The 130,139-nt window shown below is 46.0% G+C and overlaps 2 protein-coding genes across 5 annotated transcripts; one reads left to right on the top strand and one right to left on the bottom strand.

Annotated features, from left to right (window-relative positions):
* Positions 1–14,882: 14,882 nt before the first annotated feature.
* METTL21C (methyltransferase 21C, AARS1 lysine) lies at positions 14,883–32,827 on the top strand. 3 transcript variants are annotated; one of them, XM_060191833.1, is made up of 6 exons: positions 14,883–15,327; positions 16,369–16,461; positions 16,576–16,647; positions 23,188–23,339; positions 27,344–27,461; positions 32,268–32,827. In XM_060191833.1, the coding sequence occupies exons 1-6, from the start codon at positions 15,198–15,200 to the stop codon at positions 32,660–32,662; spliced, it is 960 nt and encodes a 319-aa protein (XP_060047816.1). In that variant the 5' UTR covers positions 14,883–15,197; the 3' UTR covers positions 32,663–32,827. The 3 variants fall into 3 exon arrangements, with proteins under 3 accessions (XP_060047816.1, XP_060047817.1, XP_007539915.1); XM_060191834.1 differs by lacking the exon at positions 16,576–16,647 and having other exon boundaries at positions 14,888–15,327; XM_007539853.2 differs by lacking the exons at positions 16,369–16,461; positions 16,576–16,647 and having other exon boundaries at positions 14,902–15,327.
* Positions 32,828–35,248: 2,421 nt separating this feature from the next.
* On the bottom strand, positions 35,249–106,929 carry TPP2 (tripeptidyl peptidase 2). Of its 2 annotated transcripts, XM_060191831.1 has the most exons (30): positions 106,239–106,929; positions 98,609–98,737; positions 92,538–92,633; positions 89,033–89,137; positions 87,430–87,554; positions 81,084–81,247; positions 79,603–79,757; positions 79,013–79,089; positions 77,243–77,370; positions 74,446–74,545; positions 71,454–71,602; positions 69,592–69,707; positions 68,996–69,164; positions 68,319–68,476; positions 67,932–68,008; positions 65,318–65,424; positions 59,340–59,494; positions 57,606–57,722; positions 57,282–57,382; positions 56,630–56,726; positions 55,186–55,323; positions 53,822–54,066; positions 53,507–53,585; positions 51,560–51,598; positions 46,308–46,459; positions 43,998–44,094; positions 42,904–43,034; positions 39,537–39,744; positions 37,995–38,114; positions 35,249–36,182 (listed from the first exon to the last, which is right to left on the bottom strand). In XM_060191831.1, the coding sequence occupies exons 1-30, from the start codon at positions 106,401–106,403 to the stop codon at positions 36,093–36,095; spliced, it is 3,789 nt and encodes a 1,262-aa protein (XP_060047814.1). In that variant the 5' UTR covers positions 106,404–106,929; the 3' UTR covers positions 35,249–36,092. The 2 variants fall into 2 exon arrangements, with proteins under 2 accessions (XP_060047814.1, XP_060047815.1); XM_060191832.1 differs by lacking the exon at positions 51,560–51,598 and having other exon boundaries at positions 106,239–106,928.
* Positions 106,930–130,139: the final 23,210 nt, after the last annotated feature.

The raw sequence follows: 130,139 nt of genomic DNA, 5'->3' as shown, positions 1-130,139 counted from the left end.
TTTCTTCCTTTCTTCTTGATTAGAAATAAATTGAGAAAGGGGAGGGGATGGAGAGGAAGAGAGAGTGAGAGACACCTGCAGCACCAACACTGCTCATGAAGCTTTCCCCCTTGCAGCTTTGCAGGTGGGTTAGGGGCTTGAACCCTTGTTCTCGGACGCTGTAGTGCATGCTCTCTACCTGATGCGCCATTACTCAGCCCCAGAATGGAGTGACTTCTGATGATCTCATGTAGCTCACCTCTGGCTGTTTGAATTGGGATGTGAGCAAAGTCACAGGCTCTGTGTCGGGTCCTCCATCACTCTCCCACCCCCCACCCTTTGCATTTTTTTCAAATTGAAGAAACCATGCTGGTTGTTCTGTGGAGTTTCCCACAGTTTGCATTTTGCTGACTGTCTTCATTGAAATTGCTTAGCTTTGCACCATTCCTAATTCTTCCTTAACGGTCTGCAAACAGATTTAACAGTGTTGAAGTTTCTTTTTCTTTCTTCCTTCCTTTTTTTTTTTTCACTAGGACTTTGCTGAAGTTTCACACCTGCTTGATTCCATGGTACCTGACAGATTTCTTCCCTCCCCTTTTTTCCAGATACAGGATGGGAGAGAGAGAGAGAGAAAAGACCACAGCACTACTCCATCACTTGTGAAATTTTTGCCCCTTGCAGTCTCTCTCTCTCCCTTTTTCCTCCCTCCTTTTTCATCTTTCTCTGTCTCTAAGAAAGAGAGAGAAGAAAGTGACTTTGGTAGAAGGGGATTTGTTTTGCAAGTACCAAGCCCAGCATCAAGCACGGTGGCAGTAAACAGATGTACGATGCAATAGAGGGGGATGCTCTCTCCTCTCTGTTTTCCCCTCCCCTCTCAATTTCTCTCTGGTCTATACAAAAATTCGAGAAGCAGGGCTATGGGGCAGAATGGCAGCTCTGAAACAAAATGATAACCACACACCACTCACCTGTGGTCACAGGTGAGAAGATGGATCTGTAGAGGCCGGATTTGATGAGTCTAAGAGGTCTGCTCCAAGGGAAATGCTAAGAGCAAGATTATCTGCTTCTGCGGAAGGGAAGGGACTGTTTGAAGTTGAAGGGGAGAAGCTAAGGTAAGAGTCAGCCAGGAGCCTTGGGACTGAGAGCATGGTGGGGAATGCAGTAAGGCCCACCAGCGTTTGTCATCAAAGGGGACGATGAAAATTAGAGTGGCTTTATGGATGCAGGGCAGTCTGGTAGCCAAAAGAAGCCAGTTCAGAGGGCTGGGTGGTGACACAGGGCAAGTGATGCAAAGCGCGAGGACTGGGTGAAGATACTGGTTCGAGCGCCTGGCTCTCCACCAATTGGGGGTTCGCTTCACAAGCAGGTGAAGTGGGTCTGCAGGTGTCTGTCTTTCTCTCCCCCTCTCTGTCTTCCCCTCCCCTCTCAGTTTCTCTCTGGCACATACAAGAGAAGAAAGAAAGGAATAAATTAAGAAAGAAAAGGAAAAAATGGCCACAGGGACAGTGGATTCATAGTGCAGACACCGAGCCCCAGCAGTAACCCTGAAGGCAAAAAAAAAAAAAAAAAAAAAGGAAAAGAAAAACCAGTTCAGCCTTAGTGTCTTACAGTTCTCAGCTTTTATCTCCACCCACCTATAACAGCTATACCACCCTTATCGTCCTGTTGTTCTTGAAGAACAGCTGCTGAACAGGTCACAGGCACACCACCACCACCATCAACAACAAACCAGCTTTGTTTGACTTCAAGCTGCAGTCCCAACAACCCTGTGCCCTGAGGCCACCTGGATCATCGCTGAACTTTCTTCTTCTAGCGTTTGCCCTTCTTCCATAGCCAGTCAACAGCATCAGGTTGAGCCTGATGTAAACATCGCTGAACTGTGAGGCAAACACAGCGCCCTCTGCTGGGCTTTGAGTGAGCCGTGCTCCCGGCGGAGTTGTGGGGTGCGGAATTCCATGCCCAGCTGTGCCTTCTTCCCATTCTAGGGTTTTCCTTGGGAAGCTGAGTGTTTCAGCAGATGTTATGCTATATATATATATATGCTGTGGAGTGTCCAGGTTGACTCCCACAGTTTTCAAAGCGTCACACAACTCCCACAGGTGAATCACTATGGTTATTTAAGAATGGAGTAAAAATAAATAAATAAAAACAAAACTTCCAGAGGAGGAGGAGGATGAAGGTTGGGTATAGGGTGTAGACTCAATGCTAGCTGTTTTCAGCACCCACATTGTGCTGACCTTGCTACACAGTTTAACGTTTCACTTCTTCCAGAATTCCTGACTGCCTGCCAGGAAACCAAGCTGATTTAATGCTTTACACATTTCGTGCTTGAGTTGTGTGCCTCTCTCTCTCTCTCTCTCTCTCTCTTGTAATTCCTCACCACTCCCAGTGCCAAAATTCTGTGCCCCACCTCCTCCCATGGTAACCACCACAGTTCTCCCCAGGTCATAGATATGGGTTGAGTATAAATACAATTTTTTTTCTTTTTCAAGTTTATGTGTTTCTATTCTCTGTGTTCCACTTATGAGTGAGACTGTCCTATAGTTGTCCTTCTCATCACTCTGAACATCACTAAGCAGCAGCACTGCCAGCACTATCCATCTAGTCCCAAAGAACACAATATAGTCTGCTTTTTAACTGCAGAGTAGTACTCCATTGAGTTTATATTCCATGAGTATTTTGTCATACTTATAAGACTTAAATGATACTGCACATAATAATGATATATGTATCTAATGCAGAAATGACTAGCATTTATTTTCTTGAAAATATTTAGTTTATTGTAACATAAGGTAAGTTGCTGTAATAAATATAAGGTAAATGAAGCCAGTTCTATGTCACGGGGGGGAAAGCAGTATAATTTAAGCAAGTAAAATGACTTGTTTGAATCCATAGAAAGGCAAAATGAAAATCCACGGCAAATGTATGGTGATGCTGAAGTTCACAGCTTCCTGGTGGATATGTACATCGAACCTTGTTATATGCTCCCATATGTATTTCAGGGCTAGTAAATATGCCATTAATATTTGTCTGTTTATTGGTTAATGCATGTAAACGTGTATGCCATTATTAGTAATTTTTTTTTGCCAGGGTTATTGCTGAGGCTCGATGCCTGCACTACAAATCCACTGCTCCTGGAGGCTTTCCCTCCCTTTTGTTGCCTATCGTTGTTGTTATTATTGTTGTCATTGTTGTTAGATAAGACAGAGAGAAGTTGAGAGAGGAGGGGAAGACAGAGAGGAGGAGAGAAAGATAGATCCCTGCAGACCTGCTTCACCCCTGCAGTCCACTCTGGGTTCCCTGCGCCCTTGGCCACAAGGGAGAAGGGTCAGAGCGGCTCTCCGGGGAGTCCCGGGGTAACTCTGCGTGTTGGCGGCGACTGGCGGGGAGAGAATCTCAGACTCATTCAACTCCAGGGGCAGCCTCAGAAAGGTGGGCAACCCGTTTATTGAAAAGAGAGGTGGCCAGATAGACCCCCTAACTCAGGGGGAAGGTTGAGGTAACCATTACTCAAACACAGAGCAACACAATGCATAGCCACATTTTGACTAACAGACTGATCATAAGCTTTACAGTGTACATTTTTCCAGAGGTAAATTGCCGGCACTTTAGAACAGCAGGGAAGGGGAAAAGGGGGGGCAGCTGAGCAATCAGGATGTTTGCTGGCGGTATTAAGGTTAACCGCACACAGTAATCCATGGCTTTTAATTAAAGAAGGAAGGTGCAGGGTGGCATGTGTAGAAAGGCGCCCATGCCCCGGGGGTCATAGATTCCAGAGACCCACGAACCTGCCCTTGTCTCGACCTGAAGGGAGAGTTGGGTGTCAACCTTCTCAGACCTCATGGAAACAATGGCCTGGACTTTCCAGGACAGTGGGCCCCACTCTCCAGCAAACCACTTGTGAAACGACCCACCTTCAGGTGGGGAGCTGGGGACTCAAACTGGGATCCTTATGCAGTCCTTGTGCTTTGCACCATGTGTACTTAACCCTCTGCGCTACCGCCCAGCCCCTGCCATTAAAATTGTAAGGATTTTTAGAAGGTAAGACATGTCAGAATAATTATTGATCTGTGCCTTGTATGTGTAATCATAATCTAGCATAAATGTTAACAAACAATGCACTCCATTAAATATTCATATTAATATTAAACAGTCTCCTGGAGATGTATCTTGGAGAAATGTGGATTGTGAGAACCATGTAAATTGATATCTCCTCAATAAAATAAAAGAAAACATAAAAAAGACAAATGAGTGATTTTTATCCCATAAGAAATTTTTTCCCCCTTTAAAACGCTGTCATACAGGCTGGGAGTATGGATCCACCTGCTAATGCCCATGTTCAGCGGGGAAGCAATTACAGAAGCCAGACCTTCCACCTTCTGCATTCTGTAATGACCCTGGGTCCATACTCCCAGAGGGATAAAGAATAGGAAAGCTGGGAGTCAGGCAGTAGCACAGCAGGTTAAGCGCACTTGGCGCAAAGCACAAGGACCAGCATAAGGATCCCAGTTTGAGGCCCCTGCTTCACAAGCGGTGAAGCATGTCTGCAGGTGTCTTTCTCTCCCCCTCTCTGTCTTCCTCTCCTCTCTCCATTTCTCTCTGTCCTATCCAACAACAACAACATCAAAACAACAACAACAAAACAAGGGCAACAAAAGGGAATAAATAAATATTAAAATATAAATAAATATATTTAAAAAGAATAAGGAAGCTATCAGGGAGGAGATGGGATATGGAATTCTGGTGGTGGGAATTGTTTGGAGTTGTACTCCTCTTATCCAGTGGTTTTTGTCAGTGTTTCCTTTTTATAAATAAACATTTTTAAAAGATAAAACGATGTCACATATACATTCCTTGTCCCTCTCCACAGCATACAAACAATTCCATGTTGAGCGACTCAGAGAGTCTCTTCTTAAATATCCAGAAAAGCAAACTCTTCCATCATGGCCAACTCATTAGTAATTTTAGAACATGAGTATCATCATAGGATTACAACAATCATTTCAAAATAAACCGTATACCTCTCCTTGCTGACAAAAATAGACAGGGGCTCTGGACAGCAAAGCTGGTTCCTTCATCTAAGAGTCTCAGCTGGTTGTGAGCTGTGCTCATGGTCCCGAGGGCTCTCAGCTCTCCAAAACTCAGCTCTAGGGCTGGAGAGATAGCATAGTGGTTCTGCAAAAGACTTTCATGCTGGAGGGTCCAAGGTCCTTGTCTCAATCCCCAGCACCACCATAGGCCAGAGTTCAACAGTGTTCTGGTTAAACAAACAAACAAAAAGTCAGCTCTTGTGTCTTTCCCTCTCTGTCAAGTTTTATGTAAAATGAATAACTAGACTCTGGGGGTCAGGTGGTGGCACACCTGGTTGCGTGCACATTACAATGTGTAAGGACCCAGGTTCAAGTCCCGGTCCCCACCTGCAGAGGGAAATCTTTGAGCTTTGGGAGGGGTGAAGCAGGGCTTCAGGTCTCTCTCATATATATATAAAATCTCTATCAAATAAAATATATATATATATATTAAAAGTAGGCCCTGATCAGTGAATCGATGGGGCAAATGATTTTTTAAAATATCTGTCCCCCTCTTCATTGTCCTCAACGAAAAACAACATATCAAAAGAGAGACATCTGGAAGAAGACAGCTCTTTCCATAGAGACACAACAATACTGATTTTGTTAGTGATGGTCAAAGAAGTCGGGGGAAGTATTTTAGTCATGATTTGTTTCCTTTGACTGAGGAAATGTTTTTGTAAGACTATTATGTTTACAAAGGCTCAGCCTCCTACTTTCCCAAGACAAGTGTCAACACACCGCCCCCTCCAATTATTCCTTTGACTCCCCACAATGCTCTGGGAGCCAGCCCCCTTCACCTCTCTCCTCCCTTCTCCTTAGATCCACTGAAATGGACTCCAGTTTATAGTTTAAAAGTGAAGAGAGGGAGAAACACCAAGGCATTGCCCCACTGTGCGTGGAGCTCAGGGAGCCTGGTGCCTTCCATGCTGCTCCCATGTGGTGCAGGGGGGTCTCAAACCCAGGGCCCCATGTGTGAGGAGGTGTGTTCTGTACTTGGTGAACTGCATGCTGGTCCTGAAGATTCTTCTTTTTTAAAATTTTTTATTTATAAAAGAGAAACACTGACAAAAACCATAGGATAAGAGAGATAGAACTCCACACAATTCCCACCACCAGAACTCCGTATCCTATTCCCTCCCCTGATAGCTTTCCTATTCTTTATGCCTCTGGTAGTATGGACCCAAGGTCATTGTGGGATGCAGAAGGTAGAAGGTCTGGCTTCTGTAATTGCTTCCCTGCTGAACATGGGCATTGATAGTTTGATCCATAGTCCCAGCTTGTCTCTCTTTTTCCCTAGTGGGGAAGGGCTCTGGGGAAACAGGGCTCCAGGACACATTGGTGGGGTTGTCTGCCCAGGGAAGTCTGGTTGGCATCATGGTAGCATCTGGAACCTGGTGGCTGAAAGAAGAGTTAACATATAAAGCCAAACAAATTGTTGACTAATCATGAACCTAAAAGCTGGAATTTTGCAGATGAAGATTTGGGGTCTCCATTTTGTAGATAGCTAGTAGGCCTATTTTAGTCATGTTCCAAAGGGCCCATGACTATACTAGTTTATTTTTTTCCCTGAGCCTGACATCTGATATGTATGTGGATCCAAGTTGTTGTCTAGGAGATTATGTCATGGCTGGAAAAAGGACCAGATAGCTGGATCAGGGAAAAGAGTAGCTCCTAAATATGGGAAAGGGGTATAAATAGTGTTGACTGTAAGCCCTACTGATGTGATGTATCTGGGGCCCATATTCAGCTTAGGCACCTGTGTGTCCTCTGCATCCTTGTAGATCTGAGCTCACATTCTGTGGTCATAAGTAGGAACGTTCCAAGCTGCCCCGATATCAGGACCCATCTTCCTCAGGTGTAGCATAGAGTATGTTGTCCAGCCTCCCTTCAGAGGATGGAACATTCTCTGCCATTATTGATCCAAGTTGAGGGTGAGGTCCTATGGGGGCCCACAAAGGGGTCTGGTTTTTTGTTCCTGATAGGGATGACCTGTAACAATGGAGAGAGGGATCTATTCGAGGTCTAGGTCCACTGAAGATTCCTCTAAAGCAGGCACTTTGGGGGAGCCCAGTGTTGGCACACCTGGTAGAGCACATACATTACAGTGCCCAAGGACCCGAGTTCAAGCCTCTAGTCCCCACATGCAGAAGGAAAAGTCCATGAGCAGTGAAACAGTGTCATTGGTGTCTCTTTATTTCCCTCTTCTCTTTATCTCCCTCCAAAATAAATAGATTAATTCATTAAATAAAACAGGTGTGGGGGATGTCCAGGCTGTGTACTGCATGCAGCCCACTGATACCATGCCCTCTGGGCCTGCCAAGAGCAACCTTGAGTGCCAATTTTTCTCCTGATAAGAGACAGAGAGAGTAAGGGAGGCCACACCATCCCAGCTTTCTTCAGCATGGTAGGGCTTGGGTTGTGTGCATGGCGGATCCAAGTCTGCTATTTCACTGGCCCTGTGTGCTCAGATTCTCACTGGTAATTCTGCCTGGTCCAGGAATGGTATTACAAATACCCAAATGGCCCTTGGCAAAAAAAAAGAAAAAGAAAAGAAAGAAAGAAAGAAAGAAAGAAAGAAAGAAAGAAAGAAAGAAAGGAAGGAAGGAAGGAAGGAAAAAGCAGTTCTTCCTATCAGATTGGAGCTGAGATTGGGCTCAGATCATTCTGTTGCAAGCTATGAATCAGACAAAGCAGTGATTACACTTACCTCACAGAGCGGACAGGTGTTTTGAGAGAAGAGAGGAATGTGAGCAAAAAGAAAGCAGCGTTTCAAGAAAATAAAGCACAGGTCTTTGGGTGAGCAATGATGCCGCCAGGTGAGGGCACACCTTACCATGCACAGGGATCCAGGTTCGGACCCAGGTCCGAACCTGCAGGAGGGAAGTTGGTAAAGCACTGCTACAGGTGTCTTTATCTCTTCCTTTATGTCTCTGCCTCCTCGCTCAATTTGTCTATATCCTATCAAAATTAAAATAAGTTAATTAGGGCCAGAGTGGTAGAGCAACGGGTTAAGCAGGCATAGCGTGAAGCGCAGGGACTAGAGTAAGGATCCCGATTAGAGCCCCAGGCTCCCTACATGCAGGGAGTCGCTTCACAAGCAGGGGAAGCAGGTCTGCAGGTGTCTACCCTTCTCTCCCTCTCTCTGTCTTCCCCTCCTCTTTGAGTTTCTCTCTGTCCTATCCAAAACAACAGCAGTAGCAACAACAGCAACAATGGAGAAAAACAGCCTCCAGGAGCAGTGGATTCATAGTGCACTGAGCCCCAGTGATAACCCTGGAGGTAATAATAATAGAAGTAATACAATAAAAAAAAAAAAGAAAGATGAAAAAGGTGCCGCATCCCTGCTCTAAAAGAACAATAATGTTTCTTTGAGAGTAAAGGGCTGGCTTGGCAGACTGGGGAGACTGCATCATGGCTCTGCAAAAGACTTTGATGCCTGAGGCTCTGAGGTCCTAGGTTCAATCCCTAAGCCCCACCATCAGCCGGAGCTGAAAAGGGCTCTGGTCTCTGTATCTTTCTAGCTTGGGAAAGGATCAAACATAGGAACACACAGCTTAGAACATCACTTCTCTGAAAAGCATATACATTCATCCCATTGCCCTTTGCTGTCTGTTGGGCATTAAGCCAGCCTCCCTGCTCCATCCTGCATTGGCGATACTATGGCCTATTTACATAATCATTGTTTTACCTGAAAGATCCCCACCCATTGATCTGTCTTCTTTCTATCTTGAGACACACCCTGCCTGCAGGGTAACATTAATCCCACCAGCTGAAACCATTGCAACAGTTGCTAAGAAAGCTTCCACCTTCCCAGCACGCCTTTTGCTTTTCTCCAGCCCCTTTCCTAGCTATTTCCGTTTCCGACTTGCCACTTCCGGTTTTATCCTGTAAAAGCCACTTCTGTTTCTGGTTTCTCTCTATTCTGCATCCTGACCTAGAGGAGGGCAGGTGTGCGGGGGGAGGCAGATGCCGGCCATTGCAGTTTTTGGCTCCATGTGGCTTAACCCAATGCACTCACGCCCAACTCTGGGACTCCCGCATGAATAAAGATTTGTATTGCTACCACCACGAACTTGGTTCCTGGATCATCTCTCTCACCTGTGACACTAGCCTGGCAGCTGTCCACTTGGAGGCACTGTGTGAGGCGGGTGACTGATGGACTCAGTGCCCCAGGGGACTGGGACCCTCAGGAACATGCACACACTAACTTTACAGTGACGTGACTCTAACTTCACTTGCTGCTGCCAAAAGCAATGGATTCCCTCACTCACTCTCTCCCTCCTGTCCCCACTAGAAGTGCTGCTGAGGATCCCAGAGATAACTCCTTGGCTAGAGTATTTGCATGGCCTGTGTGGGCCCTGGGTTTAAGCCCTGGCACCCCCTGGGAATGCCATGGCACCTGGGGAAGCTCTGATGCTGTGGTATCTCTCCTTCCCTCTCTGAATGAAAAAATGGGCCTGGGAGTGTGTTGGTATGCTTTTGGATTCTGCTTGTGAAGCCTGGATTCTGCTTGTGATGATTTTATCATCACGCTGGGTTCACATGTGTTGCTTGCTTTGTGTTCTGTTTGCACATCCACTGTTGGCTGGGCACCCCCCCCTGCCTCTGGGAAATTGGCTTGGTCTCCCCCCCCCCCTGCCTCTGGGCAATTTGGTTTAGTCCTCGCTGGTTCAAGCTTTTTCCTTCTCACCGCCCCCTATCGTATGTACTTCTTTGGTTCCTGACTCTTCCGCCTGAGGAGAGAGATGCAGGACAGAACTGTGATTAGAGATTAGATTGTTGTTGAACTGCATCCCTGCTCGTGAATAAAGATTGAACTGTGTTCTCAGCTCAACCATGAGTCCCTGGTCATCTCTGTTACCCACCCGCGAAGCTAATCCAGCAAAATGGCACCTGAACAGGGACAAGAATCTCGGCTCCACACACATACAGCAGACCAAAGGAGACCATATAAGTAAAGCCACCATGGCCTGCCTTTCTACTTATTGAGAGGTTTCCAAAAGCCTCTACCCTTTCTTCATGAGACAGTTTCTCTGTCTCTGCAACATTTTGTTATGGGCCACACTTTGGTTTCCTCCCACTGCCTGCCCACCGGAGCCTGCTTGCCACTGCGGGGCACAGGGCACTGGGCGCAGCCTCTCTCCACGCTACTCAGCCACCAGGAGCAGGGCTGCAGGCAAGGTGGGCAGGGCTGCAGCCCATCCTGGCCCCTGCCCCTGGGGCGCCTCGGCCCACACCTTCTAGACAGCTGGCCCGCCCGCCCTCCTGCTATGATGTCCGGGCAGATCCCGGACCCCCCAGTGACCACGGGCTCCCCGCTGGGACTGGGCCCCCTGGCCAAGATCCTCAGCTCGGCTCTGATGGCAGAGGAGCTAGAATACGCAGACATCTGTACAATGATTGCACCCCTGCACTTCACAGAGGTGAAGTTGGGCAAGAGGCCACCACCAGACAACGCACCCCTCCCAAAACCAATGATGTGACTTGGCACGACCCGAAGAAACAGATTCACAGATTCCAAAGCTCACTCTCTACAGAAAAGTGGAATTCTAGTGGCTGGCCTTCCCCATGGAGATAGACACGGAACATTTCATCCCCTGTCGTTTCTTCCCCTAGCCATCTCCTTTGGACTGAGACTTCTATCGGACTTACTGGTACACCTCTTAGACACTTCACACAACTCTACAGCAGCTTCCCTTTACGCTTCTGAGTTTCTCAAAGACTGACTGCATCGAGCTGCCTTGGGACTCTATAGGCCACACATACCCTCCTCTTTGCTAGGTCAATGGCCACAGAGGCAGGAAACGCCTGTTGAGGCATGAAACGCCCCCAGAGGTAAGAGATGCCCACAGAGGCAGGAAATGCCCTTTAGTCTGATAGGCCTTGCCCACAGAGGCAAGAAACGCCCCCCTCAGGCCTTCCCTTGGCATCACACTTGTTCTTGCTGCTCTCTTACTTGTTCCTCCATGTCTTGTGCCAGTTTTTTTTGTAAATTCCTGTACTATATAGGTTTCTGTTCACCCCACACTCCTGATACTATGGCCAATAGTTAAAAAGAAAAGGGGGAATTGTTGGTATGTTTCTGGATTCTGCTTGTGAAACCTTCTGATTTTATCATCACATTGGGTTCGCTTGTGTTGCTTGCTATGTGTTCTGTTTGCACGTCCACTGTTGGTGGGCACCCCCTGCCTCCGGGATATTGATTTGGTCTCTCCCCCACCTCTGGGAAATTTGGTTTAGTCCTTGCTGGTTCGAGCTTTTTCCTTCTCCCCGCCCCCTATCGTATGTACTTCTTTGGTACCTGACTCTTCCACCTGAGAAGAGAGATGCAGAACAGAACTGTGATTGGAGATTAGACTGTTGTTGAACTGCTGCTGGGAAATTATGCAGATGCAGTCACATCTGCCATGTTGTCCCCTCAGGCTACTGCTAGTTCCCACGAGAGTTGGGACATTCTCAGAGTGCCTGTTTCGCCATGTTGTGCCCTCAGGGCATTGTCTATTTCCTCGTGATATTTGGAGTGCTTTGGTCACTCCTCCCCCTCCCATTCTTACGAGAGTTATTATCCTATCCTGGAGTGCTATGGTTACTCTTCCCCCTTCCCATTCTCGTGAAGCTGCTCCTATAAAAGCCCTTCTTCTTCTGCACCTCGCTCTCCTGCCAGTGCTTCACTCCAGTGTTCAGACGCAGGAAAGGTTACTGCGTGAGGCGGCCATTTTCACTACCTCCACGTGGCCCAACCTGCTTCTCTAGCACCCAACTCTGAGGTGCCAGCGCAAATAAAGATTTGTGTTCCCTCTTCGCTCCAGACCTCCTCTCTCTCTTCTCCATGGCTATAAACAACAAACTGCATCCCTGCTCATGAATAAAGATTGAACTGTGTTCTCAGCTCAGCCATGAGTCCCTGGTCATCTCTGTCACCCGCCCGCGAAGCTAATCTGGCAGGAGTGGTGGAATTGCATATGCAGGAGACCTCAGCTTTCAAAGAGAATGGAAGGGAAGGGAAGGGAAGGAGAGGGGAGGGAAGGGGAGGGGAAGGAAAGAAAGGGAAAGGAAAGAAAGTGAAGGGAAGTGAAGTGAAGTGATAGTGAAGTGAAGTGAAGTGATAGTGAAGTAAAGTGAAGTGAAGTGATAGTGAAGTGAAGTGAAGTGATAGTGATAGTGAAGGGATAGTGAAGTGATAGGTGAAGTGAAGTGATAGTGAAGTGAAGTGATAGTGAAGGGATAGTGAAGTGAAGTGATAGTGAAGTGAAGTGATAGTGAAGGGATAGGTGAAGTGAAGTGATAGTGAAGTGAAGTGATAGTGAAGTGATAGTGATAGTGAAGTGAAGTGATAGTGAAGTGAAGTGATAGTGAAGTGATAGTGAAGTGAAGTGATAGTGAAGTGAAGTGATAGTGAAGTGATAGTGAAGTGACAGTGAAGTGATAGTGATAGTGAAGGGATAGTGAAGTGATAGGTGAAGTGAAGTGATAGTGAAGGGATAGTGAAGTGAAGTGATAGTGAAGTGAAGTGAAGTGATAGTGAAGTTATAGGTGAAGTGAAGTGATAGTGAAGTGAAGTGATAGTGAAGTGAAGTTAGTGAAGTGACAGTGATAGTGAAGGGATAGTGAAGTGAAGTGATAGGGAAGTGAAGAAGTAGTGATTTATTTTATTTCATTTCTTTTATTTTATTCCAACGCTTGACGTCGTGTCACCCAATCTGGTCCCCTATGCCTACACTGAACTTCTCTGTTCCAGTCTCTTGGAAACAGAGCTGGCAGTCAGCTGAGGTAAAGAACAAACACCTCATCACAGACCCCTGCAAGCGTCAACCTGGCTTTGACCTAGCACGTTATGATTGGGCCCTCCTCCATCGCTATCGAACAGGCCATGGCCGGTGCGCCGCTATGTTCCATCACTGGGGAGCCAGAGACGACCCGAACTGCCCCTGTGGCTACGGACAGACTATGACCCACATAGTCAATGACTGCCACCTCTCCAGATTCAAAGGAGGTCTCGAAACTTTACATCAGGCTCAACCTGACGCTGTTGACTGGCTACCTAAGAAGGGCAAATGCTAGAAGAAGATTTCATAAGACAGACAGAAATTGAGAAGGCTAGAGGACATAAAGAGGGAGAAAGACAGAGAGACACCTGCAGTACCTGCTTCATCACCCCTGAAGCTTCTCCCCTGAAGGTAGGGAATGGGAGCTCATGAGACTTGAGTCCTCACACTAGGTCATGTGTGTGCTTAACCAGGTGAGCCACCATCTGACCCACATGGGTGTCTTTTCAAGTCCCTGTTGGCCACCTGTATGTCTTCTTTGGAAAATAATCTATCGATATTTAGGTCTCCTGTCATTTTTTTGTAGTTGGGTTTCTTTTCTTTTTATATTTATTTATGGATAATAAAGATAATAATACTGAAATTGTCCCCCTGCAGGCAGATTCTTGTGCACTGTAATGTGTGCACTCAACCAGGTGCACCACCGCCTGGCCCTAGTTAGAGTATTTTTAAGATGCATTTATTTTCAGAGAAATATCAGGCTATCAGGAGAGGGGATGGGATATGGAGATCGAGTTATGGGAATTGTGCAGAATTGTACCCCTCTTATTCTATGGTTTTGTAAATGTCTCCTTTCTTAAATTAAAAAAAAAAAGATGCATTTATTTTCGAAGGAGAGAGACACCCCAGAGCACTGCTTAGCGCTCACACAGGATAGTGCCAGGAATCGAACCTGTAGCCTCTTAGATTGCAGAGCTACCTCCCCAGACTGTATGTCTTGGTTTACTTGGTTCTTCAACCAGTGAAGACACTGACTCATGTTCACTGCACTCTCAACTGTACGGAGCCCTGGCTCCCACTCAGGTGAGGGCTGTGCCTGCCAATTTTTTCTTTGTTGTTGTTGTTGTTATTGATGTTGTAGTTGGATAGGACAGAGAGAAATGGAGAGAGGAGGGGAAGACAGAGAGGAGGAAAAATAGACACCTGTAGACCTGCTTCACCGCTTGTGAAGCAACCCCCTATAAGTGGGGAGCCGGGGGCTCGAACCCGGGTCTTTGCATGGGTCCTTTTGTATAGTACAATGTGTGCTTAACCAGGTGCTCTACCTCCTGGCTGCTACAGGCATCTCTCTCTCTCTCTCTCTCTGTGTGTCTCTCCTCCCTCTCTCCTCTCTCTCTCTCTCCTTCCCTCTCAATGTCACTCTGTCTCTATCCAATAATAAATAAAGTAACTAAATAACTTTTAAAAAAGAAACTCTGGTGACCACAGCAGGGGAAACTGTTTATACATATTAAAGGGGACTGAGGAATGCCAAGGCCAGTAAGCTGGGAGTCATTTCAGGGCCACAGGAGGCTGGAAGCCGGCGGTGGGACTGGGCTGCTTTCTGGGGTTCTCTCCTCCCATCTCCTCACTGGGGCTTGCTCTCATGAGCTGACCCAGGTGCTTCCTGCCCCAGGCCGAAGTCCCACAGGCCGCCTTGATGGGGTGCCCAGAGTTGGGCTCCCCGTCTGACTCAGCTATGGCTTCCCTGGGCGTTCCTGGGAGTCTGCTTTTTAGTTTCTGCTCGGACCCTGGGAGAGAGGCAGGGAGGCAGATAATATTACTTCTTGTTCTGCTGAGCTGATGAGGGAATAGCACAGAGGGGACACAGGCCATTGCCAAAGCAGGCTCCTGGCTCTCATCCCGGCTCCTTCTATGATCTTGCTGTGAATCTGGGGCGAGGGGGAGGGATGCACCCAGGTGTTGGCTCCTAACTCCTGATTTCTCCCCAGTCACAGCCCTCAGGGTTTGAGCTCCTGCACCTGGTGCCTTTCTTAAGCTCCAGCACATGCCAGTCCCCCCCCCCCCGCCCCCGCCACTCCCTCTCCCCACCGCCTTCCTTCTCCTCCAGGGCAATGCCCATCCCCAGCCAACCCAATTCTGAATTTGCTTTTCTTTCTCCCCAGAACGGGCTCTCTCTCAGATCTCCCGGGACCCTTCTTCTGTGCTTTGCAAAACCAGGGACACAGCTCCTTGGCTGGCTGGGAACCAAGCTGCAGAGCAGGGCTGCTTCTCAGCTCAGCAGATGCTAAGGTGTTAAGTGCCGCCTGTCCAGCCTCCACGGAGACAGAGAGACAGACGGTGGCTGGTCCAGTTCTTCCCTACCCAGCTGGTTCCAGTTATGGACCGGTACTTGAGCTCTGAGCAGCAGCCCTGGAGTGTGGGGGCCTCACTCAACCCCTCAGGTGGCTGGGGTGAGGCAACCGAGGAAGGGACACTCTGGGAAGAGAGCACAGGTGGACGTCCAGGAGGTAATGTCCTTCTTTCTCACATTTGCAGCTCTGTTGTTTAGCTGGTGACGGCATTTTCTATGAACTTCAATAATGAAAGTGTTTATTTCCTTTCAACTCTAGATTTTTCTAGTCTTTGATTGTAATATAATAGATATATTAAGGTATATACAACTGATTTCATATCTGCATTATTGTGATCACCATGATAATTCTAGTGTGTATTCCTCTAGATGTATCCACTAGTAAAGCTGAAATGAAAAGGTTCTTTAGAAAACTGTATTTATGTATTCATTTTACCGGAGCACTGCTCAGCTCTGGCTTATGGTGGCGGTGGGGATTGAACCTGGGAATTCAGAGCCTCAGGCATGAAAATAAGTTTGCATAACCATTTTTGTCTCCACAGCCTAGATAAGTGCTTCTGTGCACACACCCTTGTAAAAGTAAACCCTATTAATCTTTATTCACTTACCAAATACCATGTGTATGTTTTGTCTTATGTCTAAGTCTAAACATGTGATGACTTTTTGAGTAAGAGCTCTAAAAATAAAGGAAGAAAGAGAGAAAGAAAAAAAATAAGGAAGGAAGGAAGGGAGAAAGAAAGAAAGGAAGAAAGGAAGGAAGGAAGGAAGGAAGGAAGGAAGGAAGGAAGGAAGGAAGGGAGGGAAACTGAGATTTACTTCTGCTTTTCACCAAACTGTGTTCTTGGCAGCTGTAGTCTGGTTACTGGTTCCTGGTTAGATGAAGGCCATTTTCTCACTGGGACATTGTAAGTGTTTAGGACTGCTTTTATGGGTGGAGATTCAGTGGTAGATAAGAAACAGGCTATGGAATGTGACCACAACAGCCCTTATATACCATCGAACATATTTACGTTTATTCAAAGTGGCAAAGCTAGATTCTCCTCAATTGGGATGTTCTTTAGCTTTATAACCTGTTGGCCTATTTCTAAAGCCTCTGCAACAATCAGAAAAGGAGAGGCAAGCTAAGAAAAGCTGTTTTGATGTGCAGCAAATATCAGTTTTAATTTTTAATTTTTTATTATCTTTATTTATTGCATAGAGACAGAAATCAAGCGGGAAGAGGGAGACAAGAAGAAAGACAGAGAGACACCTGTAGCCCTGCTTTACCACTCAAAAAGCTTTCCCCCTGAAGGTGTGGAGGGGGGGGGCTTGAGCCTGGGTCCTTCTGTACTATATCATGTGCATTCAGCCAGGTGCACCACCTCCCAGCCCCCCCCCCTTTTTTTTTTTTTTTTAATCTCTGTAGAAGGTGCAAGAGTCTGCTTGGAGAAGATTACTGCTCCTATCTTTCTCGGCAGTGTTGCTTGGGAGAGCTGCTGTCAGTTTCTGACTTGCCTGTGAAATGAAGCCATGTTTACTGGTAAAACTCAGTGCTCTGACTTCTTCAGTCATGAGAGAAAAATGGTCCTGGGCCCTCACCCTTCCCCACCTGGGGTGGCCAGTGGGAGGCAGGGAAGAAGGAAAGGTCCAGGTGACAGCCTCAGGGACTGAGGGACTGTAGGCAGCTGGTACCTGGCTAGAATCCCTCCTGGTCTGAATGCTGAGTCACCTGCTCTGGTGATGAAATCTCAGAGGCCCCCAGAGCAGCCCTGTCCCACTGCCCAACCATAGCTCCTGAAGTTCAGGGACATTTTGAGCTGGTTGTTCAACATGGCTCCCGTTGCAATTGGAACTTTGCAAGCACACAGTGTGGGACAGTCTAGAAAAGGCAAGGAGGGCTGAAAATAAAAAAGTAATAGTATGATTCATTGTGAGGTTGTTGTTTTTTTTCTGATTTATTCATTGACTTACATTGCCACCAGGGTTGTTTTGGGGGCCCTGCCTGCTGTTTCTATTGAACTCTTTTTTTCTTTTTAGATGGAACATGAGAGACAGAAAGATGGGTGGGATGATTGTGCCCTCCGCCTAAGCGCACATAGTACTAAGTGCAAGGACCAATGCAAGGATCCGGGTTCAGTTCCCCCAGCTCCTCATTTGCAGGGGGATAGTGCACAAACAGCAAAGTGGGTCTGCAGGTGTCTCTCTTTATCTCTCCCTCTCTTTCTTCCCCTTCTCCCTCAATTTCTCTCTGTCCTATCCAGTAAAATGGGGGAAATAGCCACCAGAAGCAGTGGATTCATGGTGCCAGCACTGAGCCCCAATGATAACTCTAGAGGCAAAAGAGAGAGAAGGGGGGAGGGGGAAGATGAGAAACAGAAAGTGGGAAGAGAGACAGGAGAAGCAGGCTTTCCTGGATATTGGCGGGGGGGCTTAAATCCTGGTCCTTTATGCATGATACAGTGTGTGCTTTGCTGAGTGAACCATCTCCTGACCCCCATCATTATGAATTTTTAAGTCCATTATTTTTTTACAGTTACCTATGTTCTTTTTAAAGAATTATTTATTTACCATGAGCAAGAATAAGAAAGACTACAGCACTGCACAACTTTGGCATAAGGTAGTGCTGGGAATAGAACTTGGGGCCTCTGGGAGCTTCCAGAATTCATGCTGGTGCTCTGACCCCCTCCCTGTCTGTGCACTAGAGGGAATGGAGTATTTCTATTGCATTTATATGGTCAAAATGCTGTGTAGCCGCATGCAGGACTTGCCCGCGTGAGGTCTGGAGTTTCATCTCTGGCACCACATGCCCTTGGGTGGTGCTTTGCTTTGGTTCTCTCTCTCTCTCTCTCTCTCACCTTCTTGGTATTATCTTTGTTTGTGTATTGACCAGATAGAGCCAGAAATGGAGAGAGCAGGGGATGATGGAGAGGGAGACACATCGAGACACCTGCAGTGTCAGTACTTAGAAAGCTCTTCCTCCATAGGTGGGAACTGGGGCCTCGAACCTGGGTCCTTGTGCATTGTAACATGTGCACTCAACCAGGTGTGCCACCACACTGGTGTCTCTCTAATAAGTCTTTAAAGAATTGCTACATGATGTGGTTGCTGTTCAGGTCTTTCCCTACAGCATCTGCTGACTTTCTGATATGGGGACTGTGGGTGGGAATGTTTTATACCACTGTAACTGGCAGGTAAATGGCCATTTCTAAATACTGGCTCCTGTTGTCATCTGTCAGAAGCATCCTACAATAAGGGGGAGGCGAGGGGCATGGCTGCCTTCTGTCTATACTACTTCCCCATAGCCTCTTGCCAATGCAGGTGGAGAGAAAGGACCGACCAAGTCTCAGAGCAGACATGGCTACTCTTCATTAACTGGCTCTTGGCTACTCTTCATTAAGTGGCTCCCAGGTCTCTGGAACGTTGCCACAATGGAGAGAATTCTCCTTCCAGAAGTGATCCACACTGAACCTGACCCTGGGGTATCAAGGACGGCATTCTGAAGACCCCCCCCCCACTGCACCCCACTTTGCATTCTCTTTCAATCCTGTTCCTTTGCTCATCCTGAGGTCAGATAGCATTGAATATTTTGATACTTTTTTGCTTTGTTCTAAAAAGAAAGTCAACAGAAATTCCTAGAACATCAAGGCCCATACAAAGGCCAGCCTCTTTTCTTTTATTTTGTAACTACATTCAGCAGGCATGGTCAAGTCACTATAAACATTGTTCAGTGCTCACTGCTAATGTCTGCATTCTTCTTCCTTAGTGCCGTTAGCTGGTGCACACGGACGTGAGGGATGTCGGATGTCATATACACAGATGGCTGACGTGCCCTTCACCTGGAAGTCACAGCCACCATACCTATGTACATATATACACACATACGGTGTGCATGTGTAACCAGAGCCTTCCACGTGGCCAATTTCACTGTCTTCTCATTCAAATAAAGACAGACAGGCTGATAGACAAGACAGGTGTCCTACATAGTGAACTTTCTCTTTTACCCTTCTCTTTCTTTCTTTCTTTCTTTCTCTTCCTTCCTTCCTTTCTTTCTTTTTAAAATTTTTAAAAAATATTTATTTTCCATTTTGCTGCCCTTGTTGTGTAACATTGTTGTTGTTATTGATGTTGTCATTGTTGGATAGGACAGAGAGAAATGGAAAGAGGAGGGGAAGACAGAGAGGGGGAGAGATAGACAGACACCTGCAGACCTGCTTCACCGCCTGTGAAGCGACTCCCCTGCAGGTGGGGAGCCAGGGGCTCGAACCGGGATCCTTAAGCCAGTCCTTGTGCTTTGTGCCACGTGCGCTTAATCCACTGCACCACCGCCCGACTCCCTCTTCCTTCCTTCCTTCCTTCCTTCCTTCCTTTCTTTTTTCTTTCTTTCTTTTTTCTCTCTCTCCCTCTCTCTCTCTTTGACTCTCTGTCTCTTTCTTTTCTCTCTCTCTGTCTCTCTCTTTCTTTCGCCTCCAGTATTATTGTAGGGGCTCAGTGCCTGCACTACAAACCCACTGCTCCTGGTAGCCTCCTCCCCTCCCCCCCTTTTTTCTTTTCATTTGATAGGACAGAGAGAAACTGAGAGGGGAAGGGAAAATAGAGAGGAAAAGAGAAAGATAGACACCTGCAGACCTGCTTCACCGCTAGTGAAGCACCCCCACCCCCACACACACACCCCGCCCACGCGTAGATGGGGAGCCGGAGCCCAAACCCAGGTCCTTGGTATCTTTGAGCTTAGTACTATGTGCGCTTAACTGGGTTCATTACCACCCAGCCCACCCCCATAGTGAACTCTTTTTATGGCCCCAGCTGCATATTTCTGAACAGAGCACTAGAAATACTAACTGACCATCCCCTCTAGCTGTGTTACACATCCTGTATTCCGTCCCTGATCAAACGTTTTCCCAGTGTGAGAGCATGGATGGACCCAGGGAGCACTGTGTTAAGTGCAACAAAGTCATATGGAGACAGACACGTACTGTATGGTTTCGCTCATGTGTTGACTACAAAGGAATACTGCAAACCAAACAAGACTTTCAGATACAGAGAACAGATCAGTTGTTGGGTTGGGGGGGGCAGGTGAAATGGGTCAGTGAGGGTCCACTGATATGGGGGGAGGTGAAGATTCAGCTGTTGGTGATCGCAATCAAACACATGCAGCCGTCCAAGTGCAATGCCAGACACCGGAAACTTTCATAGCATTAGAGACTTGAATCACTTCAATCGTTTTCATGTAATTCCCAGGCATATCTCAGGCAACAAAGGCCTGAGATATTTTTTAAAATTTTTAAAAAATATTTATTTATTTTCCCTTTTGCTGCCCTTGTTGTGGTTACTGATGTCGTTGTTGTTGGATAGGACAGAAAGAAATGGAGAAAGGAGGGGAAGACAGAGAAGGGGAAAGAGAGACACCTGCAGACCTGCTTCACCGCCTGTGAAGCGACTCCCCTGCAGGTGGAGCCGGTGGCCTGAACCAGGATCCTTGCTGGTCCTTGTGCTTTGTGCCACATTCGTTTAACCTGCTGCACCACCGCCTGACTCCCAGGCCTGATATATTTTTTGAAATAGTTTTAAAATATCTTTCTGCTTTTTAAAATATTTTTGATAGGACAGAGAGAAATTGAGAAGGGAAGGGGAGATGGGCTGGGAGAGAGAAAGAGAAAGAGAGAGAGACTTGTTGTCTTATTCAATGGCTTGTGAAGTGTCCCTCCTGCAGATGAGGACCAGGGACTTGAGGCAGGTTCACCAGCACCGCACCCAATCCCCAAGGCAGATTTTTTTTTTTTTGACAAAAGACAAAGTTTGAGGCCAGTCAGTGGCACACCTGGTTAAGCTCATATCTTATAAGTGTAAGGACCCAGGTTCAAGTCCCTGCCCCCACCTGCAGGGGGAACACTTCACAAGTGGGGAAGCAGGTGTCTCTCTCTTTCTATATCCCCTTCCCTTTGGATTTCTCTCTGTCTTTATACAATAAATAAAATTAATTTTTTAAATGACAAAACTTTAATAACAAAAAGTTAATTCGGGAGTCAGGCGGTAGCACAAGGACCGGCGTAAGGATCCCGGTTCGAGCCCCCAGTTCCCCACCTGCAGGGGGGGTCACTTCACAGGTGGTGAAGCTGATCTGCAGGTATCTCTCTTTCTCTCCCCCTCTCTGTCTTTCCCTCCTCTTTCCATTTCTCTCTGTCCTATCCAACAAGGACATCAATAACAACAACAATGAAAAACACAAGGGCAACAAAAGGGAATAAATAAGTAATAAGTATATATATATAAATTAAAAAAATAAAGTTAATTCTTAATCCAAAACATACAGCAGATTTCTTCATTGAGAAGGAATGATGAATTCTAATATTCCTGCCAGATCTTTAACCTATTATTGGTTCCAATAATATTATTGGTTTGACACTTTCCAAAGATGAACAAATAGCAATAGAGATCTTACAGTTTTACCACTTTTTTCTTTTATCTTATCCCAAAAGGTGATGATCCTTGCTATTTTTTCAAAAGAGAAACCACAAAACACAAGGGGAAAAGACTGGAGACTTTATAAACAGCTCCTTATCTTCCAGGGACCTCGTTAACTGCTCTTTCTAAAAATATTTTATTTATTACTGGATAGAAACAGAGAAAAATGAAGAAGGGAGGGGAAAACAAAGAGAAGGAGAAAGACAGAGAGACACCCTCAGCCCTGCTTCACCACTCGTGAAGCTTTCCCCTTGCAGTCGGGGAGCAGGGACTTGAACTTGGGTCCTTGAGCACTATAACGTGTGCGCTTAGCCAGAAGTGCCACCATCTGGTCCCCTGCTCTCTTTTTAAAATATCAGCTCCATTGTCCCTTTCAGAAATACCTCTTTAAATTAATGCTATGAAAGAATTAAGTAGCATGGAAATCACCTTCCTTCATTCTGTCTAGAGATCCACATACTAATTTTATCTGAGTCCTTAGCAAACCCTCAAAGGCAGGTTTTTTTTTAAATATTTATTTTATTTATTTATTCCCTTTTGTTGCCCTTGTTGTTTTATTGTTGTAGTTATTATTGTTGTTGCCGTTGTTGGATAGGACAGAGAGAAATGGAGAGAGGAGGGGAAGACAGAGAGGAGGAGAGTAAGATAGACACCTGCAGACCTGCTTCACCGCCTGTGAAGCGACTCCCCTGCAGGTGGGGAGCCGGGGCTCGAACCGGGATCCTTACACCGGTCCTTGTGCTTTGCGCCACCTGCGCTTAACCCGCTGCGCTACAGCCCGACTCCCTCAAAGGCAGGTTTTATGATGGTCCCTCCACAAACTCTGGGCTGCTGACGGCCTATCAACAGCTTCTCCTCTCTTGCTCTCAGCCGACACGTGCATCTGCTCAGCACCCTCCTGCAGGACTTTTTCTCACTCTCTGCTCTTTGCTCAGTCATCCTGCAACAATGTGCGCTTCTGCAATGCCAGCCCAGTCAGGCGCTCTTTCCTCTTCAATGGTACCTGAGCTCTGCCAATGGATCACCAGAGTAAAGGAATATTTAAAGCCACAGTAACTTAGTAACCAGAGCTCAGCTGACAGCTTCCCCAGTGTAGGCAGTTGGCTCACCATTTGGTGACCTGGACCTTTTTGAAGAGCCGTTAAGAGGAAGGATTTAGAGCCCACATTCCAACCACCATGTGGGAATATGACTTCACTTCAAGACTTAAAAATAGTCAGGTCCCCGTTGGCCTCGGTGCTTCTGACCCAGACAGAACTTGGTATCTTTCTGTGGCTGAGCTAGCTTCCTTTTGCCCTCAAAACAGAGAGTTGAGATGGAGTCTAGCTCTTCTGTCTTTTCCCAATGGAGTGATGGACCCAACATCACCTTCAGCGTTTCATTGTGTGATGCAAGTGTCCTGTCAAAATGTCATGTCATTCTGTTTTGTGGAACTTCACAGTCATTGTCATGAGGACATCACTTCCTTGGTTTGTAATAAGATTACCCAGTCTGTTGTCATTTTATTAATTTTACCCAGTCATATATCTGCACTGGATCAACAAATCATGCAAATTATTTTATTTTGTGCCCACAGATTCTAGCACGATAGAGCCATCTCTTCACGCTCTCCAGAAATTTGTCCCTACGGACTATGCCAGCTATACTCAGGAGAATTATCTGTTCGCAGGCAAGAATATTGTTCTCCAGGAATCCATAGAGAATTATGGAGCTGTGGTGTGGCCAGCGGTGAGAGCAGTTACATCTGGGAAGCTCAAAGTTCTGGGGGCAATAATGATTTTTGTATATACGTATTGCTTTGGACAACATGCTATGTGCTTTAATATTTCACACTTCTCAAGCTGAGGGTTAGAGGAATCAGTAGTCTGCAGGCGGTCTACGGAAACATGCATGTCTCCTCAAAACATTGATTTTCCTCTCTGCTGTGTCTTCTGAAACATTATTTTGACATTAAAATAAATATAAATATGTTGGGACATGAGATGAAAAATTCATGAATTGCTATGAAAGAAAATCCAGATCTTTGTAATTTGGAATAGTCATGGCCTGAAGTTCTAGTCATGGTGAGGGGTCCTGTGGAGTCCATGTTGAGTGGTCATGAAGGATTCCATGGCGTCCATGTTGAGTGGTCAGGGTGAGGGGTTCCATGGGGTCCATGTTGAGTGGTCATGAAGAGTACATGGAATCCATGTTTAGTGGGCATGGGAAGGGGTTTCATGGAGCTCATGTTGAGTGGTCATGATGAGGGTTTCCATAGGGTCTATGCTGAGTGGTCATGATGAGGGTTTCCATGGAGCCCATGTTGGGTGTTCAGGGTGAGGGATTCCATGGGGTCCATGTCATCTTGAGTGGTCATGGTGAGGGGAATCCATGGAATGCATACTGAGTAGTAATAATTAAGGTTCCATGGAATGATTGTTGAATAGTCATGGTAAGAGTTTCCAAGGAGTTCCCTCAGGTGGCATGGGATACAGTAAGCAAGTGTGAGGGAAACGGTGAAGGGGAGAAAAAGAAAGGTCCAGACTGGTATATCTCCTCCTTCCCTGCCCTCATGGCTACTTTGCTTTGGTTTACCAACATCCACCAGACACCTCAGCTTCCTAATATAATATGTAGCAAGCAGTCAAATCTAGTTGGAATATCAGACAACAAGAAAGAGGGGGAAAAAAGAGTCACCACTGGACTATTTTATTCTCAAATCCTCAGACTTTTATCCATTAAATCCTGGCTTTTCTTTGCACCTTCACTCCCTGAAACTCACAAAGTCACACAGTAGGAAAACACCCTTTCTTTGTGCGACCTCAAGTACAGGTCTCTGTGAAATAGATCACGTTTCAGTTTGCTAATTGGCCGGAGAAGGGAGGGGAGTGTCTGTGATAACAACAGTGGTGCTGTTCCTGAGAAAACTTGGGTGATTAGGTGCCGGGAAGCCTTTCAAAGTCAGGGAACCCAAGGAGGAAACTTAATCAGCTCTTCACAGCATATACCTGCTCCATGGCTCTAGGTGACACACTCTTGGTGACCCTGACCCCTCCCCCCACCACCACATGGAGTAATGTTTTCTGCCGGTCCCTGTTCAGGCGCCAGATGCTGGGCTAGCTTCGCGGGCGGGAGACAGACGACCAGGGACTCATGGCTGAGCTGGGAATGCAGTTCAATCTTTATTGATGAGCGAGGATGCAGTGCAATCTATTTAATCTCTCTTCATTAGAACATCCTGTCCTTTATATCTCTGAGGCGGAAGTGTCAGGAAGAGGAAGTACATAGGATAGGGGGTGGGGAGAAGGAAAAAAAGCAGGCAAACCAGTGGGGATTAAAATGTGGAAAACAGGCTGTGACTAGGAGAGGGGGCGGAGTGAAAAAAGAGCTTGAACCAGTGGGGATTAAACCAATGCGGGTCTCAAACAAAACAATGATTATGTAAATAGCTCACAGTGTTAAGCAATGCAAGCAAACCTAACCTGATGATTAAAACAGAAGGGGGTCTTAGAAGCAGAATTAGAAGCAGACCAACAGTTTTCTCCTGAAGAACCAAGCAACTCCTCTCTCCAAACCTTTCCCTGCCTGCTTCAGAGTTCTCCAAAAGTGCTCCAGTGGGTACATTTGCCACCCCCACCCACTTTCAGACCCTTGAGAGTAGGGATGGCCATGTTGGTGTGTCCCTGCACCTGGCTGTTCCATATGAGTGCCTAAGGATGAACGGTGTGGGTGAGGCTTGCTTTTGGCTAAAGTAAGGGCAGCATATCTAGAGTGATGCTAGCTGTACCTGCTCCAGTGTCAGCCCAACATGGAAAGTGGAGGCCTAAGTAGTCCAGAGGATCTGTGGGAAGATGAAAGACGATCATATGATGCAGAGTTCACTTTGTCTTTTTTATTTTTTTTTTCCGCCTCCAGTGTTATCACTGGGGCTTAGTGCCAGCACTATGAACCCACCACTCCTGGGGCCATTTTTTCCACTTTATTGGATAGGAAAGAGAGAAACTGAGAGGGGAGGGGGAGATAGAGAGGGAGAGAAAAAGAGAAACACCTGCAGACCTGCTTCACTGCTTATGAAGTGTCCTCTCTGCAGGTGGGGAGTGGGGGCTCGAACTGGCATCCTTGCACTTAGCTGGGTGTGCCACCACCTGGCCCCTGAGTTCCTTTTGTCTTTTTAAAAAATTTATTTATTTCCTTTTGTTGTCCTTGTTTTATTGTTGTAGTTATTATTGTTGTTGTTACTGATGTCATTGTTGTTGGATAGGACAGAGAGAAATGGAGAGAGGAGGGGAAGATAGAGAGGGGGAGAGAAAGACAGACACCTGCAGACCTGCTTCACCACTGTGAAGTGACTCCCCTGCAGGTGGGGGCTTGAACCAGGATCCTTATGCCGGTTCTTGTGCTTTGCTTTGCGTCACTTGCGCTTAACCTGCTGTGCTACCTCCCGACTCCCACATTTTTTTCCTTCCTTCCTTCCTTCCTTCCTTCCTTCCTTCCTTCCTTCCTTCCTTCCTTCCTCCCTCCCTCCCTCTCTCCCTTCCTTCCTTCCTTCTTTTCTTCTAGGGTTATTGCTGGGGCTTAGTGCCTGCACCATGAATCCACTGCTCCTGGAGGCCATTTTTCCCCCCTTTTGTTGACCTTGTTGTTGTAGCCTTGTTGTGGTTATTATTGTTGTTGTTGATGTCACTCGTTGTTGGATAGCACAGAGAGAAGTCAAGAGAGGAGGGCAGGACAGGGAGGGGAAGAGAAAGACAGACACCTGCAGACCTGCTTCACCACCTGTGAAGTGACTCCCCTGCAGGTGGGGAGCCAGGGGCTCAAACTGGGATCCTTACGCCGGTCCTTGTGCTTTGTGCCACGTGCGCTTAACCCGCTGTGCTACTGCACGACCCCTCCCCCACAGTTTCTTTTTATGTCAACTTTCCCATTTCCAACTCAAAGCAACTTCTGGCTACCTAACTCTTCCCAAGCTCAAGTCTAGGCATAGCTGCTGCTGTCTCCTCGGTATAAATGCCAACATCTCCTGAATCAGTGTAGATCAGCATCCTTCTTCTCTTCCTAGAAAGGTCTGGAAAAGGTGCGGGCAGAAGGAAAGGAGCATTTGGCCTTTCTGTATGAAGAGCAGTCTTAATTTCTCACCTCTGTTTGAGACACGGACTTGCCGCTATACCAAATGTGGTCTGTGGATCTTAAGCCTTGGTATCACATGGAGGCCTTAGAAACGTAGCCTTGAGCCCTTGACTTACTGCACGGGGACATGTCCCTCCAACCAAGCTCCTAGGTGATACGCACACGTATTGAAGTTAGGGGGGACACTGCACAAGAGTCTTTATGTTTCTAAGAGGAATTCACTTGCCCGGCCACTTGTCCACTATGGTAGATTCCTGACCCAAATGAATTGTAGCAAAGGAGTCAAAAGAGAGCTGTTGTTGCAGCCTGACACAACTGTAAAGTGATGGAGACCCACCATGAGTGTACCCGAGTGGGAAGAGTAGGTTCCATGCTCCATGGATCTTTCTACTCTGAGTTTGGTGAAGCAAGACTTTCCTGAAACGTGCAACTGTACACACCACAACTCCTTGTCTGCATAAATTCCAAGTTCTAGAAGTCCAAATACGGCATGACGCATATATGTTGATTCAATAAACTTGAGAATAGAGCATGTTGCACAGTTAAATACTTGAGTGGGAAGTGGGCTGGCTGCCATTTTAAATGTTTCAGTGTTGGGTCCAGCTGATTATCTGAATGTTTTTCAGGCCATCGCTTTATGTCAGTATTTGGAGGAACACAGAGAAGAGCTGAAACTCCAGGATGCTAAGATCCTTGAGCTCGGTGCTGGGCCTGGCCTTGTTTCCATTGTGGCCAGTATTCTAGGTTTGTTTATTTCTGACCTTCCTATAAGACCTTTACTGCCACTAAGATGACAGGCTGAGCTTTGGCTGCTTGGTCTATACTCACTTTTATTCTCAACACGACACGAGTTAGGAACCGTGACTGTTAGCCCTCAGAGTGAGACAGCTGTGTTTTTGAGAGGTTGATTAGCTCAGCCAATTTCCAGTCACCACTCGAGGAAGCCGAAATGTGGAGACGCCATTCTGGGATCCCTGTCGTAAATAATGGTCATATGCTTTTTCTTGGTAATAGCTACCAGCTTGAAGAGGGTTCATCTGGTACAGAGTTAAAGTTCTCTCTTTTTAAAAAATGTATGTATGCTTGGGAGTCGGGCGGCAGTGCAGCAGGTTAAGCGCACATGGCACAAAGCACAGGGACCGGCTTAAGGATCCCGGTTTGAGCCCCTGGCTCCCCACCTGCAGGGGCGTCACTTCACGGGCATTGAAGCAGGTCTACAGGTGTTCTGTCTTTCTCTCCCCTTCTCTGTCTTTCCCTCCTCTCTCCATTTCTTTCTGTCCTGTCCAACAATGATATCAGTAACAATAACGATAACTATAACAATAAAACAAGGGCAACAAAAGGGAATATATAAACAAATATTTTTTAAAAATGTATGTGTGCTCAACCAGGTGTGCCACCACCAGGCCTCTTAGAGAGAGGAATTTCTCTATTTCTCTCTTTTTCTCCCTCCCTTCCTTCCTTCCTTCCATCTTTCCTTCCTTCCTTTTTTCTCTAGACAGTGGAGAAAAGAGTTTTTTATCAGTCAGTCGTAAAATTTAAAATGGGGCCAAGACAATTTTTGATTTTTTTTTTTTTGATACTGACACACACACACAGAGAAATTACAACACTGAAGCTTTCTTCAACATGGTAAGAAACCACAGGCTTGAACCTGGGTCACTCACATGGTAAAGTGGTACACTACCCAAGTGAGCTATTTTTCTGGCCCAGAAAAACATTTTATACTTACTCAAATTAATGGGCCACCATTATCCTTTATTTTTCACTCTTTTTGTGTCAAATGTCTTTGTAGTTAAACAGTAGTTATGCATTAGAGCTTTCTGATATATTCCTGCTTGGCAAGATAAAAAGTTGACAATTACATCAACTTTTTTCCCCCTTTTCCCCCAGAATTATTGCTGGGGCTTGGTACCTACATGACCCCACCTCTTTCTAAGCTGCTCATTCCAGCTCAGGTCTGAGACAGGCAGCTCAGAGGGTATATAGCAAGGACTCAACTCTCAACAAAATCTCCTCCCACAGGACACACACCTAAACGCAGTGACTTTTTTTTTTTTTTCCTCCAGGGTTATTGCTGGGCTCGGTGCCTGCACCATGAATCCACCGCTCCTGGAGGCCATTTTTTCCACCCTTTGTTGCCCTTGTTGCTGCAGCCTCGTCGTGGTTATTATCATTGCCATTGTTGATGTCGTTTGTTGCTGGACAGGACAGAGAGAAATGGAGAGAGGAGGGGAAGACAGAGAGGGGGAGAGAAAGATAAGACACCTGCAGACCTGCTTCACCGCCTGTGAAGCAACTCCCCTGCAGGTGGGGAGTGGGGGGCTCGAACCGGGATCTTTACGCTGGTCCTTGTGCCCTGCGCCACCGCCCGACCCCTGCAGTGACAATTTTTTTTGAAGGCTATATATATATATTTAGAAAAATCCAAATTTTTCAAGGTCTACCCAAGATCGGCTGAAATCGGTGAAGTCACCATTTTTTACAGCTGAGTAGTATTCCATTGTGTATATATACCACAACTTGCTCAGCCACTCATCTGTTATTGGACACCTGGGTTGCTTCCAGGTTTTGGCTATTACAAATTGTGCTGCCAAGAACATATGTGTACACAGATCTTTTTGGATGGATGTGTTGAGTTCCTTAGGATATATCCCCAGGAGAGGAATTGCAGGGTCATAGGGTAGGACCATTTCTAGCCTTCTGAGAGTTCTTCAGACTGTTCTCCACAGAGGTTGGACCAACTGACATTCCCACCAGCAGTGCAGGAGGTTTCCTTTGACCCCACACCCTCTCCAGCATTTGCTGCTGTTACCTTTTCTGATGTATGACATTCTCACAGGAGTGAAGTGATATCTTATTGTTGTCTTGATTTGCATTTCTCTGACAATCAGAGACTTGGAGCATTTTTTTCATGTGTTTCTCGGCCTTTTGGATCTCTTCTGTGGTGAATATTCTGTCCAAGTCCTCCCCCCATTTTTGGATGGGGTTGTTGTCTTTTTGTTGAGTCTGGCAAGCTCTTTATATATGTTGGTTATTAAACTCTTATCTGATGTATGACATGTAAAAATCTTCTCCCATTCTGTGAGGGGTCTCTTGGTTTGGGTAGTGGTTTCTTTTGCTGTGAAGAAGCTTTTTAATTTGATGTAGTCCCATAGGTTTATACTTGCCTTAGTCTTCCTTGTAATTGGATTCGTTTCACTGAAAATGTCTTTAAAATTTATGCAGAAAAGAGTTCTGCCAATATTTTCCTCTAAGTATTTGATAGTTTGTGGTCTAACATCCAAGTCCTTGATCCACTTGGAATTTACTTTTGTATTTGGTGAAATACAGTGATTCAGTTTCATTCTTCTGCATGTTTCAACCCATTGTTTCCAACACCATTTGTTGAAGAGACTCTGCTTTCCCCATGTAATAGTCTGGGCCCCTTTGTCAAAGATTAGATGTCCATAGGTGTGGGGCCAGGTGTCTATCTTTCTCTCCCTCTCTCTGTCTTCCCCTCCTCTCTCAACTTCTATCCTATCCAACAACAATGACAACAATAACAATAATAAGAACAAGGGCAACAAAATGGGAAAAAAAGGCCTCCAGAAGCAGTGCGGGCAACCAGCTCCAGCCAAAAAAAAAAAAAAAAAAAAGTGAAAAAACATGCTAAACAGCTGTATCTGGATATTGACAGATGGCCCACACTGAAGCCTCAGGCTCAAAGACCATGCAAGGCGACCCAGACCTGCAAAAGCCTATGTCTTATGTCACTGTTGGTGAGAACTGAAATTTTACGATACTTTGTTATATGGCAGTGGGTAACTAATATAATACACAATTGAAAAATACTTTTTTTTTTTTTTTTGCCTCCTGGGTTATCTCTGGGGCTCGGTGCCTGCACTATGAATACACTGCTCCTGGAGGCCACTTTTCCCCCATTTTTGTTGCCCTTGTTGTTGGACAGGACAGAGATAAATCGAGAGAGGAAGAGAAGATAGAGAGGAGAGAAAGCTAGACATCTGCAGATCTGCTTCACTGCTTATGAAGCGATCCCCCTTCAGGTGGGGGAGCCGGGGGCTCGAAGCGGGATCCTTGGGCTGGTCCTTGCGCTTCTCACCATGTGTGTGTAACCCGTTGCGCTACCGCCTGGCCCCTTTGAAAAATACTCTTGAAGTTGGGTGGTGGTGTACCCAGTTGAGCACACACATCACCATGTTCAAGGAGCCGGATTTAAGCCCCTGGGCCCCACCTGCAGGGAAGAAGTTTCATGAGTGGCGAAGCAATATAGCAGGTCGGTCTCTCTCTCTCTCTCTCTCTCTCTCTCTACTTTCCCTATTTCTAGAGCTTGATTTCTTACCCAAATGCAGGCAGTGAGTTCCCAGGCACTAGAAGTCAGACATTCCTTTGCCTATAACATTGTCACCCTCCTGCTATGGTTAAGCCGCAAACATGTTGATCTGTCCAGTGAATCCTTGCCACTGGCTTGACAACATATACAAATCATTTAATGAATTTAGGTAGGAGAATCACAGAAAATAGATCATCCTGGGGCTGGTCTGTGGAATACCTGGTTAAGCGCAGCACATTGTCATGAGGAAGGACCCTGGTTCGAGTCTCCATTCCCACCTCTAGGGGAAGGGAGGAAGGTTCAGGAGTGGTAAAGCAGGTCTGCAGGTGACTGTCTCTCTCCCTATATCCTCTCCCCTCTTAACTTCTCTGTCCTATGATAGAAAAAGGACCAGGGGCTTGAACCCAGGTCCCTGTGCATGGTAATATTCGCAATTAACTAGGTGCACCACCACCTGACCCCCCTCTACACACGTTTAGAAGGAAAACCAGCGTGAACTTTTTTTTTTTCCCTCCAGGGTTATTGCTGGGCTCGGTGCCTGCACCATGAATCCACCGCTCCTGGAGGCCATTTTTCCTCCTTTTTGTTGCCCTAATTGTTGCAGCCTCGTTGCGGTCATTATTGCCATTGTTGATGTTGCTTTGTTGTTGGATAGGACAGAGAGAAATGAAGAGAGGAGGGGAAGACAGAGAGAGAGGGAGAGAAAGACAGACACCTGCAGACCTGCTTCACCGCCCGTGAAGCGACTCCCCTGCAGGTGGGGAGCCGGGGCTCCAACCGGGATCCTTACGCCGGTCCCTGCGCTTTGCGCCACGTGCGCTTAGCCCGCCGCGCCACCGCCCAACTCCCTTCGTGAACTATTTTTAATGCAGGTGTCAAGAACGTTAGTTAGCCAGCTACCCTGAAGAGTCCCAGCACTGTGCCACCGTCTCCATCTCTGAAGCCGTGGACTCGTTACTGTGGTTCCGTGGCTCTCAGTCTGAGGACAGCTGGCCAAGTCTGGGGACACTTCTGATTGTCACGGCTTAGGGCACAGCGGGACCCTGATCAGGGGTGCAGTTGAACATCCGACAGAGCATCTCATAGGGCTGGGGCCTCCACAAGACAGAAACACCCAATGCACACTCTGCTCTCTGGGTTCCCTGTCTGAGTCTCCTTGAGTGTGAAATGTTCACTGTGGCTGCCCCTAGTGGTTACGGCCTTTCTTTCTCCCTTAGGAGCTCAGGTCACAGCAACAGACCAGCCCGACGTCCTCGGCAACCTCCAGTACAATCTTCTGAAGAACACACTACAACGCACAGCTCACCTACCCGACGTGAGGGAGCTGGTGTGGGGCGAGGGCCTGGAGCGGAACTTCCCTAGGTCAGCGTGTTGTTACGATTATGTCCTGGCCTCTGACATCGTTTACCATCACTACTGCCTGGCCTCGCTGCTCAGCACCATGGTGCACCTGTGTCAGCCGGGGACCGTGCTGCTCTGGGCCAACAAGTTCAGATTCAGCACCGATTACGAGTTTTTAGATCAATTCAAGCAGGTTTTTGACACCACGCTCTTGGCGGAGTTCCCGGAGTCGTCGGTCAAACTTTTTAAAGGGACACTAAAGTGCGACTGAATAAAATGCCTGTTCAAGTGGGTCGGGCGGTAGTGCAGCGGGTTAAGCGCAGGTGGCACGAAGCGCAAGGACAGGAGCAAGGATCCCAGTTTGAGCCCCCAGCTCCCCACCTGCAGGGGAGTCGCTTCACGGGAGGTGAAGCAGGTCTGCAGGTGTTTATCTTTCTCTCCCCCCTCTGTCTTCCCCTCCTCTCTCCATTTCTCTCTGTCCTATCCAACAACGATGACATCAATAACAACAATAACTACAACAATAAAACGAGGGCAACAAAAGGGAATACATAAATATATATTTAAAAAAAAAGCCTGTTCAAGACACTGGCATCTCTTGGTCAGCCAGAGATTTGCATGGGCAGTGAGACGCTTAAGAGAATGTTGTGTTTAGACAGCTGATATACCTAGGAGTCACAGGACTTCATGCTATAGCAACGTCCTGAAAACAACCATTTAAGATGATCTGGTTTAACTGACTATCTACAAACACGAAAACAGACTTCTGAATCTCAATGAAAAGCTTTGTAAGATTTATATGCAAACACTAATAAACGAGTGGACTCCCTCTGTGGCTGCTTCTGTGGCTTGTCACATGCTCTTTCGAGACTCGAGCTTATACTGTGACTTGAGTCTATGGATGTGTATTTTACCTTAATAAAGGGAAATGAAACTGAGTGAGAAAAGCTACAGGTGGCAAAACACTGGTTAAAAGGAGTCCAGAAGTGGTGTTGTGTCTGAGGAGTGGAGGTTACTTTGGTAACTTCACTTTTTTAGTGATTTAATAATGACTAACAAGATTCAAAGATAACGGGTACAATTCTGTGCAGTTCCCATGACCAGAGTTCCATATCCCATCTCCTCTATTGGAAACTTCCCTCTTCTTTATCCTTCTGAGAGTATGGACCAAAATTCCCTATGGGGAGCAGAAGGTGGGAGCTCTATAACTTCTGTAACTACTTTTCTGCTGGACATAGGCGTTGGCAGGTGGATCCATACCCCCAGCCTCTCTCTCTCTTTCCCTAGTGGGGTATTAGTCTGGAGAGGTGAGGTTCTGGGACACATTGGTGAAGTTGTCTGCCCAAGTTCATAGTAGCATCTGCAACTTGGTGGCTGGAAGGCGGTAAGATGTAAAGCAGGATAAATCGTTTAATAAACGATTCCCAAAGGCAGGAATAGAGCAGATGAAATTACAGGTCTTGGGTGGGAGGAAGCTAGGAAGCGTATTTTAGGTATGTTCCAAGGGGCCTGCCCATGACTTGAGTAAATTTTTGCCTGAGCCTGATAGCTAACATGCAGGTGGACTAAAAATATTCTCTGGGCTGATGGAGTCAGAGGTGAGAATAGGGCTAGAAAGCTGGATTAGGGCAGAGATTAGCTCCCAAACTTGAAGAAAGTAGAGAAATACCATGAACTGTAAACCCCATCGATGTGACCCAAGGCCGGTAGCTGTTCATATTTAGCACAGGAGCCTGTGTGACCTCTGAGGCCCTGTCAGTCTGAGCTCGCAGGCCATGGTTACAGCTGGGGTCACTCTAGGCTGCTCTCATTTCAGGACCCGTCTTCCTGGAATGGCAGGAAGAGTAGGCTGACCCAGGCTCCCTCTGGAAAGCAGGGCCGTTCCTACCCCTGCTGCTCTAGTGAGGGCAACACATCCCGTCACAGCTGGGGAGTCAGTTGTGTGACCTTGAGGCCTCCTACACTTCTGTTTCCTCAGTGGTCTGACCTTACATTATGGAGGCCCGTGAGCGCCTGTGCAAGCGGCTTGCTCACTGGCGGATTTATAAACCATGATGGCTTAGAAACCATGCAGAGTGGTCCGGGAGGTGGCACAGTGGATAGGGCATCGGACTCTCAAGTGTGAGGTTCCTGAGTTCAGTTCCTGGCAGCACATGTACCAGAGTGATATCTGGTTCCTTCTCTCTCTCCTTCTTTCTTTCTCATTAATAAATAAAATCTTTATTAAAAAAAAAAAAAACCATGCACAGAGGCTTGGACACACAACCTCTTTTATTTATTTTTTCCTCCATAAAAACTGGTGGTATTTATTGGGGGAAAAGAAACTGTTACCCAAGAAACAGTCTGAATAACCAGACAAGACTGCCGGTAGCTCATGTCTACAGCAGTAAATTCTAAGGAACAAGAGCGAAAAACCATTTATAAGCACGTATCTGTAAGTCGAGGATTACAAAGAAGTATCTATTTATCAGGTAGAGACAGAGAAACTGAGAGAGGAACAGGGGAGACGGGGGTGGGGTGGGGTGGGGGGGGCAGAGAGGGAGAGAGGCCTGCAGCACTGCCTCACCCACCACCTGTGAAGCTTTCTTCCTGCAGGCGGGTTCTGGGACTTGAACCTGGGTCCCTGTATGTTATAACGTGTGCTCAACCAGGTGCACCAAGCCTAGGAGAGGATTTTTAGTGTTGTCTGTCTGTGTCTTTTTACCTTAAGGAGAATGAATTAGAGAAACAAGTATAATAGCCAGAAGTCGAAAACCACAATGGAAATGAATAACCTCACATTTTGTTGTCTACGGACTCCGTATATCACTTCTGTTCTAATAGACCTAAACTTTATTTATGAAAAATTAAGACCAACTTTAAGAAGCTTTAATATTTACTTTTATTATTTATATATATATAAAAAAAATCAGGTATCAGAGTGCATACGCTGTACTGTGATCTTGGTTCTTGCAGATTTATTCACGTGTTTACATTATTCCGATTTTCATAAACATCCCATTTGTGTATCTTATTTTTACAACACCTGATCGAGGTCTAGTTGTCACGCACCTTTATTCTCAGCTCACTTTACTGCCTCGCACGCACACCAAGAGGATGCTGGGAATGGCCGGAAGGAAGTCCGAGACATGAAGCTCTGTTGAAGCAGTTATGCTTCAGCAGTTGCCACACATCTGTGTGTGCCTGTTATATATGTATATATATATATATATATATATTTTTTTTTTTTTTTCCCTTAATTGAATGTAAACGTTTGCAAAAACAAAAAAAAAAGTATCTGGAAATGAAATTGTTACTTTTTTATTCCAATAAATAATTGTAGCTACGCTTAAGAGTAGCTTTTTAAGGCCTTCATACAATTGAAAAGAAAATTAAGTTGAGCCTGTTAAAACCCTGTTCATTTACAAAATAAAGTTTGACAGGTTTGCAGTTAAAAGTTACCGTTCTGCAAGTCCCTGGTGCTGGCAGTGGGGACACGGCCCGCAGCCAGCGACGTGAGGTGTTAACACCGTGAGGTCTCGGTTTACATGTATGAAGCCACACGCCAGCGAGTTCTCGGATAGATACACATCATTTTTAATAGTCTGTATTTGATACTGGATGAAAACATGCATTAGACTAAAAAATGCCACAAACTGGTTTTTAGATCCATTCACTATAAAACTTCCTTTCTTTTTAGATGTCAGGCCTTGGTTCCCAGTTTAGAACACACAATAATCAGGAGGGTACATGATGGGGAGCCAGTTTTCAGTGAATGACGCACAGTGGGTCCATCCAAGTAGCTTCATCAGCTGAAACGAAACACAGCGAGCGACCTGGCATTAAAGCACACGTTTCCCAGCCCAACACTAAGTGAGCCCTGCAGTGAAAGTCTAATGGAGAGCAGCAGCGTGCAGACCTGTCTTTCCTCCAGCTCACACGCACTCACTCACCTGCCAACCCTCCCTCCTTCCTACTTCGCAGGCTCCCCCACCAGCAGCCACCCGTCTCCCTCCCTCCCACTAGTCTGTCTGTCTTCCCTTCTTCCTTCCAGATTCCTTTCACTTGTTTGTATTATTCATTTTCTCCAGAGTGTCACCTGTCAGTTTCAGGCATCAGGAAAACTGTCGTACACAAACTGACTTCTCACTGCCATGAAACCTGTGTTCTATTTCACAAAGCCAACTAGTCAGTGAGCAAACCAGTGGAAAGACGAATGCATCCTAGGTACAGACTAAGGTAAAACACAGCCTAAGATGGAAGGGGTCTCTGGAGAGCAGACACTAAGGAGGAAGCCTCAAGGCCGCTGTGGACATCTGGGGAAGAGCGTTCCTGCAGCTGGAATAGCTGGGTGGTCCAGAGGGAAAGGGTGGGGGCATAATGACAGAGCCCAGGGCCCAGGGAGGGGTGTGGGCTCCGTCTACATCCTCTGGTGGAGCACCAGGAGTCTCCCTGGCTGCAGCAGGGGAGCCAAGGGGTGGGGAGACTGAGCTACGAAACTTCCTGGCTGGGAACGCCTGGGGCTCACAGTCGGCAGGCCACAGGACGAGAATCACACCGCCTGCTTCCAGGAAGCTCTCTAGTCATCTAGTCAAAAGATCTGGAGGAACTGAAACTAAAATGCTTACAAACTGGACTGATGAAGAGACCCAGAAAAGGCCTCAAAGTAGCTTTACTACACTTTCACCCTGTCAACAATTTCCTCAGGACCGACCAGCTAGCTTTCCTTCCTAAGAATCCCATAAACATGGACCCCAAACTTCCACACATCCACTAGGCTTCAGCCAACTATGCTCGGGGAAGAGGAGGCCAGCGTCATTCCTGCTGACCTCAGTATTTATACTTGCCAGTCAATCTGAGCTCACACTTTCTCTGTCTCCTTCACAAAGGAAAACTCTTGTTTTTTTTTTTTTTTTAACCAGAGCACACTGTTCAGCTCTGGCTTATGGTGGTGCGGGGGACTGAACCTGGGACTTTGGGGCCTCAGGCATGAGAGTCTGTTTGTATAACCATTATGCTATATACCCTCCATCCCAGCTTTTTTTTTTTTTCTTCTTCTAGATTTTTATTTATTAATGGAGAGATAGGAGAAGGGGAGAGAGAACCAAAGTATTACTCTGGAACATGCAAAGCTGGGGATGAAACTTGGGAGGACCTTGTGTCTGAGAGTCTGGCCGTTGATCACTGTGCTACTATCTCCCAGACCTTCTCTTCTGTCTTCTAGCTAAGCTAAGTTCACTACACATTCTGCCTATGTTGAAAAAAAAAACTTGAGGTGAGGGCTGGGGAGACAGCATCAGGTTGTGCAAAAGATGTGCAAGCCTGAAGTTCTGGCCTCTCTTTCTCTGGATGCCTTTCTCATTAAAAGATCATCAAAATGTGTTCTGTATTTGAGCTAAAATCCTGGTTTTCTGAAAGAAAAAAAAAAAAGCAAAAGTTGTAAAACTCAAAATACACTGGCTGGCTGTTTGCTGGGCCCTTAGTTTATAGCTCGTATCATGTTAGCAGGATGATAGCCAGTCACGGGAAAGCTGAGCCCAGACACGACTTCACGATCGCCGCAAGGTGCTCGGTGTCTTGTCGGCGGGAGTATCAGTGGGAGCATCGGTGGGAGTCTCACTTACCTGAATACAGTTTTTCCAGTTTTCTTTTGTTGGCTTTTCCTCCACAAGCTTAGTTGCAAATTTAAGGCCTCTCCCATACATTTTATTCACTAATGCATGCTTGTATGCAAATGTCAAAACCTAAAATTTCAAACATACAGCTTTTAGAATGATGTCAGATCAAATAAACCAGAAAAACCTTTCACAGGGACACTGACATTTTGGAGAGTTGAGTGCTCCCTAGAACAGATCATCTCGGGGAAGAAATGTCATGACAAAATCATTAGCAATTAGTGGTTTTCTACACCAAAGGGCTTTCCATGTAAAGGTAAGCAGAGCTAAGGTGAAGAGGACTACAATAACAGACGCCAGGGGGCCAGGTGGTGGTGTACCTGGTTAAGTGCATATATTACAGTGCACGAGGACCCAGGTTCAAGCCCCTGGTGCCCACCTGCAGGGGGAAAGCTTCATGAGTGAAGCAGGTCTGCAGCTATCTCTCTATCTCCCCCTCCCCTCTCAATTTCTCTGTCTCTATCCAATAACATATAAACAAATTTTTTTTAAAAAGGTGTCAAAGAGAGTCGGGCGGTAGCGCAGCGGGTTAAGCGCAGTTGGTGCAAGGCGCGAGGACCGGCATAAGGATCCTGGTTCGAGGCCCCGGCTCCCCACCTACAGGGGAGCTGCTTCACAAGCGGTGAAGCAGGTCTGCAGGTAACTGTCTTTCTCTCCTCCTCTCTGTCTTCCCTTCCTCTCTCCATTTCTCTCTGTCCTATCCAACTACAAGGACATCAATAACAACAATAACTACAACAATAAAACAAGGGCAACAAAAGGGAAAATAAGTATTAAATTTTTTTTTTTAAAAGTCATGTTATAAAAAAAGGTGTCAAACTAAGCAATCACTACAAGTTATTAAAATTGCAAGAGAATGAATGTTAAAAAAATAAAGGGTGGTGGGGGAGAAATGCAACTTCTGGTATTTTTAGTTTCAGCTTTAAACCTTCCTAGTTTAGCCAACGACCATCAGGCACCTTCTCAGACTGTTTTGGAAACTAAACAGCCAATTGGCAGACAGATAAAATGTAAGATGGTTTTCTGTTCCTGGAGGCTTCCCCCCCCCCTTTTGTTGCCCTTGTTTATCATTATTATTGTTTTATTATTGTTGTCACTGATGTCGTCCTTGTTGGATAGGACAGAGAGAAATGGAGAGAGGAGGGGAAGACAGAAGGGGAGAGAAAAATAGACACCTGCAGACCTGCTTCACCGCCTGTGAAGCGACTCCCCTGCAGGTGGGGAGCCAGGGGCTCGAACCAGGATCTTTGCTCGGGTCCTTGTGCTTCGCACCACATGCGCTTAACCCGCTGAACTACCGCCCAAGCTCCCATCTTTCGTTTTTTAACAAGAGGTCAAAGGAGGTCTTGTTACACAGACTGTCATCCACAGAGCCACCCTAAGCAGGGCAGCCTCAGCCTTACATCCCCCACCCCCTCCCTTCCCCTCTGCCCAATCAAATCAGGCCAAGCAAGGAGACGTGAGGGCGAATCCCAGAGGCCGCTAGCTTACCTTACTGTCAAAGAGGTCAGTCCACTTCGTGGTCTCCCAGAAGGTCTCTGCCAGCGAATCCAGGGTACTCTCACTCTCCTCCTCTCTGCCTTCTGCATCGCAGGACACGGCCCCATCCTGTTCTGGGGCGTGAAGGAGGTGGTCGGCTAGGGCACAGCCTTTCCTGCACAGGGCGTCTACCAGGGTGGACTTCTGCTTGTCCATGTCACTGCACGTCAAGCCAGAAACAGTTCCCAAGTCAGTAGCAGCTCTCTAAACAGACAGCCTGATCTGAAATGGCACGCGCGCGTTCTTTTGCTTAAGACTCAGAGTGCAGAGATAAAGTATATGCCTGGCAGACCGTGTGTGCTGCGTGCCTGGGAAAATGGCTCATTCTTAAAGAGACATCAACCAAGCATCTGCGTCACACACAGCTGGGTGAGCTGTGCTTGGTTGAGACACAGTGTCGGAAGTAACAAGAGTGGAATGACAGCTGATTCTAAATCGTGTAGGCTAGAACATTCTCAGAGTGGGATGCTGTCCTTTAAGTGTCTAGGTTTCTTCTAAATATCCAGTGCTGCGTACGTGTCCGTGTGTGTATATGTACAGACACACAAGTTCTTCCAGTCATGAGCTTTGCTGTGCAGTAACTTTCCTGAGCAAACAAGCCTGCTGCTTATTCTGAATATGCAACTCCCGAGCGCTGTAACATGCTAATCCCTTTATAGTCAAAACAATTCTGATGTAAGGTATCACTGGGCTGCCTCACTGTGCAGAGGCGGCGGCTGAAGGGACAGAGCAAGCCATCCGTCCTGGTCCTGGTGGCAGGGAGTGGGGAGTGCAGGAGTCTAAGCTTTGCGGCCTGGCTTCTGAAACTGTGTTTTTATCACTGTATAAACTGTCCTGCTCTGGGCAGGGATCTTTTTTTTTTTTTTTTTTTTTTTCCCCCAACTGTCTCAAGGGGTTGGGACAACACCTGGCAAAGAAACCGCACTCAATACCTTACTAAGTGACCTCTGACAAGCAGCTACACTCCAGGGGTAACCAGAGATTCCAGAATGCTTGTTCATCTGGGCATCTGTCCAACTCATGCAGGTAAGTAAGTGAAGACAAGAAGGATTAGAACTGTGGAGAGAAAAGCCAGGGCGGGGCGCGCGCGCGCGCGCACACACACACACACACACACACACACACACACACACACACACACACACACAGCCTAGTGCCCGTGGTCAGAGCGATTCCACAGAAGATGGAAATAGATGGTCGTCTCCTTTGTGACTCTGTGGTCAGAACTGAAGGCACCATGTTGAGTGAGACAGGCCAGAAAGAGAAGGGCCAACACCAGAGTGACTGCACTCCTCGGTGGAACTGAAGAATAAAGGTCAGTAAAGGAGGACCTACAAGGGAAACTGGGACTGGGTGTGGCGTATTGCACCAGAGCAAAGGACTCTGGGGAAGGAGGGGGAGGGACAGGATGTGCCTTTGTGCCAAAGACTCTACTGTAAAACAATCACCCCCTCAACCCCCCTCCCAAAAAAAGTGGTTCTGATTGGCCGAGAGCAAAACGGGCAGCCTATGAACTTAGCTGGGATGATTAAAGTCAACAGGGGTTAATTAGCAAAGGGGATGAACAAAGCAAAAAGAAACTCAAAACAACCCAACAACTTTTCCAATGACTAGAGAGGGGATCTGGAATATTCCTTCTTACTGCCCTTTAATTCAGACCTGACCTTCTCCAATTAAACCTTATTAATCCACAAAGCTTTCCGGGCGTTGGTTCTCCTCCCTACTGAGCTCCTAGGGATTGAACACAATCATTCTGTCTCTTAACCACACAGCTCTCTGCAGAGTCGAAGGCCTTGCTCGTTTTCTGCTACCTCAGTGAAGCTTTGTACAAAGCGACTCTGTCCAGTGGCTCTTTGGATCCCATCTGTCAGCTCAAGGAGGTGACAGGTGCCTTTCAGGAAGCAACTCGAGTCCTATTATCTGAAGGGCCCAAGTAAGAGAACTGTAGTTTAAATTTTACTCAAATGGTCTTAAGTTCACCAATCAAAAGTATCACCTTTTAAAAAATCACAAGATGGTGACCAGTTTTTGACACAGGTGATTGAAGGGATGGCCATTTTCACAGAAACAAGAAAACAATCCTTCTGTCTGCTGCTACCTGTCCCGAGAGCAGACCTAGGAGGGGAGCCTGCACAACAGAGCAGCTCACGGAGAACAGGGCCTCTGCTCAGTGCAGCCCAGCTGGGCCCATTTCAGTCTGGCCTGGAGAAAACAGCTTCGTTTCAAGGCTACACAAAATGACCCAGTGTTGCTCAAGACTTAAAACTAGCTTCATTTTAAGGAACATTATATATGTATATATCTTTCTAGTTTGCTCCCCCTATACCCAAAAGTCTCTGTAACGTGACCTTAAAGCCAGAATCTGAGTCTAATTTTGCTGTGAGATCCCCTGAAGGCTGTGTGTGAGATAAGACAGTGTTGGGGGGGGGGGGAGGGGACGGGACGACAGACACGGGGACACACAGAAACTGGTAAGACTGAAGACCTGCTGATCTTAAGGTTCCTTCAGGAAGAGTGACATTCAGAAACGATTTGTCACGACATCAGGACGGACAAATGGATCTTAATGTCCACTGAGAGTTCAGAACGCCTCATGTGTGCTGTCCTACAGACACTGGGCTTTGATGAGATCACTGTTTCCATGAACTCAGCACCAGCAGCTGCTGAGAGGGCGCAGAGGGGACACAAGAGCCTCTGTGGCCCCTACGTTTGATGGGGTCAGAGTCCTCCTGTAACAAGGTGAACACTGACTAAGTGCCCGGCGCAGTGTGGACAGGCCTGCAGAGGCTATAGGCTGAGCAGAAGCCTGGGCTGCCTGGAGGGGCTCTCTGGAGGGCAATGATGGTGGGAACGAGGGCCAAAAGAACTCAGTTCATTTTCGATTAAGAACTAGCTTAGAATTTAACCTTATAGTGCACCGTGCATCTGTCTTCTCTGTTTGGCCAGGTCATTAAACTCTCTCTGCGGCTGAACCATTTGATCACAGCTACTCAAATCTGACTACCACAGGAGCCACGGGCAAGGAAGGCGGGAGGAGGAGGGACAGGGAGAGGGAAGAAAGAGAGAAAGAGAGAGGGAACGTCTTTTGTTTGTTTTTAAACTTTAACCTTAAAAATCTTAAAGGCCTGAAGAAAGCTGAGTCTTCTACCTAAGAAGGGACGGACGTGTCAGAATATTGTTAATCTCCATTATAACAAATATTAGAAAAGAATATTCTCAGGAATGTTAATCCCTACATTAAAGACAAAGAAACCAAAACCAAAACCAAAAAACACCCTAAGAAATGAGATGCAAGAAAGAGTATTTACTGGCTAGGTACTTTTTTATCGTGGCGGCATCGGGCCTGGGGTCAGTCTTCATGGCTATAAAGACCGCGAGGGCCGTCTGGTCTATGTGAGAAATCACAGCGTTGGCAGCGTCGACGATTTCATTCAGCCTTTTCATTCGTTCCTGGGGGAGAAGAGGGCGAAGTGAGTGGGCACACCAGTGAGGGAGCACACAGCAGCACTGTGTCCTGGGTCCCGGCCACCAGAGGCGCAGGGTCAGCGGGAGGACCGTGCTGTCGGCGGCCAGCCCAGGAGCCACTCTGCTCTCTCCTGACCTGAGCCTCTCTGCCTGCCAGCTGACACCCTGCTTACCATCCCCACAGTGGGGCGCACTGGCGACACACAAAGAAAAAGCACTGGGGTGGGGGTGGGGCTGAGTACAGGTCCCGGAACAGGATGGCAGAGGACCTAGTGGGGGCTGTATTGCTATGTGGAAAACTGAGAAATGTTATGCATGTACAGACTATTATATTGATTGTCAAATGTAAAACATTCATCCCCTAATAAAGGAAAAAATAAATTTAAAAAAAAGGAAGAAAGAAAAAGAAAAAGAAAGATGCAAAGTCCAAGCAGTAAAACAGAAAGCGCTGGCTGGTGAGACAGTCTTCCATGAAGGCGAGAGTGAACAAGACTAGCATATGGAACCCAACTGTGACTGCTGTGGTGTTTTCTGGGGTTTGCTCAGGTCTCAGAGGTCCCCCTTTCAGTACCTTCCTGCTCACTCTCAGCCCTCAGTGGTTTTTTAACTGACAGTAACCAGCAACTTGCTTACTGACACGGCTGCCCAGGAGAGCTGGGACAATGGGCAGTTAAGTGAGTTCTCTGGCTGAAGGGGCTTAGATTTGCGACAGACCAGGACCACTGCCTTTGGCTTCTTGTCTGCTACTCACACTGACTGGACAAGTCAAACTCACAATGCTGGCCAGGTCCTGGCATTGGCTTAATAAAAACAGCTTCACAGAACACCAGCTGTGAGGGAAGAACAGAACACAAAACTCTGGCGTGCACCTTCATCCAAAATACAAGCCTCGTCTATCTACCAGTTGCAGGCAAAGGAAGATGCTCATATGAAAAATAAACGCCCAACCTTCTCAGCGTCCAGCTGATGGAGTCGTGCCACGTACAGAGGAAGGTAGTTAGGATACGTTTCTTTCAGCTCATTGTAAATGTCACTAGAATCCAGCCTATGCACACAAGACAGACAGAAATAACCATTATTTCATTCCTACTGAAAGCAATCTTTCCTATTTTTTAAAAAATTTATTCCCTTTTGTTGCCCTTGTTGTTTATTGTTGGTAGTTGTTATTGATGTTGTCGTTGTTGGATAGGACAGAGAGAAATGGAGAGAGGAGGGGAAGACAGAGGGGGGAGAGAAAGACAGACACCTGCAGACCTGCTTCACCGCCTGTGAAGCGACTCCCCTGCAGGTGGGGAGCTGGGACTTGAACCGGGATCCTTACGCCGGTCCTTGCTCTTTGTGCCACATGCGCTTAACCCACCGCGCTACCGCCTGACTCCCAGTCTTTCCTATTTTTAATGCTGTTCAGCTGTTCCACTCAATGATATAAGGCATCCATCTGAAACATAAGCACAATCGCTACCAAACTTATCACTGCTGGAATTTGTATACATATGCTTAACCTAGAAAACAAGCAAAGAATAAAACCATCTCAATTTCAAGCTAAGAATCCCACAGTCTTGAATGAAGAGATATTCCCAGGTTCCAGACGGGACAGTGGAAATGGAGACAGAGGTCTTCCTCGCTTGTCCTCAGCTGCCCCCAGAACTCATCCCCTGAGACGGGCAGGGGCGACGGGTCTCCGTGTGGTAGACTTTTCACTGGAACACGTAGCTGGGGGGGTGGGGGGGGGGTGAGGGCCGCAGTGGTCTGGGCTCAAATTCCACAGGTTGTCTGTTCTTGCAGAGGTTTGGAAAATACTTCTGAATCAACGTTCCTCCCTTAGCTACACCCCCTTTGGGTCATTTCCATAGGGTTTCTGAAGTGGTTATTTTAAAAAAGAATTGCTAGTTTTACTTTTTCTTTCATCACAGGAATCTACTCCCCAGAGGGGAAAGCTTTCTGGGGAGGGGGCTCACGGGGCTCATCATGTCACAAGGCAATCTCTGCAGCTTTTGAAGGACTTTCCATGGTCTTTTCATCTGTTTATAACTTCTTGCTGTCAGCTAGAGACTGCCCAGGGGTGTCTGTCTGCGGGTGGAGAGTGGGAAGGCAGGTCTGAACAGGGACTGATTTGAACTGGTTCAGTCCCTGAGGGTCACACTCATGACAGATGGCTGTTTTTTGTAGGTTCTAATGACTGTGAGGATGGACCCACGGCAAACTAGTCTGGACACACACCAAAACTCAGCAGCAAAACACTGTGTAACACAAGCAGAAGCAGCAATCCAGTTAAAAGATTCAGAATAAACTTATTATGATGATGATGATTATTTTACCAGAGCACTGGTCAGCTCTGGTTTATGGTGGCATGGGGGATTGAACCTGTGACTTCGGAGCCTCAGGCAGGAGACACTTTTTGCATAACCATTATGCATCACAGAGAAAAGGCATACACATGTCAGATAACACAGATAACCCGCAGGGCCACACCCTATTAAACGACTATTAAATGACAAGGGAAGTGATCAGAAACAATTAGTAGACTGGGAAAAGGGGCCACGTCACCCCTACTGCATGTACAAATGCAGAGAAAGAGCAATTATAACCTTTGGAGCGTGGGCAAGAAGTGCTTAAAAAATTGTTTCCCTTTTACTTAACAAGACAGAGAGAAATTGAGATGAAGGGGAGGGGTTTGCCACCTGCAGGTGGGGACTGAATGGTCTGAATGTGTGTCCTTGCGCATGGGGACGGGCATGTGAACTCAAATCAGGTACAACACTGCCTGATCCCGGGCAAAAAGCGACTTTACTTTTTATCTTTCAATAAATCAAGTAAGTAATTCAAAAAAAAAAAAAAAATCACAAAAAGTTACTGTAAAAATGAATTACAAAGAAGTTCAAAATTGCTGATAATCCTATCTGTTGCAATTGGAGAGACAGAACTAAAGTGATGATTAAAGTCCGTTAAAAAACTTACTTTGGGGAGTTGGCTGGTAGCGTAAGGGTTATGTGCAGGTGGCGCAAAGCACAAGGACCGGCCTCAGGATTCCGTTAGAGGCCCCGGCTCCCCACCTGCAGGGGAGTCGCTTCACAGGCGGTGAAGCAGATCTGCAGGTGTCTGTCTTTCTTTCTCTCCCCGTCTTCCCCTCCTCTCTCCATTTCTCTATCCTATCCAACAACAATGACATCAGTAACAACAACAATAATAACTACAATAAAACAAGGGAACAACAAAAGGGAATAAATAAATATAAAGAAAAGGAAAAAAACAACTTACTTTGTCATCCACTGAATTTTCAGGTCTCGTAACGCTTCAGTGAACTCTTCTTTTAAATCTTTCTCTTTTTCTGCATCTTTTTCTTTATCTTTGCTGCCATTCTTAGTCTTTGTAGGTGCAGGTATCAGGTAGTAGTGGACAGGGATCACATCCTAGGGACGAGGGGAGTTCTTCTCAGGTTACTATGCCTAATGTCACTCAGGTAAAAATCACCTTTAATGGCCGATTATCACACGATATGGCCTGCACTGTCCGCCAGGCTCACAGGCCACAGTACAGTACGGCACAAATTCCAATCTGCCATCAAAGCAATTTCCTCCCACAGTCAATCCCCAAACCTGGAAGTACAGAGGCGTCTATTATCCTTTTTAAAATAAAGAGCAGGTTTCTCTCCATAGAGCATTTGGTATTAGTTTCGCTTGACAGGCTAATGACAGAAGTATGTGAGGCTCTCACATTCTGTTCCTGAGGAGAGCAAGGATTAAGCTCCTTAACTGGACTGCTGTAAGACCTGGAGGACAAAGTCACTCTTGCCCTCAGGGGATCTGTAATCTAGCTGGGGAAGAGAGACAAGAAACATGTAAGTGCAGATACGGACAGCTGAAGTGAATGAAGTCTAGCCAAGGGCAAGGACGGGGAGAGTGAGTATTGTAATAGTTGAGGGGAGTGCCCTAATGCACACGGAGCTTCGAGGAAGGCCGACAGAGATACTATGCTGCTCTGTTCAAATGAACCCAGAGGCTCTGTGTGCACTAACTTGCGTGAAGCAGAGGAGGGAGAAGGCGGATGAGCTTGCAATACAAGCACAGATGTCACCAGCTGAGCAGACGGGCTGTGGCCACAGTGAGTCGGGATACGGACTGGAACCCAGTCCGACAACCTGGAGTTTCCCGGAAGCTGGTGATATGGATAAAGAGGTTTGCTTTTTTTTTTTTTGGCTTACTGACTCTGGGCCTTGCACAGATTAAAAATGCCGGTTTGATTTTAACTTCTAACCGTGGGTGTTATCTGGAGGAAGGTTGAGAGGGAAAGGGGAGGAAAACAAGTTGGGAGCAAATCTAGGATCCAGGTGCTGCAAGTCCGCTTCAGAAGAGGACGAAAGTGAATGGATGTGAGGTGGTCTGTGAGGTGGTCTGTGAGGGCGGAATCAACAGAGCTTGTGGCAGGGCAGGAGCGGGAGTAGCATCCCCAGATGTGGCTGGAGTGTGCCCTGCTATGCAGATGTGCTGGTGCGTGACAAGTCAGAGTGGGGCTGGGGTCGGCAGACCAACGACTATGGCTGCAAAGTGAGCCAGGTGGGAAGGGGTGAGGCAGGGGCCAGGCACTCGCCAGCGCAAGCAGCCTAGAGGCACCAGCAGCTTCAGAGAGTGGGAGGCGAGGAGCTAAGAAAGAGATGATGGGAAAACAGGGACAAGATAAGCCGAGGGTCTTCTGGAAAGTCTAGCTTGGCAGAGAGAAGAGAATTATGTAGTTGCGTTTATTCCCATCTCTTTTATCAGCACACAAAGTCTCTCCTTATGAAAACGAGTGGGGTGAAGGACAAGCTGGAAATGAAATCACATTCCACTCACTGGATCCATTTTTGGTAGGACAAGGTGTCCTCAACCTTTATTAGCTCAACGTCTCCAATTCTATCTGCTGGTTTACAGCACAAATACCACTAAAAGAAGATCTTACATTTGCTTTAACAAAGTTTCTAAAACAGAGACAAATTAAGATACCTAACACCTACTGACTGGCCTTTTCTTGGGGGGGGGGGGAAGTACAGAAATTGACTTAAAAAAAAAAAATGATTGAAGAGCCAGGGTGGAGATTCAGAAGTACAGCACATGTCTGTGAGGCTCTGAGCCGACCCCGGGCACATTAAAGAAGAGAGAAAATACAGAGACTATCCTAAATTGCAGGGAGTTGCTCACCCTCTTACACAATAGTGCTGTAGGCTCACACCCTCCCCCAAGTATTTTGTCAGTGTAGTTACTACACAAGCATGCCTGCAGTAAGGTCTGATGAGCTTTGGGGTATGGCTGTTACAGTAGTTCTAAGAGTATATAAAATAAAATAACAACCATAACTTCAACGACTTGTTGAGAGTAGAGAAAACCCGTCCTGCACGAGAACTGCAGATTCAAGTCTAGGGCCGTGGGTGCCACCCTCTCTCTTGAGGCCAGGAAGCCTGGGAAAAAGTCAGGGGTGCTATGCTTGGGTGAGATTCTCCAGAACCTACCCTGCTCCTCTCTTCCCAAGAGCCACCCTCCCAGGTGGGCACCTCCTGGTGTAAAGTCAAGTCACAGCGTCCACAGAATCTGAGCTGTTGACTCATGGCTAAGTCAACTCCTGGGACGGGGGCTGCTTCAGCGCCATCTGGAGAGCACAGATGACAGACCTGGACGGACATGTAGCTGTCAACAGGATCCTGGCTCTTTTTCCTTGTCCAACAAGTGAAAATGTGAATGACAGGGCCGGTGAAGGGCACTGGCAGCCACATCCACTCTGGGCTGGTGTGTGTCTCCCTTGCCTCCCCTCCTCACCCACCACCAGGACCGAATGCACTGTGTGATCAGAGCAAGACATTCACTGTTATTCTTCCATAGAGAAGAGAGAAAACAGTTCAACTTAAAATCTATATAGCATGGGAGCTGGGGAAGGAAAAAGACCAGTCGAGCACACACAGATGGCGTGCTTTTTAGAGTCACTATTCTCACCGTTCACAAAGAACCTGCAAGTACCTGGCTCGAGTGACACTATTCGAAACATGAGAATATACCAAAGCAACCACTATGTCATCAGGCAGGACAACACGCCAATTAAGCCACCGCTTAACAAGCACGACTCGAGCAGTTCTTAAATGATTCAGTTACACAAATGCAACATCTCTGTACTTTCCTGCAAACCAAAATATGGATCTTCAACTTCAATCTACTTGAGTGCTGTTTCTGATTCTGAAAGATAAGCTACACGCCATCATATTATAACGAGGCTAACTAAGAAAGGGTGACATATACATTTTCAGATCGAGTCACTCGAACCTCCAGAGCAAAGCCACTGAGGACTGTGCACACAGTGTCAGGTGGCCTTTTGTTCAGGTAAATAGCTGCAAGTTAAAAACAAGAACGAGGGTGGGTAACATCAGAACCTCACCTGCACCTGCACCGAAGCCAGAAGGGGTGGGGAGAGAGAACTGCAGCAGCTGAGTTCTGCAGACACAACTTTACTGACCACCAAGCAGCAGTGAGCTTCCTGTCCACCGGAGTCTCGTCTCTCACAACCCTCGGGCAGTAACCCACCTAACCCCAAGATAAGCCACAGGAGGGAAAGTATCAGCTGACTGTGGGACATGTAGCTGCTGCTGCTGCTGCTTTTTTTTAACTGCCATCATTATTGCTGGGGCTTGGTACCTGCACAATGAATGATTCACTCCTGGCAGCCATTTTCTCTATTTTGTTTGATTGGACAGAGAGAAACTGAGAGGGGAGGAGGAGATAAGAGAGAGGGAGAGAGAGACACTTGTAGACCCCTTTCACTCCTCCTGAAGCATCACCCTGCAGGTGGGGAGCAGAGGCTCAAACTCAGGTCCTTGTGCATGGCAACGTTCAACCAGGTACGCCACTGCCTGGCTCTAGCTTCTTGTTTAAACAGGTTTCCATGATACTGTTTCCACTTTCTGTAAAGCAGTGCCTCTCAAGCTATTTCCATGAGCTCACAAAGACCGTCGAGTCATAAAGCGAAACTGCAGCTTCGTGAGTTTTGACGTTCTGAGACTTCCTGTTCTGTTCTCTTTTAAAGACTGTACTTAAATGAGTGATTTTACAGGCTCTCTACATGGGTCAAGGTGCCTGAGTGAGGGGCACTCTGTGCTCTGCAGAGGCCGGGCCCTCTCCAGGAAGATGGCTCCAGTGGTGCACGCCGTTCAAACACAAGTCTGACGCTTTCATGTCATAGAGACATTTCATGTCATTTTAATTTTTCGAAAAATTTGTTATTGGAGAGAGACACAGAGAGAAACTGAGAGGGGGAGGAGGAGACAGAGAGGGAGAGAGACAGAGACACCTGCAGCCCTGCTTCACCACTTGCGAAGCTTTCCCTCTGCAGGTGGGGGCCAGGGGCTTGAACTCGGGTTCCTGTGCACTGCAATGTGTGTGCTTAACCAGGTGTGCCACCGCCTGGTCCCTTACGTTGTTTTAATGAAGTTTTATCTGTTGTAACGTGGAGACTTTATAGCTTACCGCCACTGGGCATTAAAAGTGACCTTGCTGAGGGGTCCACCTGAGCGCACATGTCACCATGCGCATGGCCCTGCAGGGGGAAAGCTTCACAAGTGTTTCAACAGTGCTAAGGGCGCGTCTCTCTTTTTCTTGATCCATTTGCCCCATCCCTCTTGATTTCTGTCTCTGTTCAATAAAACACCAACATTTTAAAGGAGGAAGAAAATAGTCTGTGTTCTCTACATATTAATTCCGCTACTGCAAGGTTCCCTGCTTGCTCTTGAGAAGTCACTAAAATGCTGTGCACAGGTGAGCTCACAAAAATAGGTATTCTTTGCCTAAAGCTTACTTGGGATTGGATTTTTTTTTTTTCCTTTCAGTAAAACTTAGCTCCAGTAGTCTATTATTCAATAGTAATAGTAATATCTACTATTAGATATTGTCTAATAATTTGCAGGGACATTGACTAATCAGTCACAGGTAATAAGTCTCAAAATCTGTTCTTGGTATAGAGGCCTTTTGGTTTAAGTTTTAGTTGGGAGTCATGAGTTCTTAATTCTGTTCCACGGACTTTTTTCTTTTTCTTTCCTTTGCCCTTGACCATCCAGAACACAGTAGAAGAGCAGGGTATAAACTTTATATTTTAAGCTTATATAGAGTTACCCAATGTAAAATCTTGCCTAGAGCTTAAACCTAATTGTTCTTGACATACGTACTAGCAAAGCAAATCCACCTTTCTGTAGGGTTCTAGATATGCAATGCTTAGCCTCCTGGCAGTAAGACATGAAGAGCGCCGGCATTCTCTCCCTTGTTTAAACACAAAACCCAGGGGCCTTCCTGAAGTTTGTGGAAAGGAAAAAAAAAAAAAGCTTGAGGAAAGTAGTATGCCAACACCGATAAACTGAAAGCACTATACTGCAGAACTGAAAGGAAAGCAACCGAGAGGTCTTAAAAAAATATTTATAATCGTGACAGAAAAAAAAAAAAAAGGTGAGCTAAGAGGCAAATAAGGCTTTATGACATCTTTTTTTAAGAACTAACAGTCAGTACCTTTTTAAATTTTCCTTGTCGTTTGGCTGCAGACTGCCCCTGGGAGTTAGAAGGACATTCTGTAAGAAAACACGTGTGATCTAGACAGGATGGAGACAACCCCCACCTGGCCTGCTCTCCCAGTGTCCCTTCCACCTGTGAGCACCACGGCGCTCAAAAGGGTAGGGCCTGCGGCCACAACAGCATATGCGTTTAAGAGAGTAACATTGCCAGTTCATTTTTCTGAATGAAATTGCACTCAAGACATTATTGCTACAGGGCAAATGTTTTTCAACTTTTGATTAAAACAAATAAACAAAACAGACAAACAAACAAACAAATAACGCAGTGGAGCCAATCTGTTAACCATGAAGAAAGTCTTGACAACACGAGCAATTAAAAATTCAAAGTCTGATTTTTTCATGGACGTCACAAGCGTCAAAAACAAGCATCCTTTCAAGGTGACTGTGAAAGTCAGAGATGTGAAACCAAGAGTTCGCTCTCAACTAGCTAAACCAGGAGAAATGCAAAACTACTGAGGTGTACTGGGGGTTATAATTAACTTGGCCAGTGGGGGGGGGGGTTTGCTTGCTTTTAAGAAAACGTACCTTGATGATAATAACTTTAGTTCACTGCACACACTTACAGTTTAAAACTTCACAATTACCTCCGAAAGAATGCAGCCGGGAAGAAGTAACAAGCTCTAGATTGCTAGAGAGCATCCCTGAAAAAATGATGCTTGCCTGTCACTTGTATGACAAGGAAGCAAACACTTGGAGGAGCTCTTTGGGCTGGAAGCTCACGGTTGACACCCCTAGTGGAAGCAGCCACGCTGTCAGGGTAAAACAAGCTACTGACAAGATCACCGAGGGTTCTTAAAAACCCGTCCACCGCTGAATCCAAATATATTAACCACTGACCTACTTCAAATTCTCTCAAGTACATCTGGGATTTGCATTGATGCACTTATTTACATACAGTTTAAGCATATCTGATGTATTCTTTTTCTTTTACCTAGCCTGTTAATAAAATATACTAACTGAAAAGAGAGGCAAGCAATTCCAGGACAAACAATGTTTCCTAAACACAAAAGTTCCAAGTTATGTGCTGGTGAGAAAGAATAAACAAACTTTGGTCAGTACCCCCCCCCCCCCCCAAGAGGTCTCCTTGCTAATAGGTATGGGATCTACACACTTTGCTAAGGGCACCAGCACTCCCTGGAGGTGGCAGCAGACCTGCTTAAGCTGGAAAAATACGAATGCTCACAAGAAAAGCGACAACCGCCAGTAACAACTTTGACTGGCAGTGAATTTATGTGTCAAAAAAAAAAAATAACAAAACCTGATCTTATATAGACTATTCTCATAAAAACAGATGCAAAAGCAGTCACTTAGTAAAAGCCTAGCATTTGTCTCTAACATGTAATAACCATAAACAAGGTTTTAACAAAATGCTTAAGTTTTGAAACTGCAGAACAGGCAATGCCAGAAGAAATACTACAAAATCATGTAAATAATTACTCAAAACTCCAAAGAGGAAAGTCTATGTAAGTCTGAAAACCATCATTCACTAGCTGTGACTGATTCCTTTCTTTGAAGCCAAGTAGATCGGATTTATTTCTATGCCCACATTACGTTGGTTGAAATGCTCAAATGCTGTAATTTTAAACACTCCCTTCACCCCTAGCCAGGTATGATTTGGTCTGAAAGTTTCCCAGGAAGGTCAAGGAGACCAGCCAAATGAGTTGACAGGCTCGTCACCCCACTACACAGGCTTGGGAAAAAGAATGTTAAATATATGTTAAATTATGAAAAAAATAAAATAAAATAGTAGTTACTAGTAAGTAGTTACTACTTCTTTCCCCCAAGAAGAGCTTCTCTTTTGCATATTCTGAAATGTGTAATTCTTTCCCACCTTACAGAATTAGTCTGGGGGAGGTGGGATCAGTGTGATAAAACCAATACTTACAGCTTTCTTCCCAAGTTCAGTCTTTGACAAAGTTAAGGATCCTGCAAGGTAGCACCCAGGTCCTGCCCCTTTAGGGATTCTAGTAAGAAAATTGAAAAGGAGAAAAAAACAAAAGAGGAGGTTTCACAGAGATAATAAGGGGAAGCGCTACAACATCCACATTCTGCATCGATTCCCAATTTCAACTCTTCAAAAATCAGCGGGAGAAGTTAAGTTCTAAATTTAACTTCTCCCGCTGGAAGAAGGCGATGGACCAAAGTGAACAGGCTAGTTAGTGTCTAAGGTGGCTAGCAAGTGTCGCAGGGCATCACTTACTTGTCATCGGGTAGGGAAGTGACAAAGAACGGCTGGTTATATTTAGGCGGCAATGTCAAGCTGTTTGATTTCTTCTTCCCCAGGAGGGCAAGGCTATGGTTTTCATGAATATCTAAACTCAAGGTAGTAGACAATCTATGAGAAACAATAAACGGAAGATCTTTGAGACGATCCAAATCACTGATTTGCTCGTGACGAATCTGTAGTCGAATTGTATAATCGCCTTTCTCCAACTTCAAGGAATACTGAAAAAAACAAACAAACAAAAAAAAACAAACCAAAAAACAGTGTTTGGGCAAAGTTAAAGTCTCGTCAACTAACATGGCAGCGGACTAAGGGGGGGGGGGGGAGGAGCAAGAAGCACATATGGGAGGCGGCTTTCATGAAGAGTCACTGCACAAGTAGCCAGGACAGAAACTGGAGAGCTGTCCGCATCAGACATGGCAGGCGCAAAGCGTCAGGGAGCTGGCGGCAGGTGCTATACTCCAAGCCCTCGCTCTTTCCACAGCTGGGGATTCCCCTCCTCAGCTAAATCAGCATCTGCTTCAGATGACGGAAACAATGCTTTCGAGGTCATGGGTGTTTGAGAGCTATATAGACCACTCTCAAAATTAGCCAGAGTCAAACGCTAATTAGACATGCATGTGTATGCAGAACACGCCTGGTTGTGGCCACACTCGAGGACAGACAGGAAATAGAGGGAAAGGAGTACAGACCCCTCTGCCCCAGGTAGACCCCTCTCCTCTGTCCAGTGAGGAGGGTGGGCTCTGTATTCGGCATCAGCAATGTCTTCTAAGGAGATTAAATCAATTTTAAATGAAGACAGAGGACAGGTGACAGGAGCTCGCTCTGAAGAAAAAGGCCATCATTCCTAGAACGACTAACTGGAAGATCCCTGTGCAGACGGTTTTCCTTATTTCGCATAGAACACTACAGGAAGTTAGTAATTTCTCTGTAACATTACAGCTAGAAATCCACTTGTCTAAGTTAGATGACTAACTGCCTTGTTCTCCTCCGTACTATAGCACCTGGCGCACGGCTGTCCGAGGAGGAAGCAGAATGTGAATGTTCTGCAAAGGGAGGCACTTGGTGCTGGGCAGTGCTCTGGGCCTGTGCTTCAGCCTCAACGGTCAACCGCAGACAACTCCCGCCTGCCCTTCAGGGGGATGCCACAGGGGCAAACACTATGTCTGCGAGCATTCGCTTCTAGCCTAAGCTCCACTCAGCTGAAAAGCGTCCGTCTGTTCTCCAGCAGATAAATGAACCTCTAGGAGCGTACGAGCAAAGCTATGCCTTTTCGGGGCCTCGCTAGGTGAGCCGGAAGGAACTTCTGTTAGTTCTAAAAGCCTCCACTGCTTTCCTACCTGATGTGGATAGGCATCTCCTGAGCCCATTTGCCTCTTGTTTTGGTCAAATATAATCCACAGCTGGCTGTCAAATTCTGACTCGTAGAGCAGTTCGCAGAGCAGTGGGCAGCTTGGAGTTACTTCTCCACTCTTGGGCTATAAAAACGTAAGAACCAATTAACACAGCTTATGTGATTCCTAACACAGATTTGTAGTACCACTGATGAAAATTTCAACATTAAAAGTCTTAAAAATGTTCTCTTGCGGTAACCAACTTTTAAAAATGCAGGACACATCTGGTGTTTTAGAACTCCCCCCCACCCCCCCAAAAAAAGTACTTTGCTGGGCTGCTGAAACAGCTCACTTGGATGGTACAAGACCAGAGTCGAGCTCAGTTCCCACAGTACTCAAGGAAGCTCTGGTCTCTCACTTTCTTGCATAAACTTACAGGACTAGCTATCTTTCTTCACTGACAAAGTGACATTCTTTAAGAACCTCTAATCATTTCAGTCAGCTGAAATTTGCAATTTGCTAAAGTCAAATCACTTCCATGACATTAAAACCAAATTCAGGGCCAGGTGGTGGCACACCCGGTTGAGCATGCACATTACTATGCTCAAGGGCCTGGGTTCAAGGCCCCCTCTCCACCTGTAGAGGGGAAGCTTGACAAATGGTGAAGCAAGTACTGTAGGTGTGACTCCCCCCCGCCCCCCATTCACAATTTCTCTCTGTCCTATCACACGGACTTTGGCTAATTCTGCTTCTGTTTCTACCCGTGTTGGTCATCACACCAGGTTCCCTTACATTGCCTGATGCTGTGGTCTATTTACATAATCACTGTTTTGCCTGAGACCCGCCCTGCCTGCACTCGTTAGATGGAAGCTGGCTATCTTTCATGCTCTTCCCACCTACTCTCCTACCCACTTCCTTTTTCCGACCTGCCACTTTATATCAGAAGATATAAAGGCACATCAATAAAGGCAGCATTGGATTGTGTTCCCGCTCAGCCATGAGTTCCTGGTCGTCTTTCTTCTGCCCCCGAAGCTAGCCCGGCAACGGACTACTACATAAATATTAAAACAAACTAAATTCATCTTATAGGCTGATAAGTACTTTACTGAAACCTTAGTGATATCACTCGTGATACTACCTCCACTATTCTCCCAGCTGGAAATCATTTTGCTGTCCCACTGTTCTGACAGCTGCTTCAGGGAGCCATCAGGCCCACTACTGTCACCAAGAGGTGCAGACAACACGCCCAGCAGTGAACAGGTGCCATCGGTTATAAAACGAAGTCTCTAAGGCCAGAGTCTATGACTCCTGACTGAAAGGAACTTAAATGGTCACAAACAATTTCCCAAAGTGGCCGGTGCTCATTTCATTCATATACACGAAGACTTTTTTTTTCTTCCCCTCTTGACTTCTCATTTTCCAGTCCTTAAGTAAGACGTCTTACACTTACTTGATGGAAATTATATGTCAGGATCATCTCGTAAAGTTGACGGTTATTTGGCAAAACATCTCTTGAACCCAAAGGTCTTGTTTTTGCACTTAGTGGGCTGTAATCACAGACAACCACATTTAAGAGTTCATTTAAAAAAGCAAATAGTGAACCATCATTAACAAAAGCTAGAACACATCTTAACGAGTCGACTGTCCTCTTAGGATGCTACTGACTTAAATCGTGGCTATACAGAGACTTTAACCGTTGCCACTTGAAAAAGGGAGCATCTTCAAGCTAAAAATACTTGCAAACGTCAAGCCGAGAGCTCTCCACACAGACAGAGCTCCGTGACTGTATGAGCGGCCGAGCAGAAGACAGGCTGCATGTGCCCCCTCAGGCTTGCAGCCCATCCCAGCTGCAGGCAGCGCTTACACAGCACCACAGACAAGGCCATGCAGGGCGCTGTGCTGAGAGCTGGGCACATGCCACTTGGGCAAGAAGCTGCTGCAACTTCTCAAGAGAGCTATTAGCATTCCTAGATCGGAAAGGTGAGGACGGACGTGTGCCCCCCAGCATGCTGATGCACTTAGACAGCGTCGGGTATCTCCCCATCTCCCCGGGCCGCCACATCAAAGCGCAACATCTGCGGCCCTAACACATGTAGAGGTACCGTAGAGTCTGCACCCAGCTCTTCAGGGTTATGCAGGGAGCCAGATCTTCGTATTTCAAAGAGGACTGAACGTCAAAACGGTTGATGCCTTCGGATGCATGCTGAAAGGATAGTTACCCAATTAATTTCTCAAACTGTATTGAAAACAAGTTTTCAAGAATAATACTCTGTACCTAAAACAAATGCATGGGGTTACAAAGCTTTACAAGCACCTATGAACAAAGACAGCGGCTATTTTCAGAACACTGGTAACTCCCCCATCAATGGTCGGGTCCACTGCTCAGAGAAGTCCAAGGCGAGAGAGGATGGAGACATGGCACTTACGATATTTAGCTGCGGAGCAGTGCACACGATCCCGTGGAAGGAAATGGTGTAGTCGATGTTGACGTCACTGAGACTGGCCCACCAGCGAGCAATGCAAAACTCGATGGCCTTCCCGCCCTGTGGAGAAAATAAAACACAGGTTGCAGATGTGGAAAGCTCTTTCCTTAATTCATCTCCCATTGTAGAATACAGATGAATGCTGCGGAGACATTCTGTGCTCTCAAACCTTCCCATTTGTACAGCAAGAAAACACAAGGAACTTTTATTAGGTATGCTTGGAGGAGGAATGCCCATGACAGATGCCGAGGGTGTTGGCGTTTACATGCAGGGTTACTCATTCAGAACGCTAACTTGCCAGTTATAAAAGATCTGAGGCAGCTTTTGAAAACACCTACAATAAAAAAAAAATGGAGGAGTAAAACTGGAGTAAATATTTGTACAAAAGAAAAGCAATTAAGACCCGTGAACAGAGGAAGGGCGGTACAGATCTGGAGGTTTTAGGCTCAGAGTCGTCTGGAAACCACAGCAACCAGGAATTATGCTCACTCACACATTCTCTCGACTGAAAACAAGAAAGAAAACAAGACTTGCTCATTTACACTGAATTTCAATGTAAGTTTTGAGTAATCAGCATATTAAAAAGTTTAAAGGGGATATGGAACACAAGTGAGAGTAAACAGAAGGAAACATCCTGTGACCAGCTGAAAACAAAGAAGTGAGTCAGGTGGGAGCCTGCAGCAGAACTGGCTTCATGGATTCTCAGTGAAATACTAACCAAATAGCCCAGGCAAGGCGCATAAAAGTCTTCAAGGAGGAAATGAGCTACGGTGAGTGGAGGAAGCAGTTTCATTCACATGCATCTTGCAAGGGGTCAGAAGCTTTAAGACCAACACACACACACACACACACACACACACACACACTCACTCACTCTCTTTCTCTCTTTAAATGACTTATTTAATTTTAATGAAAGAGAGATACAAATAGAGACAGGCCAGAGTACTGCTCAGCTCTGGCTGATGGTGGTACTGAGGATTGAACCTGGGATCTCAGAGTCTCAGGCAGGAGTCTTTTGCAGGACCATTATGCTGTCTATCTTCCTGCTTCATTTATTTGGTATTAATAAAAAATACAGTCAAAATGCACCTCAAACACAAACCATAAAATCAAAATCAAATACTTAATATTATCAGAAAAGAAAAAGTTTATGAAACAACAAAAGAATTATTATTATTATTATTTTACCTGCATCAAGAATCAATCCACTGCTCTTGGAGGCCATTTTTTTCCCATTTTGTTGCCCTTATTGTTGGATAGGACAGAGAGAAATGGAGAGAGGAGGGGAAGACAGAGAGGAGAGAAAGATAAACACCTGCAGACCTGCTTCACCATTAGTGAAGCGACCCCCTGCAGGTGTAGAGCCTGGGGTTCGAACTGGGATCCTTACTGCAGCCCTTGTGCTTTGTACCATGTGTGCTTAACACCCCACTGCACTACCACCCAGCCCCCAAAGAATTATTTTTTATACTCTGTGCATAGAAGAGAGGGAGAGGAAAAGTGATGGAGACACACACACACACACACACACACACACACACACACACACACACACCCCATGGCACCGCTCCATCAGATGTGGTGTCAGGTACTGAACCCAGGGACCCATGCAGGCAAAGCAGATGCTTCACCTTCTGGCCACCTCCCCAGCCTCCTGAATCACTAATGGGAACTTACTAAGACAGGGAAAGCTTCGGTCAATGTGCCTTTTTCAGGAAGGGAACAGAACTTATAGAACTCGTGGCTCCGGTAGGCTCTCTGCTTCACAAGCTGAACCGCATGGAGAACGAACTTGGCCGACACGTCCGAAGAGCAGGAACACACGGTGACTTCTGAAAGTACCAAGAAACGGCGGGGCTTTAGGGGGCAGCATCTAAAACGCGCACAACATGGTTCTAACAGTGCCTACCTCCTAAGGAATCACATACTGTTGTTAAAATTCGGAGGCTCCTGCTGGCCGGGCTAGCTTCACGGGCGGGTAACAGAGACGACCAGAGACATACGGCTGGGCAGGGAAGCTGTATTTCTTTATTCAGGAACGATTCATAAACTAAACCAAACTAATCACCAAACAGAACTCTGCTGTCTCTTTGCGGCGGCGCAAGCACTCTCTCTTACTCTGCAACTCTCCAACTCTGGAACTCTGGAACTCTGGCGGGGTTCCTTGGGGCGGGACCAAGCGGGCCCGTGAAACTAACTGGACTGATCCAATTCTCTTGGCGGGGGAGAACTAGAACAACCCAATGTAAAGCATACAACAATTCCCCCTTTTCTCTTTAACTAAATGACTACAGTATCAAGGGTGTTGGGTGAACAGAAACCTATATCGTACAGGCATTTTTAAAAAAAGAAACTGGCACAAACATGGAGAAACATGTAAGCAAGTAACAAGAACCAGTGTGCTGCCAAGGGAAGGCCTGAGGGGGCCATTTTTGCCTCTGGGGGGCGTACTTTCTTGCCTCTGGGGGGCGTACTTTCTTGCCTCTGGGGGGCGTACTTGCCTCGACGGGCATTTGCATGGGGGCAGGGAACGGCCTAGAGTCCCAAAGGCAGCTGGCTGCAATTTACTTACTATGAAACAAATAGTATATACCTCTGTGGTCTAGCAGAGGGGCTGTGAGAGTCTCTTTGCATAACCACTGGATTATCTCTGCCCCACCCTGCTTTCTCTCTTGGTCTGGAGTCAGTGATTAAGCTAAGAAGCCTACTTATAGTTTAAAAGCCCTTAGGCTCCCATAGCTTACATGGAAGAAAATGAACAAAAGAGGCTTTTATGCCACTGAGCTCCAACTCAGGGATTAAAATACTATTGAAACAAACTGTCAATTTCCACAACTGTGAACCTTTTAATTACCTTACTTAGACACAACTCAATCCAGGCGAGAGAGATCAGTAATTTGAACAGTACTGAGAGAGAGACCTCATAATAGACTATATAAAATGGTTAAACAAACAAGAAGAAATATTGGAGAAATGAACCAGGACAAGAGTCCAGCTAAAAGCCCCCCAAAGCTTGAAGCACAAAATAATGAGGTCAACATCCAAACACTAGTTAAGGAAATAATCAAAGGAGTGAGTAAAGAGTTTCAAAGAATTGTCATAAGAAATGCAGAAACAATGCATGAGACCCTGGAAGAAAACACTAATTATCTCAAGGTTATTAGAGAGCTTAAAGCTAAACTAGCTAAGAACACAACTAGCTGAACAAGCTAAAACACTATTAGAACAGGGTAACAAAACAGATGAACTCCAGAAAACAGTAGAGAGGAGAGAGAATAGAATCAATGAGGCTGAAGATATAATTAGTAAGATCGAGGACAAAAATAGAGACAACTAAAAAAGAAGTAAGAGATCTCAAAGAGATTAAGAGATACTGAAAACAACAACAGAGACCTATGGGATGACTTCAAAAGAAATAATATAGGGGGGCCAGGTGGTGGCGCACCTGGTTAAGCGCACACATTATAGTGTGCAAGGATCCAGGTTCAAGTCCCTGGCCCCCACCTGCAGGGGGAAAACTTCACAAGTGGTGAAGCAGGTCTGCAGTTGTCTCTGTCTCTCTTCAGCACTATATCCCCTCCCCTCACAATTTCTCTTTGTCTCTATTCAAAATCAATAAATAAAGATTAAAATAAAAAAAAAAAAGAAATAATATAGGCATTATTGGCTTGCCAGAGGAAGAAAGAGAGGGAGGGGAAGAAAGCATTCTTCAGGACATAATAGCTGAGAACTTCTCTAGTCTAGACAACATAAAAGTCACAAAGGTTCAATAAGCCCAGAGGGTCCCAAACAGAATAAACCCAGGCGTAAAAGACACCAAGACACATCATATTTAGAATGGAAAGGAATAAGGATAAAGAAAGGATCCTGAAGGCTGTAAGAGAAAAAACAAAGAGTCACGTCCAGAGGAAAACCCTTAAGATTAGCAGCAGACTTCTCCACACAAACACCACAGGTGAGAAGAGAATGGGAAGGTATCTATGGAATGCTCAATTAGAAAGGCTTTCAACCAAGACAAATGTATCCTGCTAGACAGTCATTCAGAGTAGATGGAGGCATCAAAATATTGTCAGACAAGCAACAGTTGAAAGAATTAACAGGGAGTTGGGCGGTGGCCCAGTGGGTTAAGCGCACATGGCACAAAGCGCAAGGACCCCCGGCTACCACCTGCAGGGGAGTCACTTCACAAGTGGTAAAGCAGGTCTGCAGGTGTCTTTCTCTCCCCCCTCTTATTTATCTCTGTCCTATCCAACAATAATGACATCAGCAACCACAACGCTGTTAAACAGCAAGGGCAACAAAGGGAAAATAAATTTTAAAAATTACTTTAAAAAAAAAAAAAAAAGAATCAACAATCACCAATCCTGCCCTGAAAGAAGTTCTCAAAGGTCTCCTGTAAACAGTCAGACCACCATAAATATGCCATATATCAGAACACTCTAAAAACCTACAATAATGGCGTTAAAATATCTTCAATCTTTGATATCAATAAATATCAATGGCTTGAATTCACCTATGAAAAGGCACAGAGTAGGAAGATGGATCAGAAAACACAACCCAACAATACATTGTCTACAAGAAACCCAAATAACTCAACAAGACATACACAGACTCAAAGTGAAAGGATGGAAAACTATCATACAAGCCAATGGTCCACAAAAAAGGGCAGGAACAGCTATTCTCATATCTGACATGACAGACTTAAAAAAAATTTTTTTAAAGATAGGGATGGACACTACTTAATGCTCAGAGGATCAGTCAATCAAGAGACAGTAACAATTATTAACATCTATGCACCCAATGAGAAGCCATCTAAATACATCAAACGTCTACTGAAAGAGCTACAGCAATATATTAACAGCAACACAGTCATAGTAGGGGACTTCAACACCCCACTCTCTCAACTTGACAGACCATCCAGGCAGAAATTCAATAAAGACATGAGGGAGCTAAATGAGGAGATAGATGAACTAGAACTATTGGACATTTTCAGTCATTCATCCCTATAACTGGAATACACATTCTACTCAAGTCCACATGGGTCATTCTCAAGGATAGACCATATGTTAGGCCACAAAGACAGCATCAACAAATTCAAGAGCATTGAAATCATCCCAAGCATCTTCTCAGACCACAGTGGAATTAAACTAACACTTAACAATCAACAAACCATTAGTAATAGTCCCAAAATGTGGAAGCTCAACAGTACACTACTTAACAACTACTGGGTCAAAGAAGAAATCAAAATGTTTCGAGAGTTCAATGAAAATGAAGACACAAGCTATCAAACTATTTGGGACACAGCTAAGGCAGTACTGAGAGCGAAGTTCTTAGCCATACAAGCACACATTAGGAAACAAGAAAAAGCACAAATAAACAGCCTGATAGAAGAAGGAGAAGAACAAAATTGACAAACCAACCAAAATATAAAGAGCTTGCCAAACTCATCAACAAGAAAACAAATAACCCCGTCCAAAAATGGGGAGAGGACATGGACAGAATAGTCACTATAGAAAAAATCCAAAAGGCCGAGAAACACATGAAAAAAATGCTCCAAGTCTCTGTCAGAGAAATGCAAATAAAAACAACGAGATACCACCTCACTCCTGTGAGAGTGTCATACATCAGAAAAGGTAACAGCAGCAAATGCTGGAGAGGTTATGGGGTCAAAGGAACCCTCCTGCACTGCTGGTGGGAATGTCAATTGGTCCAACCTCTGTGGAGAGCAGTCTGGAGAACTCTCAGAAGGCTAGAAATGGACCTACCCTATGATCCTACAATTCCTCTCCTGGGGATATATCCTAAGGAACCCAACACACCCATCCAAAAAGATCTGTGTACACTTCTTGGCAGCACAATTTTTAATAGCCAAAACCTGGAAGCAACCCAGGTGTCCAACAACAGATAAGAGGCTGAGCAAGTTACGGTATATACACACACACAATGGAATACTACTCAGCTGTAAAAAATGGTGACTTCACCGTTTTCAGCCGATCTTGGATGGACCTTGAAAAATTCATGTTAAGCGAAATAAGTCAGAAATAGAAGGATGAATATGGGATGATCTCATTCTCAGGCAGAAGTTGAAAAGCAAGATCAGGAGACAAAACACAACCTGAACTGGAGTTGGTGTATTACACCAAAGTAGAAGACACTGGGTGGGTGGGGGAGATAATACAGGTCCAAAAAGGATGACAGAGGACCTAGTGTGCATTGTATTATTATGTGGAAAACTGGGAAATGTTATGCATGTACAAATTATTGTATTTACTGTCGAATGTAAAACATTAATTCCCCAATAAAGAAATTTAAAAAAAAAGTACAACCATCACAACTAGCTTTGCCCTGAGGCTGAGCAGGAGGTAATCAAAGTCACTGTTAAGCAGGAGCTGTCACCTACCTAGCATTCACCTGTTCCAGCAGGAGGAACGCAGAACTAGGGTTAGTTCTTGGTTGACTGGTCATGGGGCACAGCGCACTATGGCCTGAACCAACTTGTCCTCTTGGATGAGACTTGAGGACATCATGTTGACTGAGATAAGCCAAAAAAGAGAAGGACGGATACCAAATGACCTCACTTATCAGTGGGACTTAACACAGCAGGGATGGGGAGGGAGAGCATAAGGGGAAACAGGGACTGGACTCAGAAGCAAAGGACTCTGGAGAGGGAGGGAGGAGAGGAAGACAACTTAGGGGCCTGTTGCACAATGAGATTCTATGCATATGTCAGTGACTGCACTGTAAAGCATCAACCTCCCCAATAATAAAAACAACAATGTCAAGTCTAGTTCTGTTTTGAGAATGCTTCTATTAATTGATACACGAATTAGCTTCCAAGTCATGCATGCATGGAATCGTTGTATGTTGTATACCTTAAATTCATGGGATGTTGTTTGTTGTTGCATCTCAGTGGATGGTTGGGCAAAGAAACAACATCCGTGAATCTAAGGTAAACAATGGAACAATTCCACACACCCACGCACAACGCCTGGGAAATGGCCACAGGAGAGTTAGTGAGTACACCACTTTACAGTTTTCACATTCTTTTGTTGGTGGGAACGTCTCAAGCTCCAGACTCTTATCAAACTGCAGATACTTAGACAACGTTATCAATTGTCAGCATCGTGCTGCACACCGATCCCTGGAGCCTGTTTGTCCCACAAACTAAAAATCTGGAAGCCCTGACCAACGGTCTCCCCCCTGCTTCACTTCCCTGTGGTCCCTGTCTAATCTGAGACCACCGCTACATGACTAGGACTGCTTCCATTCTGAATAATCCAATCAAAGAAGACACCCTAATCTCATTGTATTTTACCCCTTAACCGTTATTAGTGCACACAGACGACTCCAAGAAAGCTGTTCTACAAACAGCACAACTCTGAGTAATCATTAACAAGTGGGGCCTCACGCCAGAGGAAGCTAAAGCTTGATACTGAACCACAACAAGTTGGCCTACATGGCTTGCTGTAGGGGTCAATGCCAAAAGGTGCCAGATCATGGAAAATGTTTTGGACCTGACAGAGAGAGTCTAAGATGTTACACACATGTATGAGTAAAGCACATGACAGACACACAAACTTCCTGTAGCCACAATCCCAGCAGGGAGCAAATGTTCATAAATACCAGTGACTGAGACAGACGTGACTTGTGCTTACCTGCCCACGTAGCACCCTCAGGAACCTCAATGAAATGCCTCCGAATCTGACCCGGTTTAAAATGAACATCTGAAAAGGCTAGGTCGTAATGTGATGACTCATTTACTCTGAAAATGAATGAGAATGAATAATTAGACATCATACTTATTCCACTGAGTCCCAATCTGGTCCCCTATGCCTACACTGAACTTCTCTATTCCAGACTCTTGGAAACAGAGTTGGCAGTCAGCTGAGGTCAAGAACAAACACCTCTTCACAAACCCCTGCAAGTGTCAACCCAGCTTTGACCTAGCACGTTATGACTGGGCCCTCCTCAATTGCTATCGAACAGGCCATGGCCGGTGCGCCGCTATGTTCCATCGCTGGGGAGCCAGAGACGACCCGAACTGCCCCTGCGGCTCCAGACAGACTATGACCCACATAGTCAATGACTGCCACCTCTCCAGATTCAAAGGTCTCGAAACTTGACATCAGGCTCAACCTGACGCTGTTGACTGGCTACGGAAGAAGGGCAAACGCTAGCAGAATGGTGAAGGAAGATCTAGGCGGTGTGTGTGTGTGTGTGAAAGTGTTCTGCAGAAAACCGAGGAAGGCTGCACATACCAACCTCTGTATTTACTATTGATGGAAAAGCATAAATAAGAAAAACCAACCAAACAAAAAACAACCTGTCTTAATTTTAAAATCCTTTGTGTCATAACCCCAGTAGCACTCCAGATCTTGATACTTCGTTAGCAATAAACACAAGGACTACAGAAGCTGGCCATGAAACACTATGTAAGACTTTTTGCACACTTTCGTGACATGCCCACAGATTCCAGTCTGGGTAGCCTGCTATAAGTGGGGGTCTGCTAACTTGCCTAGTTTATAGGTTGCAATAAACTTATAATTTGTAAGGTTCACTTAATTAAAAAAAAAAAACACTCTTTACACTGGCCTAGCTTTGCTGTTTCAAAATGTTTCTATGCTATGATGACAAAGGACAAAGAGACCACTGCTAGAGCATTTCTGTCAGATCTGAATGAAATATAAAGGCAAACACGTAATTAGCAGCTAGGGAAACCAAAAACATATGCTAAGGACAAGCTGCAGCCAGAGTGTCGAGCATTCCAGGAGCAGCTACTGCGTGAGACACTGCTAGGAGGAGAAGCTACCGGAACAACACGAATAGAGGATTCTTCTTGGCCCAGGCCAAGCCAGTAGGAGGCAGAACAGACACCTTTCCGAAGGATGCCCTGGCTGGAGGGAGGTGCTCAGGGAGAGATGAGCAGGCCCTGGGTCACAAAAACAGACTGGGGGAAGGTTCCTGAAGGAGACCACGTCACAGCTGATTTTAGAACCGTTTAAGATTTATTTATCAATTAGAGAAGATTAAGAGACAGCATCACTCTGCCACTTGTGATGCCAGGGATCAAACTTAGGACCTCAGGCTTCAGAGTCTATCACTTTATCCACTGTGCTACCTCCTAGGTTGCTGATTCTATCATCTTATCTAAGTTTCTTCTACTTGTCTAAGTTTCTACTACTGGACACTTACCTGTAGGAAAGGTATGGCTAAAGTTTTGTTTGTCATTTAAATATCACATGCTGTCCATTTCATCCTGTGCTTTTTAGAGCTGAGAGGTACTGCATATTCTAGCTGCTCTGTATCCAACTCAACAGAAACGGTGAGCCAAGTTTGAGCTGTGTCCAGTATTCCCACAATCCCAATCTGTCTCTCCACCAAGTACTGTTTGTTTGATGTACTGCAGATCGGGCTCTATTGAGGACCACGTAAGGTCTGATGCTCGCGTCTTTGGTGGGTTCACAGTCATGTGGTTGATTATATAAATTAAATAAATAATAAAAAAAAACAAGACACGGCATGTCAAAAATACCCTGCAGCATACAAACGGGCACACTCCACTAAGGAATGACCAGGAGCATGGCTAGTCACGAGGTTAAGTGACAGGAATCAGGGCCATAGCAGACAGCCAGCCGTGACAGCAGACCCAGCCCTGAGGAAGCAGGAGTGGTGAGTCAGCCAGAAGTCTCAATCCGGTACACGGAATGAAGGAAACACTGGCTTGAAGGCCATTTTTTGACATTTTAAGTAACATAAACTTGATCCTGGGGTGGACTGGCAATGCCACACGATCAGATTTGAACTCCTTGGTTCCAGGGTAGAAGGCAAGATGGAAAGAGAAGTCTGGACACGGGGGAGAAGAGTAGCAGTTCTGGAAATAAGGGTGTAACAGAGTAGGGCGGGAGGGGTAGGCTTGTCAAACGGTCCAGGGAAACTGGGCAAGGTAAAGGCCCCAAATGTCTGGTGCTGTTATCCTGACAGAAAGCACTTTTAGTGGAGGCGGGTGTGTGTGCGTGTGACAGAAACTACCAGTTATTCCCCTAGACAACTACAGGTAGCAGGGCTGATCTCCATTCCCACTGGGATGGGGTGATAGCATAGTGCTAAAATAAAAAAAAAAAAGTGCATTCCCACAATTAGCCATTAAGAAAAGACACTGGGATGGGGTGATAGCATAGAGGTTAAATTAAAAGAAAAAAAAGTGCATTCCCACAATTAGCCATTAAGAAAAGACACCTGACTCTCAGCTGTCAGTGAACTGTTACTCACTTTGCTGCTATGACTGCGGTGATTGGCACTCTGAACAGGGGACCCGCACTAGGACATGCTATATCATAGCCACACACCTGCAAGAAAAAATGGTGACATTCCGGATCCATAAACAGGGGCGGGGGGGGGAAGGGGAGAGGTTGTGTACAGAGGGTAACGAGAAAAGTCAACTCTCAGAGTAAGTTAATGCTGAATTTTTCAAGGTCCTGCAAGCACACGCTGACATAAATCTTTCGGATGTAGGCCACATCGCTCATGGCAAATGGCTTAAACAAACACAGGCATCACGGCCCCACCAGTGATTCCGACAGACCAGTGATGAGACTGACAGAAAGAAACTTCTTTGAAGCACCGCAGAGACAGCGAAAAAGGAAGTGACATCAATACCTCTGTATAATGCAGCCCTTCTCTCAAGCCTCTGGGGTCCACACGGATGTTTATGTGTCTACACTGATTCATGAGCTCCAAGTGGCTGGGACACTGAACCCAAGACGAATTTGAAGTCAATGCTAAATGAAGCTGAAGGGATATCTTTTCAGAGTTTTCTGGCAATGGAAGACCAAGATTAGTTGGTTAAAGTCTGCCTCTTTTCTTCCATCCCCCAGCTTATTGAATACGACTCAGAGAAACTGAGAGGGAGAGGGAAAGATAAGACACCTGGTCCTTGCACATAGTACTATGCGCACTTAACTGGGGATACCACTACCCGGCCCCTGCTCACTGTGATTTCAGACTCCCGGAGTTTCCCCTTGGTTATCTCTACTTCCTAATCTCCAGTGGGAAGTCTATCTCATATCTGGAGAGTCACAATGGGAAAGACAGGAGTACCAGGCTTCATTACCCACAACTGATTACAGCTCTAAGTCACTGACAGTTCTTCGTGTTCTCAGCAGTCAAAGTGCTTCCTGAATCATCAATGTTTGGGGTCCCTAACCACTGTCACGTTTCCAAGGCCCGAGAGAACAATACTACGCACTCATGCGTTTTCTTTAGCATGACTCGATTCCTCTCCTCACACAACCTTCCATGCGAGCACTTCCGCTTACTGCGTGGCTAGTGCTTACCAGTATTTTCTGGAAATATAGGCTCAATGCCGACACCGTGGTCTGAGGGTGCAGCCACTTGAACGGGATCTCGGAGGTAGATGCCACGGTTAGTCCCAATGGTAACGGTGAAACCCAGTTTATTCGCGAATGACGTATTCTGAACGAGGTAGTCATAGGCCTTGTCAACCTAATTAAAAAGAATACAAACAAGAAGACACCCAGAATTGAGTGGAGAAATATGTTGTCACAAATGGTCCGTCTGATTTTAACTAAAGCAAAAAGTTCGTTTCTACGTCCACCTCTGTCAAGAAGGCTACGTTCCCATCAGACAAAACACTGGTGTAGCCACTTCACCCGTCAGTCTCAGGTGACCGGTTAGGACTGCTTAGCTTTTTCTCCTCCTCCTCCTCCTCCTCCTCCTCTTCTGTCTGTTGTGATTCTCTTAGTGCAACAAGTCTGTCTAAACTACAATGTGTTTTCCTAGCCTCTTTGTTTACTCTGGCTTGTCTAGAATCAGACCCAATATCCTCCGTCACTGTCACACAACAGGAAATAGTATCTAGGACTCAAGACAGCATCTGAATGGCTCAAAGGCTACTCTACACACACGATACCTGAATAATACCATGTCCTTGGGCAAACACTTCTATGTTGTCGGCCTTCACTGCTGTGTTTTCTAGAGCTCTTCTGACAGAGTGAACGGTGTAGTTGATGTTATTAGCTTTCAGGCCTGAGATAAAAAACAAAAAAGAGAAAGTAGGGTTAGCCTGCTCATGACCTGAAGACCTTCTTGCCCTCATTGGCTCAGACAGCACGCATGTTCCTTGGCTTTAGTGTCTGGTATTTCAAGACTCGTTTCTAATCTTAAGAAGTCTGAAAAACTGAACTGCAGTCTACAGTCTTAACTCAGAGTCGGCTTCACATGTGCTTCACTCCACAAATGGATAATATCAACCTCTGAGGCGGCTACCACAAGATAGCCGAATGACACTTTCTTTAAAACGTTTCAAATCAAACACAATGGCGGCTGGCTTTAGTTAAATCCAGTTCTATGTTACAAACAACTGGGTGGGGAGAGAATGCAAAATGCAGATGCTGAAAATGCCTCCACTGAGCTGAACTCAAGAGCCCCCTGGGGAATGAAACCCAAACACTACTGAAAAGCTTCCAGTTGAAACCTGGGAGCAGGCAGATTGGGGATGATGATTCTATTGTGTAATAATCAGAGATAACAGACAGGGGGTATAGTATTTACACTGGGCACATCAGCACTTCTCAGAGTGTAAGGACCAAGTAAGACATACTGTAAGAGGAAAATCAAGAAAGGGCTTGAGGGGGCCAGCTGGGCTGTGGTGATCTGGTTTAACTACACTTGTTACCATGCACAGAGACCCAGGTTCAATGAGCCCATGGTTCCAGCCTGCAGGGGACTATCACAAGGGGTGAAGCAGTGCTGCAGGTGTCTCATTCTCTCCCCTCTCAATTTCTTTCTGTCCTATTCAAATAAAGTTTTAAAAATTCAAATAAAGTTTTAAAAATTCAAATAAAGTATTAAAAAAGAAAGGGGGGGAAGGGGTTGAGTTCTCAATGCGAACTCAAAAATCTGTGATGACCTATCAGAGGTAGGGACCCGGGACGCCACTGACCATGAGTCTTCCTGGCAAAAAGTGGCAGAAAGGGGTTGTAGGCAGAGCACGCTCGGTCCAGCTGACTATCAACCAGTTGGTGAGCTTCAACAGAACTTGAAATGAGGGTGGAGAGAGCAGGGGTTAAATGGACGGCCAGTTCCGTGCCGGATGTCTACAAGAAGAGCCTGGGTTGACCTCTGGGTCCTAGCCAATGCCACACTCTGCCACAGGATGGTCATACACCCAGCTCGGCAGTCACTTCACACCCTCTCCCCCCTTTTACACGACCTTGCTGCCCTGCAACAATCATCACTTCTGACATGCAGTCTGAGCTCATTTCCCTTTTCCTCTCAGTCTCTCCCAACTATAACCAACTCCGTGTGGGCAAGTATTTTTGAGGGTTTTGTTCACGAGTTCAGTTCGAGCTAAAATAACGCCTGATACTCATCGTCAGTTGACTGCCAGTGAAATGCATTTGCTGACCGGAGGGATCCACATACAGATCATTCACGGCCGTGAGAACTCAGGAAGACAAAACCACCTCTTTGTAATAAGCTGAGGGGTTAGTTTCTTTACAACTTCTAGCTGACATTTTTTATTCTACAAACAGTGCCATTTTCTGGGACTCATAATCTACTTTCTTAACTTTCTAGATCAGTCACAGATTTTTTAGAACCAGGACCGATGTGAACTATAAAAATGCTACACTCCAAATTCTGCTGGTTCTGCCCGCTTTCTCCTCAAGGCTAGTAGTAAATGGGACAGAGCGCATGCGGAGCGCTCTGTCTCTTCACTGGGTGTCCAGCAGCCGCAGGGCAGCCAAGGAGAGTGCCAAGTCATGTCCTTGCCTGACAGCACCAGGGCGATGCCTCCACAGGCGTTGGGAGACGACATCGACGTCCCATTCATTAGCTGGGTCCCTCGCAACGTCCAGTTAGGAACAGACGCGATGGCTCCTCCCGGTGCGCTGATGCTCACGCCGAGGGCCCCGTCGGCACTGAAAGAAAAGCCATTACAGGTTGCTTAGCATGCTGAAAATGGGACAAACATGAGTCTTCAGGGGAAGACAGCAGTCAAATAAATTGCGGTATGGTGCCAAGGTCCACGTGCAGATGTTGGAATCACCGGGGGAAACTTCGACAACCGGTTTCATTTCTATGCAGCTGTTTCTTTCTCCTTAAATAAACAAAGTGTGTGTGTGTGTGTGTGTGTCTCCTTATAAGTGAGAGGCCAAAGGCATCGACTGTATTTATTATGAGACAAGATGAACGCCTCTGCCTACTGTCCACTCTACTTCTGTCTTGTGTCTGTTAATGTGACTTCCCATAAAGCATTTCTGAGTCTGAATTAGAATTCTAAAAATGGGTTATGGGATGTTAATAAGTCTCATTAGCATGTTCCTTACATAAATCCTGCATATTCCTTCTGGAAGTCTTGTTACAAGTTTCCTTAATAAAATGAATGATGCTTTTCTTCTAAAACACATATGCAATAAAAACTCAAAGCACAGAGGAGATATTTGAAAATCCATTTCCAAGAAGGATGGAGTACTTATAAATACAAGGAAGTGAAGTAAATTCTGTTGTCTGATGGTTAATTCTGATAAAGACGATTGTTTAAAAAGCACTATGGTACAACAAACACAAGGGCAACAAAATGGGAAAAATGGCCTCCAGGAGCAGTGGCTTCCTAGCGCAGGCACCAAGCCCCAGCCTGGAGGCCAAAAAAAAAAAAAAAAAAAAAACCACACACAAAAAATACCCAACACCGTGAACCTCTCCAATACATCCAGAACTCTACCTCTCCAGAGCCCTGCCCCACTAGGGAAAAGACATAAACAGCCTGGGGGTATGGATCCACCTGCCAATGTCCATGTCCAGCGGAGAAGCAATTACAGAAGCCAGACCTCCCTCCACTGGAAGCTTCCCTAGTCTCTGTTCCTCTGGGAGTATGGACCAAAGATGTTTATGGGGTGCTGAAGGTGGGAGGGCTGGTGCCTGCAATTGCTTCTCCACTGGACATGGGTGCTGGCAGGTGGATCCATACTCTTAGGCAGGCCATTTTTTTCTTTCTGTTAACTGATTTAATAATGATCTTACCTTTAGATGTCTGATTATTAAACTATTTGTTCTGCTTTATATCTTAATATTTTTTCATCAAGTTGCACATGCTACCATGATACCAACCTGACTTCACTGGAGAGATGACTTTGCAATGTACCCTGGAGCCCCACCTCTCCACAGTCCTGCCCCACTAGGGAAAGATGGAAACAGGCTGGGAGTATGGATCTACCTGCCAACGCCCATGTCCAGTGGAGAAGCAATTACAGAGCCAGAACTCCACCTTCTGCACCCCATAAAGATCTCTGGTCCATACTCCCACAGGGATAAAGAACAGGAAGGCTTCCAATGGAGAGGATGGCATATAGGACTCTGGTGGTGGGAACTGTATGGAGCTGTAACCCTGCTATCTTACAAATGCTTGTTAATTATTACTAAATCACTAATAAATAAAAAGTACTGGGGGGGCGGGTGGTGGTACACCTCGTTGAGCGCACATTACAATGTGCAAGGATCCAGGTTTGAGCCCCTGGACCCCACCTGCAGAGGGAAAGCTTTGCAAGTGGTGAAGCAGGGCTACAGGTGTCTCTCTCCTTCTCTATCACCCCCTTCTTTCTCAATTTCTGGCTGTCTCTATTAAATAAATAAATAAAGATAATTAAAAAATTTAAAAAAGAAAATTCTGCAATTAAAAAAAAGGACTATGGAAAATACTTCCGTGAGTTAATGCTTTATATTTTACACCCTGTCCAGTAATAAAATTCAATTAAGTTACCTAGAGAAGACAGGAGATACCTTTATCTCAGAGGATTAAATTCAGCATTCTCACATTTGATGCAATTCCAAGTAGTGATTTCCACGAAGACTCTGCACTACAATCTGCTTGTTGTGGTTCTGTGCTGTTCTCACACTGAAGAAATTCCTTCTTCAATCTCCCCTGAAGGCCAACTCCACCACTACCTCCTCAGGGGAACCTTTGCTTCTGCTTCTGATCTAATTGTGGCACTCTGAACTCAGGTACTTCCCGAACTGAGCTGGATGTTCACTCCCTCTCAAGATTAACTCCAACGAGGACAAAAAAGGGACGGACGAACTAAGACAGACTTTATTTACAGAAAGGGCCTGTTCCCTCTGGTGGCACAGTGAAGGATTACACAAAGATAATAAATATCTGGGAAGATTAATTGATTCCGAGAAGAAACAGCTTCACTGACTAAATGGGACTTGCCCTCTGTGGCTGTAGTCCAAAAAGTGTAACACAAAGTGGGCAACCTTTTCACCGCCAAGGGCCACTGGGTATTTATAAAAGTACTGTGAGCCACACAAAATTAGCAAGTGTAAAAATTAGCACTTAGTGTTGCTATGGAAAAAAAAAAAAAGCAGCAGCCATGGTTTGCTTGGCAGAACAAGACAAAGTGAAACAGGAAAATGGCCAGCCAGACCGGGAACACAAGCAAACGGCCTTTCACTGAGCTGCTTCCCAAAAGCTTGTGGTTTTTGTCTCGTCAAAGTGTAAACAACAAAATCACATCAAAGAAGGCTGCACTGAAGATAACCAAATCTGTTTAACCCGACTTCTCCAAAGTGGTGGATGGCAGCATGGAGAAGGCGAAGCTTACTGACCTTTTCGCTTGAGGTGAGAAATGTTTAAGTAAAAATGCTGGGGAAATGAAAGCTAACGGAAAGAACTGGTAAACAGATCAGAATGCTGCCCCCTCCCCTCCAAGCAGGCTTAGCCGAGCCTGCACACTTGTGCCCTGAGCCACTCTTCTCTACTTACCTGGGGCCTCTAGAAGACCACGTGTACTGATTGGCGGGTAGTTTCTCTCTGAGGGAGTACTCGGCAACCATCATGTCAGGAGAAACGTAAGCACCAACACCTGTGGGACGCATGGCATCAAGAGCAGCAGGATAAACACGTGAGCCTTAACTTCGACGGCAAAACCCACTCCTCACTGGGGCGAGGCCCCGGGCGGTCCTTGACCGCCTCACACCACAGCTGTCTCTCGTAAAATGGGAAGAGAAAACATCCTCAAGGCAGATGCGATACACCAGGCACCACAGCAGCTGGGCATTTACTTCTGGACGTCAAAGTCTGTGTCTCCTAGGACGATTGCACAACTTAAATATAGCAAAGTGCCTAGTTATGTGTATATATGAAAAAGGAAGAGGGAAGACTGCGTTTTACGATAAAATACAGATCTAACGTTATTAAAACAAAGGAATTAGCTGGCTGGTCTTCGGCTTGAGAAGACCTCTGTGTCCAAAGCCCCCCCGATAATAGTCTCCTCGTCCTCAAGACAGTGCTGCAAGGAGCCAGCATCTCAGCTGCTGCCTGCCGTTGCTGCTGCATGTCCGGAGCAGCCACGATGAAGCGCAAGTTTAAGTGCTGGAAGCTTTTTTATTTTTTTATTGGGGAATTAATGTTTCACATTTAATAGTAAGCACAATAGTTTGTACATGCATAACATTCCCCAGTTTCCCATATAACAATACAACCCCCACTAGGTCCTCTGAATCCTTCTTGGACCTGTATTCTCCCCACCCACCCGCCCCAGAGTCTTTTACTTTGGTGCGATACGCCAATTCCATTTCAGGTTCTACTTGTGTTTTCTTTTATGATTTTGTTTTTCAACTTCTGCCTGAGAGTGAGATAATCCCATATTCATCCTTCTGTTTCTGACTTATTTCACTCAACATGATTTTTTTCAAGGTCCATCCAAGATGGGCTAAAAACGGTGAAGTCACCATTTTTTACAGCTGAGTAGTATTCCATTGTGTATATATACCACAACTTGCTCAGCCACTCATCTGTTGTTGGACACCTGGGCTGCTTCCAGGTTTTTGCTATTACAAATTGTGCTGCCAAGAACATAGTTGTACACAGATCTTTTTGGATGGATATGTTGGGTTCCTTAGGTCTATCCCCAGGGGAGGAATTGCAGGATCATAGGGTAGGTCCATTTCTAGACTTCTGAAAGTTCTCCAGACTGTTCTCCACAGCAGTTGGACCAATTGACATTCCCACCAGCAGTGTAGGAGGGTTCCTTTGCCCCACACCCTCTCCGTGCTGGAAGTTTCTATTATTTTCTGTATCCACTGCACCACCTCCCAGGCCACATTTTCCACATTTTATTATTTTCTCACTGTGACTGCTCCTCAGTTTGATTTGCTACTAGATCAGAGTGAAATAGATTATTACTTCATATCCCAAAGAACAAAGAGTGTGAGGAAAATCTCTCACATAGGGACTGAGTGCTACTTAGCCTGAGAGCATTGCTGCACATGTTACCGATCACTAGGACCCAGGTTCAAACCTCTGGTCTCCACCTCCGGGGGGAACCTTCACAAGGGCTAAAGCAGTGCTCCTTCTCTCTTCCTCTCCAACAAGAAATGGCTGTAGGGGATGGTAGGGCAGGCACCCAACCCACCCGAGTAAATGATGCTGTTTGGCAAAAAAATAAAAATCTCCTATGTAAACAAATGGGTCTCAGCCATTTTTTTTTTTTACACCAATAAAGCTGCTTCCATCTATATTTACCTCTATGATATCCAAAGAAACTGAAGGAGGACAGTATAAATAAATAACCAGCTGTATACTGTTATGTAAAAATGAAGCCAGTGGGAGGCGGGCGGTAGTGCAGCGGGTTAAGCACATGTGGCGCAAAGCACAGGGACCGGAGTAAGGATCCCGGTTTGAGCCCCCGGCTCCCCACCTGCAGGGGAGTCACTTCACAGGCGGTGAAGCAGGTCTACAGGTGTCTGTCTTTCTCTCCCCCTCTGTCTTCCCCTCCTCTCTCCATTTCTCTCTGTCCTATCCAACAACGACATCAATAACAACAACAATAACTACAACAACAATAAAAACAAGGGCATCAAAAAGGAAATAAATAAGTATTTTTTAAAAATGAAGCAAGTATCTTTATGTTGCTCAGTGTGGCAAGCTCTTTCTTTGACCATTTCTGCCTACTGAGGACTTCCTCATTCCTACGCTGTCCCGAAGTCTCAAGTCAGAAGTAACCTTGTGATTCTAAGCATGATTGCCTGTACTTTCATTAAAGCAGTGGCTCCAGTCTAGAGAACCATAGTCAACTCCATCCCTGCCTTTAGGTCCCTGGTGACTAAACAATTTGTTCTGTTCTGTCTTATTGCTTTTTCAGCCACCAAGTTGCAGATGTTAACCGTGATGCCAACCTGACTTCCCTGAGCAGACGACCTCACCAATGTATCCCAGAACCTCACCTCTGTAGAGCTCCGCCCCACTCTGGAAAGATAGAAAGAGGCTGGGAGTATGGGTCGAACTGGCAACGCCCATGTCCAGCAGAGAAGCAGTTACAGAAGCCAGAACTCCCACCTTCTGCTCCCCACACTAATCATGGGTCCATACTCCCAGCATAAATAGGAAAGCATTTTTTTTTTAAATGTAAATTTCATATAGCAGTTTCCCAAGAGACTTGTTTCCAGAGGGTAAAGGCTCCTGATACTTGCACACAGCAGGAATACAATCAGCACTGGGTACACTGAGCTTGCTTGCTGGTTTCTCCCAACAAGCCCGTTTAATCAAGCAGGCAACTCACCTATCACACTGGACGTAGTCCCACCTGGACAACCAACCGTCGAGAGGCAGGGGCCATTGTTCCCAGCACTTGAGACGTATATGATGTTGTGCTTCCAGACTGCCTCACTGATGACATCACAAATTCTCCTGAAGGGAAGAGAGCGGGGCCCTGAACATACTAAGACTGACCCACTTTTCAAGCCGTATGCTGTGAAAATATTTAGAGATACGACTGGCATAAGACATGGCTTTCCAACAGTGGGATATACACAGAGGGGCACGTGAGCATCAGTCCACAGACCCCCACACTGGAAATTCTCCTCTATTCCCGGAGTGCTCACGACACCTGGACACTCTGAGTCAGTTTGGGGAAAACACAGCGCCAGTGACACCCCACAGTTGGGGCGGAGTAAGTGAGGGAGGGAGGGAGAGAGATGTGTACGTTCCTCACTGCTCTAAAACTCATCTAGGTTGTACCAACGTGGGAAACACTAGACACAAAACTGATTCAATGTGGGTAGGTAAACCACCAAAGGACTGAAGGAAAATACTGAAAGGTTTTCACTGATTATGGGATGCAGGGCAGCTGGAGTCACTTCTATTTCCACTCAATATGAAAAAGTCTGGTTTGAGCTGGACAGCAAACAATAAGAGTGTTGAATACAGGGGCTGAATAAGAGAGAAAAAGTTAGACAACAAGAGGAAATGGTGGCGCATCTAGGCGAGCGCACATGTGCAAGGACCGAGGTTCAAGCCCCCAGTCCCCACCTGCAGGAGGAACCCTTGCACTTGGTGAAGCAGAGCTATAGGCTTCTGTGTCTCCCCACTCTCCCCATAGTTTCTCTCTGTCTCTATCCAGCAAATAAATAAATAAAATAAAGAAGAAAAAAAGAAATTGGGTGGGCAGCTGTCTGGAAGGCTTGGAGGAGTAGGTGATCAACAAGCAAGTGTAAACTCGCAAGAAGGTAATTTCAAGCTCGAGTTAGTGGGAAAGAAAGAGAGGAGGTAAAATGAAGGTGGGGGCAGGGCTATCCTAAAGCAGGGGAAGCGGTGGGGTCAGGAGCTCCAGGTGGCTGGAGGGGGCAAGATGGCCGCATCTTTAGGACAGTGAGATATGGCCAAACCCACAGGAGGGGTGGGCGGAAAGCAGGTGAGAGCAGGCTGAATGCCAAGGCTTGCTGATTCGTGAGTTTTCAAGCTGGCGGACACGTGTCCTTATTTATGTAGTGACAATATTCCAGGAAGAAGGGGGATGTCCCAGGATAGGAAGGTCCTTCCTGGCGTATCTTTCCTTCCATGAGAAGGGGCAGAGAGAGTGAAGCAGGGCTAGCCACAACAGGCAGGGCTCCTCTTTACGTGCTCTTTCTGGGAAATAGAGAAGTGAAGACATCCAGGGAGGAAACACAGGGAAGGTGGCTGAGGGTGACAGAGGAGATAAAGAAGTGTTGAGTGGTCGGTCACATGGGCGTGAAAGACAAACACAGTGGACAGTAGAAAATGTTCAAGGGACAGTGTGACGTCTGGGAGATCCTCTGTGGGGCCATCCAAGAAAGAGAGAGATCTGTGCAGGCTAGTGGGGTGGGGGTGGGAGGCAGGGGAGCATGATGTAATGACGTCACAGACCAGACGCTGGGATGGGAGCTAGAGGTCTGGAGACACAGAGCCACTATGGAACCACAGGGACTGTTCCCTTCCAGTCCAGATATGCCGCCCGTTCTGAAAAAATACTCCAGACTCTTCACCTGTCCAGACCACAGGTGACAGTGGTCAAAGGTCAGAGGCTACTCACCCAGAGTTGGGCCAGTGAGTTGCTTCTCCATAGCTGTAGTTGACAAGATCACACTTATGGTTTATAACTTCTATCATCTATTAAAAGAACAGAGTTGACAGAGACAGATTAACCAGAAAATTCAAGTCATGGAATCCCAAAGATTATTATCCAGTTGTATTCTAGTTCAAATCTAGATCTTTAAAAGTTATTTCCAAGCATATGGTTGATGAAAGAGACAGCAAGGGCAAAGAATTTAGCAAGCAGTCAATAAAAGTAGCAACAAAGAAATAAACAGGGCCAGGGCAAGAGGGAATGCCCTTAAACTGCAAAATCATTAAAGTGAAGTTTACATATGAAAAATAAACAGAGTATCAGCTAACTTATTTTTAGGCTAATGGAGCAAGCTTGCTCAAGAGGCCTTTTAGACTTCTCTTTGAAAGTATCTTAAAGCTTTCGTAAGAGATTTTAATAAAATTAACTTTATTTCTGCTTTTAGAAAAGGATGTTTTGCACACCCAGGGAGCACTGAATCCTTGGTGAACCCAGAGCCAGTAGTGCTCCAATATCCTCCTGACAGCAAAGCTCACCAGTCAGTCATGAACACTCACTGCTCTTATCAGACCCGTGCCTGTTTCCATTGTGCTTAGTCTTGTGTCACCGATCTTGATTGAAAGAATCTGAGCACCGGGCGCTACCCCATTCCGCTCCGGTTCCTCTGGGAAGTGCCCAGCGGCAATGCTAGCAACATGTGTGCCGTGAGCGCCTGCAGACAAACGGGGAGAAATGCCAACGTGTTTCCTCAGAGCTGAAGCTGCAGATGTCCAGCTCAATGTGTGTATTAGCAGGCTATCTATTTGTCTATGTATGTAAACATTGACATGTTCACACATAAATATGCAAGTCTGCATTTTTTTATTGACCAAAATATCACTGGGATAAAAGCAGACAAAAACACTCTCCCCTGGGTAGCTGACAGCAACTACCAGTCCCCTGAACTACAGGCACTGCTCTGCTAAGCTGCCCTCCGCCCTGTCCACTGCCGGTGAAATGTGGGGTCACGAAGGTGAGAGTATCTGTAATAATGTCGCTGAGCAAAGCGACAAGAAGCAACACCTATTCTGCCTTTTCTCATCAATTAAACAGACTGCCCACAGCACATGCGGAAGAGGACACAGAGCTTCTGGGACTCACGCTGCTGGAGGAGGCACTGCGCAGAACGGCTGAAGAGTTCTGCAAGGAGATAGTAGGAACCTACCACATCCAACCAGCTCTATGTTTCCACACAGACTTGCACACAAACGTTGGCTCCATCCGAGTGCCCATCAATATGAGAAGAGCCACACCACGGTGACGCCATGCTGAACTCACTACTCAACAGTAAGGTGTAAGCTGTTCATAGTCATGACATGGGCAAACACGGAGCGCCTTTTAGTTCCCCTTACACAGAGCTGTGGGACATGCAGAGCGATCCAGCCACAGGATGCAACTTGGCTAGTAACTGGGGACGCAGGCAGGGCTGGATCAACTAGAGGGGCACACGGCACATTCAGCATCATGCTGAGGCCGACAGCTTGCTGGGCATACGCACATGTGAATTAGAACTCAATTCTTCCATTAGACGGATCTGAGATAGATTTATACCTAGGTATATGCTGATCTGATTGCTGTGTAATATTTCACACTATGAATAACAGTCTTATCAGGAAAAAAAAAAGCCCTGTTCTTCGCTGGGTATTTAGATATGTAAGCATTTGAAATGACACAGACAGGTGTAGTGACAGTCTGTTTTACTGAACCCTCTGACTCACCAAGAAATTTACCAAGAGTTAATATTTGGAGGTAAAGTAACTCCTGACAGGATTAATTTACGCCGGAGGCGTTCTGAAGTTTGCACCCGTGTGTATTCTTGGTTGGTTCTGACTGTGGGAAAGCAACACTTTGCCAGGGAATCAGATCACACCCATCTTATCCCAGGCCTTGTTTCTTACTTGGACTCTGCAGACTAACATCTCTGTAGGACTGTGCCGGACTACTGGGGCATGTGGCCTCTGATTATTTGGCAGATTTATCTGTAATTATCAAAGAATACCTCCGCTGGTCACAATGGAGAGCAGGTTTCCATCATCATATATGTTTACAGAGTAATTCAGCATCTCAGCTGTGCCGAAAGAGCCGTATTCTTGGGCTTCCTTGTAGGTTCTCAGCACGGCAGATTTACTCAAGTCCCCATCTTCGTTTGAATCGATGCAAGCTCTGGAAATTGAGAGTAGAGCAATCAGTGAAGCTGATCTCTTTCAAGACTTTTCAAAGACTCACGTAACATCATTTCTCAGACATCTCCTCGTGATTCTTTCTGCTTCCCTCACAGCAGACACAGGCACTGCCTGCTTGAGCTTCCTGGCTCACAGTCAGCAGGACACGAGAGAAGGCAGTTCAAAGCTCTTAATGAGGCCGTACACATCAAGCTTTAGCATCACTGTTTATTGCGAATCTCCAGTTGCAGAAAACCAGGCAACTACCTAAAGAATTAGACCAAACCTTGGCCTAGAACTTTAGACTGGTTGACAATGATACTGACACATCATTGAGGCCTTGTTTCTCCTATTTCTTTCAGAACTGACTTCAGGAATTCAATAGCTCCTTGAAATGAAGTGAAATATATCAACCTCTGCTTATACAGTTAAAACAGCCTAAGACACACTTTTCATAGAAAACATTTTCTCTATAGTTATCAGTTTGTTTTTTCCACATTTCATAGTCTTTTATTTTTAGAACACCCACTGCAAACAATTCAAATGAAATAAAAACCATCAATTAAATGCTCATTATTAAAGATAGTCGTAATTATCTGAACATTTGCTAGAATGAGTGAAAACCCCTATCAGTATAAAACAGAGGGCATTACTATTAATACTATATCTCATTTCATTAAGTACAACCGTTTAAAATCCTTGGTTCACTTTTATGTATACATTAGCCAATGTTTCTAAAAATGATTCACAGCATTTCAAAAGACAATAGAGCAAGGTACAGTAAACTAAGCACTTAGGGGGAAAATGAAAGAAACAAGCCTTCTAGCAAAAGGAAACAGGACTGAGGTTAACAGGGGAACTGTGCATAACCAAACCCTCTACATCTGTCAGAGCAGTTTGCTCCCCATTCGGTGGACACCGTCTCCCCCAGTCCACCAGCCCATAAAATTCTAACCATCATCTTCTAGATCTTTTTCCTGCCTTCAGCTCCCTTTCTTAGCTAACCTGTGCGGATTCTGCACTGAAGTCTTGCCTAGTGTTTCCCTGATGGGCTCAGCCCCTGTAGAGCCTACCCGACACAAAGAATGTACTCAAATACTTGCAAATGAAGAAAAGAAAGAATCACCATCTCCCAAAATTCTCACGACAAATACACTGACTGACATACTGCACAGACCAGTTTCTCCTAATTGCCATCAACATGAAGTGAGTGAGAAATCTGAACACCACATTAAACTAGGTCATCACTGATTTCACCAGGAGTAGGCAGCTGTTTCAACACAGGGGGATGAAAACAAGGCTCACCAACAGGAGACGTGTCCATGTGTGAATGTGGGAGCACAGGGTTAAAGATCCCTGGGTTGTTTCCATGTAGTTTTGTTTGTCGCTAGGGCTTCAGTGCTTGGGATCAACTTTTTCAGATGGAAAGAGAGAAGGAGAGGGAGAAGGAGAGGGAGAAGGAGGAGGAGAGAGGGAGAAGGAGAAGGAGAAGGAGAGGGAGAAGGAGAGGGAGAAGGAGAGGGAGAAGGAGAGGGAGAAGGAGAGGGAGAAGGAGAGGGAGAAGGAGAGGGAGAAGGAGAGGGAGGGAGAGGGAGGGAGAGGGAGAGGGAGGGAGAGGGCACACAAGCACTACGCACTGGGCTTATACACGGGTCTTGTGCATGTCAACCAAGTGCACTATCCAAGTGAGCCACTTTGCAGGCCCTCATTACAGTCCTCTGTCCAGTTTCCTATGGAAAGAATCATCCAGTTTTACCAAAACTTCAAAGGAAACCTGAGATGACAAAGTCAAAATCACTGAAAAGAAACCACTTTGTGTGTAACCCTCTGTAGCCGGTTTCTTTCAGCCAGGTTTTCCTGCTGAGGGATAGGAAGTGTCGGGAGATTGTGAGGATGCGCTTGAGCTTGGCAGGGCTTGACTTGAGGGGACATCCATCCTGTCAATCTCTCTCTCTACTGACAGGCTGAGCAAGGAGGGACACGACTCCCCAAGATTTGCCTCGTCTTACCAGACTCCCTGCCTCACAAAGCACCCTGCATTTTTCTGCCTCCAGGAGCCTGCCAGTCCTTAAAACATTAAGCCACCCTGCATTCCTGACACTATGGCCTATCTACATAATCATTGTTTTGCCTGAAAGATTCTCCACCCATTCCATTCCATTTGATCTATCTTCTTTCTACCCTCAAGACCCTGCAGGGTATTATTAATCCTACCAGTTTAAAACCCTCGCAACAGTTGCTAAGGAAGTTACCTTTCCCAGCCCCCTTTTGCCTTTCTCCGCCCCTTTCCAAACCATGTCAAGCCATTTCCGTTTCTGACTTGCCACTTCCGGGTCCGACCTTCAAAAGCCTGGGCTCCCGGATCAATAAAGAATTGCATTGCCTTGCCACCACTCTGTTCCTGGGTCATCTCTCTCGTGTTGCTGAGTACGTAGCAGCCCAAGCTGGCTCCGTTCATGTTCTCTCCAACCCAGAGAGTATGCGCCCGGAAAGAGGCAGCCTCACGCTAGCATGGCGAGGAAGTTTGCCACTGCACATCCTGATGCAGAATGAAGAATCCAGTCACATGAGAGGACCAGTTAAAGTGTAGGGACGTGGCCTTAACCATAAGTGGACCTACATGGGGGGAGGGCAGACTCGGCGTTCTTTGAAAATCAGAGCCTGACACAAGTCAACACATACTTCACCTCCCATCACAAATAGTTGGCATTTCGGAAATCACAACGCTGCAATTCCTAGATTAACCATGGTAATGTGTAATATTTTTTTAAGCGTTTCCTCAAAAATTCTGGGTCTGAGTCCAAAATGGGGTGGAAAAAAGTGAAGCCCTAAGGGAGATATATTTTCATACAGAAGCAGATTACTTCTAACAGAACATGAATGTGATTCTGATGCATTTTCAGAGTATACAGTTTTCTAAAACGTGAACTGTTGATTTTGGATTTTAATTTAGGATTTGATGAAATTTTATTTCCAATAAATACAAACACTGTAAAAGGTATCTCAAAGGAGCTGCCTGCAGACCATTCCAGTATTATCACTTGCTTTGCCAATGCCTTATAGACCATGGAATAATTTTAGAAACACACACTGACAGCCCTGACACCCTGGCCATCCTGACCCTGAACTCCATTCTATAGGACAGACTGGACCCACCTATCACAACACTAGCCAATCTAAACTTGGCTGTACTACGTATGTGAGGAACTTCACTATTATGAACACTAGTTCTAAATTTCTATGATATTTTACAATGTGCACGTCTGCATATACACATATCAAAAACACCCCGCAAGACACACAAAAATACATTAATACTACTTGGTGTTCCGTGTATTCAAATGTTATACTACCTAAGTATTTCCTTAACACTTTCAGCCTCAGAAGGGGCAGGAAATTCTCATTCAACTGAAAATCCTATGTAGTCAGTGCCAGACACAAGTTGGTACATCTGTGGGAGGAAAGCCCTCCTATGTTGTGTGGGAATTAACACTGTGGTATTCGAATAAAGACAGATGAGTCAGTAAAATAGAGAAGCGACAGCCCATAAACAAATACACACACAAACACACACACAGATAATCTATGACAAAATAGCAACAACTATACAACAGAGAAAATAAAATAGCTCTTCAAAAAATGGTACTGGGGAAAATGCACAGCCACATGCAAGAGTGACACTGGGTCTCTCTTCAGGTCTGTATACAGAAATGCATTCAAAATAGATTAGAGGTCTGGCTGTGAGACTGGGAACTGTAAAGTGCCACGAAGGGTAATGCCAGTAGATAAGACGTTTCAGGAGACCAGAGTCAGATAACTGGACCACACAGCAAAAGAAGCCACCGGCACAGTAACAAATTAAGGATTCTTTACCAGGAAAACAAATGGTCTATTTCCGTGGAATACTACACTTTGCAATTAAAGAGATGATAATGTGTCCTTTGGGATAAAGTGGATGGAACTGGAGGTGATGACGCCAGCAAAATAAGAGATGAAAGAGAACAAATACACATGAACTTGTAAAACAAACACGTAAACAGGAACAAAAAGGGCTGGGGAGACAGCATAATGTTTATGTTCAAGGCTTACATGCCTGAGGCATTGCAGTCCCAGGTTCAATCCCCAGCCACACCATAAGCTAGAGCTGAGCAGTGCTGATGATGTCTCTCTCCCAAATAAGGTAATAATAACAAAACTTACTAAGACTTTGTGGGAACTCTGGTGGTTATCTTTGGGAGGTGGGAGGGTGCAGACACAGAACTCTGGTGGTGGGTGTGGTGTGGGACTAGACTCTGTAACCTATCTTGTAAACTACTATTAATCACAAATTTAAAAATGAAAAAGAAAGGCAATCTAGTGGCTGGGAAAAGATATTTGCATACTAGAAAAATGCTATGTTGTTTCTTTCATGGATTTTAAAAATTGTTAATGTTCCCTTTTGTTGCCCTTATTTTTTTTGTTTTGTTTTATTATTGTTGTCATTGTTGGATAGGACAGAGAGAAATGGAGAGAGGAGGGGTAGACAGAGAGGGGGAGAAAAAGACAGACACCTACAGACATGCTTTACCGCCTGTGAGTGACTCCCCTGCAGGTGGGGAGCCGGGGTTCAAACCGGGATCCTTACGCCGGTCCTTTTGCTTCACACCATGCGTGCTTAACCCGCTGAGTTACCGCCCAACCCCCGGATTTTTTTTTTTTTTTTTTTTTTTATGAGCAGGCATTACCAAGTAAAACGACAGTTTAAAAAAAAGAGTACAAGGCCTGGGAAGACAGCATAATGGTTCTGAAAAAGCTGGTCAAGCATGAGGCCCCACGGTCCCAAGTTCAATCCCCAGCACTACAAGGCAGAGCTGAACAGTGCTCTGGTCTCTTTGTAGCTCTCACTCATAAAAAATAATAATCGGGAGTCGGGCGGTAGCGCAGCGGGTTAAGCGCAGGTGGCGCAAAGCACAAGGACCAGCATAAGGATCCTGGTTCGAACCCCGGCTCCCCACCTGCAGGGGAGTCACTTCACAGGCGGTGAAGGAGGTCTGCAGGTGTCTATCTTTCTCTCCTCCTCTCTGTCTTCCCCTCCTCTCTCCGTTTCTCTCTGTCCTATCCAACAACAATGACAACAACAATAACAACTACAACAATAAAAAACAACAAGGGCAACAAAAGGGAATAAATAAATAAAATAAATATTTTTAAAAAATCATCATCATCATCATCATAATAACAATATATACAACAGTAAATCAAGAGTTGTCTAAAAAAACACATGTAAAAATAGTCAGTCGGCATTTGCCACAGTTTCAAAAACGATTCTTTGCAAATAAGTAAAGCCTGAAGCTATAAGGTAATCATTGGTCTCTAGCCCCATGGCGGGGCCCCAGATTAACTGCAGGTGCCCTAAAAACAAGCACATGTCTAGATGATATGTATTAAGAACATATCTACTGTTACACAGATAGTAACTCAAGAAGACCCACTAGTAGTCAAGCCCAGAAATGTATCTGCAATGGACAATGCACCAAGGAACAAACTGAAAAACGCTTGTGACAGAACTCGAGACCATCACCACTGTCATCAGTAAACACAGGAGGAGCAGCAAGAGCTTTGAGCACCTGCTGCATGTAAAAATGACAGGTTTGATTTTCACAACGACTCCAGGTGTTATCCTCATCCCAACTGACAGAAAGGAAACAGGCTTGGCAAGGACCAAAGTGTCAAGGCCACACAAGCAGGATTCCAACGGAAAGGTGAGCCCTCACCCACTGGGCTGTGTCCCTTCAACGCAGCCACCGTGTCCCCACTCCTGATGTTCAACCAACTCTCCACTGTGCTGAGTGTATCTGTAGTCCGCCCACTGACTCCTGCAATCACTTTCCAAACTGCCTAGATTCAACCAGAAACATGTCCACATGCCCAGTGGTCAGCCTGATAGCACCTGGTTAGAGTTACGATCCGGCTAATGAAATACACTTCTTTGAATACAGCAGGAGTCAAGTGTGCTGTCCAGAAAAACTACAAAGTTCAAAAGCTTTCTTCAAAACTACAGCAAAGCCAGCTTCACTCTCAAACAGCTATGCTGAGTGACATTAATGTCACACTCGCTAAATCTGTGGCTAGCGCTGAGGGTTTCAATGTTGTGCACAAGAGATGGAAACGTTTTTCAGTCAAGATCTAAACACCAAAGTTTACCTCCAGGTTTCGCCGTCATGCCAAACCAAGCAGTCATACACAGGGCCGGGATCACTGTACTTTTTCTCAAACGAATTCAGCAATTCCACTTGCGTTTGAAGCTCTTCCTTGATTAGCTTATTTGCCTAATCAATTTGAAAATACGGTAATGTTAGTATATTGTATGCTATTTAAAAACTTGTATTAAAAGACCACAGAAGATACAATATAACCCTGCAGCAGTCTTTTTATCCTGAAAACAAAAACACAACAAAATTTTTTAAAAATCCCAAAAACCTAAGTACGCCTTCTTTTTCTGTCTATACAATCTGAATGAAGCAGATATCAATCACCATGTTAAGCATCACCAAGACACGAGCTATATATTCCGTTTCTCATCCACTCACACTACGGCGCTCCCACACTGGCTGGTGATATCATTTGGCAGAGACGCACGCCTGTGGTCTCCGATCTGCGATTTCCCTACCGTGCACATCTTTGTATCAGGACTATTCCCACCTTGAAATCTGTTTCTTAAGAATGTCAGTAAAAATAAATAAATAAATAAAAATCCCCTCACTCTTTGAGGATTTGCTAAGTTCACACACACTGTGTTCCTGACTGTGCACACGTGAGCTGAGCAGCCAGTGTGACGGGCAGAATGAGCAGTCCTATACTGAACCTGAGGCCGCTTTCTCTGCCTACCACACTGGGCTGCTCTCCATGAGTGCGGATACTCCGAGTCACTGGTTTTTCATGCTTCATTTTAATTCTGTCAACACTTACACCTTCTTAAAGAAAAGATGATTACATACGCTTTCCTATAGAAAATATAATTAACTGGATAATGAAAAGCTCTGCTCCCTCTCTTATGGTTACCGAAACGTTTCTGCATGTCACTTTCACCTCATAAAGGAATTCTAAAAAAGGGGGGCAGAGGAGACAGCATGATGGTTCTGCAAAAAAGACTGAGACCTGAGGTTCTGAGGTCTCAAGTTCAATCCCCAGCACTAGCTCTCGGCTCTACCTTCTTTCTGCAGCTCTCACAGAAAACATATACATGCGACATGGAGGGGCAGAACAGGGGCCCGAGGTGCTCAGATGCAGCGCTTACACCATGCCTGAGGACAGGGGGTCTCTGTGCTTCTACCGAAGTGCATTGTCTTTCCATCAGAATTTCAAATTTGATAAATACCTGCTAAGCTTTATGCTGGCTTCAGAATAACTAAGAATAAAAAGGTTAGTAAACTTAAAACCCAAGCGGGAAAATAATTATTTCTCTAAAAATTCTTTGGTAACAGGGAATATATTTTGTTTTTCCTTTTTCCCTGGGGCTTCCAACGTGAGCTATTCCACCACATCCAGTGGACACACACACACACAAACTCTCTCTCTCTCTCTCTCTCTCTCTCTCTCTCTCAATTCCAGATAATTTTTAAGGGCATGAGGTGGGGAGTAGGAGAGACACGGGGAGAGACAGATAAGACACCACAGCACTGCACCACCATTTGAGCTCACTGTGGTGCTGGGACTTAACCCCAGTTCCTCACACATGGTAAGGTAAGCACTCCAAGGTGACCCGTATCTCCTAAGTCTGCAAATATAGTTAGAAACTAGCACAAACCTGAGAAGGGCAGCTGTTGGCAACATCAAACTCTTCCTGTTTTCTGCAGGCTTCTGCAAGGGCCACTCTGTGGGCAGGGTCCCAGATCTTTTCCTTCCGTTCTTTCTGTAAAGATAGAAGAGTTAATCGTGACGTTAGTAAATACTTGGTTACACTGAGATGGTGGAAAAGCAATGAATCAACTATTAAAAGCTAATGGACTTACAGCCTGGGAGGTGTCAGTCGAGGGAGCTCTGGACTCTCAAGCATGGGGATCCGAGCTCAGTCCCTGGCAAGGCATGTGCCAGAGGCATGCTCGGGTTTCTCTTTCTTTTCTTCTCCTTCTCTCATTAATTAACCATATATATGTGTATATGTGTGTATGTGTATATGTATGTATGTATTTTAAGCAAGCTAATTCACTAAACATAGGGTTTAAGAAAACAAGTTTACCAACCTCATCCAAACGTATTCATATGCACCACGTGCCCTAATTGCAACCCTTTCCTTCTCTAAGAAGAACCAGTGCCTGCCAGGTGAGGCACTGCTCTGGAGTAAGAGGAGAGCCTGCATTCTGAGTCTACAGAATCGGGAAATGGCCAAGTGCAAGGCTGGCGGTGAAACAGGTCTGCAGGTGTATGTCTGTCTTTCTCTCCCCATCTGTCTTCCCTTCCTCTCTCGATTTCTCTGTCCTATCCAACAACAACGACAATAATGACAATAACAACGATAAACAAGGACAACAAAAGGGAAAAAGATAAAATAAAATAAAAAATGTCGGGAGTCCGGCGGTAGCGCAGCGGTTAAGCACACGTGGCACAAAGAGCAAGGACCAGCATAAGGATCCCGGTTTGAGCCCCCGGCTCCCAACCTGCAGGGGAGTCACTTCACAGGCAGTGAAGCAGGTCTGCAGATGTAAAAAAAAAAAAAAAAATTATAAATAAATAAATAATAAATTTTAAAAAAGTTAAAGATAGGGGCCAGATAGTGGCGCACCTGGTTGAGTGCACATGCTATAGTACACAAGGACCCGGGTTCGAATCCCTGGTCCCCACTTGCAAGGGGAAAGCTTTTTGAGTGGTGAAACAGGTCTGCAGGTATCTCTCTGTCTTTCTCCTTCTCTAGCTTCCCTCCTCCTCTCAATTTCTGGCTGTCTCTATCCAAGAAATAAATTTAAAAAAATTAAAAAAAAAAGTTAAAGATAGGCTTTACAGCTTTTTTCAGACCAAATCTTTTTTTTTTTTTGCCTCCAGGGTTATCACTGGGGCTTGGTGTCTGCACTAAGAATCCACTGCTCCTGGAGGCCATTTTTTCCCCTTTTGTTTCCCTTGTTGTTGCTGTTATTGTTGTTATTCCTGTCGTTGTTGGATAGGACAGAGAGAAATTGAGAAGGGAGGGGAAGACAGATATGGGGAAAGACAGACACCTGCAGACCTGCTTCACTGCCTGTGAAGCGACCCCACTGCAGGTGGGGAGCTGGGGGCTCTAACCGAGATCCTTATGCCAATCCGTGCACTTTGCGCCACATGTACTTAACTTGCTGTGCTACTGCCTGGCCCCCTGCCCCAGACGAAATCTTAAAATCCTGTGTATATTACACTCACAGCCCTTATCAGTTTGGATCAGCTCCATTCCAAGTGCCGACTAGCCCCGTGGTACTAGCAGCAGCCGGTATTAAACAGTACAGAGCGGAACCACTTCCGGTATTAGACAGTACAGAGCGGAACCACTTCCCATGTATCAGCACATCAACTGATACGTTAGGGGAAAAAAGAAGCACAATCACTATTGGTTAAATCAGACACTATCCAAGGAATGCTTTCATATTTTATCTCCTAGGGCTCAAAATAACCCATGGGCTTCATCGAATAGATAATAACGGCTATTTTCTCCAGCTGACAGGTGAGATGACTCAATACATAAGGTCTTCACAAGACAAACTCACGCTCCTAGTAGTACACTTCAACCCAAGTCTTCCATCCAGAAATCAGACTGCCAGGGCGCTAGGATACAGCTCACCTGGCAGACCCTGCTGTGGGAGGTCCTGGGCCCCAGCCCTACAGACAGCACCTGGGCGGGGGGGGGGGGGGGGGGGGCGCGGGCACGAGACTCCATGAATGACAGAACAGTACAGTGGTGTCTCCCCCCTACCACCCTTCTGCTAGGAAAAAAAGTCATGCACATGTTACATGACTTCACAAGGTTTATGGAGCAAGTGGCATCACGATCATTTGAAGAAATAAAGGAAAAGGGGAAGAAAGAAAGAAAGAGAAAGAAAGAAAGAAAGATAGAAAAGCAAGCAAGCAAAACATTTTGGCTTGAGAGGCAGCCCAATGGAACTGTGCACACACAGGTCCCTGAGTTCATGTTTCAATATTCATATATATGATTGTGTGTATATGTATATATGAATTATTTAGCATGAGCAGACTCGCACACACACACATGTGCTACATGAATTCCCAAGGTCTATGCAGCAAGTGGCATCACGGTAATTTGAAGAGGCCCGCGGGTCTCACCACTCAGACCGACACTCAAGAACTGCCTCTTGCTTCACAGCTGAACCGGGACCCGCACTGGCCACCACTGCTACAGCTACCTCCACAGTCAGACACGGTTCAGGAGCCACCTGTTGCTGCTTTGACCTAAGTCTTACAAAGTATCACATCAAAACTGAATTCAGTCGGTTCCTCCGTCACGCAGCCACATGTTGGGCCACAGCAGTTACTTGGAACAGCTGGCCTCCACTGGGGACAGGGACTATCTCCACCACCCTGGAAAGGTGGGCTGAAGCGGCTTCTCTCATCTCTCGATTTACAACTCTGATCTCTCTCTCCTGACAGACCTGCGCTTGCTATCGTCCCAGTACTGGGGGCTGAGCAACCCTTTCCTTAGCTCTCGATGATGACTAACATGGATCAAGGAGGCTAGTTAAACAGTAAGAAACATGAACGCTCATCATGAAACAGGAGGAATATGAAAAACATGGCAGTGTGAAATTCATGTTAAGTGTGTGGGGTTTTTGGTCTTTTTTTTTTTTGAAGCTAAAAAATGTCTTTCAAAAATCCACTGAAAGGAGGGGCTGGGTGGTGGTAGACCCAGTTGAACACACATGTCAGAGCGTGCAAGGCCCCAGGTTCAAGCCCCCAACCCCCACCTGCAGGGGTTCGCTCTTCCTTTTTACCTCTCCCTTCCCTGTCTCTATCCAATAAATGAAATAAAAGGGAAGTCTTCAAACAAACAAACAAAATCAATGAAACAGGTACACATGCATGGAGGTTTGAATACAAGTTCGTGTATTCAGGCTCTCTGAGCTCTCTGAGCTCACTTATCTGTGTACCCAAGATTAGCAACCCTGATTTCAAATGGGCAATGTTACATGGGTCAGACTCCTCAAGCCGCCAATGTTTAAAAGCCTCACAAACTCTAAAGGACTGATAGTGAGCTTTTACGGGGAAAGACACGTCTTCAGTAAGAACAGAACTTGAGGAAGAAGGCATGGTACCGATACTGAAGCGTGGCTTACCTGTATTCTTTCCTTGAGCGCCTTGGGATAGAAATCGTAGCCATTTTTTATGCCGATGTGGTATTTGCCGGAGGGGTTGGTCCAACTCGCAGGGATCTATGGGAGAAAAGCCGAGTCTTCACTTAGTAGGTGCTGCCCGGCTCCGACGACGTGCCCCTAAGAAAAAGGCCGCTTGACTTCCGTGCTAACCATTGAGCGGGCTCACGGACTGCAGCAAGTTTTAATATTTGAAAGTGTCACTGCTCTTGGGCTCTTCTTTCTCATCCACAGGAAGGGTGGACCCACTAGACTGCCATTCGTGCACAGAGTTTTACAGCCCTTACAACGTCTGCCATCTCATGCAACAGCTCAGGTGACTGGCTGTCGAGTATCAGTGATGTTTCTCTCTCATCACTCACAGCCTGCCGACCGGGAGTTTATGGAGACTCTATTTTTTGCAGTGATTGTTAAAAGAAGAACTCTACAATTTTCTACTATAGGAATAATGTCTAGAAGAAAAATGTATAAAATTATTTTAATGACATTTTATAATAGCCGTTTCGATCATCTCCAAGAATTCTAATCCTTAAAGCTTTTAATGAACAACAGGCTCTACAGGTAGAGTGTGTCCAACTCACAAGGGAAGACAGGAAAGAAGCCAACCAAGACGCCATTTCTGCCCAGGGAGACAGAACTGTGAGTCTAAACTAGTGAGTTATAGGGTTCGCTCTTCCTCGTGTGGACAAGGAAGAAAACAATACTTCCTCTGGATTCTCTTAAACGATGAACTGCACTGACCATCAACCACAGCAGATCGAAACATGAAATAACAAAGAGTAGAAGGGCTGGGGGAGAGCGTAATGATCGCACACAAGACTTTCTCAGCCAGAGCTGAGCAATGGTGTGTGTGTGTGTGTGTGTGTGTGTGTGTGTGTGTGTGTGTGTGTGTGTGTGTGTGTGTGATTAAAGTGAACTGTTAAAAGCAAAGAAAGAAAAGAGTAGAGGATTCCTGTTCTTTGGAATCAGGGAACTATCATCACTGTTGACAGGGGTCCAACATAGGCTCTGGCTACTTGGTCAGCAATCCCTGGGCTGCATCGACAACTGTCTCACCCCCATGTCAACCATCAAATGACTCCCCAGGCAGGAAGCCCCTGAATGGAATTTCCTCATAACTACTAGGCTGCCGGGAAAAAGCAACGATGTATTTCTCTATGTGTTTCTATGCAAAAATACATGACATTTCTGACAACCCAATAAGTAGAGGAAGAGAGAATAACCATCCGCTCCATGAATCTGCTGCGTCTGAAGCCTGGAAGTGGCTCCCTGGGTGGAGAGCCTGCTTTGCACATGGAGTCCCAGGTCCCATTCCGGGCTCTGTCTACGACTGAGCAGGACTCTCATTTCCATCTCTTTCAAAAAACTATTTTCTAAAAAAGATCTACTGACTCTTAAAAGTCTGCATAATACTCATCACTCCTGAATCAACTGCATGCCTGTCTGTGAAGATTGAAATGAGCACGCTGGCATCCAACTGGAGTGTTTTTTCCCACAGCTTATGAACCTTCTCTAGAGAACGGGAATTCCGAGCTCCAGCGTTCCAGCAATAACCCGGGGCACACAGCCACAGCCGCACCCTGTGGCCACAGAAAAGGTGAGCGAGTAGCAGCAGGCAGAGGCAGAGTGTCTAACCACAGGGGACTTTGTGAGCCTAAGCTGTGGCAGCATTTCCCTGTGAGAGGACAATCGGTCGTGAGACATCAAAGGATCAAATGGAGCAATTAAAATAATAAAAACAAGCGTTGGCATGTTAGTGGCAAGTACTTAAGATATCTTGTGGCATATACCTAATTTCATTGTGCTTCACAGACAAGATACACCATCAGCAAAAAGATCACAATTTGTGGAAGGTTCTGAAGGTGGTCAGTGCTGTTGGCTGTTGGCAATACCCCTGCAATTAGGCACGCACACTGTACTGGACACACGATTCGGACTTGGTGGGTTACAGTGGAGCATTAACCTAACTTGTAGATGACCTGGGAGCCCAAAAACGTCCTGTGATTTGTCTGCCTACGCTTCTCTGGGAATGGATTCACAATGTTTTTTTCCCCTCTGAAGCATGTAACACAATACAAACAGTCCAACAAAGCTATTTCCTTACAAAGGAGACAGAAATCTACAATGCCCATCCAACTAGGGACTTCCCAAACCACCACTATGTACCACTTTTCTTATATGAAAGGCAGACTTCTTACCAAAATAAACAATGACCAAAAACTAAGTAATAGCCACAGTTCTGCTAACATCGAATAAATAGGATAAATGAGGTGGCTACGAAACGTGCCATTTTTATATATTCTGGAGTTCCATGTGCAGATGAATAAGCCAAGCTTTAGACACGGGCCATTTTAAGTTGGTATCTTTACAATGGCTTTAGTTACATGGCACTCCAATGCGGGGAGACTGATTTTGAAGAGAAACAGTCTCATTACTGACTGAATCTCTTTTCCTCGGCTCTCATCCTTCTCCAAATGCGTGCCAAACGGGCTATGGACTCCGAGGAAACCAGGCATCCCAGTGGGAAAAGAAAAAGAATCTGGCCTATACTGGTATCCTGGGCCTCAGCCGTCTCCCCCTGCAGAGTCATTACAGCTTCAAGAATTAGGGCAGACAGGGAGACCAGAGACTCGAGGACAAGTTTTCTGGTAAAATGCCGAACAAAGGCAGTTGGGCGGTAGTGCAGAGGGTAAAGTGCAGGTGGCGCAAAGTCCAAGGGCCGGCATAAGGATCCTGGTTCGAGTCCCCAGCTCCCCACCTGCAGGGAAGTCGCTTCACAAGCGGTGAAGCAGGTCTGCAGGTGTCTGTCTTTCTCTTCTCCTCTCTGTCTTCCCCTCCTCTCTCCACTTCTCTCTGTCCTATCCAACAACAACAATAATAGCTACAACAATAAAACAACAAGGGCAACAAAAGGGAATAAATAAATAAATAAATATAAAAAAATGCAGAAGGATTTTAAAAAAATTTTTAAAAGGAGAAGAGGAAGCAAAGGAAAAAGGAGGAAGAAGATGAGAAAAAGGAAAATGAGCTGGAAAAGAATCAAAACAAAGAACATTCTGAGAGATAAAATTCTGTGTCTCCAACTGAAATCATCTAAGCCCATGATCAGTACAACTCTGTATTTGTGGTGGCCCCCGAGATTAATTTCTAAAAAATGTGTGACTTCCCACTGGGCACTCACTCCCTCTTGAGTGGCTTGCCCCCAGGGAAAGCCAAGCTGCAGGTTGTGAAAAAGCCACAAGATGTTGAGGAATTAAAGTCTGATACGAACCAGAGACTCTCCTGCCCAACCCAAGTTCAGCCTCCAGACAAAACTGTCCAGAGGCAGTCAGCAACCCCAGGAGAAAGCCCCCAGCTAAGTCACACCCGGATTCCAGACTCAAAAACGAAGGGATCACAGATACTTGCGTCTAGCTGTGAAGTTGGGGGTAACTGACTATATGGCGTCAGGCAACTAGCACTCATCTGACCACCAATGTAAACTAAGGGCACCTGATGCCTCCAGAGAAGTTATAAAAATAAAATAAAGAGAGAAAAGAAAAGCAGATGGTCAACGAAAAGGGAAAAGTAGGCATTTAAAAAGAGGAGAACTATTATGATCAAAACACTACAAAAAATGGGAGTAGATGGAAAATTCCTCAAGATAGTGGAGTCTATAGATAACAAACCTACAGCCAACATCATACTCAATGGTGAAAAACTGGAAGCATTTCCCCTCAGATCAGGTACTAGACAGGGCTGCCCACTATCACCATTACTATTCAACATAGTGTTGGAAGTTCTTGCCATAGCAATCAGGCAGGACCAAGGAATTAAAGGGATACGGATTGGAAGAGAAGAAGTCAAACTCTCCTTATTTGCAGATGACATGATAGTATACATGGAAAAACCTAAGGAAACCAGCAAGAAGTTTTTGGAAATCATCAGGCAATACAGTAAGGTGTCAGGCTACAAAATTAACATTCAAAAGTCAGTGGCATTCCTCTATGCAAACACTAAGTTAGAAGAAATTGAAATCCAGAAATCAATTCCTTTTACTATAGCAACAAAAACAATAAAATATCTAGGAGTAAATCTAACCAAGGAAATGAAAGACTTGTATACTGAAAATTATGAGTCACTACTCAAAGAAATTGAAAAAGACACAAAGAAGTGGAAAGATATTCCATGTTCATGGGTTGGAAGAATTAACATCATCAAAATGAATATATTACCCAGAGCCATCTACAAATTTAATGCTATCCCCATCAAGATCCCAAGCATATTTTTTTAGGAGAATAGAGCAAATGCTACAAATGTTTATCTGGAACCAGAAAAGACCTAGAATTGCCAAAACAATCTTGAGAAAAAAGAACAGAACCGGAGGCATCACACTCCCAGATCTCAAACTGTATTATATGGTCATTGTCATCAAAACTGCTTGTTACTGGAGCATGAATAGACACACTGACCAGTGGAATAGAATTGAGAGCCCAGAAATGAGGCCCCACACCTATGGACATCTAATCTTTGACAAAGGGGCCCAGACTATTACATGGGGAAAGCAGAGTCTCTTCAACAAATGGTGTTGGAAACAATGGGTTGAAACATGCAGAAGAATGAAACTGAATCACTGTATTTCACCGAATACAAAAATTCCAAGTGGATCAAGGACTTGAATGTTAGACCACAAACTATCAAATACAGGAAAATATTGGCAGAAGTCTTTTCTGCATAAATTTTAAAGACATTTTCAATGAAACGAATCCAATTACAAAGAAGACTAAGGCAAGTATAAACCTATGGGACTACATCAAATTAAAAAGCTTCTTCACAGCAAAAGAAACCACTACCCAAACCAAGAGACCCCTCACAGAATGGGAGATCTTTACATGTCATACATCAGACAAGAGTTTAATAACCAACATATATAAAGAGCTTGCCAGACTCAACAAAAAGACAACAAATAACCCCATCCAAAAATGGGGGGAGGACTTGGACAGAATATTCACCACAGAAGAGATCCAAAAGGCTGAGAAACACATGAAAAAATGCTCCAAGTCTCTGATTGTCAGAGAAATGCAAATCAAGACAACAATGAGATATCACTTCACTCCTGTGAGAATGTCACACATCAGAAAAGGTAACAGCAGCAAATGCTGGAGAGGGTGTGGGGTCAAAGGAACCCTCCTGCACTGCTGGTGGGAATGTCAGTTGGTCCAACCTCTGTGGAGAACAGTCTGGAGAACTCTCAGAAGGCTAGAAATGGACCTACCCTATGACCCTGCAATTCCTCTCCTGGGGATAGATCCTAAGGAACCCAACACATCCATCCAAAAAGATCTGTGTACACATATGTTCTTGGCAGCACAATTTGTAATAGCCAAAACCTGGAAGCAACCCAGGTGTCCAACAACAGATGAGTGGCTGAGCAAGTTGTGGTATATATACACAATGGAATACTACTCAGCTGTAAAAAATGGCGACTTCACCGATTTCAGCCGATCTTGGATGGACCTTGAAAAAACCATGTTGAGTGAAATAAGTCAGAAAGAGAAGGATGAATATGGGATGATCTCACTCTCAGGCCGAAGTTGAAAAACAAGATCAGAAAAGAAAAGACAAGTAGAACCTGAAATGGAATTGGAGTATTACACCAAAGTAAAAGACTCTGGGGTGGGAGTGGGTGGGTGGGGAGAATACAGGTCCATGAAGGATGATGAATGACATAGTGGGGGTTGTATTGTTAAATGGGAAACTGGGGAATGTTATGCATGTACAAACTATTGTATTTACTGTTGAATGTAAAACATTAATTCCCCAATAAGGAAATAAATTTAAAAAATAAATAAATAAATAAATAAAAAGAGGAGAACTAGTGGTCCGACATGGTCCGACAGGTGGCGCAGTGGCTAAGGCACTGGACTCTCAGACATGAGGTCCTAAGTTCAGTCCCTGGCAGCACATGTACCAGACTGATGTCAGGTTCTTTCTCTCTCTCCTGTCTTTCTCATTAATAAATAAAATCTTAAGAAAAGAGGAGAGCTGCCACCAACCTTCAGCACTCGTCCAGAAAGACCAGTAACTTCGCCATCCTTTGGCTCCACCACTGTAGAAGTGTTCACGTCGCCACTTCCTGTTGTGTCTATAATATCGATGATTTTTGGTTTCCTGTCAGTCGTGACCTGAGAATTAAAAAAGAAACAGAAAACAGATTCGAGGGGGCTGGGTGGCAGCACCACCTGGCTGAGCGACAGGACCCAGGTCCAAGTCCCTAGTTCCCAAAGGCAGCGAGGGGGGAGCTTCGTAAGCAGCAGAGCAGCTGCCGGTGTCTCTACATCCATTTCCCCTTCCACTTTTCTGCCTTTATTCAAAATAAATAAATAAATAATACTGAAAACCAGATTAGAGACCTTCTTTTTTATCCCTAAGGAAGGCAAGGAAAGCCAAACCCTTATGTGAATGCACGTGCACACATATTTAAAATAACCTCTGAGGTCTGCCTTCGGTTTAAAGGCCCAAAAGCCTGATAAGCACTGAGGAGGACCTGAAGTCATCCAGTCACCAAGCAACCAACCCACAAGTGGCCCCGTGTTCCTCTTCTTCTTCTTCTAGTGTTTGCCCTTCTTCCGTAGCCAGTCAACAGCGTCAGGTTGAGCCTGATGTAAAGTTTCGAGACCTCCCCTAGCAAGCGTTAAGTGAAGGTTCACTGGCCGGAAGGCTGAACCCGAACCCCTGACCTCCCGGCTCTCACATCATGCAGTCGGTAAACAAGTCAAATATACCACAACTCAAATACACCGTTACACAACAAAGGGTGCTGATTACCGTGCAGAAAATTAAGGAGGCAAAGGGACAGGTAGAATAGGGGTTTCTATTTTAACCGGGCTTATCAAGACAGGTTCCGGAGGAGGCAACATGCAGAAAGGCCCGGCGGCGAGCTCTGAGCTGGGGCGTGTCAGCAGGAAAACATCTACTAGTGTTTCATCACTGGCTGCTCAAGTTCCCCGAGTCCAAAGTCCAAACGTAAAACTCAAGCCTTTTCTCTCCAGGGCCTGGCATCTCAGGAATTAAACCATGCCCAGTTGTCAAAGCAGAAACTTGAAGGTCCTCGCAGGGTTATTCGACACTACATCCCACATCAAATCTGGCTGCAAGTTCTCTTCCTCCTCCCTCTAAAACAACAGGCCTGCTTGTGGGTGGTGGTCCAGCCAGCAGAGCACACACACTACCATGTGAGAGGACCTGGGTTCTAGTCCCCGGTCCCAACCTGCAGGGAGGGAAGCTTCACAAGGGTGTCTCCCCGCTCCTTCTCAATTTGGCTGTCTCTATCCAAAGGAGGGTGGTGGACTGGCCCATCATCTTAGCATCCCTGAGGTGAGGCCTCCTTCTCCATCTTCCAGAGGCCACAGCTGCTTTCCACTGAGAGTGATAGTTGAGACGAGCTGTGCCATGCCAGTCCTCCGCTGACTTCCACAGGATACACAGAACCCTCGCCACAATAGCCGGTTTATAATCAAGCCGAATGTGGCTCAGCCTGCCACCAGGTGATTCTGGACCTGGTTCCACTCTCAGAAGATAAACTCCAGAAGGCAAGGACTAGGTCTATACCACTCACCCGTCGGTGCCTGTCAGGTCCTTCACTGCCTGCTGGCTTCGCTCTGGAAGGCTCTGAACTCGTCAGTGAGCAGCAAGACCGGGTACTCATCTGAGCTGCACCGACCAGCAGGGGTGGCCCAGCAGTAGTGCTGCCTTTCTATACAATTTTTGTGGGAAAGGTCTCTCTGCACCATCTGAGTTAGCTCAGCCAAAGGAACGTGCAGTGTTCAAGCCCCGTGTACTGAGTGTCCAGTAGGATGCAGGCTCACAGGGCTCCTGCCCTTCAGAAAAATGTGGAAAAAAAAGGGGGGAAGGGAATCAGGCGGTAGCGCAGCAGGTTAAGCACATGTGGTGTGAAGTACAAGGACCGGCATAAGGAATCCGGTTCGAGCCCCTGACTCCCCACCTGCAGGGGAGTCGCTTCATAAACGGAGAAGCAGGTCTACAGGTGTCTATCTTTCTCTCCCCATCTTCCCTTCCTCTCTCCATTTCTCTTTGTCCTATCCAACAATGATGACAACAATAACTACAACAATAAAACAACAAGGGCAACAAAAGGGAATAAATAAATATTTTTAAAAAACACCTTATTTAAAAAAATAGGGGGGGGAGAAAAAGTCAAGAGCACTAAGAAAAGTCTCCTTTTCTCATCTGGAGACCAGGCAGACTATTCAAGAAGGCTGTGTCCCTTCTTATGAGTCTCTGTGATGACCCCACCACCCCCCTCACTCTCACACACATACACACACACACACACACACCATCCAATCAGTGTCGCCAAAGCTGCAGAGTTCAGGAGTGGGGAGGGACCTGAATGTGTGGAGAAGACACGGGCTCACAGCTTTTTCTCTTTACAAGGCAAGGCAAAGCAAGGGGCTCTTGGTGGACCCCAAGACCTCACTCCGTTAGCAAGCAGGGGGTGGAGAAGGGGCTGTCCAGAGACTACAAAGGCCCCGCAGACACAGCTTCATTCTCCTAGGGTGACTCAGAAGCCGGGTGATTATTTATTTACAGTGACACACTCTAGCTCAAAGGCGAGATTTAAACACACCACTGCGGCATTCACAGCAGACGTTGATCAAACTGTGCTAAAACCTAAATCAGAGGCTGATTTTTTGCAAGGGTCTACTGAAAAGCTCTAAAAAAAAGAAAAAATAGGGCCAATGATGAGGAAGGCAGTCCTCTCTAGATCAGGTGCTGAGGACGTAAGGAAATACTCTAATTGCCACTGCATTCCGAGTCTGTGTGGGGTTCGAGAGCCACCTCACACACTCACACACAATCACCGCCCTCCTCTCACTCGACATGCAGCTTCAGAGGCTGTAGATTGCAGATCGCAGGAGATCACTAACAAGCTAGACACAGATCCCTCATTAGCAACCTCGTTTTCTGTGAGAGCAAAGGGAGAAAGTCCGATGGGACTGGGGCTTATTCTCCCTCTGCTGTAGCCACAGGCTTTATCTGTGCTGTTCAAAACCCTTGTCTATGCTACTTCCTTCCAGACTTCCTGCTTTACCACTAGGTCAAGGCAAGCACTACCCTGGTGAGAGTGAGCCTGCTCAGGGCTCGGGAGAGAATTTTATTTTTTTTTTTGCCTCCAGGGTTATTGCTGGGGCTCAGTGCCTGCACCATGAATCCACTGCTCCTGGAGGCCATTCCACCCCCCCCCTTTGTTGCCCTTGTTGTTGTTGTAGCCTTGTTGTGGTTACTGTTATTATTGATGTCGTTTGTTGTTGGATAGGACAGAGAGAAATGGAGAGAGGAGGGGGAGTCAGAGAGGGGGAGAGAAAGATAGACACCTGCACACTTGCTTCACCGCTTGTGAAGCGACTCCTCTGCAGGTGGGAAGCCGGGGGCTCGAACCGGGATCCTTACGCCGGTCCTTGTGCTTTGCGCCACATGCGCTTAACCCACTGCGTCACCGCCGGACCCCCGGGAGAGGATTTTATAAAGGCAAAGCTGCTGAGAATTTGCCAAGAGTTCTGGGGGTAAAGGAAATACTTGGGGCTACATCCCCCATAGTGGAGGAGGCGGCGGAGGAGGAAGGGGCACCACATGGGGAAGAGGACTGAGCACATTCAGGGAGTTATGATGACAGTCGAGGAAGCTAGTGAACAGTACTGGACTGGGAGACTGAGAAAGCTGGACAGGAGGGAACCCCTGTGGTATCCCCCAAACTGCAGGAGCTGGAGACACTCACTCGCTGTCTCCTCTGAACTAGCTGAGGAGTCAGTAAGGCCTGGGAGCCAGTCACTAAACTGCTGTAGCCACAAGCTGTCCCAAGCAAAACCACCCACCTGTCTGGCTGCTTACTTGCACATCCTAGGAAAAAGCTGATGTTTAAGCAAGTGAAGATAGGAACATAAAATGAAAAGGAGCAAGAGAGGCTTTGATCTCGAGATTCCTGCAGTAAACTGACAAACGTAGTAAGGGCCCAGCACCCTACCCAGGAAAGCACGAAAGAACACAAACCCAGGTTGGGGCAGCAGGGCTGAGAGGCATCACAGAGGGAAACAAGCTGCTCTGCACAGTAACCAATGGCCTCTCTCCACCTGTGAGCTCCCTGCACCCAGTCAGAGTGAAGGAGCCTTTAATGGAGCGACAGGTACCTGCCTTCTCAAAGCCATTTTATCAGAGAACAATGTGCATCACACACACACACTTCCCCATTAGCCACAAGGCTGAGTGTGACCAGCAGTTTCCACACAAGTGAGTTTGGCTATGTGTCTTTAAGCAGAATTTAACTTCACTAGGGGAAAAGGCAGGTAAACAAATACTAGAATGGGACCTGTGAAGTTCTGTAGAGGCTTATGCACAAATCGCAGTACTGGTGAAGACAGAGGAAAGGCATAAATGAGTCTGTCTGGAGGGGTTACCTCTGCTGCCCTCTGGGTCCCACACATGATGACTGTGGTCAGTCAGGCTGAGTGCGTCTAGCAGGCAGCCCTAAAGGAATCGGGCTCAAACCCAGAGGGGCCCTCAGGGCGGAGTGGGAGTTTCCAGTGACCACAGAAGGCTTATGGGCAGTTGGAGCTGGGGGAGTGACCGAGTATGGTGAGGGGGGGAGTGAGTACTGAGAGCAGAAATGACTGTGCCTGCCTGCAGGGGTAGCAATGGCTGGGGGAAACGCCAGACTTCTATCTTCATGTTTGTGCCAAGGTCACTTCGGATTCCCGAAGAGCTCTGGGCTTTTATCTGGTACAGGTACAATGGAAGCCTTCACTGTTTTTTTGTTTCTACAGCAAAGTACTTGGGGAATGTGAGGGATGGGGAGTTGCCGGCTACTGTGTTTTAATTTCCTGCACAAGGCTTATCTCTGGCCAGGGAGGCTCACTCTGACACCCAAGTAATCTCTGTGCTGGTCAGTTTGCAGGATTCCACCACTCGTCACCAAGCCAGAAGTCAAGAAGACGGACGCCTGAATCTTCTATTTATGTATTATCCCTCTCATACTGTGTAGCTTCCTTTACATTCCACTCGCCCAGTTGTCATAATAGAGAAGGGGGCCCCAGGCAGTTACCCGAGAGTGAGAGATGGTCTGCTGTGTTCCTAGTAAGTTTGATCTGGGCCTCAAGTCCTCTGCTCTGACCCAGCTGGCTCCCCTATGTCCAATTCAGCCCCCACTTCATCCTAGCTCGCTCTTCTCTTCTCCTTTCATTTCAACTCATCTTTTAAAAAGTATTTTGTTCACTTACCTATTATTTACTAGACACCGACAGAAGGAAACTGAGAGGGAAAGGGGAGATAGAGTGGGTGAGAGAGAGAGATCAGCAGCATTCAGCTTTAACACTCATGAAGTCCTGGGGAAGGGGGCACAGCGGGGGGCTTGAACCCGGGGCCTGGCACTTTGTGACATGTGCGCTCCAGCAGGTGTGCCACTGCCCGGCCCTCCATTCATCTTCTTAAGGATATGTACATAGGCTTATGTCCATAAATCAGTCAAAGACAACCGACAAACGATTTTTTAAAATTCTACTGGCGGTGTATTTTACATCTCTCCACCATCTCAGCCATCACCAAAATTCCACCTCCTACCTCCCTCTAGCATTTGTGTGTGTGTGTGTGGGGGGGGGTGGAGGAGGGGGCTTCTTCCAAGTTCATTCATTACTGAATTTCTTCTAAGTCGGACATGTCAACATCACAAAGTGCCAGCTGTCCCTTTCTCGACCGTCTACGCATCTAGCTATTGCATGTGACGCATCTGTCCTTTGGGAGTTAGTGATTTAAGACCAGCATAAACCCCTTCTACTCAACAGCCCTACTTTAAATAAAAAGTCGGTGTTCACACACTCTTGAGCACGTTAACACGTCGCAGGCAATCCATTTTCATGGCGAGTGAGGTGAGAGCTGCTGTCAGTCACTCCGCAGAGCCTGGCGGGGTGATCGGATAAGGGGACACTAAAGGGCAAGTTCTGCAGAGGCGTTTTTCCCCCCCGAGCCAGAACTCGCCCAGACTCGAGGGGAAGAACTGGGGGCACCACTCACCCACCCCAGCTGCCGTCCTCCCACTCAGCCTGGCAAAGAGTGAACAAATCGCACAACAGAAAGGAAGCCGTCACTACTCTGTGCTGGAGCCCGGCTGAGGGGTGAGGCGACAGCCTGGCTGCCTGCGAGAGTCCAGGTCAGTCTCCGTCCAGCCTGAGTGGCCAGCGGACAGCTGGGGGCCCGAACTCCCAGCCCAGCGCCTGCCTCCACGGCCAGGTCCTCGGCCTCACCGAGAGTCAGTCTGTCCTGTGCCGCCGACTGCAGGCGGGGCGGCGTGAGAGGATCCTGCTTGGGGCAGCTGCTGAGGAGTCAACTGGAGGAGGAAGCGAGCTTTCCACCCGGATTCTGGAACAGCCCGGCCAGACTGCTCCTCCCCCCTCTCCCCTGCGGACTTTCTGTCTTCCTCAATCTCTAGAGAGCACAAGAAATGAGCGGCAGGGTGGGGGTGAGGGGTGGGTTATTAAACTCCAGCCTTTAGCTTTGAAAGGAGGGGAGATGATCAGGGGAAGGGGCTCACGTTAACCCTGGCGGCCACCCAGCCAGCCGGGTGAGACTTTGGGGGAGCCACTATACATCGGAGGCCAAAGTTTGCATCTGGCTGGATTTCTGTGCGCGCACACACAGAGCAAATAAATAAATAAATAAATAAAATAAAAATTTTAAAAAAAGGGGGGAGGGGGCTAAGGCTCAGTTTACCGTTATCAGAATCAGGAGTCACCCTTAAAATAAATGCACCCATGCCAGGACTTACAGACTTCCCCCACCTCCACCCCCAGGGGCCTAAAAATGGCAGAAACCAAACCATCTTCTAAAAGGAAAAAAACAAAAACAAACAAAATCGCCACCAAAAGAAGTTGCCATGCTATACTGAGGCTAAAATAAAGCAGGAGTCTCTCCTTTAGTAAAAACTGAGCCCCCCCCTCCCCCCCCCTAGAGCGGATCCTCCTCCTTCCTTCCCAACAAAGACTAAGGACTGAACTAAAAATTGGCAAAAAAAAAAAAAAAAAAAAAAAAAAAGAAAGAAAGAAAGAAAAAAAGAAGGGGAAAAAGAAGAGGGAGAAGAAAGTCAACCTCGAGCTGCCATGACCCCAGACTAAGTGCAACCACAGAAAACCAGGGTTTTAAAATAGCAGAGAGGAAAGAAAGGAGGGGAAAGGGGGGGTTGGGGGGGGAAGAAACAAAAAAAAAAACTTGCAGAGGAAACAACTGCGGAAGTCGGGGCCCCCCCCCCCCCGGCCGCCATCCCGAATCATCATCTGGGGGAACCCGGGCTGGGGGGGAGGCCGAGACGCCCCATTCCTGCCCCCCGGGCGCCCCCCACCCCCGGGGACCCATCGCCGGGGACCCCCCACCCCACGCCGCGCCCCGAAGCAACACGGAGCCCAACAGCCGGCCGGGCAGCTGCGGCCCCGGGGACACCCGCGACGCGGGGTCGGGGCCCGAGGCCGGAGTCGGGGTCCACCCGCGGGGCTGGGTAGCGAAGGGGGTTCCCCCCCCCCGGGCCGAGGATGGAAGATGGGGGCCCCCTCGAGGCCCCGGCTTTGTCCCTCCCGCCCCGCCCCGCCCCGCCCCGCCCCGCCCGCGCCCCGGGGGCCGCCGCACCTGCATGCCCGGAGCCCCCGGGTCGACCCCCGTGTCCAGGACGGCGATGAGCACCCCGCGCCCGTCATACTCCGGGTAGCGGCAGAGGAAGGAGGCGGCCCCGGTCTCCTTCTTGGGCAGCAGGCCGTGGAACGGGAAGGGCTCCTCGGTGGCGGCGGCGGCCATGGGAGCAGCGTGAGGCCGGGTGGCAGCAAACGGCCGGGCGGCGCGCGGACGGCGGCGAGGACACCCGGACGGCCGCGGGGGCGGAGCGGGGCCGCGGGGCGGGGCGCGCGCTGGCCAATCACCGCCCGCTGGAAAGAGCCGGCCAATAGCGCGTCGCCACGTCAGAGGACCGCGCCGCTCGCCGCCGCCTGCGCGCCTCGGCGTGGCCCGCGCCGCAGAGATGGAGGCGGAGTCTGGGCCCTCTGCCTGGCTGGAGGGTTCGGTTCTGGAACCCGGGAGGGCGGGGAGCTCCCGCCCGGGCTGGAATGTCTCAGAGAAGCCCTGCTCCCGGACTGAACGACCTTCTGTCCCTTTCGGGGCGGGGGTCGCCAGCCTGGAATAGCGGGACCTCCCCTGCCCTCCCCGATGGGGACGAGCGATGGTTCCCAAGTGGGGGCCAAACTGCAGGAACCCGAAGACAGGGGTTGCACTCACGCTCCCTAAACCCCTCGGAGTCTGGACTCGCCTGGAGAAATAATAGCAGGACTCATGGCTGGGAGACGGCCCTTTGAAGCAGCGGGGGTGGGGTGCGTGTCCCCCTCTTTGGGGCGAGGCAGGAATCGGGTGGGGAGGGGCCGTGGCTGCAGCCAACAGGAAGTGGCTTGGGGGCGAGTCGGTCAGTCTCGTCAGCAGCCACCAAGTAGAAGACTCAAGTGGACCTCGCCTGACCTCCGTGTCTGTCCCGCATTTCTAATAAAAAACATTCCCCACCTCCATTAAGAAGTTGGTGCTTCCTCCCCAGAGCGCTGCTCCACTAGGGAAATATACAAACAGGCTGGGAGTGTGGATCCACCTGCCAACATCCATGCCCCGCGGAGAAGCAATTACAGAAGCCAGACCTCCCACCTTCTGCACCTCATAAAGATCTTTGGTCAGTCCTCCCAGAGGGGGAGACATAAATGCTAGGGGGAAGATGACCAGAGGACTCTGAACTCCAGTTGCATCAGGACATGGAGAGAGAAGAGGAAAAAAGAAAAAAGATATTAGGAAGTAGTAATAGGTGTAGGTGTGATTTAGAAATGACAAGAAAGTTGGACCATAGGAGTAATAAAAAAACCCGCAAATATATATATATATATATATATATATATATATATATATATATATAGTTATAGAAATAATAGTTAACTTGTTATGCCCAGAAGTTCGAGTCCCGATCTCACGCAAAGAAGGCCAGAATCACGTGCAATAGCAAAGAGCCTTTATTAGGAAGCTTAAGCTTAGGCCGCGGACACCATTCCAAGCAAAGGGAGAGTCTGCGACCCCACCCTTTTATAGTTATCACAGGGTGGGCACAGGTGGAAATATTTACGCAGAACAAGGAACAGTTGGTTTCTGGTTAATGGCTGCTCTCAATATTCGAGGCTTTTCTCTAACCTCACAAACCCATATCTGTGATCTAATGCAGTTTAGAACTAATGCAGTTTCTAGTAGAGGGAATGGGGACACAGAACTCTGTTGGTGGGAATGGTGTGAAATTATCTCCCTGTCGTTTTGTAATTTTTAAAGTCAACATTAGCTCACTAGTAATTTTTTTTTTTTTTAAGGGAGATGTTTGTGTTTGCTCCCTGTGGTGCTCCCACTCAGTCCTGGAGTCACAACTTGAAGTGTTTCAGATTGACAGTGATGACTGTTCATTGGCCAGTGCTGCAGTCCTAGCGGTCCTCTAAAGTCTTTTCCTCCAGGGGACTTCGTGTTGGCTTTGCTGCCATCCTGGTGAAGTTGATTGACATCTTCGCAAAGAGCAAAGTTTTAAAGGCATAGCATAAAATAGACAAAATTCCAAAGGGATATTATGTTGAAATAAAGTTTTCAAAATATTTAAACCAACCTTGTTATAGGTAAGAGTTTTATATGTGTGTATGCAGTTACATGAGTCCTTGGTGTTAGCCAAGCTGTCTTCATATTTTCTACCACATGCCTGTGGATGAATGACAAATGGACTGCTGCTTAGCACAAAGCCAAAGGTCACACGTTTTGTTAGACTCCTTTAATAGTATTCTTATTTTTCTTTTCTTCCTCTTCCTCCTCCTCTTCCTCCTTTTCCTCCATCCATCTCTTCGACTTCCTCCTATTTTGACTTACAGTCTCATAACTTGTATTTTAGAAGGTGTAGGGACCTTCTTGTACAATCTTAAGGTAACATCTGTTAAGTTTTAATTTTTTTAATTATAGAGGACTTAGTTTCTTTTTTTATTGATTTAAGAATGATCAACAAGATCATAGGATAAGAGTGGTACAAATCCACACAGTTCCCTCCACCAGAATTCTGTATCCCATCCCCTCCCTTGGAAGCTTCCCTGTTCTTTATTCCTCCAGGAGTATGGACCCAGGATCATTATGGCAGTGCAGAAGGTGGAAGGTCTGGCTTCTGGAATTGCTTCACCGCGGAACATGGGCATTGGCAGGTGGATCGATACTCCCAGCCTGTTTCTGTCTTTCCCTAGTTGAGTAGGGCTCTGGGGAGATGGGGGTTCCAGGACACATTGGTGAGGTCATCTGCCCAGGGAAGTCAGGTTGGCATCATGGTAGCATCTGCAAATTGGTGGATGAAAAAGCATTAAAAAATAAAAGGGGGTTGGGTGGTGGCACAGGGGGTTAAGCACATGTGGCACAAAATGCAAGGACCGGTATAATGATCCCGGTTTGAGCCCCTGGCTCCCTACCTGCAGGGGAGTCGCTTCACAGGCGGTGAAGCAGGTCTGCAGGTGTCTGTCTTTCTCTCCCCCTCTCTGTCTTCCCCTCCTCTCTCCATTTCTCTGTCCTATCCAACAATGAACAACGTCAACAATGACAATAATAATAACCACAATGAGGCTACAACAACAAGGGCAACAAAAGGGAAAAAAATGGCCTCCAGGAGTGGTGGATTCATGGTGCAGGCACCGAGCCCAGTAATAACCCTGGAGGAAAAAAAAATTTAAAAAATATATAAAACAGAGAAATTGTTTATTAGTCAGAAATGTAAAGGTAAGGCTATAGCTGATGATATGCGGGGTCTCCATTTTGGAAAAAGCTCGGTCCATTTTAGGTATATTCCAAGGGGCCCATGGCTTTACTAATTTTTGCCTGAGCACAGTAGCTAACATGCAGGTGGCCCAAAGGTGCTGTCTGGGGAGATGGTTTCAGAGTTGGAAACAGGACTAGAAAGCCGTATCAGGGAAGAGAGTAGCTCCCAATTATGGGAAAAGTATACAAATATTGTTAACTGTAAACCCATTGAGTTGATCTGGGGTGGGACCCATATTCAGCACAGGAGCCTGTGCAACCCCTGCATCACTGCAGGTCTGAGCTCACATTCTGTGGTCACAGTTAGGAACGTTCTAGGCTGCATTCATTGCAGGGCCCGTCTAGAGAACTTAATTTCTGACATAGACTGATACTCACTTACATATATCCAATTTCATGTTACTTTCCAACACCTAGCATTGTCTATTTATAAAATACGTGAACATATTCCTTTAAAGTCAGACAACACTATTTCTTTCATTCTGTACCATGTTTTTTTTTTTTACCATAATGTTATTTACATTCATAATAGACACTAGTCATTTTTTTGCAACAAAAATATATTAATGTTTGATTAAAACATTTCCTGTTAAGTCTATGGGGTCAAAGTGTTCATTTGTTTTCATTAAGCTATTTTTCAGTTATTAGAACATTGATCAACACTGATCAAAAAGAAGAGTAAATCTTCTTTTTTAAATTTTCATTATAAAATGGAAATATTGACAGGATCACAGGATAAAAGGTACAATTCCCACCACCAGAACTCCTTATCCCATCCCCTGGAAGTATGGATCCAGGATCATTATGGGATGAAAAAGGTGGAAGGTCTGGCTCTGTAATTGCTTCTCCGCTGGACATGGGCTTTGGCAGGTGGATCCATACTCCCAGCCTGTCTCTCTCTTTCCCTAGTGGGGCAATGGTCTGGGGAGGTGGGGCTCTAGGACACATTGATGGGGTTGTCTGCTCAGAAAAGTCAGGCTGGCATCATGGTATCACCTTGAACCAGGTGGCTGAAAAGAGTTAAAATATAAAGCAGAACAAATTGTTGACTAATCACAAACCTAAAGGCAAGAATAGTGCAGATGAAGATTTGGGATCTCCGTTTTGGAAAAAGCTAATAGGTCTACTTTAGGTCTATATGCCATGACTTTACAAAATTTTGCCTGGGCCTGACATCTGATATGCAGGTGGACCCAGGTTATTGTCTGGGGAGATTGTGTCATAGTTGGAAAAAGGACTAGAAAGCTGGATCAGGGAAGAGAGTAGCTCCCAAATATGGGGAAAGTATATAAATATTGTTGACTGTAAAGCCCATTGATTTGATCTGGGGACCACATTCAGCACAGGAGCCTGTGTGACCTCTGCATCCCTGTAGGTCTGAGCTCACATTCTGTGGTCATGACTAGGAACAGTCCAGGCTGCACTAATTTCAGGACCCATCTTCCTCAGGTAGTAGGTAGAGTATGTTGGTCCGACCTCGCTTCAGAGAATGGAACATTCCCTACCACTGTTGATCCACATTGAGGGCAAGGTCCTATAGGGGCCCACAAAGGGCTCCATTATGTTGTTCCTGATGGAGATGACCAGTGACAGTGGTGAGAGGGATCTGTTAGAGGTCTAGGCCCATCATGTCTCTGTGGGAATCCCAGGGCTCCCTGACTAGGGCCCCAGGTGATGAGGTGGCCTGGCCATGAGTAAATCTTTGACTTGATTAAAAACTAAAGAACAAAATGAAAAGAAAGGTTGAAAATGCAGCTTTTGGAAAATGTATGAGAAACATACTGTGAACTTTGATTAAAGGAAGTTTTATGGAGGCTAGAAAAATAGCCCATCTGCTCAGTGCACCTTCTTTGCTACACTGGGGACCCTACTTCATCCTAGCCACCTCACCCCATGGCAGTGGAGGACATTTATGAGTTTAGGTGCTATGGTGTCTCTTTCTGTTTCTGTCTCTCTGTCTCTTTCAAATACATGAAAAAGCCTGAAAGAAATCTGACAACAACAAAATGTTTCCTCTTTCTGTTTTTTAACCATATTTCAGATTGTCCCTTTAGTTAATGCCTCAGAAGTGATTTTACCAGCAGACATGGCACAATCTGTAGAGTTATTTGGAAATTTCTCCTAAAAAGTGGGAGACCAGCTGTGAAATGAAACCCAGATGCAAAGCAGGTTCTATCTTTCCACCATTATGGCTTCAAGAGGCCTTCAGAGAAGAGCAGATAGATTGCCTGCAAACTGTGTTAAAGGCATCCCGGAACTGTGGCACTGTTTGAAGGCTAATATCTTATTATACATCACTTTAACTCAGGACCAAGTACACATTGTGTGTACACATTGTCCTCAAGGTTATCGTTCTCCACGTTATGTATTTACATTTCTTCCTCCAATGCACGGACGTTTTCAGATGCCATGCCAAGACAGTTTAGGCAACTTGATTAAGTTGCTTGGCTGAAAAGAACAGGAAGCAATACCTGCAGGAAGCAAGCTGGGTGTAGATAAATAAACGGGTTTAGGAATGGAAGGAGGAGGAGGAGAAGGACTGGACACAGCTGGGCCAGTAGGTCAAAGGGTCAAATCCCTATCTGGGGCTAAAGGCCCCAGGCAGGAAAACCTCCCACGTGCATTGTTCAAAGCTGGAAGAGCTGAGTCAGTTGTTTTTGACCAGGGCGGGGCGTCCCTTCTCCATCCATCACCTGTCTGCCTCTGGGGCTATAAGCCCAAGCAGAGGCGCTGAAGGACCATAGCGCCTTTGCAGTGACCGTGGTACTCTGTCCATCAGAGGATTTTAAAATCAAGTTTCCCGGAACCTGTGTAAGGAAGGTTCCTGCATCCACAAGTCCGAAAGCCTGCACCTCCTTTGCGAAGTGGCCACGCCTCTCTTGGGCGGATCCAGGCAGCGATGAAGAAAAGGAAGAATTTAGTTGAGGAACTCGGAACTTGGACAGTCACTCTGGCTCCAGGACTCCCTAAGCCTTACCTAGACTGCCCTCACCATTCCCTACTCATTTTCGCTCAGGGTCATTTGCAATACAGCCTGATGGTTCTCTCGATTTTTGGTGGGGCCATGATTATTTTTGTCTTGCACAGGCATTTCCTGCAGTGGAGTCTTGGCTCTTTTTAAACCAGCCTAGATTGTTTGGTTTCTCTGGAGACCTCAGTAAAAAGGACAGGCTCAGATGCATAGAGCTTTGCCGCATCTGCCCCCTACAGACCAAGGCCGTCATTGCCATTCCACTTCCACTGGGCTGCCAGATTAGGCAAAGTTCTTTGTCACATACCTGTGGAAGTCAGATACCTGAATGCACGCGTCTATGCTTACATAAGTTCTCATATACACAACCACTAGATACCATATGCATGACATGATACAGTAGGATTTATAATTAACCTAGATAAGCATGCATATGTGTATATATAATGATGTATCTACATAACACATGGAATTATAATCAAGAAATCTCCATGGGTCAAGGTCTGGGTGGTGATCCACCTGGTAGAGCATTCACATTACCACGCCCAAGGACCTAGGTTCAACCCCCAGTCCCACCTGCGGGGGGAGGGGGGAAGCTTCAGGCATAATGAAGCAGTACTGCAAGTGTCTCACCTTCTCTCTCCCTCTCTATCTCCTCTCCCCTTTTAATTTCTCTCTGTGCTACCAAACTGAAAGGAAAAGGGGAAAAATGGACACTGGAAGTGGTGGATTCATAATTCAGGTGCCAGCAATAACCCTGGTGGCAAGAAAAAAAAAATCTCTATGGGCCAGAGAGAGGTAGAGAGAGACAGAGAGAGAGATATCTCACAAGGTTAGGGCAAGGACCTTCTGCTGGTCCTTGCACTTTGTGCCATGTGCGCTTAACCTGCTGCGCCACTGCCAGGCTCCCTGGGGCAAGTACCTTGATGTGTATGCAAGCCAAGTTTGAGTTTTGACACCATCTGGAGTGGTACCACAGAACCAAGAGAAGCTCCAGTGCTGTGGTATCTCCCCCTCTCTCTTTTTAATTTTATTTTTATACATTTATTTCCTTTTGTTGCCCTATTGTTTTATTGTTGCAGTTATTACTGTTGTTGTTATTGATGTCATCATTGTTGGATAGGACAGAGAGAAATGGAGAGAGGAGGGGAAGACAGAGAGGGGGAGAGAAAGACAGACACCTGCAGACCTGCTTCACTGCCTGTAAAGTTACCCCCCTGCAGGTGGGGAGCCAGGGGCTCAAACCGCCTATCTGTCTCTCTAATTGAGTTAAATGGCAACCCAGAGGGACTAATATTGCATTTACACATGTCCCCAGCACCAAGAAAGAAAGAAGGAAACAAGAAATCTCTAGACACTGTAGTATGGAACCTCACAACACAGTCTTAGTCCTGGTATCCAGGGGTTCAAGCCACAGACTGTGAGGCACTTCACCCATTTACATTCCTGTGTCAGCTTGCTTAGTGCAAATGCAAAAATTATGGAATGTTTGAGAGGCCTTACAAAGGAGATGAAAAGTCAAGTCTGATTAGATGCATCTTTTTAAGAATTTTATTTATCTATTTGGATAGAGACAGAAAAGTTGAGAGGAGAGGGCAAGATAAAAGGGGGGAAGAGATATTGAGAGAGAGAGAGAGAGAGAGAGAGACCTGCATCACTGATCCACTGCTCTTAAAGTTTTCCCCCTGCAGGTGGGGACTTTGGGCTTGAAACTAAGTCCTTGCATATTGTAACATGTGAGCTCAATTGGGTGTGACACTGTCCAGCCCCTGATATGCATTTTTCCCCCCTGAATCACAGTCTCATTTTTTCTATTTCATTTTTTATTGATTTAATTATGAACAACAAGTCCATTGGGTACAATTGCACACAATTCCTATCACTTTCATTGGAAGCTTTCCTATACTTTATCCCTCTGAGAGTATGGACCCAAGATCATTATGGGGTGCAGAATGTGGGAGTTCTAGCTTCTGTAATTGCTTCTCTCCTGGACATGGGCTTTGGCAGGTGGATCCATAAACCCAGCCTGTTTCTGTCTTTCCCTAGTTGAGTAGGGCTCTGGGGAGATGGGGGTTCCAGGACACATTGTTGAGGTCATCTGCTCAGGGAAGTCAGGTTGGCATCATGGTAGCATCTACAGTTTGGTGGCTGAAAAAACATTAAGATATAAAGCAGAACAAGTTGTTTAATAATCAGGAACCTAAAGGTAAGAATAGAGTGGATGAGATTTGGGGTCTCCATTTTGGAAAAAGTTAGGAAGTCGATTTTAGGTATATTCCAAGGGGTCCATGACTTTACCAGTTTTTGCCTGAGCCTGACAGCTAACATGCAAGTGGGCTAAAGATATCGTCTGGGGAGATGGTGTCAAGAGTTAGGAATAAGACTAGAAAGTTGGATCAGGGAAGACAGTAGCTCCCAAATAGGGGAAAAGTATATATTGTTAACTGTAAACCCTGATCTGGGGCCCATATTTAGCACAGGGGCCTGTGTAACCTCTGCATCCCTGTAGGTCTGAGCTCACATTCTGTGATCGTAGCTTGGAACATTCTAGGCTACACTCATTATAGGACCTTGATTGGCAGAGTATATTAGCTCAGCTTCCCTTCAGAGAGTGGGGCAATTTCTACCACTGTTGTTCCACATTGAGGCAAGGTCCTGTAGAGGCCCACAAGAAGGTCCAAGACGCTGTTCCTGATGAAGATGACCAGGGATGGTGGAGAGGGGGATCTATTAGAGGTCTAGGCCCATCATATCTATGTGGGAATTTCAGGATTCCCTGAGTAGGGCCCCAGATGACGGGGTGACCTGGTCATGACCTAGAGAGCCATCATTAAAGTATGCTCTTATTCAGCTCTTGTAGTCCTTACTTTGTATGACAAGGTTAGCCTTAGAGGGAAGTGAAATAGGAAGTAGGTGAGGAGGGTAACTAGTTCTAAGTAGAAACTATTTGATTCAGTACTTTTTATGGTGTCTTTTTCAGGTATTTCTACTTGGATATGCGTATTTTAAAGAACCCAAAGGGGTGCTGGTGATAAAAAGGTCTGACTGTGAGTCAGCGAGCCTATGTGCTCCTCATCTCCCTCCAAGGCAACCACTGTGCTTCAAAGTCAGAAACAAGGTCTTAGAGCTTCTCTTACCAAGAACTGTGTTCTCTATGAATCTCTCCCTTTTGCGTAAATGAGCCCAATCCATATCCAGTTTTGGTCTCTCTTTTGTCACATTGCGTCTTGGGGGAGAGAGAAGAGACCAGGAACTCCTGGCAGAGTGGGAATGCAAATCTTTATTCACGGGACACCACAGAATTGGGTGTGAGCAAGGCTATTTAGGCCATGTGGAGCTAGCAAAATGGCCACCTCCCACTCTGCCCACCAGCTCTTCTCCAGGTCTTCTCTGGGTCAGGACATGGAAGAGAAAAGGGGCGAAATTGGAATGGCAGCTGGTTTTATAGGGTAAAAACCGGAAGTGGCAAGTTGGAAAAGGAAATGGCTAGCAAGGGGGGTGGAGAGAGGCAAAAGGCATGCTGGGAAGGTGAAAGCATCCTTAGCAACTGTTGTGATGGTTTTAACTGAATTAGCAATACCCTGAGGGGATAACGTGGTGGGGATCTTTCAGGCAAAACAATGATTATGTTAGCAGAGCAGGGGGACTGGCTTTAAGGCCCAACACCTTGACTCCTCTAAGTCTTCCACTATTCACCCTTCTTTTCCTTTTTAAAAAATTTTGTGAGAGGCAGACTGGGAGTATGGATCAGCCAGTCAACACCCATGTTCGGCAGGGAATCAATTACAGAAGCCAGAACCTCCACCTTCTGCAACCCACAACGACCCTGAGTCCATGCTCCCAGAGGAATAGAGAATGGGAAAGTTATCAGGGGAGGGGATGGGATATGGAGATTGGGTGGAGTTGTACCCCCCCATCCTATGATTTTGTTAATGTCTCCTTTCTTAAATAAAAAAAATTATTAGTGATTTAATATTGATTTACAAAATGATATGTCAACAGGGGTATCAATCCACTTCACTCCCACCAGCAGGGCTCTGTGAACCCCACATGGGCCAGCCATCATCTCTACAACTGTCTACATTTATAATTGCTCCATATTTCTTCCTGATCCAATCCTCTCTTCCCCTCCAAGTCACTCATGACATTACTAACTCTAAATGTCCCTCTCCTTTTCCTCCTCTCTTTCTGGGTGCTGATGGAGCTGGAGTTCAGAGCCCTTGTATCCTCTTCCTCCTATCACTTCTCCCCCTCTGCGAGTATGGGTCGATGTCATTTTGGGGGTGCAGAAGATGGGAGTTCTGGCTTCTGTAATTGCTTCTCTGATGGACATGGACATACCCCCAGCCTGTTTCTATTTTTCCCTAGTGAGCCAGAGCTCTGGAGAGGGGAGGTTCCAGGACACACTGGTGAGGTCATCTTCCCAGAGTGGTCAGGATGGAATCATGGTAGCATTTGCAAGTTGGTGTCCGGAAGGTGGCAAGACATAAATTGAGAGAAAATGGTTGAGTAGGAATGAGTAGGGACTAAAAAGTAGAAACAGAGCAGATAATATTAGAGATCTTAGGGTAGAAGAAAGCTAGAAAGTCCATCGTAGGCACGTTCCTGGGGGCACACAATTATGGTAGTTTTGCTTGATAGATAGCTAGATAGTCTGAAGTTGGGTAAAAATATTGTCTGAGGGGAGTCGGGCAGTAGCACAGTGGGTTAAGTGCACGTGGCACAAAGCACAAGGACAGGCATAAGGATCCTGGTTCGAGCCCTCAGCTCCCCACCTGCAGGGGAGTCGGTTCACAGGCGGTGAAGCAGGTCTGCAGGTGTCTTTCTTTCTCTCCCCCCTCTCTGTCTCCCTCTCCTCTCTCCATTTCTCTCTGTCCTATCCAACAGCAATGACATCAATAACAAAACAATAATAACTACAATAGAGCAACAAGGGCAACAAAGGGAATAAACAAACAAATAAATAAATAAACATTAAAAAATATTGTCTGAGGGAATGCACCCTTTTCTTCCTAAACCAGTCCAGTATCTGGAAACTGGTGTGTATGAGCTGGTCTGTAACATCCCTGACATATTCTTTGTGATTAGAGAGCTTGTTCATGCCAATCCAGACAGTAAGCAGAATGACAAAGGAAGTGGGGACATCATTCTGACAAATTAAAGTGGTGACAGCCATGGTCAGATAGGGTGGAGAGAGGCCAGGGAACTCTGTACATCCCTCCCTGTTTAGAAGTCCGTGTTAGGAGACAGAGATTGAAACAAACGAATGAACACACAAATAGGATGTGGGTCTCAGGTTTAAAAGGATGGAGCTAGGGAGCCATGTGGGGGTGCATCCCGTAGAATGTACAGGTTAGCAGGTGTAATGATCTGGGTTCAGGCTTTCCAACTGCAGGGGGAAGCGTCAGGAGCTGTGAAGTGGGTCTGCAGGTGTCTTTCTTTCACTCTTCCTCTCTGTCTCCCTTCTTTCTCAAATTCTCTCTGTTTTATCTAGTAATAAAAAGAAGAAAGAAAGAAAGAAAGAAAGAAAGAAAGAAAGAAAGGAGGAAAGGAAAGAAGGAAGAAAGGAAGGAAGGAAGGAAGGGAGGGAGGGAGAAATGGTAATCGGGAGTGGTGGATTTATCATGCAGGCATCAATCCCTGGTGATAATCCTGGCAGAAAAAAAAAAAGGAAAAAGAGAGCCAATGGGCTATGGGCCAAGGTGGTGGCTCACTTTGTTGAATGCATGTATTGTAACACAGAAGAACGCTGGTTCAACCCCTGGGTCCCCACCTTCAGGGAGGAAGCTTCATGAGAGGCGAAGCAGGGCTGCAGGTGTCTAGCCTTCTCTCTATCTCTCAATTCCACTGGATTTCCCTCTGTCTCTATCTAAAATAAATGAAATTCTTTTAAAAATTTTGGAGCAGGGGTCAGGCGGTAGTGCAGTGGGTTAAGCGCACATGTCGTAAAGTGCAAGGACCAGTGTAAGGATCCCGGTTCAAGCCCCCAGCTCCTCACCTGCAGGGGACTCACTTCAGAGGCAGTGAGGCAGGTCTGCCAGTGTCTATCTTTCTCTCCTCCTCTCCATGTTCCCATTCTCTCTTCATTTCTGTCTGTTCTATGACAGCAATAATGATAATAATAACCACAACAATGATAAAACAAGCAGGGTAACAAAAGGGAAAAAATGGCCTCCTGGAGCAGTGGATTCATGGTGCAGGCACTGAGCCCCAGCAATAACCCTGGAGGCAAAAAAAAAAAAGTATGGAGCCTGGAGATCATTAGGCTACCTGGCCTCTTGGATGAGAATGTGTTTTCTGTGATATATATGGATTAATGATTTAAGGTCAACAGTAAAATACAGTAGTTGGTACATGTGTGGCATTTCTTAGTTTTCTGTATAACAATCTAACCCCCACTAGGTCTTCCTCTGTCATCATATTCCAGGACCTGAACACTCCCCCCACCCCCAAAGTCTTTTTTATTTTGGTGCAATACACCTACTCTAGCCCAACTTCTGCTCTGTGTTTTCCCTTCTGTTCTTATTTCTCATCTTCTATCCATGAGTGAAATCATCCCATATTCATCTTTCTCTTTCTGGCTTATTTCACTTAACATGATTCCTTCAAGCTCCATCCAAGATGAGGTGAAGAAGGTGAATACACCATTTTAAATAGCTGAGTAGTATTCCTTTGTGTATATAAACCACACCATAGGTGTGGGAGCTTACTTCTGGGCTCTCAATTCTATTCCACTGGTCAGTGTGTGTACTAATGTTCCAGTACCAAGTTGTTTTGATGACAATGGGCCTCTAATACAATTAGAAATCTGAGAGTGTGATGCCTCCAGTTCTGTTCTTTCTTCTCAAGATTGTTTTTGGCAATTCTAGGTTTTTTTTGTTCCAGATACACACATTTGTAGCTTTTGTTCTATTCTCCTAAGAAATTTAGGTGGGACCTCGATGGGTATCACATTAAATCTGTAGATGGCTCTGGGTAGAATATTCACTTTGCTGATGTTAATTCTTCCAACCCATGATACAGTGTCTAACTGTTCACCCCCTACTGCCCTGTTGTGGGACTATGTGTAAGCTTGGTAGAGCTTAGGGAAAACTCCCCCCATCCCTGGATGGAGGTCTGGGAAAGACACCCCCTTGTTAGCCTCTCTCACAGAGATGAGCAAAGGGGAAAAATGTCTCTCAGACTCAGTTTCCTCTTATCAGACTCTCAAGCCCACAGAGATCTCACTGTTGCTCCTCACTAAATGCAGGCCACATGGCTGCCTGCTTTAAGCTTCATTCAAAGTTCACATAGTCACCCAGAGTTCACACAACCACCTCACTTTTGATCACTAAAGAGAAGATACTCCATCAAACACCTCCCTGACATCAGTCAGTGAAGCCCCAAGAACACTATTTTCTTATATCATTTGATATGATGACTTACATCATTCCTTGTTTATCTTCTCTCTATCTCATCCTGCTGGTTTAACCCGTATGTTTCTCTCAAATGCCTTTAGATAATTAACCTGTTTGCATCATGGAGAATAATTGTCTTGACCTTTATGTATCTGCATCAATTCTTGTCATACCAAACCCCTACCATAGGGGAAAGCTGACCTTTAAGAAACCTGTAATTTCTGATGTATTTGAAAAATGTTCTTTGTCTGCATCCCTATTTAAACCCAAGCCCACCTTCCAATAAAGGAGAGTGTTCCAATTCTCCCTGGTGTCTCTTGCCTATATCGTTGAGTCCTTGAGCTAGCCGGTAGTTTACCTTCCTTGCTGAGAGTCACCCCACATAAGCTCTAGAACCCTGTGTCTCTCACTCTCTGAGATAAAAAGAATGCAAACGTTGACCTCGGAGCAGTGAAATTGTTCTAGGACTTTAAAACAATCTTTTGACAGGCTAGGAGTATGGATCGACCTGTCAGTGCCCATGTTCAGTGGGGAAGCAATTACAGAAGCCAGGACTTCTACCTTCTGCATCCCATAATGACCTTGGGTCCATACTCCCAGAGGGATAAAGAATAGGAAAGCTTTCAAGGGATGGGATGGGATATGGAGTTCTGGTGGAAGGAATTGTGTGGAACTGTACCCCTCTTACCCTATGGTCTTGTCAATATTTCCATTTTATAAATAAAAACAAAAAATTCATTTTTGAAGTTGGAAATGTGTTGTTAAAATTCGGAGGCTCTGGCTGGGCTGGCTTGCTTCACGGCGGGTAACAGAGACGCGGAGACAATGGCTGGGCAGGGAAGCTGTATTTCTTTATTCAGGAACAACGATTCATAAACTAAGACAAACTAGTCACCAAACAGAACTCCGCTGTCTCTTTGCGGCGGCGCAAGCACTCTTTCTTTTACTCTCGAACTCAGGAACCCTCTCCCTTACTCTCGAACTCAGGAACTCTCTTACTCTGGAACTCTGGAACTCTCGTACTGGGGAACCCTTTCAAACTCTGGCACTCTGGAACTCTTCCACTGTGGAACTCTCTCTTACTCTCGAACTCAGGAACTCTCTCCCTCAGGAACTCTCTTACTGGGTTCCTTGGGGCGGGGCCAAGTGGGCCCACGAAATTAACAGGACTGATCCAATTCTCTTGGCGGGGGAGGGCTAGAACAAACCAATGTAAAGCATACGACAATTCCCCCTTTTCTTTTTAACTAAATGACTATAGTATCAAGGGTGTGGGGTGAACAGAAATATATAACAAAAACCAGCATGTTGCCAAGGGAAGGCCTGAGGGGGCCATATCTGAAAAAAAAAACATTTCTTGCCTCTGGGGGGCTACTTGCCTCGACGGGCAATTGCATGGGGGCAGGGAACGGCCTAAAGTACCACAGGCAGCTGGCTGCAACTTACTTACTATGAAACAAAACTTGTTATTAGCATATCTACTGCACGATCCAACGTTTCTAATAGAGAAGGAATTTGAGACTTTTACATATCAACAACGTCTTTTAACCTTTTGTTAGACCCATTCAAGATGGAGACACGCCCTAGGTGTGGGCCGGAGAGGAAACCTCAGGCATGAGAATAATTAGCATAGCCATTGTGCAATCTACTATTTCTAATAGAGAAGGTAATGGAGAGTTTTACATATCAACAAGTCTATTTAACCTTTTGTTTAGACTAACTTAGTTAAAATATATTGCTTGTTAACTAATTTTTACCTTAGACTTTACATGTAAGTTAATTTTATCTTTATGAGAATTACGTTGAAAACCTTTTTCATTTAACTTTGACTAGTAAGAATTTAGCCTTAAAGTTACTGTTTACCAAACTTTAAACATACACATAAACATGGTCATTAATACACTAGGAGAGAAACCTTTGTTACGAAGACATGTCATTTTAAACACGAATTTAAATCTGTACTGTCTTAGTGGTTGGGGGGGGTCACCATTCGGAGGTGGCTTCCCGCGCAGCTCCATTCCTGAGCAGCTCCACTTCTAGGAATTGCAGGTTGTGATCTCTGCACAAATCTCTGCGTTCTCCAGCTTGTCTGCCTTCAGGCCGGACCGGCAGCTGGAGATCTCGTGTGCCCAGTTTCGGCAGGGAGCCCGGGGGTCCGGGAGGCCCGGGATGGTTCCAGAATTCATAGAAAGAGGGCAGGCAGGCCAGCTTCGCAGAAGGCGTGGGCCTAGGTTCCCAGGGGTGGCGGCCATGATGGGCCGCCGCGGCCCTGCCCCATGGCCCTGCCATGTCTGCTGCCCTGTTCGCAGTGGCCGAGCAGCGTGGAGGGATCACGTGTCCAGTGCCCTGCGCCACGCGGTGGAGAGCCGGCTTCTGTGGGCTGGCCTCGGGCTCTTGCTTGTTGGCCTCGGGCTCCAGGGGCTCTTGTGTGCTGGCGTCGGCCTCCTGCGGGCTGCGGGGCTGCGGGGCTGCGGGCGCGGTGCGCAGGGTTGTCTGGGCGCAGCCGGCTGGCTGGCTGTTTAACCAGGTGGAAACGGCAGCTCCGCGCCTCGCCTCCCACCCGCTGGCTCTTCCCTCTGGCTGTTCTGAGTTTGCCCGAGCGAGTGGAAACCACAGAGTGGTCCAGAGATAAATGTTCCAGAAACAGCAAAACAGTCTTGTGAAGAAAGAGCAGAGGCCTTTGGAGATCTCTTCACAAGCAGAAGAGAAGGCCATAGTGCATAGGTAGCCAAATTGTCTTTACTTATCTGAGAGATGCGCAGGTCAGGTCCACGTGGGCACCATTTGTTGTTAAAATTCCGAAGGCTCTGGCCGGGCTGGTCTAGCTTCACGGGCGGGTAACAGAGACACGGAGACAACGGCTGGGCAGGGAAGCTGTATTTCTTTATTCACGAACAACGATTCATAAACTAAGACAAACTAATCACCAAACAGAACTCTGCTGTCTCTTTGCGGCAGCGCAAGCACTCTTTCTTTTACTCTGGAACTCGGGAACTCTCCAACTCTGGAACTCTGGAACTCTCGTACTGGGGAACCCTCTGAAACTCTGGCACACTGGAACTCTCTCTTACTCTGTAACTCTGAAACTCTCGAACTCAGGAACCCAGGAACTCTGTCACTCTGGAACTCTGGCGGTTTTCCTCTGGGCGGGGCCAAGCGGCCCGCGAAATTAACAGGACTGATCCAATTCTCTTGACGGGGGAGGGCTAGAACAAACCAATGTAAAGCATACGACAATTCCCCCTTTTCTTTTGCCCATCGAAGAAAGTACGCCCCCCAGAGGCAAGAAATGTTTTTTTTAAGCTGATAAAGTTTAGTTTGTGCCAGTTTCTTTTTTAAAAAATGCCTGTACGATATAGGTTTCTGTTCACCCCACACCCTTGATACTATAGTCATTTAGTTAAAAAGAAAAGGGGGAATTGTCGTATGCTTTACATTGGTTTGTTCTAGCCCTCCCCCGCCAAGAGAATTGGATCAGTCCTGTTAATTTTGCGGGCCTGCTTGGCCCCGCCCCAAGGAACCCCTAGAGAGGGTTCCTGAGTCCGAGAGTTCCTGGGTTCCTGAGTTCGAGAGTGCCAGAGTTTCAGAGGGTTCCCCAGTACGAGAGTTCCTGAGTTCCAGAGTAAGGGAGAGGGTTCCTGAGTTCAAGAGAAAAAGAGAGAGTGCTTGCGCCCCCGCAAAGAGACAGCAGAGTTCTGTTTGGTGATTAGTTTGTGTTAGTTTATGAATCGTTGTTCCTGAATAAAGAAATACAGCTTCCCTGCCCAGCTGTTGTCTCCGCGTCTCTGTTACCCGCCCATGAAGCTAGAGCAGCCCGGCCAGAGCCTCCGAAATTTCAACAACAGAAATGGGTACTTCCTTGCAGGCTCTGTTGTTTCCAGAACAGACACCTTTTTAAAAATTATCTTTATTTATTTATTGGATAGAAAAAGTCAGAAATTGAGAGGAAAGGGAGGGACAGAGACGGTGAGAGACAAAGAGACACCTGCAGCACTGCTTCACCACTTGTGAAGCTTTCCCCCTGCAGGTGGGGACTGGGGGCTCAAACCTGGGTCCTTGCACATTATAACATGTGCGCTCAACCAGATGCACCACCATCCGGTCCCCAGAGCCTAAACTTTTTAGGATATAAACAATCTTTTTTAAAAAGATATTATTATTATTTTGCCCCTCATCTTATTGATGTTGTCATTGTTGGTCAGGATTATCACTGAGGCTCGGTGCCGATACTACAAAATTCATTGCTTCTGAAGGCCATTTTTGTCTCTGTTTTATTGGATAGAACAGAGAAATCTTAAGAGAGAAGGGGGAAATAAAAAGGGAGAGAGAAAGAGAGACAGCTGCAGACCTGCCCCTCCATCCGCTTGTGACGTGTCCCCCTTGCAGGTGAGGGGTGGGGACCTGAACCCCGATCCTTGCACTTGATGATATGTGCCCCTCACTGGGTGCACCACTGCCCAGCTTGGATATAAACACTGTTCACTGCGGTCTGAGGACATCTCAGCCCTCTGTCAGAAGACCAGTTTGGACTCCCTGACGTAGTGCCCAAACCCAGGACGGTGCTGAAATACATGAAGAGACAGTGAATTGAGTTGACAAAGTGACATAAAAGTTTTAGGTTTAGGGAGTTGGGTGGTAGTGCAGCAGTTTTAAGTGCAAGTGGCAAAGTGTAAGGACCAGCATAAGGATCCCAGTTTGAGCCCCTGGCTCCCCACCTGCAGGGGAGTCACTTCACAAGTGGTGAAGCAGGTCTGCAGGTGTCTGTCCGTCTCTCCTCATCTGTCTTTCCCTCCTCTCTCCATTTCTCTCTGTCCTATCCAACAATGATGACATCAATAACAACAATAAAACAACAAGGGCAACAAAAGGAAATAAATAAATATTTTAAAAAAGTTTTAGTTTTATTTTACTAAGTATGACCGAAAAGCTTAGTAGACAGAGAGCATGCCTGCTACCTGTTTTCTGCTTATATAGTAACTCTTCCTTTGAGATTCTGTTAGGGAAACAGGAGAAGGTGTGTGCCATGAACCACTCTGGCGTCTGGGGCAGATTTTTGTCTTATTCAACTGCCAGGTGTGAAGTTGTATCTCTTCATATTCTCATCCAGGATGGCTAGAAGCTGACGGTTAGTTTTTGCACTTGTAAATGCCTTAAGTCTGGGCATTTTCACTGAGCTGTTACTATTCTGTCAGCCTGGGGGGAAAAAAAACTTGTTTATAATTTTATGACACAGCACTAGACGTTGCAAGTTCAATTTCTGGAACTACCTTCTGCCAGAGCTGAGCAGTGCTCTGGTCTCGCTCCTCCCTCTTATCTCAAAATAAACACATAAGGAATAACTAAACATCTTCCCTGACTTTAGCTGTGACCAAGCCATCGTTCCACCTCTAGCTTCATGTGTCTCTCTTCCCCCCTTGGAAGAAGCCAGCCAGCAATCCCTGCTAAGTGGGTAGGAAGGAGGCAACCTGGCAACCATCCACTTTCTGGCCTTTGATGACTGGGGTCCTCAACTGAGTCAGGCGGGAAGGCAGGTTGACAGGAGGTGAGCAGAAGAAATTTAGAGCCAGGGTCTTGGAGAATTATCAGAGCTTGCTGCGGGGAGCTTGTAATTCCACTACCACCTAGGACTTCTTTAAGTGGCTCCCAGCCCACCCCCCTTAGTGACAAAAGTCTTTTCTTTTTAAACAATATTTTATTTATTTATTTGTTATCCTTTCTGTTGCCCTTGTTGTTTTTTATTATTGTTATTATTGTTCTTATTGATGTTGTCATTGTTGGTTAGGACAGAAAGAAATAGAGAGAGGAGGGGAAGACAGAGAGGGGGAGAGAAAGACAGACACCTGCAGACCTGCTTCACTGCCTTAACCCACTGTGCTACAGCCTGACTCCCTAAAAATCTTTTAATTTTTTTATTATTGGATACTGACAAAGAAAAATTTAGAGGGAAGGGGCATATTGACAGAGAAAGAGACAGAGAGACACCTGTAGCCCTGCTTCACAGTTTTCCCCCTGCAGGTGGGGACCAGGGGCTTGAACCTGGGTCCTTGTGCACAGTAATGTGTGCACCACCACCTGCCAGAAAGAGACAGGGATAGATGGATAGATAGATAGATAGATAGATAGACAGACAGATAGATAGATAGATGGACGGGTGGATGGATGGTTGATAGATAGCAAAGAGGAGAGACACCACAGTGATGTTTTTCTATTTAAAGAGCTTCCTCTGGTGCCATCATGGTGTGTCTGTGTCCTGTTGGAACTTGAACCTGGATCCTCACCCATGGGTGAGTTATTTCCCAACTTAGCCCAACTATTCCACATCTAGATTCTAGAAAAGGTCAGGTCCACCAAGTTTTTCCTTGTAGAGTGATTTAAGATTCTCTCATATCCTTTAATATTTTTCTATTATCTACTTATTTATTTGAGAGAGAAGAGCACTGCTCAGCTCTGGCTTATGGTGGTGCTGGGGATTGAACCTGGGACCTCAGAGCCTCAGGCATGAACGTCTTTTTGCATAACCATTATGTTATCTTTTTAGACCCCCTTTTAAATTTTCTTGTATTTTCTTTATTTATTGGATAGAGACAGTCAGAAATTGAGAGGAAAGGGGGAGAAAGAGAAGTAGAGAGATAGAGAGACACCTGCAATACCGCTTCACCACTCGCAAAGCCTTCTCCCTGCAGTTGGGGACTGGGGTCTCGAACCTGGGTCTTTGGGCATGGTAACATGTGCGCTCAACTAAATGTGCCACAGCCTGGTCCCTCAAGCAGTCTTACTTGATATTCTGTGCAAGTTGCTCTTACTTCTACCTAAGAACTTTAACTCGAACAGGGCATAGTGTGCTTATTCAGTGCTAGCCCAGTTCCTGATACATGTTAACCAGCAAAAACATACACCCACTGAATTCTGCGTTGGTAAATCACACATAAGGGGCCAGGCAGGCGTTCAATGGTGCAATGAAGGCATTGTTCACAGAAGCCTTCCTGCCCTTTATTGCTTCACTGCAAGAAGCATCTGAGTGCCCTGGAGCACGCACAGGCCTGGACCCGCCTAAATGTTACTGTCGTGATCTTCCGCGCCTGTTCAGGGTTTCGTAAGTCCCATTCATCTGCCAGACTTAGTGCCAAGAAACAGGCTCGGCTTGGGCTCCCAATGAAAGGCAGCTTCTCATGCTAAGCCTGTAGATCTTGAGTCTTATAAGAGAAGCAGAGGGGATGCTGGGTAAGACCCACAGACGGCAAGGGATCCTGGCTTCTAGGATGAGTCCTGCTGCTAATGAGCTTCATGACCTTTAGCAAGAATTCTGTGCCGTAGAGCACACATCTGAGGGACTCATCTCAGCAGCAAGGGAGAAGTTCCTTCCCCAGTAGCAAGCCATGATGGCTGAGACCAGGAGGTACTGGTTAAGTAGCAACTCAGTGCTCTGAGACAGGGTATAGACCACTGACAATTCCATTTCTTAAATTAGGACTCAGATAAGGTAGCGAGCTGATTTTTTTTTTTTAATCCATGCTTATTTCTGGGGCTTGGCGCCTGCACTAGGACTCCACTGCTCCTGGAGACCTTTTTTTTTTTTTTTTTTTTTCCATTTTGTTGCCCTTGTTGTTATTGTTGCCATTGATGTTGTTGGATAGGACAGAGAGAAATCAAGAGAGGAGGGGAGATGGAGGCAGGGAGAAAGATAGACACCTGCAGACCGGTTTCATCGCTTGTGAAGCGCCCCCCTGCAGGTGGGGAGCTGAGGGCTCAAACCAGGATCCTTGTGCTTTGTGCCATGGGCACTTAACCTGCTGTGCTAAGGACCAACACCGTAATTTTTTTTTTTTAAGCAAAACAAAAAAACCGAAAGCAAATTGATTGGAGACACACCTACAGGCACCTGCGAAGGTGCCCAAACATAAGAGAGTGGGACCTTAAAGTTCAGTCCTGAAAGGTGTAAAAACACCATAGGAAAGAATGGGCAAAAGTATATAGAGATAAATGATAGATAGTTATAGAAATAATAGTTAACTCATATCTGAGACCTTAGGAGAACTACTGCAGTTTCCAGTGGAAGGAATGGGGCACAGAACTCTGGTGGTGGGAATGATGTGGGATTGAATCTCTGTTGTCTTGTAATTTTGTAAATCAATATTAAAGCACTAATAATAATAATGACACTGTGGCCTGACATGGTGATTAACAAAAGGAAAATAACAACAGCAAAAGATAAGGGGCCAACCAGTGATATACCTGGTTGCGTGCACACATTACTATGCACGAAGACCCTGGTTCAAGTCCCTGCTCCCCACCTGCACGGGAGACGCTTCACAAGTAGTGAAGCAAGTCTGCAGGTGCTTTTTTCTCTTCCCTTTCTCTCTCTCCTTCCCACCCTCAATTTCTTTTGTTTCTATAAAATAAAATAAAATAAAATGGAAAAAATGGCTGCAGGGCAGGAGTCGGGCGGTATCACAGCGGGTCAAGCGCACATGGCGCAAAGCGCAAGGACAGGCATAAGGATCCCAGTTCGAGCCCCCGGCTCCCCACCTGCAGGGGAGTCGCTTCACAAGCAGTGAAGCAGGTCTGCAGGTGTCTGTCTTTCTCCCCCCCTCTGTATCTTCCCCTTCTCTCTCCATTTCTCTCTGTCCTAACACAGACGACATCATCAACAGCAACAATACCCACAACAATAAAAAAACAAGGACAACAAAAGGGAAAATAAATAAATAAATAAATAAAAAGAAAGGTTTAAAAAATTGGCTGTAGGAGCAGTCAATTTGTAATGCAGTATGGAGCCTCAGCAACAACCCTGGTGGCAATATTAATATTATCATTATTGTTATTGTTATTAATGGCTATGATGGAAGTGGCATGGTAAATTAAGCATCAGGTCTTCAAGTTGAGGTCCTGAGTTTTATCCTTGGCTTCACAATATGCCAGAGCAATGCTCTGGCTCTCTCTAAATTTATAAATACATAAATAAATAAACAAACAAATACAATTATGTAGCTTGTAGAGAGATGCTTTAAAAAAAATCAGTTGGGACATGCAGTAATGATATCTTGTGAGTCTGGTTCATTGCAGAGCCAAGAAATTCACTCCATCATTTGCATAATACCATGTGGGCCACCTTGAAAAACATAGACATATACTTACCATTTTATATAACTTATTATTATAGAAATATACTCGGGCTGGGGAGACAGCTAATGGTTATGCAAAAATGACTTTCATGCCTGGGGCTCCAAGGTGCCCAGGTTCAATCCCCAACTCCACCATAAGCCAGACCTGAGCTTTGCTCTGGTCTCTTTGTATCTTTCTGTATCTCACTACAATAAACAAAAAGTTTTTTTTTAAAAAAATTAAAAATAAAATGAAATATACTCTGTTATGCCCAGAAGTTCGAGTCCCGATCTCAAGCAGAGACCAGAAGCACATGCAATAGCAAGAGCCTTTATTAGAAAGCTTAAGCTTGGGCCGCTGACACCCTTCCAAGCAAGGGGAAAGTCTGCGACCCTGATCACGTCTCATCCCACCTTTTTATAGTCATCACAGGGTGGGCACAGGTGGAAATATTTACGCAGAACAAGGAACAGTTGGTTTCGGGTTAACGGCTGTTCTCAATATTCGGGGCTTTTCTCTAACCTCACATACTCCAGTCTCATTGAACTGTTTATTTCTTCGTGAATAACAGAACCTCAACTGGGGATAACCTATGAAACATCACTGTGTGTTGAGGTGTGAATCACTAGCAAGTTTTTAAATTTAGCACTGGTTTAGCAATAGTGCCACCTCGTGGTTTGAGCTTGTCATTACAGGTCAGCATCTTGGCAGCACTCCTGCTGGCCTGCTAGATGAATGGTGATAACTTTCCAAGAGCCCTTCTAGAAGGATAACCCACCCAGCATGCTGAGGATGCTGGCCTGACAGGTGCCAGAGGATGTAAAATCACACAGGTTGCAGAAGACGGGAAGGTGATTGGGAAGCTATGCCAAGCACACAACCAACCGAGAAACAGTGGAAGTTGGATGGGGTCTTGGCTTTTAACAGACAGATGCTCCCGGAGGCAAGATACACTAGGCTCCCCAAAGTGGCAGAAAGGGCCAGACAAAATGGTCGTGTCCAAGGGACAAGGGATTATCTATAATTTTAAAAGAACAGAGAGGACACTGTTCTGAAAAAAAATAATTGTGGAACTATGGGGGTAAAAGCAGCTTATGGAAACCAGACATTATAAAAGATAGTGCCGTGTTCGACACACTACAGTAGCTCAGAGTTGTGAGAGGGATGAAGGAAATAAAGCAACAAAGTTCTTTTTAAAAAATATTTATTTCTGTATAC

Source organism: Erinaceus europaeus, chromosome 5 (genome assembly GCF_950295315.1).
Source record: "Erinaceus europaeus chromosome 5, mEriEur2.1, whole genome shotgun sequence".
Taxonomy (NCBI): Eukaryota; Metazoa; Chordata; class Mammalia; order Eulipotyphla; family Erinaceidae; genus Erinaceus; species Erinaceus europaeus.
Note: the sequence above shows the minus strand (reverse complement) of the source record. Positions and strands in the feature narration are given on the sequence as shown.

Excerpts from the sequence above, each read along its gene's own strand:
- METTL21C (XM_060191833.1), top strand. The coding sequence starts at position 15,198 with ATGGACCGGTACTTGAGCTCTGAGCAGCAGCCCTGGAGTGTGGGGGCC. Across the intron at positions 16,462-16,575 it reads AAAAAGCTTTCCCCCTGAAG|AAGGTGCAAGAGTCTGCTTG; the intron begins GTGTGGAGGGGG and ends TAATCTCTGTAG. Across the intron at positions 23,340-27,343 it reads GAGCTGTGGTGTGGCCAGCG|GCCATCGCTTTATGTCAGTA; the intron begins GTGAGAGCAGTT and ends AATGTTTTTCAG.
- TPP2 (XM_060191831.1), bottom strand. The coding sequence starts at position 106,403 with ATGGCCGCCGCCGCCACCGAGGAGCCCTTCCCGTTCCACGGCCTGCTG. Across the intron at positions 92,634-98,608 it reads TTTCTGGACGAGTGCTGAAG|ATCCCTGCGAGTTGGACCAA; the intron begins GTTGGTGGCAGC and ends TTTCTCCCATAG. Across the intron at positions 89,138-92,537 it reads CGCTCAAGGAAAGAATACAG|AAAGAACGGAAGGAAAAGAT; the intron begins GTAAGCCACGCT and ends CTATCTTTACAG.